General features: G+C 38.9%; 9 protein-coding genes and 1 pseudogene across 11 annotated transcripts; 6 read left to right on the top strand and 4 right to left on the bottom strand.

Moving 5' to 3' along the window:
* Window positions 1-10,604: 10,604 nt before the first annotated feature.
* LOC131322871 (probable protein phosphatase 2C 25) lies at window positions 10,605-15,535 on the top strand. The gene is made up of 4 exons (XM_058354420.1): window positions 10,605-11,254; window positions 13,286-13,650; window positions 14,347-14,583; window positions 14,671-15,535. The coding sequence occupies exons 1-4, from the start codon at window positions 10,915-10,917 to the stop codon at window positions 14,923-14,925; spliced, it is 1,197 nt and encodes a 398-aa protein (XP_058210403.1). The 5' UTR covers window positions 10,605-10,914; the 3' UTR covers window positions 14,926-15,535.
* Window positions 15,536-15,695: 160 nt separating this feature from the next.
* LOC131322872 (protein trichome birefringence-like 19) lies at window positions 15,696-19,440 on the top strand. Its single transcript, XM_058354421.1, has 3 exons — window positions 15,696-17,068; window positions 17,719-18,053; window positions 18,721-19,440. The coding sequence occupies exons 1-3, from the start codon at window positions 16,550-16,552 to the stop codon at window positions 19,172-19,174; spliced, it is 1,308 nt and encodes a 435-aa protein (XP_058210404.1). The 5' UTR covers window positions 15,696-16,549; the 3' UTR covers window positions 19,175-19,440.
* Window positions 19,441-20,327: 887 nt separating this feature from the next.
* LOC131323171 (nudix hydrolase 23, chloroplastic) lies at window positions 20,328-28,323 on the top strand. 3 transcript variants are annotated; one of them, XM_058354850.1, is made up of 7 exons: window positions 20,328-20,753; window positions 23,468-23,599; window positions 26,101-26,177; window positions 26,390-26,525; window positions 26,614-26,754; window positions 26,846-26,904; window positions 27,852-28,323. In XM_058354850.1, exons 1-7 carry the CDS (start codon window positions 20,490-20,492, stop codon window positions 27,910-27,912), a joined length of 870 nt encoding a protein of 289 aa, XP_058210833.1. In that variant the 5' UTR covers window positions 20,328-20,489; the 3' UTR covers window positions 27,913-28,323. The 3 variants fall into 3 exon arrangements, with proteins under 3 accessions (XP_058210833.1, XP_058210834.1, XP_058210835.1); XM_058354851.1 differs by lacking the exon at window positions 27,852-28,323 and adding an exon at window positions 27,111-27,821; XM_058354852.1 differs by lacking the exon at window positions 23,468-23,599.
* A 2,843-nt stretch (window positions 28,324-31,166) lies between these two features.
* On the bottom strand, window positions 31,167-37,052 carry LOC131323709 (uncharacterized; annotated as a pseudogene).
* Window positions 37,053-37,679: 627 nt separating this feature from the next.
* Window positions 37,680-39,577, top strand: LOC131323707 (uncharacterized). The gene is made up of 4 exons (XM_058355555.1): window positions 37,680-37,902; window positions 38,010-38,141; window positions 38,235-38,843; window positions 38,945-39,577. The coding sequence occupies exons 2-4, from the start codon at window positions 38,058-38,060 to the stop codon at window positions 39,575-39,577; spliced, it is 1,326 nt and encodes a 441-aa protein (XP_058211538.1). The 5' UTR covers window positions 37,680-37,902; window positions 38,010-38,057.
* Window positions 39,578-45,492: 5,915 nt separating this feature from the next.
* On the bottom strand, window positions 45,493-46,837 carry LOC131323706 (protein FAR1-RELATED SEQUENCE 5-like). Its single transcript, XM_058355554.1, has 2 exons — window positions 46,241-46,837; window positions 45,493-46,176 (listed from the first exon to the last, which is right to left on the bottom strand). The coding sequence occupies exons 1-2, from the start codon at window positions 46,835-46,837 to the stop codon at window positions 45,493-45,495; spliced, it is 1,281 nt and encodes a 426-aa protein (XP_058211537.1).
* Window positions 46,838-55,573: 8,736 nt separating this feature from the next.
* On the bottom strand, window positions 55,574-57,597 carry LOC131322567 (uncharacterized). Its single transcript, XM_058353927.1, has one exon. The coding sequence runs from the start codon at window positions 57,071-57,073 to the stop codon at window positions 55,832-55,834; it is 1,242 nt and encodes a 413-aa protein (XP_058209910.1). The 5' UTR covers window positions 57,074-57,597; the 3' UTR covers window positions 55,574-55,831.
* Window positions 57,598-71,232: 13,635 nt separating this feature from the next.
* LOC131322460 (peroxidase A2-like) lies at window positions 71,233-74,412 on the bottom strand. The gene is made up of 4 exons (XM_058353784.1): window positions 74,126-74,412; window positions 73,617-73,808; window positions 73,212-73,377; window positions 71,233-71,895 (listed from the first exon to the last, which is right to left on the bottom strand). The coding sequence occupies exons 1-4, from the start codon at window positions 74,348-74,350 to the stop codon at window positions 71,477-71,479; spliced, it is 1,002 nt and encodes a 333-aa protein (XP_058209767.1). The 5' UTR covers window positions 74,351-74,412; the 3' UTR covers window positions 71,233-71,476.
* An 8,017-nt stretch (window positions 74,413-82,429) lies between these two features.
* On the top strand, window positions 82,430-97,798 carry LOC131323705 (wall-associated receptor kinase 2-like). The gene is made up of 3 exons (XM_058355553.1): window positions 82,430-83,152; window positions 96,696-96,993; window positions 97,773-97,798. Exons 1-3 carry the CDS (start codon window positions 82,430-82,432, stop codon window positions 97,796-97,798), a joined length of 1,047 nt encoding a protein of 348 aa, XP_058211536.1.
* On the top strand, window positions 96,720-106,166 carry LOC131324305 (wall-associated receptor kinase 17-like). Its single transcript, XM_058356226.1, has 3 exons — window positions 96,720-96,993; window positions 100,995-101,195; window positions 104,746-106,166. The coding sequence occupies exon 3, from the start codon at window positions 104,775-104,777 to the stop codon at window positions 105,966-105,968; it is 1,194 nt and encodes a 397-aa protein (XP_058212209.1). The 5' UTR covers window positions 96,720-96,993; window positions 100,995-101,195; window positions 104,746-104,774; the 3' UTR covers window positions 105,969-106,166.
* Window positions 106,167-109,473: the final 3,307 nt, after the last annotated feature.

Here is a 109,473-nt window from a genome sequence, read left to right as displayed (position 1 = left end):
ACAATTTCGGATGTCCATGCTAGTTCCAGGGGCTTTGCGTTAAATTTATTAATGACAGCCCTAGCTACTGTGTTTCTGTATGGCTTGATCTTCAGCTTGCTTGAGCAAACGAATGCCGAGATTAATATTGCAGAAAAATAATGTCATATTGGTGAAAAAATTAGAGAGCTCTACTACACAGTTACTTTGTGCTACCCTTTCCTATTTATGGGGAGTAAGGAAAGTTTCTAGACAAGGTCTCCTATGAAACAATACCAAAATGTTCTAGAGAAACCATGAATAATCCATCATATATATTTCATAGACTCCACTAAAATCTAGAAGCTTTTATCATGGCCTAGAAAAGTTTGACAGAGTCCAAAGGGTTCTAAGAGTTTGGTGTATTTTGGAAGAATCCAGAAGATTCTAATGAAACCCAGAAGCTTTCGGAGAATCAGTGGTTACTTTCACAAGTCACAAACTGCACCCTACATCAAATGAACCAAATACTCGCACCCCTCCAGGTTGTTTAATTTGTTCCAACTTCCAACATCCACTAGCTTGATTACTTGTCGTTGTTTTATGAATTTGTTTGTGGTTCATTCATTCACTATAATATTTCGTGGGCGCGTTGATATTTTTCACTAGTTTAATAAGAAAAAATATAGATTAAAAGAATTATTGGTTGCATTATGCAGGGTAAAGGTAAGACAAATATTGGATTGAGATTTGGTTGCATTATATATTCCTTCATGCATGCATTACGTTGTATGATCAAGCTTTGGTCTCAACTTAGTTACTTGTATAGAGTAGTTCAAGTCGAGCCAGCACGTTTTCTAGCAGCCATGCATGTGGGAGTTCTGCTCTATCGGATGGTTCTTGTCTCGTGATAGGTGCTGAAAAGCACCCACTTAATTCACCTAATTTACGATTTGTCGGTCCGTTTACATTGTTACGTGATATATTTTAGCGTTTTGTGGTGTTTGTAGGCCTTGGAGACCGATGGGTGCGAAAACATTCAATTTGGATGGTCTTACAGAGTGTTGCCGCAAAGATGAGAATTGATTGTCTACAATCCGTGTGTATACGTCTCAATTAAGCCTAGACATAAAACATAATTAATTGGCATTGGGGTAATGGCTAATTGCACACGGTAAAATTGGGTCTGATGTTCAATTGTAGCTAATTCCTTCAAGCTTTCATTAGTGGGCCCAAGTATAAAAAGGAGTTGGAGAGTTTTGGTTTACAGAGAATCATTGTTCCTTTAGGAAACTTTTGTACGGCAATGCTTATAAGTGGACAGAAGGGTTTTTGCCAGGGATCATAGTTCGGCCGTGGAGTCAGTTTTTGAGACGACGCTTCGGAGACGAAATCTATCACGAATTATTTCCGAACAGGGCTGCGCATTAAACAGGGCTCCAGCTTTCATGGTCGGCTAAACCCCCTTATCTAGGATGATGATGAAACTTCGCATCAAGTAACTCTATTTTATGTATGGGTTTTAGATTTATTATTCGGATCAATTGTATAACTAAGAACCCTTTCCGTTTCAATTGAATGGAATGATTTTGATGGTTTTAATCTATTGAGTATTTGTATGCATGCTTTCAAATACGAGTTATATAATGGTTTTCATCGATTGTGGTTGGAGTTCTGAGATAGATTATACTCGTAAGACGGGCCGTGCCGTTAGGCGGCTAGATCGTACTTTTGAGACGGTCCGTGCTATGGGATAATCTATACCTTTTAACTACTCAATTATTTTCTAGATGATTATTGCTAGGGTTTGCAAGCCCTAATAATAATCCCTTCTGATTCGAATAATTAATCTCGCCTATGCATGTTGGAGTTACGCGGTCGAGGTGGATTCGAACCCTAGATTTTCTCTCCAATCGTTCAAACTTTCCATTTAATTATTTCTCTTAGTTTAATAAATTCTCTAAATTCAAACAACCAAACTTCCTTGCCCAAATTAATCTAGAAGTTAATTGAATTTGTCGTAACTCAGCCATACTGTCTCCGTCGGAATGATACTCGGTCTTGACCATTATTCTACGGAGTAGTAGTTAATTCCAAGGTTTTATAAATTTATATTTGACACGGAACGACGCGGTCATCTCGCTTGTTGCAAACATCTTGAATCTCCTTAAAGAAAGATAGATATCTGTGCCTCTGTCTGATTTTGTGTATTTCATCTATTTTGGATAATTGTATAATCAACCCGTTTACTCGTACTTGAAATTTGGAGTAATTTATTTAGCTTATTTGCTTATAAAAAAAACTGATGAATAGTGTTTATTACCAATTATGAATAATTCCTTATTTGGCTTTTCTAGCTCATTTTACCCAAAAAAGCTAGATTTTTTATCTAACGACCGGCCTTTTTATAAAATAAAACTCCAAAATACACTATATTTTATACACTCTTAGACCCCATTCTCCCAATAATCATTTACAGAGTAATTGATATTCGTCTTGGGCCTTGTGATTTGAATGGGCCACAGGTACCGTGCTAGGGTCGAGCCTGTTGAGTTTGGCCCATCTGCAACTAAATAAATGTAAAGAAAAAACAAGGTATGCGTACTTCTCTGTTCGTTTATTTTTTCTTCTTCGAAGGTAACTGTCAGTCGGATCAAAAAAGAAGAAGGTAACTGTCAGTATTATGTTCATACGTGTTAGATTACTACTCTTGCGCTTTTATTCTAATTCTCGCTATGTTTATTGACTCACGTGCATGCTAAAGAGTATTTTTTTCGTCAAACTCTATATATGCAGCGCGAAGGACATTCTTCCATATTTCGACTAAGTTTAGGCAAGAGCAAACAGGGTCGACAAAATATAGATCGAGGTCTCAAGTTTTTCTAATGCGAGTTTTATGTGAGTAAGAATAAAGAGGGAGGACAAGCACTGGTAGGATGAAAGGGACTTTTCGGTACTTGATGAGACACCAATGGATGCCATTGTCAACAAATTTAGTAGTAATAGGGATTTCATCCCCCGGTTGCTCTAAGTAAAATGGGTTGGAAATTTAGTTTGATTCATCATCATCTGTCTTCCGAATCATTATTCTGTAGTCCGGGAGCATTAAATGCAGCACAGTTACGACGAGCGGCTCACGTGGTGCTCCGATCTGTTTGTGAATCATATTTACGTGGAATTCATACACTTAGTCGTAAACCATAGAAGAATTTGCGGCTGTGGAGTGTTCCGAATAGAGAGAGCACTGCATGGTGGTGCTCTTGGACGACTGAATAATTTCACCTGTTTTTTCTTTCTCACCAAATCCAATATTGTAGCTTGCCATTTAGTAGGTTGAAGACCCTATTCTTAAATCCAAGTAGTTGCAACTCTGTTAAGATGACAATGACATTAGATCTGAAGTCGATATTTGTGTTTTGACTAATCGTTTTTTCAAATTTAATTGACTAATATGTTGCCTGTTTGAACCTCGAATTCGAAATCGAGAAGAAATTAAAAGGAAGAATTGATGGAGAAAAATAGCAGGGTGAGACCTAATTCCTTACTTTCGCGTTTGGATTGACAAATTTTAAAGGACATGAAGTCAAACTTTTCTTTGTTTTCGTTTAGTTACCAAAGTTGCACTTTTCTTTGGGCTAAGAGCATCCGCACCGGTCTCTCTATATTTTGGACCAAATTACTCCTTAAAAAGTCACTTTATTACTTTAGCTATTCACTTTTAAAATATCTATTATATTAGGATTTTTACTCTCACTCTTTACTTAATTAAATATTTATACTTAAAAAAACTCTAACTCCAAAAAAAACCCAAACCAGCAAAACCAAAACCGGATAAAAAAAGAGCGAAAACCAGAATGTTGGAAGCAAAATCAGCAAACCCCTCCCCCCCCTCTCTCTGCTTCAAAGCAACAGACTGAAATTCCCAAAAACTCTGATAAAAAAAGAAAGAAAAAGATATCAAAAGCCTTTCCATTGAAAATCTCTCTCTTTCTCTCTCGTCTTCATCTTCAACTTTCTATTTGGTATTTACCGCCCATTCCGTGCAACCATTACCGCCGTTCTATTTGGAAGCTGATTAAAATAATGGATGACTTGATAAACAGTAACTCGTGGGAATAAACGAGTTACTGTAGCAAAGTTAGAATTTTTTCAGAGTAGAGAGGGAGGAAGAGAGCAAGATGAGGGTTTTTTTTTCTTTCCTTTTTTGGCTCTTTAATTTAGTTTGAAGAGGTAAGTAAAGAGACAAATAAGGATGCTCTAACTTTTCATCGACCTTTTGACACCGTCTTTTTCATTGTTTTCTTTTAGTTTTTGTTAGTTTGGTTATAATTTTTACGTCACACCGTTTGGCTCGACGAGAAAAATCGAAAAAGTATAAAAAATAACCGTCTGGCTCGACGAGAAAAATCGAAAAAGTATAAAAAATAACTACAAATGTTGAAAAAAATTCACTAAAGATCAATGGTGTGATGCATAACTATAGCCAAATCGAGTAGGAATTCTGAAAAAATAACAAAAAGTCGACGGTGCCAAAAATTAGGTGAAAAGTTAGCCTACATGGATTCATATTAATGATTTTGCTTTTATTTTGTAATACTTTAATCGGGGAGTTTAAGGTTGTAGTACAAAATCAGATACTACATAATTCTGACATCATTGCGTTAATTTTCGATATAAAGGTTCAGACCATCAGATTTTGATTATTCATTTAGAATTCGCTAAAGTTAACAGAGAAAGTCTTCAATACACACATTTTTAAGATGTGTACCATATGCACCTATTGTGTGATTCATATTATGCCACCTCATAAAAAATTACTTGTAGAACCGGTGATTCATAATATTTTATTTCGTATCATAACTTTTATACTAAAAATTCATAAATTTTCATCAATATGATTCGTAATGTTTTAGCAATAGATTCATAATAATATTTTGAGAATCATAACATTTTTGAGTGTTTCAATGAGGGTGCATATGATACACACCCAAATAAGGGGTGTGTATTGTAGCACTTCAAGTTAACAATATCAATTCTTTTTTTTTTTTTGATAATAACAATATCAATTCTCACATTGGTTATATTTTGCCCATAATCAAAACCAATGGGCCCTCCAAACTTTTTTCCTTCATTTCATGCATATTTTTTAAAAAAAAAAAGTTTATTAAACAGTTTTTGAAGAAAAACAAAACAGTTGTATTAAAAAAAGTTTTCAAAAAAAAAAAACAGTTGTTGGGTAAAAAAAAAATTCAAAATTCAAAACAATTTTTCAAAAAACACACACTTTATTCAAATTCAAAACAATTTTTCAAAAAACACACACTTTATTCACTTAAAAAATTGTAAATATAGTTTTGAGAAATTTTGAAAGAACTGTATTTACACAAACAGTTTTGAAAATTTAAAAACTATAAATACAGTTTTTTAAAAATAGATTTTGTGTAAAAAATAGTTTCAAAATCTCAAAATCCATCTACTAGAAAAATAGTATTTTAAATAGAGTTTTGTGTAAAAGAGTTTTGAAATTTCGAAAAGAGTTTTTCAAAAACACACTTTATTTACATACACTTTTTAAAAATTTTGAAAAAGCAGTTTTTTGTAAAAAAAAAAAGTTTCTGAAAAAAATAGAAAAAAAATCTGAAAAATACAATTTTTGAAAACATTGTTGAGAAAGAAAAAAAAGGGCACAAAGAGAGAGTTTTTGTGTAATGATGGTATACTTGATTGAGAGAGAAAATTTGGTTGCTGGCAAAAGATTGCTAGTTGTAATTATTCAAAAGCCAAAATTTTATGAGTTCCTAAGAGGTTGCTAGGTTTGGTTATTTCAATATGAGTATTTTTTTGAGCAAACATTATTAACCTTAACAACATTTTGGTTTTGATTATTCCACTGTGAATGCTTTACAAGGTGTCGAAAAAGTATGTTTGCACATACTATGTACCTTTTATGACATATTTTGCACAAATTTTTTGGGGCCCATTTTGGATTTCACAAAGATGATTCGAACATTTCATTTTTTTAAAAATTAATTTTCTAAGGGTTCCTGTAAAATTTAGCTCAATCCGATATTGATATGTGCTTTTTCTTAACGTGCTTTCTATAAAAATACTATTTTGCCCTACGAATTTTGATGAAGCACTTATTGATATCGGATTGAGCTGATTTTTTTACAGGAACTCTTAGAAAATTATTCTAAGAAAAATGAATGGTTTGGATAAAAAAAAACAAACTGTGGAAGGTCTATGTATTAAGATCTGTGTGGATAGCAGAATTTGTAAACTCCTATGATTGTTTTTTAATTTGTTTTTTATATTTAATAAATTAGGTATCCAAGCCTCTTTTTGCAAACTTTGATTAAGGGAAAATGACAGCCCATGACGTATTTTGATAATTAATATCTGCTAAGGACATTTTCAACATTAACAAATGTTCTCAGCATATTTTTGACGGGTATTAATTATCAAAACAGCCGTCATTTTCCCTTCGATTAATCTTTGGGAGTAGCACCGGCCCAATACTATTGAAGCCTTTAAACATACGGAGTATTAAAGAATGGGGTATTTGTATTTTATTTTATTTTGCATTAAGAGTTAGCTTGAAGAGTGATAGGGGCAAAGCAAGTGTTTCCCCAGCTTTGAGCATGACTCATGAGCTGTCTGGAAGATCAATCTTATTTTACCGTTCACTATTGGGGCTCATTTAAAATTGGAAAAAAAAAAAAATCCCTTATGGACGAACTCCACAAGATTTAATACCATATGAGATATTTTGAATTTGAAAATGGGAAGTTATTACTCTTCTTTTTGATATCCACATTTCCTTTTGTGTTATGCAGTGTTGAAAGTATAGGTTTGTTTTTTTTTTTTTTTGCTAAAAAATAAAAAAAGTGCGTTGAAATAAAAAAAAATAGTATGAAAATCAATTCCCTTAAAAATTTTAAAAAGAGGAAACCTTTAAATCTCATGTCCTGATGACCCGGTAATCCTTGGGTTGTCCAAATTTTCTTTTCCCTTTGCTTAATTTTAGGGGTAAAAATATTCTTTAATTTGTTTGATCAATGTAAACCCTTTTTTCTTTTCTTTCTTTCTTTTTTATTTTATTTTATGAAAAGGACAATGTAAAGCTTTTTAGATAAGGCAGGATTTGGGAAGGGAAGGAATATGCTTTTCACCTGTCTTGGGTACTTTTCTTGTGAGTAGCAAACCTACTTTCTTATCAAAATCCGATCACGACCCTATCTACAGATCAGTAGATCACAGCCGTTGACAAGTTCATAAAGTCAATGGATCATTATCAAACCTTTTTATTATAACCTTTTTTTTTTGGGGGGGGGGGGGGGGGGGGGGAAACCTTTATTATACAACCGTTTTTGAACAGTATTATACAACAGTTTTGAAAACCACCTTTTATGGATTAGATTATCGATAGATACAGGTCAACTGCACACATTTGACAACCTTGGGTACACGCGTATACATAAGTTGGTTAGCATATAAATAGTTTCACGAGCCACTTGTGGCCTCCCAAATATTACGTGTACAAGGATGACCAACGAAGAATCCAGAGGGTACTATTGGCCGAGTGGCATATGAGATATCAGTTAAAAGAGCTTGTGCTTTAAGATGCGGGAAGGTCGAATCTCATGAAAACCAAACGTTTCAAATTTTAGGGTCCGGCTACTGGAGGTTTTTTTTTTTTTTTTTTTCATTTATTAACTTCAGGATTACGGGATTAATCGAAGCATACATAAGCTGACCCAGACACTCAGTTATTGAAAAAAAAGATGACCATCTCTGCGCGCTTGCCCTATTTAGTTTATTGTCAGCAACTTTTAAACATATAGATGCAGTCTAAATTTTGGTTAAAAACGTGGAATTATTTTTTTGATGAGGGTTATATATGCTATAGTTTTCGTCCATTTTTATGGTGGAGTTCATCTATAGTTTGAAGGTCAAATTGAATAGTAAAAATTTTAGCATATGATTTTTATAACAATTTTTAACCATAATACTAATTACTTGAAAAATGCTGCTGTACTCGGGGGTGGCTCTACCACATAAAATACCGGCATGTACCGATGATCAATACCAGCCGATTTGATACCAAGCTTGTACCGGAATATCGATCGGCCGGTATAAAAAATTAGAATTTGTTTTATTTCTCTATTTCAAGTTTTTTGGTTATTCGATATAAAAATATATAAAATATATTTTACAATCAATACGGAATATATGGTACATATATACATACCGGTACGTATTGTTCTAATATAGAAAACAATATTGATAGCTTTGCGCTCAAGGGGTTCAGTTATCTGCTGGCCAATCTAAAAAATGAATTTACATGTGAAGTTTTTGACTACTTAAATCAATAGAAAATTGTATTAAAACCTTAAATTTCTTTTAGTTTTTTTGAATCTTTCACTTGATATCGCTATAATTATCTGATCAAGATTATCATATTCCTCCACTTCACTGTACGTAGGCCCTTCCCTTCATATTACAAAAACCATTTTCTATTCAGACCCATTTGACACTTTCAACAAGATGTTGGATAGGGGTGTAAACTGACATAATTATTGTGCATGAACTGAAGCAGAAGCGCGAGCATAAAAATGTATTTGGAACACATCATAACCTACCAAAATTCGTCAGAGCAAGAATTGAGATCAGAGCGCATGGCATTTTTTGAAAGATTATGTAACTAAAAGGATGTTAAATTATTGAGTGCAATTTTTGAAAAGAAAATTGGTAGTTGTTATTTATATGTTGTGTGAACTTATCATTTGTAATTGTTGTATCTATGTGGTTGCAAATTGGTTGCCCTAGCTAATTTCCTCCCGGATATTGAAATACATCAAAATATTGAGATTATAAAAAATTTAGCTTAGGACGAATCTTAATTGTTTTTTGGAACCACTCTAGTCCACAAAGGGAGCCGTATTGCATTGAAAACATATTAACCTGGTACTCAGACGAGTTTGTTCTTGCCCCATTTGAAAAAGAATTTCTCTCAAATACATAATAGTCCTCAAATATGTTTTTTTTTTTTTTTTGTCCGAACCATGTTCCTTGTTTGTAAATACTTTTTAACGTACACGAGACACTCTGCTATTAAGAAAAGTTAATTCTGTCATCAGTCTCTTCCGACATATCCTTATCGGTTGGGGCTTACGTAATGTCATTATTGTGTATTTTTCAAATCTCGAAACCCCCCTCGACTATTCTAAAAATTCCGGCATTTTTTTCTTCTTCTACAATTCTCTTATTGTTCAGTGTAAACTAGAAAGTAAGAACTACTATAAATTTATTTTATCTGCAAGTATTTGAATTAATTTGAATAATCTAAAACTTATTTATTATTACTATATATAAGACAGTGCACTTATGCAGATGGGGGCAATTGGACATTTTATCGGTGGTTTCTTGATAACTGATAAGCTGTAGAGCACTAAAGAAGGAGTAACTTAAAAAAGACGAAAGTTATTCTATATGTTTGGAGCATTATTGTTAACGTGCGACCAGATGTATTGTCCAATGAAATTCCGCAACTGCAAAAGCAAATGAACGGATAGAATTTGTCTTTTCTTTTTTTCTTTTTTCCCGGTCAATCGAAAATTTGAATTTGTCTTTCATTAAGAAAGTAACCTTTCCAATGAGGATCAAAAAAAAAAAAAAACCTTTCCAAAAACAAATCAAAGCTTTACTTAGTATATTATTCAAGCGGATCTCTCTCTCTCTCCACTAGATCAAAGGTGATGTATTGTGAAAGAATGATCAGTCTCGTAAAACGAAAAAATAAATATTTTTATAAAATAAGAATTTTAACGGAATGGGGCTTAGCCAAATTCGGATAATTTATTTCTTTAAAATTACATAAGATTATTGAGCAGAGTATTTAAATTCTCATAAGTAGCTTGAAATTCTAAAAAATTTGGGTCCAACTTCGCATCAATATCAATATAATTGCTCTCAAACAAATTTTTAACGCATCTAATATGAAATCAAATAACTAAAAAGGATGGATTGTTTTAAATTCATAGACTCCCTTTGAAATGTGTATGGAGGCAATTATTTTTGTCGAAATCATTTTGCTTCTGAATGGATAATAATTTTTTTGATCAAAATTGAAATATTACATTAATCTCATCTAACCACTATAGATAATGAATATTTTAGTCGTTTGACAATCATTTCTTGTCGCTTTTTTCGGATCTGTAGAAGTAATCAATTTCATCTTTTGTTTCTTGTTTTCTTGATTACCCACTTTCATTTGTGTTTGATACTTTAACTCTATGTACTAGTAGCAAACATTAAACAAACAAACAAAGTATTTTATTGAGTATCAAAAGTCAAAAAAGTTTGAGAAAGTAATTGGAAAAAAGAGGGGAAATTTGGACCACAAAGGGCAACCACTGCTTTAAATTGATGCAGGAACACCGCAGAAACGGTGCTCCCAGTACTACTAAATAGTTACCGGGAAATTAATAAAAATGTGAGTAGTTGGTCAAAAATTAATAAAAGCAGTAGTACTAGTACCTCCTATTTTGTCAACTTTCCCCTCTCCTCTCCGGTTCCCTGTTTTACCCAGATCGGTTATCTCTCTCTCTCTCTCTCTCTCTCTCTCTCTCTCTCTCTGTCTCTCTCTCTCTCTACATAGCCTATACTCTCTCCACGCACATATATGATATATATATAGATCCCTTTCTCTCTCTCTTCTCTGTAATTATCAATTCTCCACTCTCTATATATCACTCTGTGCTCTCTCTCTCTCTCTCTCTCTCTCTCTACATGACTCTTTCTTGGTAATTAAGCTTTCTTCTCTCTCTCTCTCTCTCTCTCTCTCTCTCTCTCTCTCTGCATTTGTCAATTGTCTGTTACTGAAATCACACTCGCATCCATATACATCTTTCGCCGCCGAAATTTCTAGGGCTTCGTCGGCGAAGGAAATGAGGGATGTGTTCGACGCTGGCAAAGAAGATGGCATCATCGTGCTGGCGACCCGTTCGACAATATGCCCGTATGAACAAGGATAATAACACCACCACCAACAAAAACGACGACGGCGGTGGTGGATCGGACGGCGGCGATGACGACGCGCTTCTCTGGTGCAGGGACCTGGAAAAGCACTGCTACGGCGAGCTCTCGTTCGCGGTGGTGCAGGCCAACGAGGTGTTAGAGGATCAGAGCCAGGTGGAGACGGGACGCGACGCCACGTTCGTCGGGGTCTACGACGGACACGGTGGCCCTGATGCCTCCCGCTTCATTTGTGACCACCTCTTTCGTCATCTCATCAGTAAGAAGCTCTTTCTTAGTTTGGGTTTCTCCTATTGTCTAAACGACTAAACGGGATAAAGTCCAAAATTTACGGATTTTGAGACGAATTATTCTGCTTACATACCTCAGCTAAAAGTTCATTTGGAGGAAACAATTTGTCTGAAATCCTTGTCTAAAGTCCTTAAGTTACAGACATACCCTAAATTTAGGGGAAACCCATACATGCATAGTTAACTGTTTGTCCTAATTTAGGTGAATTAGCTCTTTCCTGTTACAAGCATTTCTTTTTCCTGGGTTTGTTACATTTGCGAAATACTATTACCTAACCGTTTGTTCTATATTTGTTCAAATTAGTATATTTTTGTTAAGTTAAATGATAATTAGTTGGAGTAAATTTTTAATTAATTTTTTTTTAGTCTTGACGAGTGGAATTGAAGAAATAGTAAGTTATAACTGCACGTAAAAAGAAATCAAAAAATTTGTTTTTTTATTTTGCTCGAACCTGGTTCATTTTTTTACTCCTGCGACTCTCATCCAGACGAATCGAAATTGTTTTGCTTAAAAGTTTTAAAAAGGAGACTATAATGAAAATAAGCTAATTATTATAGTTACCCAAAAAAAATCTAATTATTAACAAAAAAAAGTTAAAGACAGTTCCTTTGTGTTTGCACAGTTGAGAGTTGTATCTGGATTTTTGGGTTGATGCGTGGTATTTCACTGTCCTCTAGTTTTTACTACACCTAATTTGAAAGTTTCAGAAAATAAAATCCTGTTTTTTTTTTCTTTTTTTTTCCCCCCGCAATAGGAATGGAAGCTAATGCTATAGAGAGGAGATGCAACATGAACAAAGCATTCGAAAATGAAGCAAAAAACTGAATTAGTTTATGTTAAGAAAATACAATTCCTCATTGCTTGGGTATGGAATGGGCGATCACTTAATATAATGTTGGACCCCTCCACCTAATAGCTTAGCTTTTGGGTTTGATATAAGTTTTCACATGGTATGAGAGGGGGCCCATTTCATCCCACATTTTAAAAAAGTTCACAATCCATACCCCACAATGACGGATCCAACAAAAGGCTGCACAATGATGGACCCAAAAAGAGGCTACGCATGATAGACCCTAAAAAAGGACTGCAAGTGAGGAGGGATGTTAAGGAAATACATTCCAACATTGCTTGGGTATGGAATAGGTGATCACTTAATATAATGTTGGGATCTTTCCATCTAATAGTTTAGCTTTTGGATTGGATATACAGTTTCTGCAGTTGAGAAATAAAAATTGAAGCAGTTTCTTGGGGGCAATTTGGCTATGAAATTAGTGCTAGGTAGCTTCAAGAAGAGGGAATACCGATTGGTGTTTGCCTCCAGGTATGGTAGAGGACCTAGGGGTTACTCAATTGGATTTAAGGAAACTGGATCAAGCTTTTAATTTGACTGCACCTGAACTGTGCCTTATATCCCCTGTTGCGGGTCATCTATTTGTTATTCATGCTATTTTTCTTGAGTAGAACTTTGCACTTCATCTGAGTATACCATGCTTTTGTGATCGCATGATAATTTCTGAAAGATTTAAATCTTGTTGCCTTCTAGCCATGTATGTTGTTCCATACCGTTCACATAGTTCTGGTAGTTGGATACGTATGTTCACCTTCTCTCATTGACAGAATCTGATAGGTTTGGAATTTAAAGGCCTGGATGATGTGCTGTTTGAAAAATGTGCTGGAGAATTGCTGATGCATTTTCACAAAAAAAATTGTTCCCCGATTTTTGTTTGTTGGGAAAACTACATGCATTTTGGCTTTTTCAACAACCGCATTGTAGGAATCGGATGAGCTAAATCTTGATCTCATGTTTCTTTTTCTTCAGGGTTTATATAGAACGAACCTCAGTTTCCTTGTCAAAACCTGTTGAACTAGCTATTCTATCCATTTTCCGTCAAGTATCTTGTTTGTTGATGGTCTTTACTTAAGCTGATGCTTAGTGCCTTTAACTCTATTTTGGATATATTTGTATGGTTCTGAATTTGTTATTTTTGTAATTTTGTAGGGTTTGCTCAACAAAATGGAACAATATCTGAAGAGGTACTCAGGAGTGCTTATTCTGCTACTGAAGATGGATTTCTTTCTCTTGTGCGCCGGTCATGTGGAATAAAACCTTTGATTGCCGCCATCGGGTCTTGTTGTCTGGTTGGAATCATCTGGAAAGGGACGTTATATGTTGCTAATCTAGGTGATTCCAGAGCTGTAGTAGGCTACGAGGGTAGATCAAGAAAAATTGTTGCCGAGCAGTTGACTACGGATCACAATGCCAGCATGGAGGAGGTTAGACAAGAACTTCAGTCCTTGCATCCAGATGATTCACATATTCTTGTTATGAAGCACGGGGTGTGGCGTATCAAAGGGATCATTCAGGTTTGTGTAGCCAATTTGACTTTGAGTGTGTGTTTTCATATTTCCTTTCCCCCTATTTCTGGGTGTGTTCTAATGCCTTTGTCCAATATGTAGTATAGGATAGGATGGTGTTCCAACTTACCCTTGAACTGTTGTTTGATCGCATTAAGGATTCCCAATTGAAAAGTTCGCAATCATTGAACCTCAAAGTCTTTTATCTTTTGGAACCTGATTCACACTTGGAACGGTGGTGCGTAATTAGGAATATAGATTGTAACGGAATGGAGGCGTGGAAGCTTGTCCTTACGAATTTGGTGATTTTCTGAAGCATCTCTAAATGTTTTCTCAATTAACAGGACTTTTATAGGAATGCCATGTCCTGGAAAGAACTTGTTTGCTGTATTTTACCTTGATATCCGCCTTCATCAATTTGAGAGACTTAGCTTTTGATCCTCTATTGCTCTCATTGGTAATATGCTTCTCATGATTAATTATGCAGTAAATGCATATTACCGTTCATCCACATGACGATCAACAGATCTTTTTATTAGATAGGCAAAAATAAAATGAAGACCTGTAATGCTTGGGTATCTGAACTGAAGCCTTAGCTATGTGTCTTTGCAATGTTTGAGGAGTCATGCTTGCAACAGTAATCAACAATTTTCTGCTGAGCCTACTGTATGGTTGTTTTTGTGCGCGTGGATGCTTTTGTATTAGGTTTCAAGATCTATAGGGGATGCATACTTAAAGAGGCCAGAGTTCTCACTTGATCCATCATTCCCACGGTTCCAGCTTCCCGAACCTCTCCGTCGGCCAGTTCTAACTTCTGAACCATCTATCTGTTCCAGAGTTTTACGGCCAAAGGACAAGTTTCTTATATTTGCATCTGACGGACTTTGGGAACACATGACAAACCAACAGGCTGTTGATATGGTGTTCAATAACCCTAGAGCAGTATGTCTGATCTTCTTGCCATATTTTATTTTTCTCCTATATGTTTAGGCATTTCTTTGATTTTCGTTCCTCTCCCACAACTATTAGGGCATTGCGAGAAGACTTATTGTATCAGCTCTGAATGAAGCAGCTAGGAAAAGACAGATGAGATATGATGAACTAAAGAAGTTTGAAAGGGGAGTGAGACGGTTCATTCACGACGACATTACAGTGGTTGTCATCTTTATTGACCATGAGTTGCTGCATAAAAAAACCTCTGTTCCAGAACTATCAATACGAGGGTTCACCAATACTGTTGGGCCATCGAATTTCAGCATTCTTCAAGGGCAGCCAATTTCTTGAATTTGTCAGTCTTTGTTGAGAAGCCTAGGTTCTGCAAGTTTTTTCATGTTCCTTGATGTTTTTGCAACCTCAAAAGGTTTTTTCCCTGGTAGTTTTGTTCTGATCCTCCCAAGTACCATCTAAAACTAAATTCCAATGTGCACCTGGTTTTTCTGCCATTCTGACATGCATTTTGTGGCGATAGATTTCGAAGGGGAAGATGTGATTTTTGTCTGATTGTTTTGGTTTCAAGTGTTCTTCCCTGTCACCGTTGTGGACTTTTTTCCCGCTCTTCTATCAAATTGCTACTCTTCTCGAGTTGTATACTCAGCAATGCCCTCTCATTGATCTTCTAGAATTGCTCACTGTTGCTCCTCTCATTGCTGTAAGATCCCTTCTTTTTGTCTTAGGACCAAGAAAGGGTGGAGAAATGCCTAGTGAAGAGAGTATTATCGGCAATGCAAGAAATGGTAAAGCACTTGTTTGCATTTTGCCAACCCGTTTCCACTGTGGTTACCACTGGTGAGAGTTTCTGTGTCTGTAATGCTTGGATACCGTTAGCAGTCAAGCCTGTTGAATACTAGACAAGTATGGGTGAATTCAAATGAAGGGCCGGTTTTTAATTTTCTCAGTTGGTGGTGGTTAACTTACTTTTTTTTTTAAAATTATTTTTATAAACAATCTTTTTGGCAACTTTAGGAAAAAAAAAGATCATTATGTGGTGATTTGCCTGAATTTGACCAAAAAACTTGTATCATGATGGTTATCAATAAAACTGTAAAGCATCTCTAATGTCTTGCTTTATGTGAAGATAAGACCATGGATGTGCATTTTAAACTCAAGTTTCTGGGAGGGCATATGAACTCCAAAATCAGTGGCGGGTCTGAAAGGGACCAAAGAGGCGTAGCATCTACCGCCCTACCAAGGGCCAGTGGAACATAGCAGGGCATTGCAGGAGGCAAAGTTCGAGGGGCCGTCAATCTCAAAAGTTTGAGATGCTCTAACATACACATCCAATCCCATGTCTCGTCTGCCCTATCGAACGATCCAAAGATTATCATCGATTGTTTTGTTTTAAGTCTGCACTTCCTGGGTAGAATAAGCTAGAATCATTTACTACTATCATTGAACAAACTCAACTCTTTGTGAGCTTGAAACTGACGTCTAAGTTTTTCTAACACAAACGTGCCACATAATGACCATTAACTTGCAACTGGCAGTTATAGAAACCAAGTTCAAATGGAATGCATGTTGACCTTATATAAGCTATATAAATGTGCCAACTACTACGGGATCCCCTATATCAAAATTCTTGCTTTTCACAAGGGTTGCAAACGAACAGTTGAGTTGAGCTTTGTCAAGCTCGAAATCGGCTCATTTGTTAACGACCGAGCCTTTTACAAGCCAAGCCCGGTTTATTTATTTAGTGAGTCTATACAATTGAGCCGAGCTTTAGAGTGTTGAGCTTGGCTCGTTTACGACACGAGCCTTAACGAGCAGAACCTCGAGACTCTCGCATAGAAGTGAGAGTTGAAGCTCAAAGATGTGAAATAGCAGAGGGGGTTATATAACTCTTGTACATAACTCTTGTATTAATTAGGTCATAAATAAAATAGTCATTACTCAACATGTACAAGCACCCCAAATGCAAAACTTTTTCTTCTTTGTTTCTCAAATGAGGGTCAACACCTTTAAGCTTCCCAACAGATACATTTACAAACTCAAACCCCACAGAAAGGCAATCCTTCTTCTGATCCCAACCCTAATTTTTCTCACCTTCATTCCTCTTGACTATTTCCATCACAATTTGTTAGCCCGAAAATTGCGATTAGCACCGCCGTGTTGGGTGGTCAATTCTAACGACACCGCAAGAGCGGGATTATCGCATAAATGCGATGTGTTTAGAGGGAAATGGGTGCCATATCCCAAAGGGCCTTATTACACAAATGATAGTGCATGTGTGATTCAAGATGGCCAGAATTGTGTGAGATTTGGAAGGCCAGATGCAGAGTTCATGAAGTGGAGGTGGAAGCCAGATGAGTGTGAGTTACCACTGTTTGATGGGGCCCAGTTCTTGGAGATTGTCAAAGGGAAGTCCATGGCCTTTGTTGGGGACTCAGTTGCAAGAAATCAAATGCAGTCACTGGGTTGCCTCTTGAGTAGTGTAAGTATTTATAGAATCTTTTTTCCTGAAAATTTCTCATAGCCCTCTTTCATGAAGATTGAAAAGAAAAAAACATAACCGATATATTATCCATCGCCCAACTAGGCGATGGCTAGCAACACCCTTAATATGCTAATGCATCCAATTCATTTAACTATTACATGATGGAATTTATCTGGATCTCTTTGCCGAATCTTGCGTATATAGTATATGATATATCCAAGAAATTTGTTTAATATGTACACATAGGAGGTCAATCAAAAGGGTAAAACAATTCTTGCGATAAATATAAGTTTTCAGCTTTCACTACCATAAAGATCAAGAAAAACATGGAAAACGCAAAAAAAAAAAAAAAAAAGACTTGATGAATTATTCCGTTTTTTGTTGTCTCAAACCACTAATTTTGCAGAAGCACTAGGAAAAATGTTTTCCGAATTGTCGTATTATATTTGAAGTCAAGAATGGGAGCATTGTTTTCATTTTAAGAATACCTAGAACACAGATATCTAAATCTCTGTTGGGATATCTGTTTCCCGCTCTTTTTGTTTCCCACGATGCGAAACAGAGAATAGGAAATGACAAATTGATAAAAAAAAAAAAGGAAAAAAAGAAATTGCTTATCATTAACCCACAAAATATTTCCCTTTCAGGTTGCAACTTATGTGGATGAATCAAGCACAAAAAGTGATCGAGGATTCAGGCGCTGGCTCTACACAGATTACAATTTCACCCTAACACTTATGAGGACAACTCATTTGGTTAAAGCCCGCGGAGTGGAAAATTACCCAAACAACCCCATAGACCTCTACTTAGACGAGGTCGATGATTCTTGGGCAAATCTAGCTGGAGATTTTGACTACATAATCATCTCTTCTGGGCACTGGTTTTCGAAGCAATTGATGTACTATGAGAAGGGCAAGGTTGTTGGCTGCAGCTTGTGCCAGCAAAATAATGTGAAGGACCTCACCATGTATTATGGATACAGGCAAGTATAACGTTTTTCATTTTGTTTTTTCAGGTCATATAAGTTAACAGTGTCGACGCTGCTTTATCAACTTGAGCTTAGAATCTTTAGACAATTGGGTTAGAAGCCCAGGTCCACAATGATATTTATGCACTAGAATCACTTTGAATGTGACACGCGTCTCGTTAATTTTGGATCCATGTATACAATCGCCTTATATTGTGTATGGTTATGGCGGTTTTTATCGGTAAAAGGCCAATATAGAAAGTCCATGGTCTCCGCAAGTTTCTAAACGACTTTGAATCTCTCTCTAGTTTTTGATTATTTATCCAATGAACATAGGATGGTCGCTTTGGTTTTCGATAGAACTTTTATCGATCCTCTATTTTCCGTGCACTATTATGATCGATACAACAAGGTTTCAGATTGTTTCGCGTAGCACATAATAGCATCGATTTTGTTTTATATCAATCTATGATATGCCTATATCATGTAAATACTTCTTTTGGAAAATCACCAAGGATAGAGTTTTTTTTTTCTTTTCATAAACTAAGATGAGATGTGTATTAAGGAATAACTGCAACAGAGCTAACGATTTTTCTTTCTATTTCATAGCATAAAACTCACAAAAGAAATTTGTCATTTTCAAAAAGCAATCCTAAAGAAATTTTATATATGTACCATACAGGATGGCATTCGAGACGGCATTCAGGGCACTTCTAGATCACCAAAACTTCAAGGGGACAGTACTTCTGAGGACATTTTCGCCGGCACACTTCGAGGCGGAGGAGAGGGAAGGGAGAGGGAATTGCGTGAGAACAAGGCCATTTACGAAGCAAGAAATGAAGTTCGATTGGTATATTTGGATGCTACGCATGATTCAGCAAGACCAATTACGGGCGGCAAAAAGGGAAGGAAGGAGGGAAAGGGGAAGGAGATTGAAATTCAGGTTATTGGATGTGACTGAAGCTATGAGGCGGAGGCCTGATGGGCACCCGAATCACTACGGGCACCCACCGGAGAAGAAGAAGCCTGTTGCCGATTGTCTCCATTGGTGCTTGCCTGGACCCATTGATTTGTGGAATGAGCTCTTGCTTCATATGTTGAAGATTGAAGATGGTGAAGGTGAAGGCCTCAAATGATTGCCATTAGATTCTGCTATTGTTTTCCTGTTTTTTGTTTTCAAATTTTTTGAGTCGCAATATGTATGGGCTAGACTTATCAAGTGATATCATCTCCCACTTTCATGCTTTGAAGGAAGTGATATAAGCCCTGCAGGCATGGGCGGGCTTACCATGGGGCACGTGCCCCCATTCGATTCCATGAATTTTTTTCAATTGGTCTTCTCTCTAATTGGATTTAGGGCTGCCGAGTGTAGTTCATGTACATTTGGAGGCCCTCTCGATGATTTGAGGTGTTTATATAGTAGATATCATTAAATAATTTGTTTCACAAAAAAATTCAAGTCGATGAGAAACTTCTACCAGCTTGATACGAATATTTTATTTTTGCAAAAAATGGTTAGACCTTCTAGTTTTTCTGAATAAAAGTAAATCGATGAAATGATTGAGAGAGTCTGATCAACATAGATTTTTTTATCTTGGACATTCTGTTCGACAAACCCTATGAACAGTTCGGATATTTCTGGAGAGACTTGGGTGTGGACAAACTGCAGTTTTTCTAACACAAATGTGTCACATAATGACTATTACTTTGCAACTGGCAGTTATAGAGTCCAAGTTCAAATGGAATGCATGTTGACTATATAAGCTACCGTATAAATGTGCCAACTACTATGGAGTGAATTAAATAGCCCCGTTCCGGAACGAGAAAAAAGTCCTTATTTTTTAAGAAGGCAATTTCAAACTCAAAAATTATGGGTTTATTGAAATTTAAAAATATGCAATATGGATCTTATTTGAAAGATCTCATCAAGGTCTTTTATACGAAGCAAAAAAAATTGAAAAATTATTTGTCATTTATATTATTTTTTAGTTTGAAAATGTAAAATAAGCTGCTTATTTTTTAAGAAGGTTTCTGGAACGGGGCTTAATTGGAGAGTTTTTTTTTTCAGTAACTTCACTAAATTGATATTTACACTTTCTTTTTTGTTGTTCACATTCCCTTTCATATTTACTTAGTGTTGAAGTGTATTTTTTTACTAAAAAAACAAAAAGCCAATGTAGATTAAAAAAATGGAGCGCGAATATGGGGGTGGTAGTGTATTTCCCGGAAGTAAAGGGTGCCTCGTGATACGACGCCCTTATCACATCAATACAGTACAAGACAAGTAGATACTGATGAGGAGCTCACAGAATCCGTTCTCAGGCAAAACGCGATCGAACCCAATGTTTGCAACCCGTTCATCAAACTCATACCTCAAATCCCTTCACATATTTTTCCCTTCGAAAATTTTCAGCCCATGTTGTTTACGTGTATAGATAGATACATACAACTATGCTTAAAGCTATACAAATTCTTGGTTCTTCCTCTTCTGGGTTCGTTTCGCACCGGTTGAAACCCCATGGGAATTGTGCCCTCTCTTTGGTTCCAACCTCTGCCAAACCATCACCTCTCTCCTGTTGCCCTCCAAGAAGAACCGTAAAGAATGTTTCTTCGATGAAGGGCCGTTGTTTCAGAGCATTTCCTGCGTATTGTACTCGTTCTGAGTCGAACCCAGATGTGACTTCACCTTCATCATCGCCCACGTTGAAGTCCACGGTAAGTTCTTGTTGATTAGAACTTGTGTGTTAATTTTGATGGGTTTTGTTTTGGTTCTTGGATTTGCACTTCACTTTTGTGGAATTTGTAATTTTTTATTGCAATGTGGTGATGTATCTTTTCTTCTTCAACTGAATTGCTAAGCAACTTCTCATTTCTGGGTTATTGTGATGTTTTATACTAATTTCTTTAGTTCGTTGTTTGAGCCGAATGTTCTTGAGGGCTCTAGCCTATATCCATCAAGAAAAAAGAAATGCTGTTCTTGGGGTTCACAGCGTTAACAAAAAGTTTTCCCTTTATTTTGTTGATTTGGGGGTGTATTTAGGTATTGAATCGAGTGATTAGTGGCACTGGTAATGTGATAAATTTGATGGAGATGGAAATGGGGTTTTCCACGGTGAAATATTTTGATCTTTGCTGGGATTGTGGTGGACAATATTGATTGCTTGCAAAATGCAAAATAGGAATTCCATTTACACGTTGATCACTGATGAGAGAAACAGGGAGATTAAGATTTTATATATCATTATTTGTATGTTCTTGTTTAAGGATTGGCCTTAACATTGATAGATAGTTGCGATGCATTTGAATCCCTTGATGTGTGCGTCTGGAAATTTCTTTCCACTTCTTTCCAGGAAATTTAGAATACTTATCTGCTTTCTAATACTGATGTTGGAAGAAAATATGTGTTTATATTTGATATAAAAGAGTCTGTACTTCTGAGGGGGCACATGATCTTTATCTGAATGTTGGGAATGGCATTGTATGCTGTTGATACCTTTTTTTTTTCTTAATTGTTTTGTTTCCAGTATAATTGATTTCAGTTTACTGGAGATTCCTACTTACCTTGAATAATGAATAGCAGTTTCATCATGGGCTTGTGTGTACGTTTATGGTTCTTTAGGCACTCAAATGGACTTACAGGCAACAAGAGAAACATTGTATACGTGACCATGAACAAATCCAGTCAACTATCTCTTAGCTAGCTTTGTGAAAGAGTACATGTCTGAGTAAATGAGAGAAAACTGACCACATTGAGTGACTGAAATAGGGTTGGTCACTGGGAAATCTTATTTTGTCCTATGGTGCTTGTTAATCAAACATGGGGCTGATCCCCAAATCTTACATTAGTGGTTACTCCGAATCTTGGGACAGAAGTACAGAACCCTCGTAAAATTGCGACAAACAAGATTTCTTGGTGGTAATAAGAATTGAACATTGAATTGGGAGAATGGAAAACCGAGCTTCCTGGAAAATTGGATGAAGTAAAGATGTTAATGGAATTATGGTTGCTTCCTAATGCTGGGCATAGAGGAAGAAAATCAATAGTATTGGAATGGAGTATGCCTCGGACATTTGTAAATATGTTTTAAATTTTAAGACATCGTGTCTGATTTTAATGTGTCAATTGGAAAGAAACCATTGTATAGGTTAAATTTTCTGTGTTTACATTTTAGATCTTGCCGTTAAGTAATTGTAAAAATCAAAGAAAATGGTAGGACATGGGCAAAAGGGTTTCCGTTTATGACTCATCAACTCATGTGTTGAGTCTTTATGTCAAGTCTTATCAGGTTAGAACATTGTAATTGGTACACATCTTTTGATTGTTTTAAGTATAATTTGGCTCACTGCTTGGCCAGGCGAGCTTGTTGTGGGAGTGGAGTATGTACTTGGGAATTTACTCCACCCATTTGGGTCCTACCTTCTCTTAAGAGGGATGTAAGCCCCCGGTAACGTTTTCTTCATTGTTCTTGTTATCATCAATAATATTTCCTACCATTCCGATGAAATCTTAGTAGGAATAAGGGAGCGTTAGCAGCCTATTTGTATATGTAATCTAAAGCACGCTGGCACTGAGCATGAATTTCATGGTTTCTTTCCTTATGATTCGACATGAACTGTGTTAAAGTCGGTTAGAATTGACACTCACACGCAATTTATATCGAAATCTTCACTTGCACATAATTTGTTTATGTGGATTTGTGCTGACAGAGTATACTGGGAACGGAGTTTGACTTATTTGGCGAGAAGGAGCACAATCCCTCTTTGTTTCGGGGGGTGGGGGGTGTTTCATTTGTTGCAAGTGAATACCGAACACTGATGGACCAGTTACATATTAAGATTGTACCGTCTAAAACTTTGAGAATCTAAGAGTTCTCCCCTCCCCATATACATCGATATCTCTGTGTTTGTGTGCGTGTGTATTTACGTATATATGCTGCATTAGCTTCAGGGTTTTAACTTTTAAGGAATTTGAGATGATTTGTCGTGCTATCTTCCTCTATCCTACTCCCACATAGCAGTTGCACTTCTTGTGTATGCTCTGTTGTTTCAAGAAAAATGATATCACCGTGGTTCCATATATTGCACGAGGCTAGTGCATTCAACATAGCACGAGGCTAGTGCGGCCAACATAAATCACATAATCGGTATATCATCAATAGATTTGGTCTTTTTCTTCTTGCTTGTTGTGGTAGACTTAACGAGGCATCGCAAGGGCGGCAAAGTGAATTGATGCATGTCACAATGTCTGATGATGTTCATGATGATGTTTCATCTGATAATACATTCTCATCCATGTAAGAATTCCGTATGTTGAGCTTAAAGTCACAAACTTGTGTGTGGGCCAGCATGCATGTGTGCTTTCATAACTCGCTCTCTCTACATCCTCTCCCATCTGGTTCTCCAGATATAGTAATATCACTTCAATGCAGGGGTACATTCGAAAGATCAATTTCTGTCAGTTGTGTGGTGGCCCTACAAAGCATGAAATACCGGATGGGGAAGAGAAGATGAGAGCTATTTGCACACTCTGTGGGAAAATTGCTTATGAAAACCCGAAAATGGTAAGTTCATCTTATTGAAGTTCAGATTTACATAGAGCTTTGTGATTTAGCGCCCAATATTGCATATGTCAAATGTTTTTGGGGCCTGATCCTGCATATAATCTTCTCTGAGACTATGCATCCTTTTGGAAAAGACCAGCTCCAGTTGTGTTTATATGGTCAATTGACAAGAATGTATTTGATTTGGGGGATGCTTTCTTAACATTTACTTTGGAAGATGATATCTAAGCAGTCCCCTTCCTATAAGGGCATCCGCACTCAGACGTCCCCTTTCCCGATTGAATTTCGATGATCCAAGCCGCTCAATGTGATTAGAACGTGATTTTAAGGGTACCCGCGAGAAATCAGCAAAAAAAAAGACCCGGAAGGGCTTCATTCAAGCAGTTTTTATTGAACAGTTCAAAAAAAGTGCTCGGATGGAGCCCTTTCCGGTCATTTTTTTCGCTTATTTCTCGCGGGTACTCTTAAAATTACGCTATGAACACATTGAGCGGCTCGGATCATCGAAATTAGGTCGGAAAAGGGGACGTCCACACTTTAACACAATTGAAGTGCGGACGCCCTTAGGTGAAGTTTTGTGGATATCTAAGACTCCATTGTGGAATTACATCATCTCTTTGTGAGTTTATTTTGGGAGATGAAGCTGTTTTCTCTTTATATCTAGTAAGAAAAAGGAAAATATGAAAATTGTTGTAGGGTTGAAGAAGAGAAACTTTGTAATCATGACCCATGATGTTGCCATGAAACGGGAAAAGAACGAAAAAATACTTTGATAGCGAATACATATTGGTAGTGACTGATCTGAAAAGGTCACATAATAGTATCTGATTTTCAGACCTGCAAATCATCTATAGTGCCAAAAAGTGTCAAGTATATTAATATTCAAAATTTCAAGGTCTAAATCCGGTAGAGATCTTGTCCTTACCAGTTAGTTGTTCAATGCCTATTTGAACAGCCTCAGTTGTTGCTAATCTGAAAATGTTCTTATCTCATGGGGTGGTACAAGTAATATATGTACGCAATGAATTTTTGAAAGAGTTCGGAAAACTTTTAATGTAGTGACCTTAAAGTATTATACTGCACCATTTACCGTTACTTGGTTGTGTTTCAATGTTTGTTGAACCATGAGGGTTGGAAGATTGTAATCCAACAATTGTTGAACAATTTATTCTAAAACAAAGAAGATATAACTATCCAAGTAATCTCAATTCCTCAAAGATTAAGCTGAAAAGTGCAGGAAAAACAATTACCTTTTTTGGACAGTTTGGGTGACGTTCAAGAGACCTGATTGTAAACTTGTCTATTGGTTCTTCAAATCTGTAGATCCACTTCTGCAGCAGTTTGTTGAAACCTAAGGCAGTGTTTTAGTTTGGAACAAACAAGAAAGAGGACTAAAAGAAGGCTTAGTAACATAACTGGTGTTCTAAAGGTCTGGTCACGGTTACCATAACCGATACATGCCACAATTACGATTAGCTTACGGAAACCACCCCATTTTAAAACCTTGTTTGAGAGAGTTTCGTTTGCAAGGTTGGGTGATGTCAGAGCCATCGTTAGATGCAGGCTTCTCTGTCAGCCAACCATGGGTGAAGGACGTCATACCGAGACATCAGGTCCTTAGTTGCATGATTCTTCTATCGAGCTGAGGAATCCATCCTAGAATCTTGCTTCCGCACTCCCAAGACAGATTCTCCTAGGAACCTCGCTCCCATCAAGAAAGGAGCGCGACCAACTAGGATAGAATCTTTCATGCATATGAATCCCAAAGGGAACAAAAGATGAGCTGCCGAACAAGAGAAAATATTAGGTAATAATAAAATACTAGAAGAATTTAACTCAAATTTGCTCAAGTACTTGATATAACCATAATATCTGTGTATTAAGAAAACAATAATATTTTTAGCGTATATGTACTCAAGTATATCAACCTTAGATCCTTGTATATCCTCTCGCTGCCCGCACTTGCTCCCGGTTCCCAACATTCCTCTGGTCCCACTTTGTGCGATTAAGATCGGGCCAAGAAAGTGTCCATCATGAATTGTTAAGATATTTGCATGCTTACATGCTCTTAACTGTAGAGCTGAGATGTTCTAGCCCCCAACTGCACGCTAGGCTGGCTTTGCGAGGATTGCTCCTCTTCAATAACCTTATTGTCACTTTGCAAGGTGACCACAGTGGCAATGGTGGCTCTCTTCCAAGGTGCCACGTAAAACGAGCATCCTTGATTTGGGTAGGACTTGGGAGGCCTCATGCTTTGGCTCGGGCCTTGGTGTGCTTTTTTAAAGCTCTTGCATGAGTAACACCATCTGCTCTGCGGTGTTGCTCCGTTATCAGCATAAATTTCTTCTTGAATTTTAAATGCGTTAAATGTCTGTTCAAATGTTTAAATAGCAACTCATTTTTAATAGCTCTTTAGTAATTTTTAGATCCATTTGTCCATCCCACCCCACTCCCTCCGCTAATTAAACTCATAATAGAACAAGTGACCTATGTCCTTGCAGGTTGTGGGTTGCCTCATTGAACATGATAACAAGATCCTGCTATGCCAGAGGAAGATTCAACCATCTTATGGTCTTTGGTATGAATTTGTGGGTTCATTGTTAATCTAGAGAGAAACAATCTTTTACAAACTAACTTATTAAAATCATTTCTAAGGAATTCAATAGAAAAAAGTACATGCTAGGGAAAAAAATGCACCTTTCTGCTTATAAGTTAGGTCCCTGTATCTTCTATGTTTCATTGTTCACCGTAGGTCCTTTAAATCATTTCTCTTTGATACTTTATGTTCAGGACTCTTCCAGCTGGTTATATGGAGATCGGGGAGTCTGCTGCGGAAGGAGCTATAAGAGAAACATGGGAAGAAGCAGGGGCAGAAGTGGAGGTGCTGTCACCTTTTGCACAATTAGACATCCCTCGTATAGGCCAAGTGAGGAGAAATACCTGTTTGCTGACCGTAGTTTGACGGCTTTCTCATAATGATGTTTGTATATTAATTTTCCTCTTTTTTGGAGCAGACTTACATAATTTTCTTGGCAAAATTGAAGAGGCTCCACTTTTCCCCAGGTCCAGAATCATCGGATTGCAGGCTTTTCTCATTTGATGATATTCCTTTTGATTCTTTGGCATTTTCATCAATGTTGGTTACCTTAAACTTGGTAGGGCAAGTTTCAAGAACTACAGCTGGTTGTTTGTATCACTTATGCCATGGTTGTTTTATTAGCTTATGTATTTGTTTTGTGGCTGTAGTACATTGCAGATAGAAAGGTTGGAAGACCAAGGTTCCACTATGGCACCATTAATAAAAGGTATTTTCAGTTAACCATGTACACATGAGCAATTTTTTCTTGAAAACTCTGGGTCATATATCATCCTTGAGAAATAAGACCATTGATGTGTCTATCCCAACTTGTAGCCTGTTTTTATAGGACATGAAGAAAATACGGACATGGTGTTATATTCCAAGTTTGTTAAGAGAACAAAAGATTTGAATCAAGCTTGTTAGGTCTTGTAGGAAATATTCTCTCTTGCTATTTGAATGTAGCCGCCATTCTCAAAGAATACAGAGTTGATATTGGTAGCAGGGAGCTATTGAAGCAGAAAGTAGTGATGCGGCTGCCCGAAGTGGCAGTAGCAGCCTGGGTAAGGATGGCAATAGGTAGGTTCATAAGCATGGCATGGGGGACACCTGGCAAACCTATTCCAGCTTCCCTCTGCAAACCCAGCTTCCCTTACCTGATGCCGGATGGGGGCTTCCTTCACCCCTGCCCACATTTCCGTTAAGAGGGGAATAATACGGCAAAAATGTTGGAATTACACGTGGTGAAAACATCTGAGAGAATGTAAGTTCGGTCTTCATTTCCAATGTCGTCACGCGTATAGAATTCTGGCTTGTTATGTGGAACGAGAAAATAATTAAACTTCTTCAAAAGTTAAATGTGAACACTTGATTAGTTGATTGTAGTCCGGTTGTGCTGAAATCACGTGTAAGTTTTGCCTTTTGCACCGTTAGATTTCCAAACTAGGTCAGAGTTGAACAAAAATAGTTTCGCATGCTCCGCACAGTGAGTTGCGAATTCAGTATTGGGAACCAGTAATGGAAGAACTGTTGAAATCCAATTTATTTCTCGTTTTTGAGCCAAATGACTATTTGGGATCGATCAGAGTTCAATGACCTTTAATCGTTATTTGTATAGAAACACAATCCACATTGTCAGAGTTGTGTATTTTTCTTGTACTTTTTTTTTTTTTGCAGGCCTGGCACGAGCCCTTCCGATATTCAAGCCTATACGCTTGATTATCATTTGCAGTCCTGATATGAAGTGATTCTTTCAACATTTTTCTGTCGTGAAAAGAGCACCGAATGAAGAGTGAGAAACCTACCATTTGGAGTTGGATTCCGCTCCTCTCCATTTCACTGTTGTAAAATTTGCTTGTGGGGCACTCGCTCTGCTACAAGGTAATTTCCCCATTGGCCAGTCTCGGATGATTTGTTTCCTGACGGAGTTCCTTCTTGTCAATCTTGTAGTATTCAATGAAATGTACAGATAGTAATACCAGTTCTTTTGATGCATATAGCACCCCATGGACGAGGAATTGCCTTCTCCATGTATGTAACTTGATGCTCAGCTGATGATGCAGTGCTCCATTGTTGTCTGAAAACATACTCTGTAGCAAAATGCATAATTTCAAAATCCAAAGCCTAATGCATGGTATGTTTGCTATAATATGGGTCCATATTACATACAGCTGTTATGATCTAATCAGTTGATCTTACAGAGTAGGCCAAGCATATAAATTAAGTTGATTGGACATCACAGCTACGCGATGGAATCATATTTGTCTTGAAAAATATGGACGGTGTTGAGATATTTTAATTCATAGCCTGCCACTTTGTTTCTGCGTTGTCAAAAATTTCATTGGTTTGTTTACTAAATACTATTCACTTCAGGACTTGCTTTTAAGCATGTCATCTCTTGCTTAAACACACACACACACACACACACACACACACAGCGCATTTTGGCCGTCCCCAAAACATGAACCATCTAGTCCAACCTTAACACCCCATCACCCTCCTTTACATGCTTTATTTGACTTACCAATGTGATTACTGCTTCAACCCTTGTCGGCATTTATTTTACAATTGTGATCTTTTTGACTTGCTTAGTTGCTTTCGAGCTCGAGTTGAGGCTAAGTCTGGTTTGATGTGATGCTTGTGGCAGTACACACAGTGCCCAGGGACAATCCTACCAGTGCACCGCAGTATCATTGCCGGAAACCATTGAGCATGTTAATTGCTCACGCACTCTCACTCTCACTCTCGCTAATTCTTCTTTTGTTTTTTGATCGGCTCTTGCTAATTCTTCTTGGTTATCGGTTTTCCAAGTTCAACCTCTACTGTGATATATGATCAGAGGTTGCGAAGAAACAAGATTGTGCTTATTGTTGTGCAGATACGTAGCTTGTGTGGGATGTGTGCAAATGAAGAAGCTACAGAATAAGTAGCTTTTCTAATTGCTGCTTCGGGAAAATCTATTTTATGTGCACAATGAGCATGAACAAAATTCTGCTCGCGTGCAGCCAGTCTACATGGTCTATCACACAGAACTTATTTTTAGTAGTTTTATCATTCTGCAGCCTTTCTATCGTGGGGTGTGTATTGTACATCTTTTTTACATTCTACCACAAAACTTAAGCTGTTAGGCGGAGAAATCACTCATGTATGTTAATACAATGTGTGCTATGGAATATCTCACTTATGCCCTCATTGGCATATCGACAAACAAGCAGTTCGATGCACAGAAGTATATATAAGAAAAAGTATCAATTCCAACGGCAGAAAGACGGTTGTAATTGTAATGTGTGAAGAATACCTGAATGAGTTAAGCCATTGGCTATACCGAAGAATGGATTGGGAATACAATTCCGAAAAGGAATAAAATTGTTCTAGTAACAGCATATGGTTAGACAAGAAGAAGAAAAGAAACTCCAAAGAAAAGCAACTGAAACTCGAATTAGCACCTACCTTGAACCTAGTAACAATCAACTTTTAGGGTGGCTATCTGGATACTACCACATTCGACGGTCCGTATGAAGAAAGTGAGCGAAGAGCTGAATGTTGTACAATCATATTTCATGCGTCTTTCGAAACATGCGGATTCAGTACTCATAACATTCGTTCCAGCCATAAAGAAGGTTGAGGCTGAATAATGTTCTTTGCATTCGAAACCAATATTTTCACGGGGATTGTTGTAGTGGTCATATCGAATGCACTTCGTGACTTGCCTTTCAAGTGATAGGTGCGCTCAAAAATATTACTAAGAGATCTAAATATAGAGAACATGGAAGAAATGGATCGCTTCGAGGGGATCTAAGGTTCAACGCCTATAGGCAAATCAAACATTATTCTTACATAATAATGTCATATGGTATCTCCAATCTGAAATAGGCATGAAACTAAAAATGGAGCAAAATTAGAAGACATGATATCTTGGAATGCAAGACTTAACTTAAAAGGCCATAATCAAACATTGACATCTATCAAATAAGAAATATAGAAACTATATAAATATAATCACATCCTTCTCCAACCATTAAAACCAAGGTTGCCCTCAAGGTTGATATGTATCTTCTCCACAATTGGTAAACATTTTTGTTTGAAGAGATGCCCCTTTGCCACTTCACATCGTCCTAATGTTATCCGTTTTGGAGCCTCCTCGTCCTCGTCATTCGAAACACTTGAATGTACTGATTTTTCATGGACTACCATATCCCACAAGCACGTTCAACGCATAAATCAAAAGTACAAGCCCCAATGGCAGAAAGATACGGTTAGGAATGCAATCTGGCAAAGCATATATAACTGAATGAGATCAAACCATTTGCTTTATTGACGAATAGATTGCGCACACAATTCGAGATGAAGTAACAATCATCTCAAGACACAACATAAATTACATAACAAGAAGAGAAGAGACTTCAAAGAAAAACAATTGATATCGAAATCAACGTGCAAAAGAGACCATAAAGACACCATCTCCATGAAAAGAAAGTTGATACCAAGACCTACCATGGACCCAGATCGCCCACATTTATGTCTTAACCCCAAGGCCTTGCAGGGATAGAGAAACTTCTTCTACTTCCTCATGCTTTGTAGCAGTAGAGAAAAGGCAAGGCAGGTGAACTTTCGTACCAACCAGCTGTTCAGGTGACTATCCAGATACCAACAAGCTCGAATGTCTGTTCAATCATATTCCATGCGTCATGTGAAGAAGTTGATCAACTATTTAAAGCATATTCCATGCTTCATGTGAAGAAGTTGGTCAACTATCTCAAGCTTCGAATGTCTGTTCAATCATATTCCATGCTTTGTTCACGACAAATAAATCCAATCCTTTGGAATTCGGCGAAGTGGGGCGCGAGGGCACAAAGAAGGTGGAGGTGGAAATCACATTCTTTGCATTCACATAACAAATTTTTACAAGGTAAAAGACATCAATCACAATTAAGGCCGTTGTATTTTGCCTGTTGAATGGTGAGGTGGTGGCAGTGGTTTTTCACCTTGACAATGGCCCCGACCTTGACATTTGCAAATTCATCAGCAGCAGTACAGAGGCATTTGCTATGAAAAGCGTAGTTGCAATCTGCACAATAGTAGAACCAGAGCTTTGTGTTCATTTCTTCCTCACAAATTTCACAATAATACTCTTCAGGTTTGATTCCAAACGGGGTATATTTTAAGATCAGGGGATGTTGGTCATGTCTGTGTCTAAATGTTTGTTGCAACGAAGCACATTCGATATGTAGATTGAATTTACAATCCTTACAGCAGAACTTGTAGTTGCTGTAGGCAAAAAATTAACGACAAGAACTGCACCATTCGTCACATTTGTCATCGACAAGATTGAGTTCATGAGCTTCGTGTCTGATGGTAGTTGGTAAGGAGGCACACTTGATGTCAAGATCGAAATTGCAACCACGACATCCATAAGAAATGCCATTGCAGTAACGTCCACAGGCATCACATTGAAAAAATGGCATCTTTTGGAGGATGAGTGGGTGATGTGTGTGGAAAGGATGTTGTATATCGCTGGGTAACTCCGCACAACTTCTGTGGAGAATTAAATTGCATTCAGGGCAGTTGTAATGGGGAGTTGAAATGGGTCAGACACATGCATCACATACTTCATTAGTTTCGGCATAAATGACGGTTGAATTGTGGTCGCAACGCCCTTCTTTGAGTCCCCTTCCAACCTCACTAGCTCCTAGCAGGTGTATTTTCTCTCTGAGGGAGTTTTTTTTTTTGAAGGGCCTCTATGAGGAAGTTCACAAGATCAATAGAGCTAGATTCATCAGGCATGGACAAGCAGCTGATTTGAGTGGATGGCAGGGGATGATCTTTTGTTCCAAGCTCCTCATGGCTTTCGCTACAACAAAACAGGAATATGAAAATGCTTTACTTTAAGACATCAAGAAAATCATCTCCAGGAAAAAGGAAAAAAAAAATCCAGAAAAAAACAGAGACTAGATTGAGCAAGGAGAAGGAGAAAATAAGACTCGACAGAAAGGGATCTCCAAACACAACTTACTCAGCAGGCAATATTGATGTGGCTGTTTGCACCATATTTGTAATTTATTAAATTTCCCGTCAATTGAGTGACACATGGCACATGACATAGATAGAAGGGTATTATTGAAAAATCAATGAGACTTATGGTCTGGTTAATTAATGTGGTTAATTAACATGATTATTACAGAGCCATAATAAAGTCTTATAAGTTAAACATGAGAGGGAGGTTCACCCGTCGATTGACTATTATAGTTTCTTACCTTCAACGATTGAATCACAGGTGTCAACAGGAAGGGTATTCGGTTTCTTCCATGATCAAAGGGGCAGTTCTCCCATGATTAAAGGAGCAATTGTTTGGATATGCTCAAATGCTTGTGGAAGCTATTTACGAAGAGGGACGAAAAGGAGAAGTAACTGCCATATTGGATTGGAGGGACGAAAAGGAGAAGTAACTGCCATATTGGATTGGAGGGGCGATTCAAATTCAAATTGGAGCAGGCCTATTTATGCTTGAGATCGTAATAGTTTTAGACACAACAAAACAACGCCAACATGCCTTTATCTTTTCTTTTCTAGAAGTAGTTATAACTTGTAATTGTTCACTCGATTATCTTAATCGATTGTTCTTCTACTTTGTAGATTAATAAGGGAACGACTTCGATGTCCCCAGTCATTTTGGGGACACCGTAATTTTTGGCATAACAAAATCATTACAAGCATAACCAAACCAATTATATGTATAACCAAGCCATAACAAGGCATAACCAAGGCATAACCAAAACTCCGATCCAATGGTTGAGATTGTGCCACGCATGCCAGTTTGACCAAAAAAAATTGGTCTAACTGGTCATCCTAACAGGTCATCGAATTTGGCATAACAAAACCACTAAATAGCATAACAAGTAAACCCAAAAAGGCATAACACGTGAATTTAATGGCATAACATGAGTATAACATTTCCTAAACAGGTATAACATTAACCCAAAATAGGCATAACAAAACCATTAAATGACATAACTGCTGAGTTATAACCATGTGGGCATAACATAAACCATTGAAAAGCATAGCACAAAACCAACAACAAGTATAACAAAAACCATAAAAGGCATAACAAAAAGTAAAAAGTAAAAGAAGCATAATATGACCACATAAAAGCATAACAATAACCTCTAAAAGGTATAACAACCTCTAAAACCATAACAATACCCACCTGTCATTTTTTCATTTATTTTTTTATTTGAAAATGTTTAACCATGGTTAAATGGGAAAAAAATTTAAAATGTAAATGTTTCTTGCGATTATGTTCAACAGTAAAATGTAATGGACCTCAAAAAATCATTTATTTTAATAATCAAGGCCGTTAATTTGGTTGTTCTTGTTGATTTAGTTATTTATGAAAATTTTGGGCTCCATCCGGATTATGAAACTCTTTGATTGGTACAAAAATTCAATAGAAGAATGATAACTTATGTCCGATAAAGTTTGTAACGATAAGCAATTTACTTATTTTTTTTGCAAGAATGATCTAATCTCTCTTACGGAAATGATAGACGGTTCCGATTTTAAAAAATTGATCAAGCGGTCATCGAGTTGTGAATTATAGGACTTTAATACCTACATAAGCATCGAATGTGTTCCGATCATGTGGTTGCCGACATCCGATTATCACTAAAGTTGGCAAAAAATATAGAATCGATAAGATGTGCAATCTTAACGGTTTAGATCGGTCATCAGAAAAAATTATTGAATAGCTTCCTTTAAAATCTATATGTTGAATTTCATTGTTTCTAAACTAAGGTCTTATGTTTTTGTGTAATGTACAATACTCATACTATCGCAACACAATCACAATGATCGATACCGTTCAGTTTGTTTCGCTTGGTGTTTTAATTGTTCTCGTAAATTTTTTGGGACTACGGGTTTAGAAAGCCTTTTTATTGGGACGTAGATTCATTACTATAATGACATTTTACATCCGATCAAGTATGTATTGATAAGAAATTTAATTCATTTTTGGCAGAAGTATTCTAATCTTTGTTACGTAAAGTATAGACGGTCCCAATTCGGAAAAAAATAGCCGAGGCGGCCCAAGAGTGGTGCAGTATGGGACTTTAACGCTTCTGGAAGCACCAAATGTATTCCGATTATGTGGTTGTCAACATCCGATTATCACCGATTTTGGTGACAATAATTAAATGAACAAGATGTTAAATCCCATCGGTTTAGATCGAGCATTTGAAAAAAAATTAGTTGCCAACCACCTTTAAAATCTATACATTACACTTTTTTGATTATGAACCAAGATCTTGTGCTGTAGTCTAATATACAGTAGTCACACAACCGCATCACTATCATGACGATCGATACCATTAATTTTATTGTATTTGTTGTTTTAATCATTCTCATAAAATTTTGGGTCTAACGGATTTTGAAAACCTTTTCATCGGAATGCAGATTCAATATTGTATGTTCGATTTTCCGATTATGTATGCAATTGGTCCCGCCCATACAAGGAGAATCCCCCAAAAATTTGAAATCAAACTTTTTTACGGCAAAAATTTTGGGATCCGGATCCTCTATGAGGATTTCTCTGTTAGAATCATGTGATGGTTTTAATATGGAGCTGTCAACACATTAATGAGAAGATCGAAGGGCCCAAAACAACTCATCTTTCTTTTTGACAAAACAAGCTGCTGTAGGGAATAATTGTCTAATGGAGAAAAAACCCTACGTCCTAATCTTCTTCTTCTCCGTCGCTCTCAGTCCGTATCTTCATCCCCATTCTGGTTCTACCTTCTGTTGTCGATCGCTGCTTCGTGACAAGGTAACCATTGCTACTGTAAATAGGGTTTCGTAGGGTTTTTTTCATTTTCCTGCACTTTTTTTTGGTTTCTTTGTTCATTAGAATAGTTAGGGTTCTCTTGTAATTCATCCGAATAGTTTTGTACGGTCGTGCGTTTCGATCTTTGGGGCTACGTGGTAGGAATACTTGTCGTATCAAACGCGTGATAATACAAATGCACATGTGCTCGAGCACACACTACCTCCCAGGGGCAGGGGATTGTTTTTTTGAGTATTGGTTTCTAATATTTGGAAGGGTCTGAAACTTTGTGACAAGGTGTTAAGGAAGGAATACAGCTCGATACTTTAGAGGCTTTTTTTCTGCAATTTTCCTTTCGTTTTTGCTAAATCTGAGCCTAAGGCTCCGTTCTGGAACAAAAAATAAGTCCTTATTTTTTAAAAAGGCAATTTCAAGCTCAAATATTATGGACTCATTGAAATCTAAAAATATGTAATATGGATCTTATTTGGAAGATCTCAATGAGATCTTTTATATGATGCAAAAAAAAAATTGAAAAATTATTTTTTATTTACTTTATTTTTGAGTTTAAAAATGTGAAATAAGCTGTTATTTTTTTAAGAAGGCTTCTGGAACAGGACCTAATTATTTGTAGTCAAGACAACTTATGGCTTACTTCTCTTCTTTTGAGTTTGCCATTACTGCTAACCGAAAGAGTACGGATCAGCACATTGTATTTGGTCACTGGATGATAGAAAGGAAGCTGCAGTTATTGATATTGTGAGAGACACCCTGTGTCCAAAGATTGCCCTTCAAGGTATTAAAACCTATTATTATATTGGTCATCTAGAATGCTGATTGATGTTGCTTTTTCAAAAGATATATTCATTGATGCTGCCATGAATATAGTTTTTCAAATTCAGATTGTGTAAAGGCTTATGGTACTCACAGTCACTTAAACCTTCTACCTTTCCAAGATGTCCTGATCATCTTTTGTTCATTGTAGTTTAAACATTATTTCGTGTTAGTTTGGTCATGATTATTTACAACAGCTCCCTTGATTTTTCCTAGATAATAACTACCCACCACCTGATTCAATTAAGTAACTTATGTTTGACAAAGATATGTTTAGTCGGCTCGATATAATTGGTCAGGAAAAGAGGAATTTTTCTGTAGATTATCTCAGTTTTCATGTGCTAGATTCCTTAACATATCCTTTCCTGTTACAAATGCAGAAATCTGATTGGTTTTGGGCGGTTGACTTGTAGAACTAGACAAGTATCTATCAGTGGCCTAAAACCTACTACAAAGTAGGAATAGTTTGCTTTGCTACATCCTTAAGTCTCATGTTCGATTTTCTTTGTCAGTAACTTTTGAAGCCATCTCACCACAACACGCAAGCATGTGAAAAGATTATGAAAAGAGCTGTAAGAATTAATTCGAGGTACACGCAAGCTGACTAGGGAAAGATAAAAAGTCTGCAAGCACCTTATTATAAAAAAAAATTTAAAAAGGAAGTCTGTAGTAGTTTATCCTGTGGAGAGCTCTGTTTGGTTCGACCAATTGGAGAAAGCAACAAACGTTAATAGAAAATGAGGAATTTGCTAACGTAGTGATTAGCTAAGCATTTTCAATTGTCAAAGCAAGGAGAGTAATTAACTGATTAAATTTTGGTGTGTTTGATTTCATATTTATGGATCGGAAAAGTCCAGGACAACAATTTGTTTAGAACCATACGATGTATGTGTGTATGCATGCATCGGACAATTCTGAATACAACTCTTTCCATAACTGTGTTCCTAGCAATGCTTTTTTGGATTTGTGTGAGCCGCACAGATTCATGTGAGTGTTGTGCATGCATTTTTGTTTCTTTACTGTTAGTTCAACCATTTGTTTCTTTAGTGTTAGTTCAACCATACAAGCCAGGCTAAGATGTTAAGCAACAAAAAGTGGTCTAATAAGTAAAATGATTCATAGTATTATTGTAAGATAACCCACTACATTGAAATCCAACCGATTGCAGTACACATCCTAACTTACCTTTCAACTTGAGGTTGGATGCAATCCGGTTGTGAGTTGGGCATTCAATTGCTATTGAAAAAACATGCCTAGCTTTTAATGGAGTGGGTTATCTCTTTGTGGCAAACTTGGAAAGACTAAAATAAGAAAAGTTTTAACAACTTGAATTCTAATGTTTGCTCTAGCTACACGAACATCATTGCCTATGCCTCTGAAATGAATGAGGCATTCAAGTCCCCTCTTCACAATGTGGTAGTATATTTAGTTATCACTTTGAGCTTCATGGATTTGCACACTTTGAGTAATCCTAGAAACTTACATTTGGAGATGAAATGCTTTGTTACTATTATGTTTTATCATATGTAGGCATATGGTTATTTCTTTTTGCTAACTTTTGAGAATGTCACTAAAAGATTTGATCTCCATCCAGTTTATTAGGAAGGGGTAGCCCTAAGGCACGAGCAAGAAGGTCCCCTCGGGACTATTCAATTCTTTGTAACTATAAGGGTGTTTAATAACTAGTGACTCGTGCCACTAGCATGTCCTTGCACTAAATAGGGATTCTATTTCCAATTGAAGTTGTACGATTCCATTTCCAATTGATGATTAAACATTTTAAGCTGATTACATTTTCATCTCGATATTATGTTTGATTGTAACACGGCCATGATGAATTATGTATTTTCAGCATGACAGACGAGATCATTCAGAAGTATGCTTTGAAAGAAAGGGTTCCATCGGCCTTCATTCTATATAAGTATTCCTTGTTAATGAAAATTTAATTCATTTAACACTGATTTGGTGCTTAATTATGTATTTTCCTATGACAATGTTTGACTACTACTTTATGTTTGTGCAAGTAGCAATGAAACCATAGCCAATCTAAAAGATGCTGGTACCTTAATAACAAATCAGGTAAAATTATAATTTTAACTTAACATTTTGTCATCTAATTGCATCTATTTGATCTAATGTTGATGATGGCGAATGATCATTGGTGCATGATTTGGTACGTATTGCAGACGAAGAGGGACATTGGTGAGCAATGGAAAAACCTGTCGAACGAACACATGCAAAAGTACAAAGATTTGGCTGAGTTGGCCAAAGAGGAACTCACCAAGCATAAAGCTGTACTTCCGCCAAAACCCAGAAAAGTGAGTACAAATTGTTGGAACTTGTCTAGGTGAATATGATTTGACCTGATTTTGGAATGCCAACTTATTTGATGATGTTTGTTAAATTTGCAGAAAAAGATACAGAACCGTATTTCTTTAAAGTCCATCGTTAGAATAGTACAAAAGTTAAGCCCAGATCAACGCCGTGCTGTTCAGCTTATTGGGTTGGGTGGAATATTAGAATTGAGGTGTACGGCTCTTAACCATCCACTATGTAATTGGTTGGTGCATAAATTTGATCCTGTTTCTCGTTCACTTACTGTTCATGGGCGGACATTCCTTCTCACTGATTCCCATGTTCATGAGTGCTTGGGCATTAATGCACAAGGCAACCTTATTGAGTTGGAGGGAAATATGTCGGTAGAATTTTCAGAAGTTTATAAAAACCTTGGAATGACGAATGGGGTAGTTCAACTGAAAGAGTTGAGAGAGTACTTGGAGAAAACGGAGGAAGTAGATGATGTTTTCAAGAGGAAATTTGCCTTCTACATCTTGGGATGTTTTTTATGCCCAACCACAAAGTCGGGTGTTACTCGATCCCTTATTAATGTTGTTAGTGATGTTGCGGCAATGACCAATCAGAATTGGGCAAACCTGACCTTAGACTTCTTATGCAAGGGTATACTGGACCAACGCAATAAGGATCATGCACAACCAAGCGGGTGCCTATTCCTCCTGGTGGTAGGTATTGAGTGATTCTGCATTAACGCATTTCATATTCCTTATTTCACTTTGGTTATTTATTTGTTATGCATTATTACTTTAATTGTCTCATAATGCAGGTTTTCTACTTGGATCGTGTCTCTCCAAGGCCTACAGTTATGCCTTATGTTCGGAAATTCCCTTCTTTGCTTGCTTGGGGTGATTCTGAAATTAAGAGTGTCTTGCATCGGTTTGACCAAATTGGAGGTTATGACAGGGAGGGGGTGGTGGTGGTTCATTTTACACTGGAGGAAAAAATAAGTGGCAATGAAGGCGGTGTGTCCCAAATTTCAACTGGAGATGTAACTATGATGACAAATACTCTTGCAACTATAGCAGGTCTTTTGTTGCGTCAAAATATATTAATGGCGAAGCACCTTGGCTCTGAAACGCCTTCTAAGCTGCAACCGCAAATGGGGCAAGAAATGGACCTAAACAATGTCCACCTTCAAGGAGAATTCTCTGCCCTCCTCGCAGGAGTACATGCATGTCAAACTTCAACACCGAACTTGTTTCAAACCCCCGATCCTGCACTCAACCAATCATCCAAGGCTGTCTCAACAAATCCATGGCTGGCCAGCCACCTTAGCGCTGAAACTCCTTCTAAGCTGGAACCACAAACAGCTCAAGAAATGGACCCGAACCTGTCCACCTTGAAGGAGTATCTTATCCCCTCCTCACGCAAGTGCATACTTGTCAAAGTTCAACTTTAATAGCAAATCTGTTATTGCTCAGGCATAACCAAAGCGCACGGGTTGCATCGTTGGAAAGCTCTACGTGTCTAGTTTCTAGCAAAGCAAGCGGAATGTGATTTCGAGTCTCGAGCTAGGAGATATGACTGTTTTTCCAACTTGTGTCGATGCTGACTGCTCAATTCCGAATTTGAGTGATGCTAGGTTAAAAATTTCTATAGAGCTCAATACGTTGAACTAGATTCTGGAGGTGGGTTTAGGTTCCAGAGGAGAGTAGGAGAACTATCAATAATTAACAAAATTTGGGCATAAAAATAGAGTCACATAATAAATCATTGCTTCGTATCCACCCTCTACCATAACTGCAATTCCCATTGAGAACAATAAGAAGAACAGTTGTTGAAGTTGAATTGCTTCATTTGCTCCGATATATGGAATAATACCCCAAGCGTAGGGTTTAACACGTCGGTTGAAGCATAATAAACCGGAAATCCGGGATCGTACCCAAGGGAATAATTATATGGCTTGATCGGATTTGTAGATGCAAGTAAGGGCTTTCGGCTTTTAGACAGCCAACTTTGTTTTACTTTAAACGGTGAAAATAAAAGGCTAAATTAAAAACGAATTAACTAGAGAAAAGATAGGCTAGGTCTAGGAATTATTAACACTCAAGACTCGAGCTAAATCACACTCTTCACCCAATTACACAATTTAAGATACTTGATTAAAGTTCTCAAATTGGAAGATAAAATGATTTGAGAATCAAGCTAGCTCTAGAATTCATTTGGCAAATACCTCGAGCGATAGAGCTCTAAGCATCATGTGTGGTGGGTAGGCGATGCTCCTACCTACACATGATCAAAGAGGTTAACACCTCGGTGATTTGACAAACAAACCCGAACCCCACATCAATTTTCAAATCAAAGTTTAAAGCTTTGTTGGGTGCAAAATGCAATTTTTGCCTAAGCCATGAGATGCTAATCATCCCATGACCTAACCCTTGAAACTACTCACTCATATCTAGAGAGATAAAAGCAAGCAAAAATCTACTTAACATAATTGAAAAGCAACACTAGAAGAAAATTAGAGATTAAGATAGATCGGGAGAAAATAAACAACTTTAATTAAGGCAACAATATCAGAAACTAACAACTAAAGACAGAAATTGAAATATTCAAAACTGAAAAATGAAGAACACTCAAGAACAATTTGAATTGCAAAGAAATCTAATATAGATCTAGAAATTATGCTACTTGAATCTATCTACTTGTTGTTTTACAAAATGACATAAGCTTTTATATTCTGTAGATCCGTGCCTGGAATATTCCCAAGATGCTCAGAAAATTCGTCCTTAAGTCCCTCGGCATCGATGGCAACGGCCTTAGAGTGCTCTACTATGGGGCTCGGCATCGATGTAAAACATTTCCTTCCATCGATGCCGAGGTCGTTAAGGGGCTGGATCACTAAGGGGCTCGGCATCGATGGAACTTATCCCTTGACATCGATGCCGAGGTCAATAACTCAGAATTCTGCCTTGGCTGCCTGCCTCTTGCTCGGGAAAATCTGGTTCCGCTCAGGCAAACCAACTTCTGCCTTGGCCATTTCTGGTTCTGCTCGGGCAATGACTTGGCAATTCCTTGGCCATCGGGTTGATTCCACCTTGACATGCCTTAGACTTCATAAATTCCTCTATTTGGCGATTTATCTACAAAACATAACCAAAACACTCTACAAGCAAAAATCATTAATAATAACTAATTAATACTTTAAATTAAACTAAAACTAAGCACTAGTGCACCCTACATTACATTCTCGGGTGCTTATCATGAATGCTGCAGCGGCCCCTTCACCAAACTCATTATCCACGAATTGCGTTGGATTTCCGTACGACGTTCCCAATAGGGCTTCGGCCAGTGGCGAAATTTGGGAATAAAATTCATCCCTAGGAATAAACTTTTGGGTATAATCATTAGCATAGTTTCCAACATTCTGATATGAATCTCCATCAAAGCTGACCGATGCTTCACCGGATGGCGTCCCGAACGGTTCCACCAGAAACCCATTCCCCAAGCCCAGAAGGGTTTCATCCATTGAAAAAGGTTGAAGATGATTCTCGGCCACTGGAACAAACTGGTGATCCAAGACGCCATAGAAACTCAAGGGCTGCGCATTCAATGGAAAACAAGGATACCCAGAAACCAGTGGCTCAACTGATTGTTCCATAGGCCAGTAATTAAGGGGAAAATCAAGTCCATTCCCCTGTTCATCATTATTCAGCACATTCAAAAACCCTACTCAGTATTCAACTGCCTAAAGTCTCTTAAACAGCTCCACATTAAGCAGTGTCAATTTAAGCAGATGAAGTAAAAAGAATACTATGCAATGTTGCAGTCCAGTTCCACCCATGGCACATGCAGTACTTGTAGCAAAATCCTTGTGTGTTTCCTATTAAAGGTTTAAGTTTACTTGTGGAACAAAATAAACAACAAATTCGAAGTCTAATATTTGGGGCCTTTCTGTTATCTGTTTTGAAGATTGTTTCTTGTTCTCAAAACCAGAAAATATACATGAATGCAAAATAGAAAACCAATTTTATGCCGATTTCAACATATTTTCTTTTGAACATCAACGTAGATACTCTCATTGTCCTCCTGGCACAGAAGAAAAATACTAAAAATTAGCATGTGCATGTGCCTATTGATTCAAATTTACTGTAGAAATTAACTTGGATATTATGAGTGCAAAGAATGCGTGTCTGTTGGTTCATAAGAGGACCAAGAATTGCTTCATATAAAATCCAGCAAGCAACTTGTGCATCAACTGCACTGAGGACGTCATCGAGCATGATTATATCGGACCCACAATAGATAGCCCTGCTCAATTTAAAGATGGCACAATCATTTCAAGAAAACAGAGAAAATCCATCAACCCAGTCCCCCAGAATGTGATCAGTTTGGATTTAGGATCTTACCTCAGGCACAGATCTAACCTCTCCAATAACTAAAACCAATGAGCCTTTTGGAAGGTGTACAGTCACATGATCCAATATCAAATCCAAATCCTGTTTATCACTGCTTGACCAAGTACAACATGCATCATGGATGATAATAGCCATATCAGAGTGGTCTTTAGCGCAAGACAATACCAGAGACTTTCCTGTCTTTTCAGGTTCATGCTCAGGACAGGAGAGGAATTTGCTTAAACGCTTGATAGATATAATGGCCTGGGATAACTAAAAACAACAAGCAATTAAAGTATCATTTATACCGATAAGTGTTTCACTTCCAAAAATCGAGTCTCCATTAAGCATCTAGTAAAAAGAAGCTCCCATGCATACATTTTAAAAGTGCGGATATATGCCAAAATTTCTCCTGTCCTCCTAATCCTGTAAAAGAGCAGATACATTTTAGTCCAAAGATACATTTCCAAACTGTAACTGTAACTATTTCAAACAGATTCCGTAAGTACTCAAAGGAACTGAAGCAACTGTAGACTGATGTGAAAACCACAATATGGCAAGTGTAAAACAATGCGAACACATATCCACTAGGCTACCACTTGAGCCACTGAGTTGATTTCTCAAATGGGCCTTAACAAATGAACTGATTATAGACTTTCTTAATGCTACTTATCTTGGTTCTCTTAGCACAACTACTTTACTGCATATTGATTCATTAGCTTTTACTGGTTAGAAGTCTTAATGGTTTAGCACTTAGCAGCCAACTTATGATAGGACAGGGGATACAGCAGAAACCGAGGGCTATAAGAAAACTGATAATTCATGATTAAAAAAAAAATCTACTTTATGGGCTGGCCAACGAGTAGAGGATTTTTGGAACTTCAAAAACATAGAATGCCCAAAGACTATAGTCTCTCTTTGCTCTAGGTGTTAGATGCTTCAGTCAAAATGTACACGAGCAGATGGATACGTTTAATTTCTCTCGAGCTACTACACTAGACAAATGTTTTCTTTGTTATGTTTTTGCTCATAAAGTACGATAGGAAGCAAGTTTGGCAAAGAATACGTTTAATTTCTCTCGAGCTACTACACTAGACAAATGTTTTCTTTGTTATGTTTTTGCTCATAAAGTACGATAGGAAGCAAGTTTGGCAAAGAATACTATCTTCAATCTTAAAGAATCTCCCTAAGTATGATTAAAGAGTGGAGTGACTATCTTACAGGGGACTGTTTTATTACCATTGTTAAGAAGTGGAGAAGCCCTGGAACAACCAAAAATACAATCAAACATTATAGCTCAAAGGGCTACCCATATTGTGCACATTGAGGGTACCAAGTCAAACCCAGCAGAATTTAGCAATCTATGCAAATTGAGGGTACCAAGTCATAGTATATTTAACTACAGACATGAAAATTGTGGAATAAAACATGACACAACAATATCACAAACCTCTGGAAGACGATAAAAATTGAAATAAGAAATCTGAGCCGAATGACATATAAACTACTTATCTCGAGCTAATGAAGGAAGATTGAATTGTACCTTTGTATTTGGATTCCCTAAAGAATGTGAGAGAGAACATCTATTCTCTTCCATGTTTGAGACATGTCAATAATCGACCTCGAGCATATGGGGTAACAATATCTGTGTGACATATCAGCAAAACTATTTTTCATAGGTAAACAAACTACATCAACCTATGAAAAGACCTAAACCATTTCAACAGATTAAGACACTAACTGACATAGATTAACACACAAACACAGATCAACATCAACTAGGCCAAGGAAAATGAGTAATAAACATCTGCAATACGAATATTCCAACTGAACTTAGTAATTGAACTTACTAACTACTACTACAGTGAATAAGTTAAATAGATCCATTTCTCATGATAATGCTCATACATTGAGGCCTTGAGTTTTAAAGTTCCACAGTACATCAACTTTAGGCAAATATAAAAATATGGCTAAATAGGAAGGTCGTCAATTGGATGCTTTGATGACAACTTTGGACATGTCCACTTATCGTGACCTCGGCACTTGCAGTGGCTACATTTCCTGGGATTCCGAGAATGTTGGGCACTGGACTTCTTCCCAGGGTTGCCTTTGGTCTTGACCACAGGTGGATCGCCCACACCAAACAAAATTTGGCCATCACTTGATTTACCAATCTCTGTGTTGCACTCCTTATTCTTTCCCATCTCCCAACGCTTCCTCATCCAGGATGTCATTTCGTGTTCCACTTGCCTAGCATCTTCAAATGAGTCCTGGGCATGCGACGCATAGAATGACATCAATTTGTAACCCAAACTCAATATCCCATACCTAGCCATGTGGGATATACTGCGAGAAATTTGGCAAACATTTGGTTGTTGGGTCAGAGTCGACCACGCCTTGTCCATCTTTGCATGACTAAACTAATGGGAATGGTCGATAGGTGTTCATATTTCTTGACCACAATCATATGGCAACAAGGTAGACCAAAAGACTCAAACATCAAACAACTACAATTGATTCTGCTATCAATTGGATAATACTCGACCGTCCAATTGGATTCTGGATGCGAGTACATCTCAATGAAGTACAACCGACGCTCCACCTCATCAACATGACGCGCCACAATCAATGCAGATGCACGCCGTATTTCATCCTGAAAGAATCTGAATATGTATTGTGTGTACACCTCGGTTCCATTCTTCTCCAAGCTTTTCAATTGCGTGATCAAGATAGGGGTACTATGCTCCGTTGCCGTCTCAGCCTTTGCATTGGCAACTCACATCCTAGCTAGACCACGGTGGTACTGTTGGACAAATTCAAAAAACCGTAGCCTTACTGTTAAAAAACCGAGTTAAATAACGGTTCATACCTTCACAGCGCTGAGTGCTCCTCATCCCTGCAAAGAAATGGCCGAGAATATATGCCTCGGCCCATCTTTCGCGGTTGCTATACATCTCTACCACCCAAGCGTTTGTCTCTAGGCCGTAGTGTGATACCATATCAGCCCAAAGAGTTTCAAATGGCCGTAGTGTGATACCATATCAGCCCAAAGAGTTTCAAATTCTTCAACATCACATTCCATTTGCATCAAAATGGTAAAGTCAGATATGAATTCCGGTATGTGAACATTTTTAACGGCATTTCGCTCCAGATGCCACGAACATAGGCGATGCCTTACATCAGAAAAAATGTTTCTAATTGCATTGCGCATCGCCAAATCACCATTTGTGACTACCGAGATGGGCCATTTACCATCCATAGCCTCTAAAAATGTTGAAAGAAACCAATTGTACGTATCCTCCATCTCCTTCGACATCAACGCACAAGCAAATATGGTCGTTGTAAAGTTATTACTCACACCTGCCAGTATGACAAATGGCTTCTTGTAAGCATTGGTTCGATAGGTCGTGTCGAAAATTAACACATCTCCAAATGCAGCATAATCCATCTTAGACCTCCCATCTGTCCAGAAAAGTGTCTCCAACCGGTCATCCTCGTCAACAGTGTACTTGAAGAAAAATAACGGATCATTACTTACTTGAGCAGACAAGTATCCTAATGCACCCTCAGCATCCCCATTTCTTATTTCTTCTTTACGAATGCTATGCAATTTGTTATGCAAATCTTTTACAGTGAACCCCAGATTATGGAAACCCCCAGACTGACATTATGGAAACCCCCATAATTTGCGCTGGTTTCATGCCTACATTCCGCATGGCCATTACCTGAGCTATGTCTGTATCACCCACACGTCTATGCGATCGCAGAAAGGGAACACAATGTGGTGCTGCTAAGGGATGATTGTGGGTACACACAAACTCTGTGACAACGTAATTTTTCATGGTTTTGCTCATACGGCAAGCCCGTAATTTAGCACCACAACCAGTTCTTGTTTCAGCTTTATGACGTCGTTTTCGATCAGTGCGTTCTAAATGCTTCTTATTTCTCTTACCTTCCCCAGAACAAACCCAAGTCCTCCACCTTACGTACATTTCATTGCCTTTTTGTGGTCTACTTTTATATTTGCGTACGCTAAAACCAATTGCCTTGGCATATGCATTGTAGAATTGACCAGCATCATCTTCAGAAACAAATTTCATTTCCATAATCTCCATATCAGTGAGCAAGCGAAAACTATCATCTACACTGGAAACTGACCCTTCCCCTTCCTTTTCCCCATCCACATCATTATCTTCATCTTCAGAAACAAATGTATTACTCTGCGAATCTTCCGAACTAGAACAAGAGTCGAAATTGGATTCCCAATCGTATGAATCTACCTTCACACCCTTGCTGTTGGTACTACTATTGGGAGTTTCCATTGTACCCCTAAATAATAAACCACATGCCACAACTTTTAATCCACAAGACTAGCTGCATACAGAGGTGAAATAGGTTGCATACACATGACCTATAATTAAAGTGCATTACTTACACAATTGTCAGCTTCATAGTGATAAACAAAATAAATCTATTTCGTGACACCTCATATGCCTTCTAAATGGGTTTTCAAGAGACTTATGTCACCAAATCTACACAAACATTATAGACTTCGATGTCAAACTTTTGCATTACTATTTCTCAAAAAAAAAAAAAAAACAATCGGAGAGTTGTTTGATTATTATTTGGACAAAATTGAGACTAAATTATTAATGGACCATAAACTCCATTACTATATCTCACACTAACATCAAGATTCTGAAATTTGGAATACCTACAAATAATAATTGACCACTACAGAATCAACAATACATTTTGACAAACAACTTATATGCAAACACCTTAACCAACAACATATAAGGGCATTTGTGTGATCAAATAGTGTAACAAACAAAGAAAAATACTCTTCTCCCACTTCCTCACCGCCAACCATATGACTTTTGTAGAAACACAATACACCAGATTGTTTATGCTGTCTTTCTTTACAGTCCAAAGAAATTGGACTGTTATTTATGGCACAACAAAGTCCAGAGTGAACCAACATTCAACTAAACCATCATCTTAAATATAATGTATGGTAAAACAAGTTTCAAGTTTACCACATCGGTATCTATTGGTCTTGTGTACGCTGGTTGCACCCCCTTGGTGTTTTTTTCACACATTGTTTCTTAACAGATAAAACAAGAACAAAATGTAAGCGCACTATGTTGTTCAATACTCAAGTACAAATGTAGGTGTCTACATGGCCTACTCGTAAAAGTTACTAAGCATTAACTCACTAGACATGACTTCCAAAAAAAAATTCAAGGACAAACAGGGGCGGCAATGTATACGAATTAAGAGTTTGCTCTTCTTGGGTCTCAAGTTCGAAATCTCTTAGATAACATCTTATTCTTGGTGTTTTTTCACACATTGTTTCTTAACAGAAAAAACAAGAACAAAATGTAAGCACACTATATTGTTCAATACGCAAGTACAAACGGTGTCTACGTGACCTACTCATAAAGGTTTCTAAGCACTAACTCACTAGACATGACTTCCAAAAAAAAAAGGTCATGGACAAACGGGGGCGGCAATGTATACGAATTAAGAGTTTGCTCTTCTTGGGTCTCAAGTTCGAAATCTCTTAGATAACATCTTATTTTTGTAAGGCAAGTTCGTATAGGACTTTAAACGTCGTTTCTATTAATCACCTCTGCTAGAGGACGTCAAAATTTTGACTCATAGAAATTAGTCAAAGTGCGTGTAAACTGATCTGAAAACCCTAAAATGGTTAAAAACTCGACAAACTTCAAATAAACCTTTCAAATCAAATATATAAAAGAGTACTGTGAAATTTTGCTCCTATTGTCTCCATTGAGAAAAATACACAAATATATAAAAAAATTCTGCTATTATTTTCTGGGTACTAGTTTCATCATCAGGCCACGCTTAAGTAGCAGCAACAACAAGTCACAGCATAGGAGTGTTAGAATTGTTAATTTGTGTTGCCCTAAAGTTAACACAAATTAGAAGATTTCAACAAATATGGGCCGTAAATAAAATTTGTTCAGAAATAAAATAGGGAATCAGATTATACCCAAACACAAATACTGGGTTTGACGTGGGCGTGGGGGAGCTTCAGGATCTCGGCCTTGTTCTCGTTGAAGGTGGGTTTTGGATTTGGATTGAAACCGGGTTGTCCGATGGCGGCCCGACGCCGTTGTTGTTGGTTGTGGGGGTGGCGGCGACGTCCACGGGGTGGATGTAAGGTGGGGAGGAGGGGACGAAGGAAGAGAAGAGAACAGAGAGAGAGAGAGAGAGAGGAGTTGCTCAGATCAATCCATTTCTCGACACCAGACGAGGAGTCGATGATGGGTGGGAGATGAACATGGTTAAAGGGCGAGGGTTTTCTTTCTGGGTGGGAGTCTGGGAGATGAACGAAGTGCAGAGGGATTTTTCCTGGTTAAAGGGAATGATTTAGGGAAAAGATGTAGAGGATGATAGATGTAGGGGATAAAACTCCCTTAACCGTGGTTAAAGGGGGCTAATTTATTTTTCTTTTTTTTTTCACCGGCTCTTTAAGTATCCGGGAAATTTGTTATACCTTGGTTATGCACTATATGGTTTTGGTTATGTTCATAATGATTTTGTCATGCCAATTATTACGGTGTCCCCAAAATGACCGGAGACACCGTAGCATCATCCGATTAATAAAGTCCATTTTGTTAGTCTTCTTTCATATCTCATTCACTTCATTGTTTGTTTTCAAAGGACGGCAATGAACCAAACTCCACTTTTACACCCCACATTCCAGCAAATCACAATACAGTTTCTCCGTCGATTGGATAGAAACCAGAAAATTTGATAACAGTGGCACAATGAACATGGGCAAAATATTGGCAATCTGCACAATAACAAATACAGTGTTCTTTTCCCTCACTTCCTTTGAGCAGATATCGCAATACATTTTGAACTGGTAAATCTCTGACTTATTACAGGAACTGACAAGAGTGAGAGGGTGCCGACGATGAGATGTACGTTCGATCGTACTGGGCAAGGAAGCACAATCCGGGTGCACCCAGGAATTGCAGGAGGCACAATGGTAAGGTAAGCCGGCTTCTTCGTGGGTGATGCCACAAGAATAGGTGCCTCACCTCCAATTTCAGCTCAGAGAGGGAGAGATTTATTTATCGGGATTTCTTTTTTTGGTAAGTAATTTCTCGTGAATTTGTGAGCTGTTTGAATCAATAAAAGTGTTGAGTATGTCTAGAAACTGATTTTGAATCACCTATAGTAGTGTGGAGTGTTTAATTCTATGCCACCAACCAGGCGTCGATCGGACCTCCTTCCTCCGCAGCCTTCACACGAGCCGATTGAACTTTGGCCTCTTCAGATTTTAGGTAAAGACTGAACGTGAGTATAGTCGTCTTATCCTGCTAATAGTACTATCGTTTGGAACTTATGGAGGTGAAGAGAGGAGAAGGGTGAGAAAATTCTTGACGAAATGCATATTAGTAGTAGTTTATTGCATACACATATGTACATACATCGCATACAAACTTATTTTAAACCTGTCTTGAATTCCTAAAAAATGATCCGAGCCGTTCATTTTGTTCAAAATGATTTATATAAGCTCCTTGTAAAAAACTAACTCAAAATTGGATGTTGTGTAAACGATTTTACTAATATTGGTGCAGAGGTAGAGTGGTGGTGGTGGTGTAGAAGTAGAGTAGTGTGGTGGTGGTAGTGGCGACGATGGAGCTGAGGTAGTGGTGGCAGTAGTGGTAGAGGTGGTGGAGGTGGCGGTGGAGGGTGGTGGTCGCGGTTGTGGTTGTGATGTACAAGTATTGATAAATTCAGTCAAAATTAAATAGGTACAAGGCTACTTAATTTTTATAACTTTTTAAGCCTACATTTTAAATGCGTCATTAAACATTAATATTAAGTGTGATGAAATTTAATTATAAAATCAACTTAATTACGTATTTATTATTTAATACATTCAATTTTAAGTACCGAATTGCGTCAAGTAATATGTTTATACGCATCTATCATAATCTTTGAATCTGTACAGGATCTGCAAGTCACCATTTAAGTAATTACTACTCACTCTATCCTAAAAAAATTGTCTAGTCTTTTGAACAAAAATTTAAGGAAATGCATTTTTATTAACAAAAATTCTGACTTTTTTTTGATACATTAAAAAAATGCATTGATATTTAGTAACAGCATCCGCAATGAGTTAAGTGTATTTGTGTATTAAAATATTTGTTAAAGTGTTATGAGGATAAAAATGAGTCCAATAGTAGAACCAAAGCTTTGTGTTCATTTCTTCCTCAAATTTCACAATAATACTCTTCGGCTCAATTTGGATGGCAGCAATCTTGAGAAGGAATGAGAATGCGACACCATACTTCCATGATTCCAACATTTGGAAAGAACAAGAATAGAAGTGTGATGCCACACTCTCAGGATTTTCATGTTTGGAAAAAACAGGAATATGATTGTGATTCCTAACGATACATCTGACCAGAAAGCACACTACTAGATTAGGGGGGAATTTGATCCCTCCCTTACCCTATGGGAATCTTAGATACTTGACTCAATCAATAAAAAAAGGAAATATTGACTTCGATAAATTTCCAAAAAAATTGATTCCTGCATAAAGATTATTGAATTAATTCAAACACTTGAATGAAATTACTTGAGGTATTGAATTCTTAGGAATTTCATTCATAGTAATCATCTTCCTATTTTTACAAATAAAATTTGTAGGAATTTAATTCCTAGTAATCACATTCATATTCCTACTAAATATTCCAATCATCGAAACTTAGCCAAATCAGGTTTGATTCCAGCTGGGGTATATTTTATGATAAGGGGATGCCGGCCTCCACCGGTTTGTTTGTGTTGAAAACAGGGACACACAAGCGGGGTCCCGCAGGGCATGTGTCCCCACTCGATTTTGTAAATAAATATTAATATTCTTAAATGGGAAGTGCTACAATACACATTCTTTATTTGGGTGTGTATCATATGCACCCTTATTAAAATACACCAAAATGTTATGAATTTCCAAATGTTACGAATCTATTGCTAAAAAGTTACGAATCATATTGTTGAAAAGTTTACGAATTTTTAGTATAAAAGTTACGATACGAAATAAAATATTATGAATGACCGGTCCTACAAGTAATTTTTTATGAGGTGACACAATATGAACCACACCATAGGTGCGTATGGTACACACCTTAAAGGGATGTGTATTGAAGACTTTCCCTTCTTAAATATTCAAATTAATAAAACTACTTTTGATTTTCTTTTGCGAGGATATTTGTCTGATCTATTGTTTAGAGTGTGAATTTTTACACCCTCTTTTTTGTGCAAACACATACGTTTCTCTAAATTGTAAGATACAGTTTCACATATAGTCACCAATTTGTTATCATACCGATATAAATTATACTAGTATTAATTAAGGAATTATGAACGTATCTTGTAAGCTTGCTAATTTGTGTGCCCCACTAACACAAAATTTTGGATCCGTCTCTGGTTGAAAACCTTTCACCTACCTATTATTATTAAAAAGAAAATGAGGGTAATATTATCATCACAAAAAAGTATCATAAACATTTATAACTAGTTACAGAGAATAGTTGTAAATTTTTTGATGCTTTGTGAGTTCCCATAAGCACAAATCAACTATGTGTGTATATTTATTGCAACTAAACAATTGTCCGTAGGGGCAGCTATTATCAGAACCGAAAAAGTAACTAGAGGCACAAAAAATATTAATTTTTCGAAAGAACAAGTTCTCATTTTTCGAACCAGACAACCGAAACAAAAATGAGTTCTCGTTCTCGTTTTTTTAAGTTCAATAGTGGGACTATTCAAGCTATAACCATTTCGCTCCCTCCCTCGTGAAAGGAATGGGAAAAAAACGTCGAAGAGAAACAAATCGTATTTGGTGGTCTATCTAGGCGTCCAGCAATGGAAAAAACAAATAATGCTTGAGTTTTATTACACTTTTTCTTTTTCTTTTTTTTATTATTGATGGTGTCAAATATATGCTCAAGTTTATGTTTTTTTTTTTTCTTTTCTTGAGGATGGACTTATGCAACAACTCGCGTCCGCTGCTCTGCTTACCCTTAGCCTAAACACGTAGCTCAAAAAATTAACCTCGGGTTATAAAGTAGCTACTCGGAACCGTTTATATTTTACTTTCCTTGTCCACATCCCACCGATGTTGGATCACTCCTAATGGGGTCTCACATTAGGTCTCAATTTTCTCACATTAAGCCTGAGTTACAATAGAAAATAAATGTATCCCCAAATGCCTTGTATCCGACTCTAACCTAAAGCCCATAAAACACCGCTACTTTCATCGTTGCAAGATCCAGATACACCCACACATATGTACACAGGATTTTCTTTTGTGAATTGAACTTCGTTAAAATATGAACGAGTTACATTTGTCCGATCATACAGAGCCGAACAATGTGCAACCGCGCAGATAAAAAGAACGGAACAAATCTGCTTTCTTCAGCGATGAAATTGCAAAGAGCTTATTTGCTTAACTCGTATACTCCCCAGAGCAGAATTCTTCTTTCACCGAACATGACAACAACGAACTAATTTCCTGAATAGAAATTTGCCTTTGAGTTGATCTATGTTGATGTAGATGTGTAAAACTGAATAGGAACTATTTATTGACATTCAGAGCTAATCATCTGGATTCGTTACCTATTCAGAGCCAACAGAGGTACTTGTATGAATACATAGACCTAACGTAAAAAAAGGTTTCTATATTTGTATGCACACACAATGGAGCTAGAGAGAATTATTTCGGGCTCAAATAGAATCACCATCGATTCTGCTGTGCAATCAGCATTGGCACCACAAATGGGTTCGGTGCGTCAGGAAGACAAATTCTATTCGAAAAAAGACAGGTTCAACAACTTAGCACTGATTGCTTGTCTGTAGAAATGTAGATACGAGAAAGGTGGCAGGAGTGGTGGTGGTGGGGTTTAGAAGGAACTTCAATTCAGCTCTTATGGCTCTGTTTGGGCTGTTGGGAGGATCCCCATCACATACTGTGCGCTCCATCATGCACAGAAGACTAATGTTTCAATCAGACTATTCTGGTGGAGTCTGTAGTGGATTAGAGTGGAGCCTCTCGTTGCGTGTTCCCGATCCCTAAAACCAAATTTGCATATTAACTTGAGCTGGTTTGTAGCTATACCAGGAACCTATGGAATGTATTCTTAACCAGTATGCCAATGCGTATCGACGGCACACAATGCACGTGGAAAAAAGACATCTTCCAATGAAAGAGGGAGAGAGCAAACAGACTCTGTCAATTTCGAATCAACAACCTAATGTAAAAGTCACTTCCCGGGAATATCAATGCTTTCGCGAAAATGCAGGTGATAGAAGCAGCAGGCATATAATAGAGTTCTATGGTGTATACAAGGAGGTGTAGTGAATAATCCATAAGTATCTCATAAGCTTGAGACAATTAACATGTTTTTAAGTTGGGCAAGTACAGTAGCATGTGGTTATCGGAAAAAAAAGTACAGTAGCGTATATAATGCTCTAGCTATGCAAGCCATCGGTGCTGTACTCTATTTTTATCTAATACTATTATAGAGGAACCAAAGCAAGCCAAGGACGCAGGCAACCTTGTCGAACCGTGTATAATCTGTGTCATGCTTACTTCTAGTGATTGATTCTTCGTGCTATTTTGGGTGTGCCTGTGTGCACAGGGGATTTCAGAAATACATCATCATCGGGGGAAAAGACTATTTCAGACCAAAATCCATAAATATCTTTGCATATATTACGATTTTATAGGTGTGCAGCTCTATGTAGAGAACGGATTTGCAGGGCAATAACTAAAACGTTTCTGCAGAAAAGTAACATTTCAGAACAAAAACACCAGTACCTAATAGTTACTAACTTGCTACCTCCTTTCAGTGTAAAGAATAATAAGGTGAAGACAGGAACTATTAAAGCATTGAAGCAATGTGAAGATTTAGCCATACCATCAGCTAAACACAAAGGAAAAGAAAAAGAAAAAGAACGTTAGACAATCAACAGATTTAACAAGTCTGCGAGCCCGTCAAACGCAAATTTCAAGATCATCAGTGTGTTTGCACCAAAGTTCAGAAAAAAATTCAAGAAGCCAAATGAAACAGGAAACAGTGATAAGAATAAGGACCTTATTCACACCGACACAACATGGGCACGACACCGACACTCCGACATGTAAATTTGACAAACTTGGAGGACACGAGTCACGACATGTTGGGGACACGTTTTAAAAACCATATGACCATAGTATAGTTTGAATACAAATCTGAAAAAGTAAGGCTCTGAATCTAAATATGTGAAACAATATATACCTTAACCATATTTACCATTTCAATCATTGAAAGTAGGATTTCAACAGAAAGCTTCATCTCATTTATGTGTCTTTATTTCCAAAAGATCATTCATCACAAAAATATAAGACTTTCAAAAGTTTTAATCAGAGAATTTCATTTAACACCTCCAACTTGATTTGTGAGTGTCCATAGAGTTTTCATAGCATTTCATAGAGTGTACCTGACGCGCCCAAACAATAAATGTTGAGAAAAAATATGATAATGTGAATTTAAGTGTCGGACACGAGTGCAGAAAGTGTCCAAAGAGTGTCGGAGTCCAACAAGTGTCCGACACCGATACGTGACCTCTGGTGACCGCTTCAAACTTAGGAGTGGAAAGAGAGTAACTTCAGTGTAACAATATTTCTCGTAGGTAGCTTCACTAAACATTTAGCCTAACCTTAACTAGAATGATAGCAATATTCATACTAAATCAGAGACAAATCATTTTCGCTTGGTATGAACCATAGAGCAGAATTTGCTAAACAACAACAATATCATATACATAATTTTGCATTTTCCTAGTAGGTTAGCTCTACGAGGATAAAAGCCAAAAGCTTCTAAATCGTTGAGGATGCTCTCTCTTCATAATTGCAAACAAACTGAAGTAAGCATATAAACAACGTTGTGCTTGGCCATCCAATTAACCCACACCAAAAATACCCTACCTCACAAAAGATGCATAAATAAACAAAACAAGAGATAAGTCAATGAAGATAATGAAGCCTATGATACAAATACATGATAAGTACAGGGGCAACAATTAACTGGGCCTGGTTTGCTTCAACATATATTTGAGTTTCCAAACAAACTGAAACTACAGACCACTTAAACGAGAGCAATAATGCTGCCAACTGCATATTCTAATCAGAAAAGTTCAGAAAGGTTTCACGAAAAACATACAAATATGATAAGAATCCTAAATCCTCATGAGATTCTGGAATCATTATTAAATGGTGAGGCCATTTTTCAGTTCATTCTCCTCCTTCTATGTGGTCTGGAATCGCCACTGTCCACATCTGAAACTCTTGAAGCATCATTTCTTCTCCGCGATGATGAAGTAGAAACAGAAACCCTTGAATCTATTTCAACTGCAGTATCCACTGTCTGACTCTCTGAGTGTATCACCGCCGCAATACTTGAAACAGAATCCCTATCATCAACCCCCAGAGGCTGCTCCTCATATCTTTCAACAGGATGGTAGCGAAAGTACGACTCCACTCTCCTTTCCGCTGAACTCAAAGCAGATGTAAGATTAGAAATCGTCGCAGCTCTATGCGATCTTCTAAGTAAAAGGGATGAAAGCCAACGACTCTCACCCGCATCAGAATTTGTAGGGATGTTCTGCGTTAAATCAACATCAACCACATCTTCTGGTGGCACCACTGTACTCTGTTCTCCGCGCATTCCCCTAGAAGTCAGAATCCGATTGAGTAACGAGTTGTTATTACTCCCTGTATTCTGCGGTGGGATTTGGACAAAACGCCGCATCATTTCCTCCACTGGAGATGGATTCCTCTGAATAGTTTGCCTCCAGCTCTCAACTCGCCTTGCATTGGGCCTAAGGGGTATCTTAAGACTTGGATCCTCTTCCGGATCGTGAGTGTTCGTTCCACGGCCGTATATCGGGGTAACATTCTTAACCGTCACTTCTCCCTTACACACAGGACACTCCTTGGCGTCCGAGTGAACATTTAGCCAACGGTAAATGCAAGGCCAACAAAACAAGTGACCACAACAAGTCACAACAGGCTCTCTTGCCAACTCCAAGCATATATTGCAATCGAAAAAGCTACCATCCTCAGAATTAGTCTTTTCCTCATCTTCCTTCTTCCCAAACTGTTCATTCTCCACGTGGGTCACATTATTCTCACATGTTTTCTCCCCATTTCTTTCTTCCGGGGAGACGCTACCTTCCCCGGTCTGCAAGGTGACACCAACAACATTAGTAGAACTGACCATCAAGTCTAGGGCAATGTTTCTTGTTTCAGGCGACACCGGAACTTGTCGCCGCATGTATCGCCACCTCTGCCTAGCTCTCAGCCTTAAATTGTCTCTAACCCGAACACGATTAACACGACTGTCTATCCAATCCTCCAAATTGACGGACTCATTGGACAACGATCCCAATGCCTGCACATCATTGTCAGGTGACGGAGAAGGACCCAAATTCAAGTCCAGATTCATCGTGTTTGTTGTCTGGTCCCCCATTATAGCTCAACAAGAACCAAAATTCAAAAAACCCTAACTTCTCCTTGAACCAATCAAAACCCTAATCCCTTTCGGTCAACCAATGAAAAAACGCCCAAAATTGTTTGGTTTCAGATAAAGAACCTAACTTCAAAAACAGGTAAGTAAAACAAAAGAAAACCCCCAATTTGTTGTTCAAGCTAAACAACAATGGCTAATTAATCTGGTCTTCAAATAGAAAACAACGAGAAGGACCCAAATTCAAGTCCAGGATCATTGAATCCATCGTCTCCTTCCCCTTAACAACATGTAAAAACCAAAATGAAAACCCTAATTTCTGGTCAAACTAGGAAAAACGCCTAATTAATCCGGTTTCTAAATAAAAACCAAAACTTTAACAAGGAGAAAGCAACAGAAAGAAAGGGCATTAATCAGGACCCCAAAACAACATACAGATTGACTAAAGGTATTGGAGAGTACTTCGATACAGATAGAGATACAGATACATGCATGTATAGGTATATGTTGAGAGAGAGAAAGAGACCTCAAGTTACAGGATCGAGACTCGGATTTGGAAGTGTGGTGAGTTTAGATGGTGGGGATGTATTGAGCGGAGTGATGTAGCAGTCGAATCGACATAATTCGTTAGATGGAGAGCTCACGATTAGGTTGAGAGAGAGAGAGAGAGAGAGAGAGAAGGGCGCGGAGAAAGTGAGACCGCGAGTGTATCAGCTGAGGAGAGAGAGAGAGAAAGAGAGAAGAGATGTTCTCTGCAGTGCCGTACGTAGATATATGTGTCCAATTTGCTGCTGTGGGGATGCCATATCAGCAAATTCAGCGTTGAGTGGAAGAGATGTGTCCGCAATGAGAATCGAAAGAAAACTATTTATCCAAATAGTAGTCAAAATGAGCGGCTGGATTAATCGTCTTATTGTGCGAGCTGCATCATAGGATTATTAGATTAGAATAAATTTTCTTAGGTGTCGAGCGGTACCACGTGGCGGTACCTATCGACAATTCTAGTTATTCAAACGTGTTTTAAATGGTATAAAAAGGAAAGATTAAGACAACAGTGAAGTGCGATAGTCATTTGTCAAAGTTTGACATCTAAAAAAATATGTCCCGTAGACGAGAGTGTGAAATTTGTCTTATATTTTAGGAGTACTGAGTACTTTATTTTCAACTTTCATTTGTTTTAATCTCTTTTTTTAGTTGCGACGATAATCTATTAATATAAATTAATCATAGATTATGTAGGGGTTCGATTTAGGAGGAGGGACCTTGGCCTGAACTAGTACTTCTCTTCCGCTGCTCTGTTCCTCCGCCGCTGAACCTGCAACAAGTCACTAAGGCTGGAATAGCTTAGTGACCCTCCGACGATCAAGTTAGATGTAAGGAGAGATGTTTTTAGGTCTAGGGTTAGGGAAAGATAGCATACCTCTCAAAGATGAGTATCCCTTTGTATTTATAGACCTAGGTTAACTTGGGCTCCAAGCTAGTGCGTGGAGGTCACGCTTAGGTAACCGCCTCGGGTTACGTCATAGATGACGCACCGGATAAGACAGTTACAAAGCACATGGCCAGACCTGGCCTAGATGATTCTTTCCGCCACGTGTCGCTCTTGATCCCCTCTTGGTGTGCTACACTCTTTCAAGAGACCTTAACGGAATGCTTGTACTTCGGTAATAACCGAAGCGCCAACAGGAGACTTGATACTGAGCGAGTAAAGAGGAGAATATACACTGTCCCGCCTGATATGAGACTTCGGTTAATGGTGGTCCGGTTACACCACCGAGGCCATCACCGAAGCCCACACAATAGCCCCTCAAGGCCCTAGAGCCTTATACCCCTGCTTCAGGGTCTTGACCTCATCATACGAAATATCAGACCTCGGACCTTTTCTTAGAGAGCCACCGGAGAGTAAGCCTGCCTCGGTAGATCCCATCCTACATGTGTCAGAGACGAGAGCCACGTGTGAGCAATTACCGAGGTCTCAAAATAGAAAGGCTGTCTCGGCACGTGCCATGTCAGTTGATTGGTACGAAACGTCGCTACGGTGACACGCGTCATTACGCCTAAGGTCTGAAAATCCGGCGCCTGTCCTCGGTGCAGGGTCCTTGATACTAGCCGTCCGATGATAACACGTGTCGATGATCTAACGGCTCGGTGCACGACGCCTCGTTTCCCGCGTAGCTCTCCATCTCTCCCATTATAAATAGGAGAGACAGAGATGAGATCGTCACCTTTTCCTCCGCTTCTGAAGTCGAACCGCCGCCGCCGTCTGTTTCCAGCTTTCAATCGAGATTTCGAGCGTTTTGGTTGGGAGATCTTATACGAACTTGAGGTATGTTGATCTCCTTGCTTTAATCTTCATGTTTTGACCATTCTTTTTGAGTTTCTCGCCATTTTCTGTGTACATTCTGGCTGAGCAACCGCTCGCCTCCGTCTGGTATAGGGCGGCGCTGGGCTTCTCCGGCGCTGCTCATGCTTTTTACCGAGGCCTAAACTCATCCCGAGGCCTAAATTCATCCTGATGCCATAGATACAGATTTCTGAACCTCGGATTCTTCCCGAAAGGGAAGCGATTTCGTAGGAACCGATAACCGAGGGTTCCGAGGAGTGATGACCATTCCGTCCCGAGCGTTAAACCTTGATTCTTCCCTGAGCATATAACTAACGGGTTTTTTTTGCATTCTTTTCCTTGGTTAGGTAGAGGCGAATGGTCATCGAGCTCTCTTCGGACAGTTCCAGTAGTTCAGGCTCTTCTCCCATCAAAATTCCCGAGGATATTCGCTAGACACTTCGGGCCCTAACATTTTTTCGGACTCCAATCGATCACATTGAACCACTCGACACCTCGAGAGCTCCTCGTGAGGTGACGACGTTCGACCCCCAAGAGATGGAAGCCCCAAGTACCTCGAACCAAGGTCCGGGTCCATTCGCAGATGCCCCCGAGGAGGTTCGGGGACGCAGGAGGGTGATGAGGCCATGCCCATACCGAAACCAATATTTTGATGGCTCTTCGGCTTCTTATGCTGAATTCAAGAGGGTGTATAGCGTTCCCCATGACGTTGACGTTCGAATTTTACCGAATAGTGACCCCAAAGACCTTCCACACCGGGAGGGAGCGCTGATCTTCCCCTTGATGGCTATCACCGAGGAGGGCGTTAGATTCCCCCTACATCAGTTCATCCGAAGGGTTCTCCAAGCCCTCTCTCTCACGTCTTCTCAGCTCACAGTGAACTCCTACCGGATCATTACAAGCATCATAGAGCTGAGGAGGCAATATAACCTTACGTTTGGACTCGAGGAGCTCTTCGGTGTTTACCTCGTTGGAGTCAACCGAGAGAGCGATCGACATTACCTCTCCTGTAGGACGGGGTATGATACATTCCTTATCGACCATCTTCTCGACTCGGAAGAATGGGTGAGCATCTACGTGTCGGTTACTGGGAATTTTATGTTTGGGCCCGGGGAAAGCGCGGACACTGCCACTACGGTTCAGTTCGAAACCGGGGCTCCTGGTCGGTAGAAATCTCTTTTTGCCTTCTGTATATGTTAGCACATTTTTTCTTTCATCGTATACTAATTCTTCCATTGCCTTTCTTTCAGCCGAGGGCATCATTGCAGAGCTTCGAGGAAGGGCTATCCGAGCGCTCATAACAGCTGCGTATGCCATTCCTATCACGAGTCGGTACGCACCTGACCTGCTCGGATACAAACCGACCTACACCGGTTATTTGAAAAAGAAGCCGAGGCAGCAAGGTGTTCCTCGGGCGGGACGAGGACGTGGCCGAGAGAGAAGCCGAGGAGGTGGAGAAGGGAGGGGAGGCGGAGGAGCTGGAGCGCCAGAAGATGAAGTAAGTGATTCTGGTCCCCGAGGCGTGATCCGAGAAGAAATCGACCGGGAGACCCCAGAGAGGACAGGACTCAGCGACGAGATGAGCGGTCGTGGAAGAGAAGTGCTCAACCTTCGGCGCCAGAGGCCACGAGGACGGGGCGCTGGCGTCACGATTGGTTCACCGAGGGCCGGAACCTCCAGGGTAGTCCCTGTTTCTCCTCAGGAGCCTCCGGAGAAGAGGGCTCGGACCGAGGAAGAAGCCTTCGGACAAGGAAGGAGCGGGGAGCCAATCTTGATAGACGAGATAGGAGCTAGAGGAGATGAGGGAGATGTGGAGAGCAGGGGAGGAACCGACACGGGGACTCGTGTTCCGGCGAGGGAGGTCCCGTGGGCCCCCGAGGTTCGTCACTACTCGGGGCGCCTAATTCATCACGCCGATAGTGCATCCTCCAACATTGGGACAGCGTTTGGGCTGCTTCGGTCGTGTATTCTTCCGAAGGACACCCGAGCCGTCGAGGGTTGCACCGAGGATCTCACAGGAGAGATAGCGCAGGCGCTTCTGAAAGTAAGTTACTTTTCTTATCCCCTTGATAAAGTTACTTTTCGTATCCCCTTGATTGAATGTTGGAACTTGATCATTTTTACTTGTGTTGGTAGGCCGGAGCTCGGGCGCTCGTGGTGAATGACCGATGCAAGGCGCAAGGGCAGAAGATAGAGCTACTGAGAAAAACCCTTGCTCAGAGAGAGGATGACCTGAAGGTGGCGAGGGAGACCTGCGACCTCTACCTGGCCGATTTTCAGAGGTGCGACCGGGAACGGGTAATTGCTGAGGGGAGGGCCACAAAAGCTGAGGAAGACGCTAACACCTTGAGGGTTGCTGGAGCCCGGGAGGTTGAGTTTGCAAGGAACATTGGCTACAATGATGGCTAGGATGCTGCCGGAGTAGAATATGAGAAACAGGTCCGGGAGATAGAAGCCGAGCTCTTCAGAGATCGGTTCTTAGACGGGCTTCGGTACGGGCACGAGGCCTTGATAAGCAAGCTTACTCTGCCAGAGGGTTCCGAGCTTCGAACCGTGCCTGAGCCCCCTCCTGAAGAGCTCGTGCTACCAGAGGAGGAAAGCGAGCAGGTGCCGAACCCAAAGCCCGAAGTGACCGAGAAGCAAGTTGACCCCAGCACCCCTGTTCCCTGATGATGCATAGGAACCTTATCCCTCGTAGCTCTGAAAAATACTTTAATCTTTTGTTTGAATGGTCTGTTTACTGGACGGCTCCGAACATTTGGAGTTTGCCATTCCAGGGATTGTAATTGTTTGATACTGAAGCAGTACCCTTTTGCTTATGGTTTGTGAATGAATGCTTCTTCTTTTTCTTGAATGTTTTATCTTTGAAATGCTTGTTTGATTGGTTTGCTCCTTAGGTTATGATGCCCCTGCTTCGGTGGGACTTGAAAAGTTTGTAGAAACAAGTTTAACCGAAGCGTTAACCGAATCGTTTTGCTAAGCATAAAAAAGATGTTTAATCAAAAAAAAGTGACTTGATCCGAAGCCCCTGCTTTTAGGAGGGTTAGTAAGGACCGAATCAGAAGCAATTTTTTTAATGAATTTTGGGTTTGCACGCCCTTGTTTGTTTAATGGAAATTAACATAGCGAGAGGGCGCGAGATGGTAGTACTGCTTAGGGACGTAGGCTGGGGTCGCAAAGGGATATGGCTTCTGCCATAGGTTCGGGACGCAGCGAGTCCGAGCAGTGAGAGACTCTTGGTGGGTCGGTTTAAGGGGGTCGGGAGGAAGCCTTGTATCCTTAAAGCGAGTGACCAGAAATCCAAACGACCGAAGAGGCCTGAGCGACTTGGTGGGAATTTTGTCCGAGGGTATCACCTAGGAGAACAATATCCCTGAAGTCGGTATAAAACGGTCTGGGCAAGGACGGACCGAGTGTAAATAATTTAAACAGCCTGATTCAAATTTGTACGAATAGAGCCAAAGAAGGAATTCTCATTTAAACTTGGAGTGCTGCCAATACATAAGCGAATTGCCATCCAAACTTGTTAAAAGAAAATGCAACATAATAAAGACTTAAGAGGGCTTCGGTAACCGAGCTTTATCCGTAGAACTTCTTCAAGTTGTTTGCATTCCATGTTTTGGCAATGGGGGAACCATCCAACTTTTCTAACTTGTAATTTCCTGATCCGAGGTGCTTGAGGACTCGGTAGGGGCCCTCCCAATTGGGCATTAGTTTTCGCTTTTTGGATTTCTCCACCACTTTCTTCCAGACAAGGTCGTCAGGCTTAAATGACCTGAGGCGGACGCTTCGGTTGTAACCTTTTGCAACCTCCTGTTGGTATGAAGCGAGCTTGATTCTTGCGTTGTCCCGTTCTTCTTCGGCTAAGTCGAGGTCCGAAGCAATGTTTGTTGTTGTTGACCGACTCATCAAAGTTTTCTGTTCACATTGTTGGGAGTCCGACTTGGAGAGGGATGACCGCCTCCATTCCAAATGCTAAGGAAAAGGGCGTGCGACCGGTAGATCGCCGAGGAGTAGTACGGTAGCCCCAGAGTACCCTAGGTAGCTCTTCGGCCCACTTTCCCCATCGTGACTCGAGTCGTCGCTTGAGTCCAGATGAAATTGCCTTGTTTGCCGCCTCGGCCTGTCCGTTACCCTGGGGGTAAGCCGGAGTGGATGTGTCCCATTTGATACCGTATTCGTCAAGCAGGGCCCGGTACTTCTGCACTGTAAACTGCCTTCCATTGTCAGTAATTATGGCGAACGGCACACCAAAGCGAGAGATGATGTTTCGCCATACGAAGCGGATGACGTCTGTTTCTTCAATGGTAACTAGGGGCTCGGCCTCGACCCATTTTGAGAAATAATCGGTTGCGGTTAGGAGGAATTTGAATCCACCCGGAGCGACTGGGAGCTTTCCAACGATATCCATGCCCCATTGGGAGAAGGGCTAGGGGCTGGTGAGAGGGCTAAGGTCCCGGGCCGGCTGATGAATAATGGGAGCAAACATCTGACACTTCTTGCAACGCTTGACAAACTCTTCAGAATCCTTCTTCATTGTCGGCCACCAATACCCCTGAGTGAGGGCTCGGTGGGCGAGTGACCGTCCACCGGAGTGACAACCGCTGTCGCCGGCATGAAGCTCTTCGATGATGCTCGGGACTTGGTATGGGTGTGCAACCAGGAGATATGGACCGGTAAATGATCTTCGGTAAAGCTTCCCGTTTGGATTGAGCTAGAAGAGAGCGGCCCTGTTTCGGAGTCGGTGAGCTTCCTTTTTGTCGGTGGGAAGGGTGTCATCTCGTAGGTAGAGGACGATTTCATCCATCCAGCTCGGGCCAAGCTCTATGTTGAGTACTTCCTTTTGTAGATCTTCGAGTTCAAAATTGGGCTTGTCGATAGAATAGAAGGAAATGGAACAGTGTCCAGTACATGAAAATGCCGAAGCGAGCCCTGCAAGGGCGTGGGCGTGGGCGTTTTGTTCCCTTGAGATATGCTCGACTCTGATTGCTTTAAAGCGTTGAATGAGCTGGACTGCGGCGCTGAGGTAGGTACGCATGCGATCATCCCGAGCTTCATATTCTTCAGAGAGTTGGTTAACCACCAATTGGGAGTCGCTGTAAACGACGAGCTCTTCGATGCCAATGGCTTCGGCAGTCTTGAGTCCCGAGATAAGTGCTTCATATTTGGCCTCGTTGTTAGAGGCTGGGAAGTTGATGGAGAATGAGCTTTCGTGCAAGACACCGGAGGGTGAGAGAAGAACGACGCTTGCACCTGCGCCTCGGCTGTTGGAGGCGCCATCGACGTACATTTTCCAAACATCTCCGTGAAAAAGCTGCCATGCTGTGCTAGGGTTGGCCTGGAGTACTGCCTCGGTGCTCGGGGTGGGTGCCGAAGCGGATATGTTGGGCGGTGTAAGCTCGGCAATGAAGTCGGCCAGCACCTGAGCTTTTATTGCTGTCCGAGGTTGAAAGTGTATTTCAAAATTTGCAAGCTCGACGGCCCATTGTGAGATTCGGTTGGAGAGATCGGCATTTCGGAGAAGAGATTTGAGGGGGAACTCGGTCAGGACGATGACGCGATGCGACTGGAAATACGGGGCAAGCTTTCGGGAGGCTAAGATGAGGGCGAGCACGAGCTTCTCCAGGGGGAGGTAACGCGTCTTGGCGGGAGTCATGGTTTTGCTGGAGTAATAAATTGGCTGGTGCTCCCGGCCCTCCTGTCGGACGAGCACCGAGCTTACAGCGTGCGGAGAGACAGCTAGGTAGAGGAACAAGTCCTCCTGGTTCTGAGGAGTGACGAAGAGTGGAGCCGCGAAAAGATACTCCTTTAGTCGTTGGAGGGCTCGGTCACAATCTTCTGTCCAGTTGAAGCTTCGTTGGCTGCCCTTTAGAAGTGCGAAGAATGGCTGACATTTGTCCGAGGAACGACTTATAAACCGATTCAGTGCTGCTGCCATGCCTGTTAGACGCTGAACATCGCGCTTGTTGTGGGGAGCCGAGAGCTGATTAATAGCGCAAATCTGGAAAGGATCGGCCTCAATACCGCGTCGAGAGACGACGTGGCCAAGAAATTTGCCGGAGCTAACCCCGAAGACACATTTCTCGGCATTGAGGCGGAGCTTGTGGTTCTTGAGTATCTCAAAGACTTCGGCGAGGTGAGTGAGATGATCACCGGCGCGCAAACTTTTGACCACCATGTCGTCAATGTACGCCAGCATAGTGTTGCCTAGTAATCGCTCAAACATCTTGGTTATCATTCGCTGGAAAGTTGCCCCGGCATTTTTTAAACCGAAGGGCATGACAAGGTAACCAAAGATCCCGTGGGGGGTAATGAAGGTGGTGTTCTCGATGTCGCCTTCGCTCATGGCAATCTGGTGATAGCCTCGAAAACGCATCCAATAAGCTGAGTCGCTCGTGTCCGGAGGTGGCATCGACGAGCTGGTCGATACGGGGAAGAGGAAAGAAGTCCTTTGGGCAGGCGTCGTTGAGGTTTGAGTAGTCGACGCAGACGCACCATTTGCCGTTCTTTTTCTTGACTACGACGGTGTTGGCCAGCCACTTGGGATACTGGACCTCTCTGATTGCCCCTGCGTTCAGGAGTCGGTTGACTTCTTCGATGACGGCCTCGGAGTGAATAGGAGAGGACCGTCGTGCCTTCTGTACGATCGGTCGCTTGGCTTTGTCGATGTTGAGCTCATGGCAGATGAAAGAGGGGTCGAGCCTGGGCATCTCATATGGGGTCCAGGCGAACACTTCAATGTTTCGGTTGAGAAAAGCTACCGTCTCATTCCGATCAGTGTCACTAAGTGAGGAACTGACAAGGAAGAAACGGGAGCCGTCTTCGGTTATTGGGATGGTGGCCACGTCTTCAACGGTTTTGTCGTCGGGGGATCTACCGACGTCCTCCAAAACTGGGGCCTCGGGGGCTTCAATGAGATTCACCCGGGAGGTCTGTTTGTTGCTTCGAACGGCGTTGATGTAGCACTGCTTGGCCGCGGTCTGGTCTCCGTACAAGTCTTCCTGGTGCCCGTGAGTGCCAATGAAACGTACCACTTGGTGATAGGTGGAGGCAATCGCTTTAAGCTTATGTAGCCAGGTTCGCCCGACAATGGCGTTGTAAGGGCCAGGGACGTCAACTACCACAAATTCCATTTGAAGTGTTACCGAGCCGGCGCGGACAAGAAGAGTGATCATACCGATGGGCCAGACAGGAGCTCCATTGAAGCCGATACGAGGAACTTCGGATGGACGGAGGTCGGTGTTGGGAATCTTCAGATCCTTGAACACAGAGTAGTACATGACTTCGGCCGAGCTGCCCTGGTCTGCGAGGACGCGACAGACGTTGAAAGTTTCGATGCGTAGCGTGACCACGAGGGCGTCGTTGTGGGGAAGCTGGACGCGGTCGAGATCCTTCTCGGTAAACGTTATCGTCCATTTGGAACCGTCATCGGTTCTAGGGCGCTTTGGTTCGGGGCCGACTAACATGACTTGCTTGGAGGAGGAGGCTTCATTCAACTCGGCCCAGATGACACGAGCGGCCTCGGGGTTCAATGGACCGTGTATGATGTGGATTGTCTGGACCTCTTCCTCCATATTTGTTTCGGTCCGTTGCGCTCGAGCCGTCGTCTTTTCGTGATCGATGAAGTTGCCGAGGTGGCCTCCCGCGACAAGCTGCTCCAAGTAGGCTTTGAAGGGCTTGCAAGCTATGGTGAAGTGACCTTGTTCACTGTGGTAACTGCATCAGACGATGGGATTCTTGATTTTCCCATTCTCGGTTCCTAGCTTTTGATTTGGGAAGGAGAAAAAGGGCTGGTCCTTCACTTGGTCGATGATCCGGTAGATGGGAATGGTGAAGACGGTTTTCTCGGCATTGAAGTCACTTGGCTTCGGTCCCCTCCTCGGCGACTGCTTGATGGTGTTGACCTGTTTCTTCGGTGTTTGGACAGGTGCGGGGGCCGGTACGGACACCGAGGTGCTTAACGTCTTTGAACTTGTAGGCTTCCCGATGCCTCTCTCTGCCTTGGATTCGATGAGCTGACACCAGCCCTCAATTCGAGTCATAAGGTCCTTCATAGAGTTTGGCTTATGGCGAGCGAGGTCGTCGTAGACTTGCTCGTCCTGGGAGGTGCGACCGAGCTTGAATCCTCGGGCAGAGATGACGCCGTCGCAACCCTCTATCTCATTGAACAACTCCCAATAACGGCCGACGTACTGCCGAAGTGTTTCGTCGTTCCTCTTGCGGAGGGCTAAGAGGAAGTCGATCTCATTCTCGTGCTTGTTGCTCGTTACGAACCGGGCCATGAAGGCATCACAAAGGGAATCGAACGAGGAGATTGACCGAGCCGGGAGTTGATTGAACCAGGTGAGGCCCAGGTTGCCGAGGCTTGCAGGAAACACTTTGCACAGGAAGGCGTCGTCCGAGGGTTCATTCCGAAGAAACAGAGACATGACAGTTTTATACTGAACCAGATGAGTGTACGCCTCGGTCTTGCCGTCATATTTGGCAAACTTGGGTTGGGTGAATCCTTTGGGGGGGTAACCGAGTCGATCTCTCTCGTAAAGGGAGAGGTCGTGAGTCGTGTAAGCCGCGCGTCGCGATGAGGTCGGATCGAACGGTCGGGGCCGTCTGGACACTCAGTCGCTGTACGCTTCTTTGGGACAAGTTTGTCCAATCGTTCATGTTCCTTTCTCTTTGGAACAATACTAACCGATCTTCTGGAAAAACGCTCTTGGCGGTGATGGCGGTAGCTGTCCCGAGCAGAGGGCTCGAGGCGCTCGGTGATCGGGCTCCTGTTGTGTGCGCCGCCGGGGTGCGAGACGATGGGACTTCTAGGTCGAGAGCCCTTCAGGCGCTCGCGGTATCCCGGAGTCTGGATCTCGACAAGGCCGTCATCCCCCCTGGCTGCCCTTGTGAGGCTAGGGGTAGATTCCCGGCCTGTCCTGCCCACTAGGACCGAGTGGGTGGAGGAGGCAGAGACGCTCCCACCACCGAGCCTATCAAAGGCCGATGGCCTCCTTCGAAGTTGCATAGGGGAGCGGGAACGGTCCCTGTGCGATGCGTCTTTTGGGGCTCGAGTGTCCGCCGCCCTTGGTGACTCGAGACGATCCTTGACTGAGGGGCGGGGTCTGTGCTCTAGCAGGTGACCGACTTCCTGACTGCGTGGGGGGGGGGGGGGGGGGGGGGGGGGTGTGATGGTTTTTCCTTCCACCGCGACTCCCGGAGGAATGAGATGGGGAGATTTGGAGGAGGTGCTTGATCTCCGCCAACTCGTCTCGGACGTGTCTGTCGCGGTCCATGACCGTTGTGAGGTCATCGATTTTTCGCTCGAGGTGGCGGATGTAGGAGTGGAGCTCGGAGGATGGGCCTGCGTTTGGAGCTGACGCTCCGGCGCCAACTCCGATGGATACGTGGGTCTTTCCTAGGGCGGCTGCCCCGCCGGAAGCTAGGCTGTGGTCCACGAGGGAATCGAGCCCGTGGGCGGCACCACCGTGATGGGCTTCGTCGATCTCAACCATGTTTGATTCTGGACGGTGAACGAAGCAGAAAGGGGGAGGTGAAAGTTGAAAGGGTGGCTAGGTCCCCAGCGGAGTCGCCAATTGTAGGGGTTCGATTTAGGAGGAGGGACCTTGGCCTGAACTAGTACTTCTCTTCCGCTGCTCTGTTCCTCCGCCGCTGAACCTGCAACAAGTCACTAAGGTTGGAATAGCCTAGTGACCCTCCGACGATCAAGTTAGATGTAAGGAGAGATGTTTTTAGGTCTAGGGTTAGGGAAAGATGGCATACCTCTCAAAGATGAGTATCCCTTTGTATTTATAGACCTAGGTTAACTTGGGCTCCAAGCTAGTGCGTGGAGGTCACGCTTAGGTAACCGCCTCGGGTTACGTCATAGATGACGCACCGGATAAGACGGTTACGAAGCACATGGCCAGACCTGGCCTAGATGATTCTTTCCGCCACGTGTCGCTCTTGGTCCCCTCTTGGTGTGCTACACTCTTTCAAGAGACCTTAACAGAATGCTTGTACTTCGGTAATAACCGAAGCGCCAACAGGAGACTTGATACCGAGCGAGTAAAGAGGAGAATATACATTGCCCCGCCTGATATGAGACTTCGGTTAATGGTGGTCCGGTTACACCACCGAGGCCATCACCGAAGCCCACACAGTTTATAATCTAAAAAGTATTTGACTCTACTGCCAAATTTGATTGGTACCTTCTCACTCCAAAATGCCAAGAACGAATTGGCATTACGTAAAACCAAAAAAACAAGAGCACCTCTCTAACCCTAAAAGAGTCATCACACTTTGTCTTCTCCTTCCCCTCCTTTCCCCTTGGGTTTATACCCAAATATGGGCGGCGGGAGGGGAGGGATCAATCCCCGCCTTCAGATCTGGTTTCCCTTTCCCATTCTCCACCAAAATCACTTGTCATTTTCCGCCGCACCGCTCTACTTCTAGGTTAGCAGTCGTGTGTGGGTTACCGACTTGGGAGCTTGATCGGTAGAGGGCTAGGCAAGAGAAAGGCTACTCAATGACGGAGGGGAGTGTTTTTTTTTTTTTTGCTTTATTTCGTTTTTTGTTCGGATTTAGTCTGATTACTGTTCGGATTTAGTCCGGTGGTTTGTTGGTCATGTGCTTCGTATTAGTTTTATTTTCTGCGAACTTGATTTCGCTAGGCGAGTTTGAAATAGGGCTACATATGTTGTACTCTAATTGCCATCTCTAATGGTTTGTCCGGTTTGTGGACGCTCATTTGCCCCCATAGGGTTCCTTTTTGTTGTGTAGGTTTTCGCCTTACAATTGAATACAACTTCTCACATTTGCCAAAAAAAATAATAATAATAATTGGCATTACGTTTGGGATCGACCTTCTAATTTCTTTTGGCGGTACTCGTTTTTATGGAGGACGAATTAAAAGCTAGAAAGATTAGTAGACGAGTAATATAGAAAGAAAAACATTATTTATGAATTAAACAACAAAAAGTGTGATGAAAAACAATTTTAATTTGCAGTGGTCGAACCTTGTAGTGTGGGCCACATAGAGTAGGCTGAGCCCATTGCACTCGTGAGCAGTCTTGCCCAAGGGCTTTTGCCCTTCGTATTGCAGGCAGACGGTTGAAGGGCCGGGCTGGACGGGACTCCATGAGGTTTTGACCTAGTGAGACACTCCTAAAAGTTAGGGCGCAAGCCGAGTGGCATGGCTCGGCCACATTGCATTTGCCGACATGGATGGTCGGTATCGTCATGCATGATGTTACGTGAAAAGTGGTTAATAGGTCAGGGCACTTGGTTGGCACGGTCTTACGTGATGCCCAAGTACATTATTATTACAAAAGTTTTATTATAAACCATAGAAATGTACATATTGTTACTTCTCTTGTGTACTTTTCTTTATCAATGAGAAAGAACTGACTTAGGTATCAGAGAGTGCCCTCCAATCGAAATACAGTGCCGTCCTCTCACATGGGTATTAGAGTGGTCCTCTCATTTTATAGTAGAGCTCATAGGGAGGAAGAGCAGTCTTTGCAGTAGAGCTCATAGGAAATTGGAAGAGTGAACTTACAGCGCCGTCCAATCGAAGATTCAAAGGTGAGAAACTACAAAACCAGGTACTTCAGAAATTTTCATGATTCTCTCTTTCTCTTCTTGCAGCAGGACTCAAAGTACCAAATATAGGTTCTACAAAGTACAAAATAAAAATTCCTAATTGGAGTTCCTAAGTATAGTTATATACTATAAAAAAGGAATATTCTACTTTTCCTACTTTTTTTGGTAGTATATTTCGTTCCCATGACAGCCTTAATAAATGTCTGAAACATGAATGTCTGAAATAATCGAATAACCAAATAAAATCTCCATTGATGTTGGCAATAAAAACAAAAATAAATATTGGTCCCCACCCAATGAACATAGTACAGTGCCTTTTTTACTTGTGACACTTCTTTAGTACTACTTATTTTATTTATTTATTTTTTATCAGAACTTCTTTAGTACTTGTAACCAAAAAACAAACAAGTGACAAGACCCTACTCAAACCATTGGAATTCTTCGAATTTTCGATGAATTCTTTAACACTTCAGAACTCAACTTCCATTGACCTTTTTACAATCCAATCTAATCTCCCCATTGCTACCCGTTAATGGCCCGATATTCCCCATGTTTATCATCGACTGAGCAAAGTTCTGAAAGAAAGTGCTTTGACTGCTGGCAAACGTATTGACAATGGAAATTGTGGAAGCCCCTGGTGTCGAAAACAACTCCTGATCGGATTGGAGAAGGCCTTGGTTGTTCTGCAGATTGGAGAAGTAGTTGTTGTCAAAGGCGTCCGGGGTCGTGGGATCGAGGTTGGCCAGAGCGGCCCCGCTCCCGTTTTGCGGGCATATTTGCTGTAGCGTGGTCAAGTACGTTGAGTTGAGCGTCGGGTCGGGATTGCCCGTGTTGTTGAAGTTGTACAGGCGATTGCTGAATAGTCGACACTGGGCACGTCCAAACGTGTGGGCACCTGACACAGGATAAAATCAAGAATAGGTACACGAGATTGGAACAGAAAAAAGTACATCGTCCAATTTAAATTATTTTTAGTTAAAAATATTTGATTTATTTTGGAGTGTGATCCATACTACACAAAAAAAGACGAATCGGAGCTACATAAAGGCGAATAGGAGGACGATAGGAGAGAAGATGGATTAATCAACAGGGGTGATTATGTTATACTGTATTTGGTTTGGTTAGTAGTTTGTAGGATTGATAAAAATGGGTGAATGGTGAAAAATGTATCAAATTACTACTTTGTCCTTCAAAATTTCCTTTTAATTTCTGACTTTAGGGTTTGGAAGCGATAATTGGAGAAAAAAGAATAATTATGGGCATGAGTGAGAACGGCCATAATAATCCGCTAGCAGAGGGACTAGTTAGTTCTTGGAATTAAATAGTCCATGTGTCTACCTACAAACAACGAATTAACTAATTTAGACAATAGTATGGCTAACAAACAGGCCCTTATTTTGTTGTTATAAAAGACATTAGGTCCAGTAAGATTCCATATTGGATACAGGATATTTAAGTATTTAGGAGTCACATTTCGTAATTAAAAGGAACCTTATGAGTGCTTTCATCTCAAATTAAGAAGTCCAAGTTCAGCCACAAAATTCTGCATATTTTTCCTGCTTGTTCCTAACCTGATTGACCACAGAGGCACCTAGCCCACTAGCAGCTACTTTAACTTAGTTTAAGTTAACTAACATTCAACACATATTTTTTAGATGAAATGGGAGTACTGGTGAAATAGGTGGTATCGATGAGCAGCCGCAGGTCTATGTGTTACGGCGAGAGTTTGTGGCGGCATCAAATGAAGGCTTTTGGCCTAGCAAGAATGGCAATCATGCACGTTCGTGCACTTGCTAAGCTAATTAGGTCTAGCGTCCACATTTCGGGAGCATGAAGCCGAGTTTGAGAAGGCTGCAAAGCGATGGTAGGGCTTGTCTGAGTCTGGAAATCATCATATTAAGCTCAATTGACTATGTCACTTACTTCGTTGGGTATATTTTATTGGACTTGCTTGAAACATCATTTACCTTTACGCCCGAGTGTTGGTGCTAAACATGGCTTACTTGCAGATTTAGAAAAAAAGAACCCCAGTAGGCAGTAACATAGACATAATACTGGGGACAATATAGCACATCCACAAGTTCAACATAAATAAAGTTACCCTCTCTGTATAACCTTATTTTTAGACAATTTGGTGGTTCATAACCTGATATGATATTATCAGAAAGGAAACTAAATTATGAGTTCGAATAAAAGGACAGTACAGCCTACCAGATAATGAAACAAGATCGGTAGAAGTGAGGCCAACGGCAGAGAACTTGGCAGTGATGGAAGTTAAGCTTTCAAAGGGAGATGGAATTGAAGTGTTTGCTCCTGCCTGATTTGCTGTCTTGCTGTCTCTTCTCCCTAATTGTACACTCCATGAAGGACCTCCTGACTGTGAAGAAGATACATGAAAAATGGTTCATTTCAAGTACAGAAATCAGAGGCTTAAGCTCTCTTGGATTGAGATTTTCAAAAACCCTTTGCAGAACGCTTTTCAGAATCTGTTTCACATAATTCAACTTTAGCAATGGGTTGTTTATGAAAAACAGAAAAACAAAAAAGAGGCGAAAACAAATTTGAAATAATACCGAGCAAACATTTAAAAAGGTTCATAAATTATTTAGGATGTACCAGAGAAACGGAGGCTTCAGCGGCAATGGCAAGAATGTCAGCACACGAGACTACTCCGGGACAAGAATTCTCAAGGGCGGTTTTTATGTTGTCGACCACATTGAATCCCCGAGCAGAGTTAGTATTTGGGGCTGCATCCTTCTCACTTTGTATGGTTCCATTGTTGTCTATCAGAATCGAAGCATCACATCCCTGGCCCCAAAATAAACACATTCCGTTAATCAACTGTTTATAACACAAACAAAACAAAACAAAACAAAAAAATTGAGACAGCAAAAATAAATTTAAAAAAATAAAGAAAGAAAAAGGGTTCTTTTCAGAATTTTGAAATGGTGGTTGCCAAAAAAAATTATGAATGGAAACAGGGTTTTTGTCGATTTTTATTTTTCCAACTTTATATACCGCTATATATTGGTGCGCTATTGGGAATAAAAACTACTACATGACCCAACCAATATCCGTGCCCAAATATTGGATTTAGAACTCTGGATGAAAGAGCATAAGCTCACATTGACAAAGCAATCGTGGAAATGAAGTCGAATGAGACTTGCACCGATACGTGGATCGGACTGCAAAGCCTGCTGAACAACCCCAGTCACAATGCTGGAAACATTCGGACACGAGGTTGAATAAAACGTAGAATTTAGCTGAGCATTCGACTCATGGACCAGCACCAGTACCGCTACAAGTATGCTACTTGCCACAGCAAAAGGAAAAGTAGAGAGCAACACCATTGTCGTTCAGAATATAGAACAACTAATTCCAGGATTCTCTATCCTGTGCATGTGTCAAGAAACTCACGGTTTGTATTTATAGAGAAAGCTCTCATGTCATGCCAGATTGGAAAGTATGCTTTACATCTAGGTTAAGGTAATTGTTCAGTACCATGTCCATGTCAAGGAGACAAGGAGTATGGAAGTCAGCAAAGTGAAAGCATAGTAGTTTGGCAATGGTCTTTCATATTTTGGCTCCACATGAACGGTGTTCTCACGGAGAAGAACGCAAGATTCCAAGGGTGTATCGATAAAATAATAAAATTACCCCTCGTCTCAACGTATACTAGCTTTGATTCAAGATTAGTTGGTGATCAATGTGGGCTCGGAGCAGAAAATAGATTCTACGGTATAATATATCATCCTTGCCAAACTGATAGTGACCTGGTAGTTACGGATTTGAGTTGCGAAAACAGCTTCTCCGCTTGCTGGTTAGAGTTTTGTACACTCCACCCTTTCCCCTTTCTCGATACCCTGCAGTAGCGGAATCCTCGTACATTTAGTAGCGCCCTTCCTTGAGTTGGTAATCAACAATTTTTTTTTTCCACACAGTATAATTAGCGGGATGTGTCGTTACGTTAGCACAGGGGAGAGATTCGAACTACTACATGTAGGTGGGGAGATTCGAACTCCTGAATCATGATTCATGACCAACTGAGCAGCCTCAATAATTGGTTACAACTTACATATAGGTTTAAGTTAGCCAACCAATAGGATTGGCAAATTGTACTCAACCCTCCTAGTGAATCTTCAAAGTATTATTACTACTCCGCAATCACCGGATTCTGGATATGTGGGTCATTACACTATTTGAGGGACAATAATACTGATTGTTCCTCTCAAGTGCTTGATGAACTTCGCTAAACTTACTTGATAGGTTCATGCTACTCCCTCAAACATGGTCCCTGCTCTTCTAGTTTTTGGGTGCGTCATTCTCGGGCCAACTTAGATGGACCTCGGACTAATTTCTACAAGTCGTCTTATACCAATTTCGCACTCGCGTTTTGAGGTGTGGTTGTCCGAAAAAACAATGGCACATGAACTCGAGCATGAGACTTTAAGACAAAGCAAACCTCTACGTTTGAAGCCTTGACCACCAGACCGAGCCTTGCATTGGTCCAGTCTTTGTTGCACAAAAATATTCAACTAAGGTAAAGGGCCATATCGTACAAAAATCAGTTACCCAGCATCACCTGTCAAAGATGGATTTAGGCCAAAAATCCATCTTTTGACCCAATTGCTGGCGCCTCTTTTTTAGTACTAATTCGTTTTCCATTTCTACGTAAAGCTACCTGCTACCAATCGAAAATCTGTTGAACTATGACATTACCAGAATAATCACGGAAATTAATTGACGGTGTGTGTGTGTGTCGGTGAGAGTGGTTGGTCTTTGCAACAAACTTTGAAAATACAGGGCTTGTTTGAACATTATTAGGATTAGGATGTATGTGATTCATGTGCTACTCTTGAACCAAAGGGGCTGTAACACTTTTTCAGTTTTATTATTTTTTATTTTTTTTATTTTGGCTCAGCAATGCTTTTTCTGTTATTTTCAATCCCTCTGATCGAGATTGTAAGAGAAAAACTTTTTCATGGAGCTTTCCGTTAATAGTTGTTTACGAAGGTGAATCTCGAGCGTTCAATGTGTTTTTGATGGTCCAGATTTAAATGAAACTTTCCGGGAGTTTACTCTTTTCTGAAAAAAAATTTCATTTAATTCAGACCGTTCAAAGTCGAAACGGACGACCGAATTTGCGTAGCTCCGTAAATAAGTCTATCTCATGTTTTAATTGTACATAGGAAACTAGAAAGTGCTAAAAGTGCAAACACACATACTCCCATCTATTGACATGCATTATTATTGTGAACTGGAGCAGAGGAAAAGTGCGTTGAGATCCCTAACTACTTTTTTGGTTGTGTAGTGGGCCGAATCCGACAGGAGGTGGGCCTGACATTCCGGGTAGCCCATTGAACTGGGGCTCACACTGGTCGGAAGCAACTGGGCTGGATGCTAGGCCCATCGCCTTCTGAAGCCCGTTTAGTAAACCCAGTGTGGGAACTCCCCGGCCAGGCCGAGAGATTAGACCGGCCAATGAAGATGACTCAGACTATACGTGGCCTCTTGGTGCCACGTAACGCTTATGTGTTTTCGGCCACGTGCCCGCCAAGCGTCACCCATGACGTGGCCTACGAGAAACGGTTACGGGTGATTTCATGGTGCTTGTGCCTAGCATGACTTACTTGGGGTTGGGGAGCAAATAAGCTCACTTTATAAAACCTAAGGGATAAACCCTAACGAGGTACGCCGTTTCTATATCTGAGATCTGATATAATTTCTCCTTTCTCTCCTAGTGTCTTGTCTTGTTCGGATTCAAATTTGAGTTTTTTTGGGTTTGATTTTTGGGATAATAAGTGGAGAGAAATTATGGTAATAATTGGAGATACAGTTAATATGTGGAGAGAGAAATGAGAGTAATGATTGAAGTGGAGAGAGAAATGAGAGTAATATTGAAAGTAGGGAAATGAGTGTTTTTTGAGTTGGAATTTTTTCCCCAAGTTTGAATCCAAACAAGGCAAACAAGTTTGGTAGCCCTAGCCTAACGATAAGGAGGGGCTGCTGCAAACCTTTGGTCTCGAGTTTGAGCCCCACTCTTAGCAATTTTTACGTACATGCACAATATCTGAGATTGGAAACCGAACCGAAAATTTTATTTTCAATTCCATCGAACCAGATCGGACCGGTTCTATCTCAAAACCAAAAAAAATATCCGGTTCAGTCTAGTTTACCATTTAAATTAACACCCCTAGATCTCAAGCTTTCAAGTTTGATTTTAAGCCCCTGAAATTTCGAGTTATTTAGTCTGAGCTTAAGCTTGTGACATTCCAGAATGACACAAATTGGGGAAAAAAGAAGAAGAAGCTATCTAGACTTGCAAAAAAGTATTGAATGTACCCGTGATTGGTGGAAAGATGTTTAAGAGAAGATCTCACATATCTAGAATATTTATTGATTTACCCCATCTTTGCAATATTATTTACGGAATCATTCTTTTTCACAAGTCTATCAAGCCAAACACCTATATGCTTGGGTTTGGCTTGAATTTTTAAACAAACAAAAAAAGTGTTTGAGTTTGATTTGTTTGAACGAGTTTTTGGTGCCAAAGCTACCCAATACTATCTTTGTCCCAGAAAGATTGTTTGGTCCGCAAAACAAAGACTTACATAATAGCGTGTTGTGCCCAAAAAAATCAATCTTCTTGCCACTTGGTACTAAATATCGATGAGTTCTCTTAGTTTATCAACCAAAAAAAAAAAAAACCCTGAACTTTTTGTTATAAAAATGCATTGTTTTTAAGTGATTGAGCTTGACTTATACAATACCTAGCTAAGGCTCAGTTTGAATGGCAAGAATCTTGAGGAGAAATGAGAATATGACGCCACATTTCCATGATTCTGATGTTTGGAAGGAACATGAATAGAAATGTGATGCCACACTCTCAGAATTCCCATGTTTGGGAGAGACAGAAATAGAATTGTGATTCTTAACGTCACATCCGACTAGAAATCACATTACCAGATTGAGTGGGAATCTGATCCCTCTCATACCCCATGAGAATCTTAGATTCCAAGCTTAATCAATAAAAAAAGAAAATATTGACTTTGATAAATTTTCAAAAAATTGATTCCAGCATAAGATTACTGGATTAATCCAAATACTGGAATGAAATTACTTCAGGTATTGTATTATCAGGAATTTCATTCTTAGTAATCATATTTATATTCACACTCAATTTCCTAGTAATCACATTCCAATTCCTACTGAAGATTCCAGTCATCCAAAATGAGCCTAAGGGTTAATGCGGTGATTCCGGTGAAGGCTTGTGATGTACGAGTTCAAAGTTAATTATTTCTTCCTAAAAGTCTTACATTTGAAACCTCCCATGCTATCAACCTTATGTGCCATTCTATATGGGGTTTTGCCACGATGTTATATATTAATCTGATTCTCTGCTAACAACGGTAGAAATAAATTATCAAGGATTAATTGAGATGTGCGTAAGCTAGCCCAACCTTGAGTTATCAAAAGAAATAATGCTACAATATACACCCCTTATTTGGATGTGTATCATATGTACCCTCATTGAAACACACCAAAATGTTATGAATCTATTACTAAAAAGTTACGAATCATATTGATGAAAAGTTACGAATTTTTAGTATAAAAATTACAATACGAAATAAAATGTTATGAATGACCGGTTCTACAAGTAATTTTTTATGAGATGGCACAATATGAACCACACAATAGATGCATATGGTACACACCTTAAATAGGTGTATATTGAAGACTTTTCCGAAGAAATATGTACAATATCGATGTATAGAAGAGTATATATATGTTTACAGTATGATGGCATATTGATGATGTTTTTTTTTTTTTTTTTGCTCGGCGGCATATTGATGATGTTCTGGGGATGCAAAATTTAGGTCAATAAAATTTCCAAGCTACCAATTGGTCATGGTACGTATATGATTTTTTGGGTATTGCATAAGCAAATATTATGTAATATATATATATACCATCTCCATCAGCAGGCTTTGAGGTCTTCTTAAGCCACCAAAAGTAATTTTATAACCCAGTCAACCCATTTGAACTGTTCGTGAATATGCCAGCTAGCCACCAAAAGTCATTTTATAACCAGTCAACCCATTGGAAGTACGTGGATTGTGTAACGACCCGCTCAAAAGATTAATTAATCTTATGTTATAGGAGTATATAGTGATTGGTGGGTGAATCATTATAATCCACTTATAACTTTTCAAATTCTCCGACGTGGGATGTAACAGATTGAGTGTTCGACTTATGGAGGAAAAGAATTAAAAAACAACCACCATTAAATAAACAAAGTGAAAAAAGAGATCAGCTTACTTGGATCACCTAAATCAAGATCCCAAGAATCAAGTATCTAGTCGATCTTAATGGAACTCTACCTCTGGTAAATAAAACAAAAAAAAGAAATACCATGCAAAAATTTAGAGAGAAAATTTACCCCAACATTGCTTCAAAAAATGTGATGAGAAGTTGTTTTGTTTGATATGAATCGTGCGAATCATAAAACACTTTAATCAAAGTAATATTTTGATTTCAATTTGTTGATATAATTCAAGTTAAAAGCACAATGTAACTTTGATTATTAATTTCTTCTTCTTCTTCTTTTTTTTTGGGCTTGTATGTCTTATAATTTTTTATCGCTTAATATATAATAAATGGACAACCAAGCCCGAGGTCCGGCCGTGTCTGGTATATATACAATGAAGAGATTTTTGACCCTGCAAGGTAAGATACACCTAATATGTACTCTAGCTCACACACTATTGTGCTTTAATTTCTATTTCTTTCACAAATCCCCTACTTGTTAAGCTGTTTATATTCTGATTAACAAAACTAGAAGTAACAATATATAAGGCTGTAGGGTCGGGGGTTTGTTTTCTGGCTGTTAGAGTTACGGTTGTTGTTGTTGTTGCTGCTGGTTTTTTTTTTTTTTCCCGGTTTTTGGGTTAGGCTTGTCCCAATAGGTGTCTTGGACTTCAGCTCATTAGGTATGAGCTTTGTCCCTTTTGGTTTCCCTGATTGGTATATATCTTGCCAATCGAGAGTTTGGATCTCGAACTGGGCATAGAATTTTTCTTAGCTTTATTAGGAATTTGATGTTGTTCTTCTTATTCGTACCGGTCTTTATAACAATTTCAAATATTAATGAATTTTTTTTTCCGTTTGAAATGGAAAACAAATATATTAGGCATTCACCCGAAATTTTATTGCTTCTTGGTTTGCTAACCGGAAAAGAAGAATCTAACGAACTTGATTAATTGATTTTTAATTTTTTTTCCTTGATAAGTTCAAGGTCTAAACACATGATCAATGTGTAAATGTATCCTTCTCCTTAACGATTTTGTTTAACTCCTTGATTATATTCAGAAAACTCCTTGCATGACATTGCCCTTTGGTGGACACTGGAGTACTGGACAATACTTAATCGCCATTTTCACCACCCATTCCAAACGATCAATTAAGTGACTTGAACTAATATTTATATTTTCTTCCATTTCAAGACGGTATTATTGCATGATGATTGGAGCTAGCATATACCCGAAAAATTATCGGGACATCGTAAATCTCTCTCTCTCTCTTTTTTTCCCCTTTGATTCTTTGTCATCGAAAATCTACGAAAAATGCAAGTTAATTGATCAGAAACGTTTAGTAGTACTTCATTTTCTTTGTCACATCATTGACTTATATTATTACAATAGGAAAATACAAGTTGATCTGTTGGAAAGTTCTCCACTGCCAAAAATATATATTGATCTTTTCAATATGCTTAATAATTAGGAGTGTAGATAAGTCAAGTTAAGCTGAGTAAATGACAGACGACTTGAACATTTAAACAACTTGGAAAAAGAGATCTATCTGGCTTTTCTTATTATATTCCAATCCAACCAATCTCAAAAGAAACTAAATCTAAGTCAAGTTTGAACAATTTGTTTTCTTTTTCTTTTTTTTTGTCAAACAGAATAGGAACAATTTATTTTCTTTTGTTACACATATAATCTTACTGTGCTGAGTAGAACTCAACAAACTTCAATATGTATGCCCGCTTTACACAAATGGAGATCAGATTGCCGAGACAAGGGTAATTGTCAGCAAATGTAGGCTTTTGGCATGAAAAAATTGGACGCAGGGGCTCTGTTGTCCATGGGAGGCAATAGCCCCTGCCCACACCCTCAAAACGGCAATGCTTTGGGGGAAAATCTCTTACTCTCTTTATTTGCAATCCTATGGAGCAGAAACGCGATTACGAGAGTCTTATAAATAAAATTTAATTATGTCTCTTTGGAATAATATGATCAGAATAAGTGTTCAATTATAAGAGTTTAAAAAAATTAAGTGCTCCAATTTTCAATCCGTTTGAACAAGTGCAATGATTTTATTATTTTGATCATATTATTTTAAACGGTCATACTCTCATAATTACGTATCAGCTCCAACATGGTCCTAAATAAAGAGCAGATACTTAATTATGAGAGATCTAGAGATAAAAATTAATTATGATCCTTAAGAATAATATGATCAGAATAATAAGATTTTTACACCAGTTCAAACGGATTAAAAATTAGAGTACTTAATTTTTTAACCATAATTTTTAATATATAAACAGTCAAAAAAATTAAGTGCTCAAATTTTCAATCCGTTTGAACCAGTATGAAGATCTTATTATTTTGATCATTTTATTCTTAAGAGACATAATTAAATTTTGTCTTTAAAGCTCTCATAATCATGTTTCTATTCCATTGGATCACAAATAGGAAGGATAAGGGCTTTTTTTTCTTCAAAATGCTGCCGTTGAAGGGGTTGAAGGGTGTGGGTAGGGGCGGCTGCCTCCCATGGACAGCAGAGCCCTGCGTCCAAAAATTTAAATAAAATGTGATTCAAAAAGTATAATTAACTAAGAAGTTTTTTCAGGCTGAATAATACTCGTATTATTCTATATTGAAGATACACATTTCAAAGAAAATGTTTTTTTTGGTACCCTCTAAACAAATTGTACGCACTAAGAATCCCTAGCCTCTTAGGCAGAAAAATTGATATAGAAAGACTTCGATCAAAATATCTTTTGTCAGTTTTAATTTGACAAACAATTTAACATTCTCTTTCCACTTGAAGAGTTTGGGATCCCTTCTTTATTCGTAAGGGCTTTCGTCATTAAAATAAAATATTCTTGTCCATTAATTTGTGGAGATCCATGGCATTCCACTTGTACTTAAATAATTATTTTTTGGTATCTAGTATGTACTATCTATTCCGATATATAAATGAAGAGAAGCTTTTAGGTGTGACCTGTTTTTAAAATCGTGCCATAAAAATGATTATCACCCTCGAAAAAACCTACCCACGCTCCCACCCCGAATGCACACACGGAGGAGGGTGTGCCCCCAATCGCTTGTATAAATTGACTTGACGGGGGAGAGAGAAATAGACACATGAGCGAGCTCGATCGCTTGGTTGTTGAAGTGCATTCGCTTCCGACTATCATGTGTCCATCCTTTAACATGCATCTCCGTGTTGATGTGCTCCTCCTCCTCTTGTTTCTCTCATGCCTCCACCTCCTCCTGTTAGCACAACCCACATTAGGGTTAGGGTCGACGAACACAAACCCCAACATTACCGCCGTAAGCAACTCCAGCTTCTTCATCGCCAAGCCCGGCTGCCAACCCAACTGCGGAGACATTACCGTCCCTTACCCGTTCGGCATAGGAAACGACTCGGGCTGCTCCATCAGCTCCTGGCTCCACCTCACGTGCAACACTTCGTACGACCCTCCGAAGCTCTTCCTAGGCAGCCTCCAGGTCTTATCAATCTCCCAAACCGAAGTCCGGGTTCAAAACACCGTCGCTGCTCTGTGCTACAACCAGGCCGGGAACCAAACCTATTATAGCCCAGCCGGGATGGGGTGGGGGGATGCCTGGCCATACACGTTTTCGGAGACGAATAAGTTCACGGTTGTCGGCTGCAATGTCTACGCTCTCATCTCGTGTTCGCATCAAGGCCGGGAATTCAGTACTGGATGTTTGTCCGCATGCTCCAACGGTACGGACGTGGTTGCTGGGAATAATTGTACGGGGATTGGTTGCTGCCAAAGTAATATTCCAGAGGGGCTCAAAAACTTCGATGGTTCCCTTGGCTTCGTTGGCAATCATACCGAGGTTTGGACCTTTTTTTTTTTCTGAAAACCAACACTCGAAAAATAATTCAGAAAAAGCAATAAAAAAATTCACTTACCTCATTTCGCTTAATTTTTAGCACTTTTTGAAAGTTTTGCCCTTATTAAAAAAAAATTCGTATTTGTTAGTTTTGCGTCAAACTTTTGGAGAAGGAATATACACCGGGAGTACTATTGAATAATTTTCCTGTGAATTATTGATTTATCTCAACGAGAAAAATCAAAAAAGTAAATTTTTTTTACTTTTACCTAAACATTTATGGAAATATCCAATTTTAAGCCAAAAAAGCCAACTTTTTTTTTCTTCCTAAAAAGTGGTTATTTTCCAAAATATTTGGGTAAAAGTAATTTCTTTTAATTTTTCAATTCATCTTGTCGAAACGAACCAATAATCCATAAATATTTGGCGCAAAACTAACGAACCCGATATTTTTTTGAATAAGGTTAAAACTTTCAAAAAGTTCTTTTAACACCTCACCACTAATTATTAGGTACTCCGACCGCAAAGTGACCCCAAGTTCACTTGATAATTGCTCAAAACTTACCGGTCATGTTAGAATTTCAAAATTTGGAACGGATTTAAAGCGGTGAGATAGTGAATGAAACTAGAGAGAAGTTGTGTGTGTGTGAGAGGGAGAGAGCGTGGCTAGGCTTGACAGCCGGACCGTCCCATCCAATGACGGATCTAGAAATTTCACGTAGAGGGGTCACTCCACATCTCAAACATAACGTTAATAAAACTACTTAGACAAAAGATAGTGGAGAATATTAAAGAAAAAAATGAATGAGATACTACTTTATTATATTTAGTTCTATTAATTATACCTAGGTATAAAAGTGTTTGTGTGTTTATTGGTTGTGCTACTTCATATGTCATTGATGGGCATGGTTTGATTGATACTCCTTGGCTGCAAGTTTAGAAGTTACTTTTTTTTTTGTTTTTTATAAATGACGACCAAGAATGTGTTTTAATAATTAATACCCGTCAATAACATTTTCAGCATTAACAAATGTTCTTAGTTTGTCCTTAGCAGGTATTAATTATCAAAACATGTCCTGGGCCGTCATTTTCCCTTTTTTTTTTCAAACGTTTAAGCATTCCAAAATAAAAAGAAAATAAAAAGAGGACGCTAGAGGGAATCAAACCAATGACTGAAAGTGCGCACGTCATTACCGCTAGTTCACAACTTAGAACTTGTCATATTTTGGGTTTGTTAATATATGGTACCAAATTTTTGGTTAAAAAAAAATTAATCTAATAATTTCAGGAGGGTCACGTGACCCTTCTGTGCATTAGCTGAATCTGCCCCACCTTGAACAGAGTGGGTTTTCCATCTCATTTTCGGGTATAGGGTTGGGGTCGGGGTAAAAATTCTATAATCTGACCGGGTTCGGGGTGAAAGTATCCTGACCCCATCCTGAATTGTATTTGTATATAAAACTATACTTTTACCCTAATCTAATTATCACCATACGAAACTTTTTACATTTTTACCCTAATATAGTAATAATATTATCATTATACTCAAAAAACTTACTCTTTTTTTTGAACAGCGAAGAAAGTTTTATTAATCACAGTAAAATTGCTAGAAGTAACGTTACAAAGATTAAAAGGATAGGAAGACTAGGCATCATAACGAACAAAATGCATCCCAATCGACATTCAATCTGCTTGCTAATTAATCCTATGATGCAAACTACCCTAAAAGCCAGCCACAAAGCGATATAATCTGCACATACAACTTGGAAGTGTCCATCAAAAGCTCACCTAAAATAGCCCTAATCACCACACCACACCACCCCGCCGTCCACCCACCATCCCAATACGACGACGTCGGACGAAAACATCGTACCAACAAAATCTGCAAGAGAACCTTCCATAAGGTTTAGGTCAAATTCTGGATCCAAACAACAGCAACAAAGAACCTATTGGGACGTTGAAAGCGAAAGACCTGGAGATCAAACGTGCAACTCCACATTAGCCGTTAAGCAAAAATCAGATACGCCCAACAGTGTAAAACCAGCGGCAACCACGCCTAGATTGTCTATGCTGTTAGGCTCGAAAACTGAAAGCACCCAACATTGCTACCGGCAACAACCCAAGAGCTGGAACCGAAGAAAACTCACAAGAAACAACCCGCTAACACTGAGCCACCCAGAACCACCTCCCCACCAAAAAACACCATGCCCCGGCCACCAAGCAACCCACAGTCCGCCCCACCCCCCACCAAAACCACCCACATGCTTAATGTTAAATAACAAAAATCTATCAAGAGAGAGATTTGAATGTGAGAAAAAATTTGGAAGTTTGAGACCAAAAGGAGGGAAGATACGGTTCCCTAACAATTCATAAAAAACCCTAAACGTATGAATGCAAATCACTAAGTTACTCTACTAGCAAACACTACATAAGCAAACAATGCACAACGCATAAATATACGTGGAAAACTCTTGAATAGGTAAAAACCACGGGAAGAATTAAATCACTAAAATCATTGTGCAGTTTTATATATATATATATATACACACACACACACACTCCGGTTCCCATGAGGGATCCCAGATGAGATGGCTGGTGCAGGACTCCTATCTTAGCCATTGGATGATATCCAATGACTATCGTTTTAAAGAGCCACACGCGGATCTAAACACGGGTGGGTCGGGTAGAAACTATAGGATCCGAGTTCTAACAAAACAACATCTCACCCGGCTCCTCCCATTTCTTCTGCGTTTCAAACACAGACAGAAGAGAAAGAAAGAGAAGCGACGAACTCAGGCGATTTCGACAAAGATGACGAAGCACTTAGATGATTTCGACGAAGAACAAGAAGAAGAACACCACAAGGTCTCTCTCGCTCTCTCTCTCTCTCTCTCTCTCTCTCTCTCTCTCTCTCTCTCTTTCTCTCTCTCTCTCTCTCTCTCTGTGTGTGTGTCTCTCTCGTTCCGTACGAGAACAAGAAACCCTAACCCGTTTATTAGGGCTCTTCTTCGTGAACACGAGAGAACATCACAAATCTGGCTTTGATGTTCTTCGTCAAACTAATGGTCTTTCTCTCTCTCCCGATCTCTCTTTGTCTATCCCTCTCTCGAATCCGTTTGATTTTTGTGTTTTGCGATTAGGGTTCGATTTTGGGTTTCTATCGATTTGAAGCCCTAATTTGGGGTTCGATTTTCCCAAATATATATCCAAACGATGTAAATCTTCACAACGTTCTAAGTACCACCTGCTGAGTCACATGTACACCGCACCTAGTAATCTTGATCGTCAACGACCTTGAGTCCACGAGCCTTCCAAAACCTAATCAAAATCCCCTTTAAAATAGCAAACAACCTTTTGCTTTAATTTACTCATGCCACAACATACGTTTTTTCCTTCTTCTGTGCAATATATATATATATAATATGGGAGGGTGGTTTATATTTTCCATCGTTGGATTGGTACAATCAGATTAGAAATGGGAGCACATTATTTCAATAAGTCAGTATGAAAATCTACAACTATTATTCACATTTAAGTGGTTGAAAATTTGCTGAAGCCTGAGCATAAAAAAAGATCGGATCATGGAGGTGGAGGTGGCAGGAAGTGAACATGTCATGGTTAGGGTTTTAATTGGGTGAAAAAGCTACGGTAATTGACCGTAGCGGGGCAGATCATCCACCGACAGTCACGCTGGGCCCACTTGGGTTCTACATGAAAAATTCGAGCCGTTCAATAATTTTTTTAAAAAGAATCGAGTAGGCCTATGAAAAATCAGCTTAATTTGATCATATGTGTAGTTGCTCGATCTAATCTCCCCAATTTTCACTCAGATTAAAGGATCAAAAGAAATTGAGTGGCCTATGAAAAATCAGCTCAATATAATATGTGTTGGTGGTCGATCCAATCGTTTCATTTTTCATTCAGATTCACGGGCCCACTTGGTTATTTTTTTTAAATTAGTAAACGGCTCAAATTTTCCTTGCGGAACCTGAAGTGGGTCCTGCATGGCCGTCAATGGATGATCGGTCCCACCATCGTTGGTGGCTATAGAGGGGTACTTATAGGTGAAGGACAAAAAGTTGCTAGTTTCGAAACATTTTTTACAGAAGGGGTTCTAAGAGTAATATCGAGGCAAAGTTATCATAATAGGGTAGTAATAATGTCAAAACTATTTTTCTTAATGTCAAAATTATTGTGCATAAAAAGCTTGTACTCTGTGCAAAGTAGAAGACTCTTGTGCACAACAATTTTGATATTAACAAAATCAATTTTGACATTATCATTTTCCATTATTGTAATATAGCCTAAATATTTTCGTACGACGTTGACCTCTCAATGGAATACATGGATGGGATTGTATTGTCTAACACATGATTTAACGTTAAGCAACGCATTTTTTAGCATTTGCCATACTGAAATTATGTGCTTACTTGAAGGACCCCATGTAACTTCCTTTTTTTCCTAGTTTTTTTTTGGCAATAAAGGTTTTGTCTTGGTCTCTAAAAGGCATCACACTGTCTAGTTTGTTTAGTTGTCGGTTCTTTATAACCCAATTTTGTTGGGAGACGATTTTCAGAACCCAGTAATAACGTGCACAGATTAAACAACAAAAATATTGCAAAATCCTACAACGCGAAACTAAGATTTCACCTCAACTCCCATGACACGAACACTGATTGAACTTGTTACAGCACACCTTGTTGTAGGCCACGAATTGAGCTTGACCATACCTTACGATCTTTTACCATATTTCCTGCACGTCTAGAACACGAACCGAGAGTGGACTCGTTCGTGATCTGTTTGCTTTCTCTAAATCTCTCTATATTTCGTGAAATAATAAAAAATGTGCATAACGTGTATATATAGGGCTACGATAGGGATTTAAGGAGTAATAAGTCTGAACTCCCAGTATAAATAAGAAACTCTAATTCCACCAGGATTCTATTTCTTATTTCACTAATTATAATTAATTTACTCCACTAGAGAATTACAATTGCACTCCCGTCCTTATCTCAATTATATTACGAACTCTATGATATTAAATACTTAAATATCTTCACACGTTAAGATTGCATATACCCGTTGATTTAATCAAATTACTAACAATTATATTTAATTAACATTATTAATTTCTTAAGACTATCTACTTAACTTATTCGATATATTGGATACAAATATCCACCTGCAGGATTTAACATAATTAAAACTTATAAGCTTACTCAAGGAGCTATAATACGCATAATGTTGTGACCCAACTCACCGAGATTATTGACCCTAAAGAGGATCTCACTCTCTAATAAATTAAAGTCAACAACATTAGATATATACATCTATTAATTATCTTTGGATTAAGAGCATAAATATTTATAATAACAATGAGGTTCTAATTGTCTTATAAAGTCAGTACAAAGACAATTACCTCAATGCGATATCTTTCATAATCTGTCTTGTTCTCTGTAATCAAGACAAACCTACTAAAATATTGTACTACAGTTCTACTGATGGTGTGTCCAGTTCCATTTAAGACCGTGAACTATATCTTATATTCTACAAGAACCAATAATCTAATCTTCGGTGTGTAAGCCGTATTTTACACACTGGATCATCTACTATATAGAATAGTAGACACACAAATATAACATCCAATAATATTATGTAAACATTGTCCATAAAAGATTTTCATCGAAAAAAGATAAAACCGATTAATAAAATCAAATATTAATTCATTACACAAAAGCATGACTTTTAATATAATTTTGTAACAAACTTGTTGACACCCCAATCCGGGCTTTCGAATTATCTTTAAGTTTGACTCGGTTGGCTCCCCGTTGATGAAATAAGGAAAAACATACCTTCAAGGCTTGAATTGCTACTCCTTCACTAAACTCAAGAATATCCCTTTTTAAACATGTAGGGTCCACGTGGGCCCCGGTTCAATTGTAAAAGAGAAAAATGCATTTGCTTTGTCAAAAACAACTTTTTCTGTGACACACTAAAGGTAAAATGGGCATATATTTCAATGTATAAAACATCTTTGAGTGAAACTAATTGGGTTAGAAAGAGGACTCAATAAGCTTTCAAACACTTCAAACCGCACTCAAATCCGAGTTCGGGAGTATCCGGGACACCCCCACGAAGTTTGGTGTGCTGTGCTATCATACAATACCGCGTGGCATTTCACAACACTGCGCGACATTTTAGAAACGCCGCGTGGCATTACAAAAAATTTCAAAAAATCACTCCACTACACGAGATTTCAATAAGCCACGCGACATTTTAAAAGATTCCTGACAACAGTAAAGAATCTGTCAGAAGGAGCATCTGGCAAATTCCCATGCGCGTCAGACATGCACAACAGAGTGGTTAGAGCATTTTGTTTGCCTTTGAGTGCACTCCAAGCAAATACATGTCCTCTACTTCCCTCTATAAATGACCCATACTCATAAAAATCACTATATATACACCTATTTTCAGTCATTTCACAACACTATATACATCTCTTTCTCTTTCTACATTAAGCCACAAGCTGATCTATTACAAAATCAGTCTCAAACTGATTTCCCTTCTTATTCTTTCTACAAAACTCACCCAAATCTCCCCTAAACTCAGAAACCCAACCGATTTTTGGGATTTTCAGTCCAAATCAACCTCCCTTTTTCTATTTTCAAGCACATCCAAGCCTACAAGAAGGTATAAATCGATTTCCTTGAGCTAAATCATATTTAGCTTTGAGGGGAGCCGATCGAGGCCCTTCTCAGTCTTTCTATACTGAGTTTGGGTTTTAAACGAGCTTCAAAGCCTGAAAACAAAACAAAAACTGGTGACTGCACTGGACATGTTACACCGTGCGGTGTTTTAGTACACCGCACAATGTAACGTAGTCCATCGTGCGGCGTTATGTTTCCAGTGTGTTCTCTTCATTTTGTTGTTTCCTTTTATCCATGGATCATACTTATTAGTTGTTTATTCTGTTGATATTATTGAGAGCTTGAGCAGGTGTATTTCAAAACATAGCTTTATGATGAAGATCATTTTTTAACTCATTTTTTTAAAGCTTCTAAAATACTTAAAAAGGGGTTTTTAACATCATTTTCTATGATCAAATGAACCAGAAAGGTCTGATAAACTATTTTACAGAGAATCAGAGAGAATAAAATGATAGAAGCTATTTTCCCCCAACCCACGGTTCGTTTTGTCTTGAAAATGCAAAGTTGTTCTGAAATATGTGTAAAAGTACACCGCACGGTATTTTGTCTACATCGTGCAATGTACGTGATACACCGTGCGGTGCATGTTCTGAATAATATTGGTAGATTGTAGTTGGAAAGGTGTACCGCACGATATTTTGATAATATCGTACGATGCATCTGGTACATCGTCCGGTGTTTTATGTGACATTGGCGGAATATTGTGCTATTATTTCATATCTACACATTCATTCGGCATCTACTGTACAATAAGCACCACAAGCACGTCTAATTGATATATCCAATCCTATGTCCCTATCTCGTATTTGTTTTCTAAAAAGTTTAGTTTTTCAAATGATATTAAAATTCCCCCATTAAAAATGTTTAGTAGAGACCGATTTTTATCGGGCAAGAGGGGTGTTTTTTCAACAAAACCTTTCTCTCTCGTAACCTGACTCCTGAATTCAAAATCTCAACATTTTTACAAGGCCAAAAGTATTCTTTTCCAAATCAAATTTTCCAAATCAAACCATCGATTTCTTGAATCATCCATTTCAAAAATTCGGGTGGCAACCCTCAAAATTCTGGTCGGGGAGCCTACACTTGTCATCATATTTAAACATTGTGGAGTCCATCGTGTTGATCAAATACCATTAGATATTATTACATAATAATTTATTCTTAAAATAACTCTTTGTTATCCTGTCCATATATATGAAATTCAGCATGATTGATGATCTTGAAAAGTTTTAATAAATCAATGGTTTCGATAGTCCCTGGCCCAAAATTGGTAAAATTGGACGCTCTAGTTGTAACGCCCCGAATTTAAGGAACGTTAACTAGACATTTTTATTGAAAACGTAAATAGAGTTTGGCTCATTATTATATCATAACTCTCACAATAGAACATTTATTCAACATAAGGAGGATAATTAGGGTTCCTAACTACTACTCTGCCTGCTCCTCCATCCTAGCCCGCTCATCGGCTCCGAAAGCCTCCAAGGTGTAGAGTTCACCCTGTTCATCTACAAAATCTGACATATTATACCAGCATTACCACCGATATAATATGTCAGGGTCACCAAAGGTAACACCATGAGCTACAAGAGCTTAATAAAATAATTCATACCCACTAATCCTTAACTTATAAACATTAGATCATAATATTAATGATTTCCACATAGTACATGCATATCTAACAAAATGGTTAACAATGACACATCCACATTCACTATTCAAACTAACGTTGGTGTCCATGATTTTCTGAGTTTCTCCTACGCGACTCGTCGAGGACCGTGTATCCATTTATCACTTACCAAATCAACATTTCCAAAATCGTTTTAACACACCCAACCTTAGTTCTGTTGTTTCGGTCTCCCGAGTATCCTCACAATGGTTCCGCTGTACCGGGTTCCCATTGGCACACAAAACTTTGCATTGGCTCCTCTCCGCGAATAACCAAGTCATATTACCAATGAGGCTACCACGTCCGGCCCCGTTGACAATCTTCACAATGGGCAACCAAGTCCAGCCACATTGTGGTTTTCACAATCCACGCAATGGGCTGCCAAGTCCGATCACATTGCGAGTTTTCCTTCACACAATGGACTACCAAGTCTGGCCACGTTGTGGTTTCCACAAATCCACACAATGGGCTACCAAGTCCGGCCACATTGCGATTTTTCTTACACACAATGAGCTATCACGTCCGGCCACACTGCAGTTTCAAAATATACATTGCCATTAACACACCCTAGGTGTCATGTTTCTAACTTTCTCAATTTTTGTGTCTCGTTTTCATGTATAGACTCCGCGGTAGGACTTTTCACATATGTAATCATAAATCATTCATTGTAATCTTGAAACTAAACTAGCAAGATCATCCAACTTTATATTACTAATCATGCTCAAATCTCTACTTAAAGCATAACGCCACATGTACGGACGCCTTTGGAGTGAAAATCACTTATGCTTTATCACAAGACAAGTAATACAAGTAATTCATACAAGTTTCTATTTATACTTAGAATTAGAGAGTAAGGATAAACTACATATACTTAGAGATAATGAAGATGGAAAAATCTACATGATCGTATAATTTTCTATATTAGGATTAATGAGTTAAAAAAAATGTACCGTTCTTCTTAGCGGTAGGGGCGGCTATGGAAAGTAAGTTGACGTTCGGGCGGAGTGACTTCCTACAGTAAGCTTTTGGTAGCTTCGAAAGAGAAAGGTTTCTCTCGAAACTAGTTCTTGACTATACTACTAAACTTTTATGGATCGAAGGGCGGTTTAGTGGCGGCCTAGGATGAGTTTCTTGAAGAACTTAGAAAGAACTCAAGAATAAGGAAGAACTAGAAAAAACAAAGTAAGAACACAAGGATTCTAGAGAGAGAAGTTGAAGGTTGAATGTGTGAGTTGCATGCTTGGATAAGGGTCCTATTTATAGGAAAAATGAAGCTTCTCTCTCTCCTTCCCTTGGCCGAAATCTCTCTCTCTCTCTCTCTCTCTTTCCCATGGATTTGCCTCATTGTGTAGTCAAATCACATCAAAGCATGCCATGCCTTGTCATCCAATTTTGGTCCAAAATCTAGGTTATTAAAAAGGGTTTTTAGTCTATTCTTGTACTAGGAATGGCTTGCTAGGAAGAAAGAACAAAAAAGAGAGAGTCTAGAATAGGTTGTCATGTGGTACTTAGGTTGAGTGTGGAGTTTGGTTTGATTTGGCTAGCCAAATCTTATGTGTACTTTTTGGATTTTGGCAAGACTTAGTTCTATTACCCAATGGATAAACTTTTCTCTTGCAATTATTGTCCAAAGGGTAAAGAGGTAATGATGATAAGTATGACCTTGAAATGACAAATCATGAAGGGTTTTTGGCTTGTCTTGTCCTAGAATAGGTTGCTTGCAAGAAAGAACAAAAAGAAAGTCTAGAAATGGGTTGTCAAAAGTACTATGTATATATAGACATATATAAGCATGCTTAAAATAGCCTAAAAGGTACATATGTACCCATATTTATGTATATATAAGTACATAGGCAATCTAGGAAAATGACTTTGGTAGGTAACTTAGATTTAGGCCTATTAGTCAAAAGGTGGCATTTAAGTTAGCTTCTTTTGGAAGTAAGGTGATAGGATTTGGTTTTGACTTATCTAGTCAAATACACACACACACACACACACACTGACAAGTTTTGTTTTATTAACCAAGGGATAAAATTTTCCCTAACATTTATTATCCAATGGGTAGAGAGATAATAATGTAGAATAAGGTTTGAAATGACAAGTCATGAAATATAATATGATTACTTCTTAAGGTCCAAGGGTTCATTTAGGGTTTGGAGGGGTTCACAAGGCTCAAAGATAATTAAAAAGGTCCATCAATGGTTAGGAGATTGTAACTAGGTGAATTGGTAGTTCGGTTCTTTCAACTAATCGGTTGAAAACTAATTCTACTTGACACGTAGGATTTCTAATCAAGAAATACAAATTTAAGGACTAAAATTTAATTATAACGGTTTATAGAAATTTAAAAGGAATTTTAAAAGCAATCCAAGTATTTAAAAATAAAATTCAAATATTTAGTGAAATTTTTATTTACCAAAAATCAGGGTCGTTACACTAGTCCCTTAGAAAGAAGTTGCACTGTCACGCCCTAGATTTTCAACATAAATAATAATCATTTTCAATAAATACAAACAATATTGAAGTACCGGTAATACCCAAATGACTTATTTTCCCCAGTTCTCAAAGTTAAATTTAAAAGATACAAGCTTGGCTCGAAGCCCCAAGTTATCAAATACCATAATAATATTACAGTTTTCATTAATCTTTCTTCCAAATACTACTTTCAAATAAAATGCAAATTCAATTCCTTCTTTATACCTTCGAGACACGTGAACAACAAGCACGAGATGCGCGTCATGCCAACTTCCTTGCTTTTTACCTGAAAATGATAAGTTGAGCTACACTAGCTCAGTAGAGAAATCTATACTCAAGTTATATGAAAATGCGATGAAGTATGCGCCAAACGTGAATGAGACTCAACAATTGAACATGAGACACAAGAGGGATTACCACAATGAACTAACAAATTTAGACTTCGAGATTTCAGACATCTTAGCGATAACCCTAACCATCCACACGTCAACTAGAAGCAATGTCAAAACCCATATCGATCGATCAAACATCAATAATAGTTTAACCATCTAATAATTTTCCGAATGAATGTCACAAACCACCTTCTCATTTCATACCATCTACCGTAGAGCCTCATTTCATAAAACTTTTCCATTTGAATTTCGAAAACAATTTCGAGAAAATACATGACCACCACGGGTCAAGCTCCGTTGATTTGAGTTTGAAATACCGGAGTCCGTTGATTTGTGCCCAAATACCAGATCCGTTGATTCGCTCAAGAATACCGGAGGATTTTTATCCAAAATCCTCTTTTCAAAACTTGAATTTTTTTCTTTAAAATAAACCTTGATAGAGTCAACCGTTAATTCACTTTTTCAACAGCCACAATCTCAAACAACCAACAGTACAAATATCAACACAAACTTCCAAGTCAATCATAATTCATTTCATCATGTGAGACATTCAACTGTGTTACCACCCCTTGCATCACATTGAATTCTCTCCACCTGGGTTTCCGCATTACCACACCTTGCGTTGCGGGCCCTCTAGAGTCTCCGCATTACCACACCTTGCGTTGCAGGACCCTCAATTTAGAATTTACAAATCACGTAAACGTAAAAGCATTATCAATCCGTATATAAGCGAACATCACTTTCCAAACTCACAGTCGTTCTTACTTCATTATCCATGTATACCAAACTCATAAGCACACCCATTGCATATTGATAAATACTTTAAGCCCACGTTATTCATCAAAGTCTATCACGACGCCCTACATCACGTATCAAATCCACAAAGACTCTACGACACACCACCCACTAGGTTCCTAACGGAAAACATATAGAATGAGGACACAAGTCACAATACTACCCATAGGATCGATAGACAAACTCACGTCTACTCGTAACATTCACCATTTATCCCCTTATAGCCCACGGTACTCCAATCAACCTTACGGTATATTCTCCAACCAACGAAACTAATATTATACTCTAATGAGTGCTAAGAGACAAGATCGAACAACAAGCCATTAGGACACAAGCAACCATAGTCAAGAGTGACTTAAACATATTCTAATCATATAGGGAGTCATATATAACACGGAACGAAAATAACCTTAGGAGTAGCCGCAAACATCGACCGACTGACACACCTCTACTCAAATGGTCATAACTTTCCGTGTACTAAGAGTTTAAAGGTGATTCTAGTGACAAACGAAAGCTAACTTCAAGACTTTCGAATCGATATAAAATTTTCATGAAACGGACATCGGACGAGGAAGTTATGGCCGTTTGAAATTGACTGAAACTCAGAAAACGGGAAGAAATTTCCAGATTCGATCGAAACACCAAAACCCAACCTCAAGCACGAAACAAAGCACAATCTAGGTACATAAACATCACATAATCGTATAACAAGAGTAAGAAATCCCTACCACAACGGATTTTGAGCAAAACCCTAAGTAACCCAAGCTTGAAACACCAAGATCTAGCTCCTCCAAAGCTACAATACGAGACCTAGGTCCAAGATTTCCCAAGATCAAGAGAAATAAGTGAGGTTGAACAAGTGATTGAGAGGAGAGAGAGAGAAATCCGAAAATGATGGAGTTCTTACCTCTTTCAGCGCAATAACCTTGATTCCGGATGAAATTAGGATGAACAACCCATAGATCTTGAAGATTTTGAGGTGTTTGATGTGGAAATCCAAGAATTTGGGTGAGAGATTGAAGAGAGAAGGTAGAGGGGCGATTTTGGGGCTTGGTTCGTGGCGTTGGAGTGAGAAAATAACATAAGAGGTCTATTTATAGTGTCTGAATCACGTGCTGAAAAATCAAAAATTTTTGCCTGATGTAACGGTACTAGTAAACCACGGTACAGGTACATCGCGGACAGATTTGAAAATTTTTGCCAGCGTTCATCGAATCAACCCCGATCGCTACCAACATTTCCAAACATCATTTTAACACCGAAACTCAAAATTTACTATTCTCCGAATGTACGATACACAACGGTAGACGTAAATCCGTACTCCCACATTAATAAACATATAACCTAGTTAAAATACGATCTTCCATTTATTTAAACGACTAAAGAAAATAAATTTTTTTTTTTACGAGTCTCTACATGAACGCTATTCTCTTTTTTCCCAATTTTCTTCTTAAGATCGAAACTACCTGAAATGTCATTCTCTTCTATGTTGTTCTATTGCCTCTGTACAGGTTTTGTCATTTGACCCTTGTATGTACGCATTTCTAGGGGAGCAAGACAGTTTTCAGTTCAACGGTACATCAGATTTCAACGACCCGGCTAGTTTCATAAACCGAACCTTGGGTAATGTACCCGTGGTACTAGATTTTGTGATTGGAAACCAGACTTGTCCTGAAGCTCAAAACTCGAGTGCATCTTTGTGCCAGAATAATGCTTCATGTAACAATTCAACTAACGGCTATGGAGGATATCTTTGTAGCTGCTTAAACGGTTACGAGGGCAATCCTTATCTCAGTCCTGGATGCACAGGTTTGTTGTTGTATTTTTGTGTTTTCAAATCATATGGCTATGCGGTAAACTCATAAGAGTATCTCAAACAGATTCCTCAAATAGAAAATTTAAGAGACTGGGAATGAAATCTATGCTCCACCAGATCCCTCAAACCCTAAATAATTTGAAATCATCCTTCAAATTTTCTTTCTCCCTTCAGACTTGGGGAATGTCCCTCATCCCTTAAATATCAAAATTAAAGAGTATTATTTTATTATCCTATTTTACGTCTATATATATAGGGGTCGGTTATTCTCATACAAAAGTTGACACAAATTTAGGCACAAGTTTTTTGTGGGACCCATTTTGGAATCCCATGCAATTGATCGGAGTTGTTCAATTTATTTAAAACGTCTTTTTAAGAATTCTTGTAAAAAATAAGCTCATTCGGATATCGGTAAGTGCTTAATCAGTTCATTCAATTGATTCCTGTCAAATTTTACAGGATAAAATTGAATAAACTGATTAAGACCTTACCGATATCAGAATAAGTTGATTTTTATACAGGAACTCTTCGAAACCTATTTTAAACCAATTGAACGGCTCTGATCATTTGGCGAAACTCTGATTAGTTTTGTGTCAAAATTTACTTTTACCCAAATATTTTGGAAAATAACCACTTTTCATTATTTTGAAATTCGAATGAAAAGTTAGATGATTAAATCAAGCACCTGTAGGTATTGGATTAAGCTAATATTTTGTGAAGACCCTTGAAACAATGTTTTATATTTAATGAACGGCTCGAATTGTATGTGTAGGATCTGTAGTGGACCCCAAACCATAATCTGTACGTGTTCTGTGTGGGTAGCACTGTTTGTGTTTTTAATAGTTTTGTGTGACTAAGGGTGAAACTAGCAACAAGGGGTGAACCGACGACAATTCTTTATTTTCTTTATCTTTTTCGTGGAATCGAACTAACAATTCGTTGATAAAAAAAAAAAACTAACAACAATTCCGTATTTTTAAAATTCTATGTACCATAATGATCTGGGATGTGACCACAAATTACATCAATTTTAAATTCATACCGCACACAACAATTATTACTCCCATTGTTTCTTTTTAAACGTTCTGCTTCCTAACTCCAACTTATTAAGGAGATATCATCATTACACATTTCACATTAATATTTACCTCTACTTTTCCTACTAAACCTATATGGAGGTATCATCATTACACTTTTACTCACTAACTTTTTAAAATGGAATATTCTTTTACAAAAAAAATGGAAAATGTACAAATTTTTATCCACTAGTTAAGAACAACCCAAAATGGACACTTATTAAGGAACAACCCAAATTAAAATCCTAGAAAAAAAGGGATAGAGGGAGTATTTGTTTTGGTGAATAAAACTATGTGTAGATGAGATTTTTGTTAAAGTTGTAGTAATGATATTTTGGTGAAAATTTCAAGGGAATTGATTTTTACACTCCATTTTTTGATATCTATGCTTCCTTTTTTGTTTTTTAGCAAAAAAATATACACACTTTCAACACTAAAATTCAAAAAAGAGAATGTAAATTTCAATTTCCAATTTGAAAATACCCCCCAAACTTTGCACTCAATGTCTAATAGACTCTCAAACTTCATCAAATTTTAATTTTACTCCCGAACTATACGCTTCCGTTATTCAATTAACCGCCGCTTCCGTTATTCAATTAACCGCCCATCGTCCACTTCGGTCAAATTGAAAATGAAACTTGTTGAGTTCGACGTCAAAGGTGGATAAAAACGTTAGATTCGGGTAAGTTTCACTGATTTTGCCCGCAGTCTCTCTCCCTCTCCTTTGGAAAACCCACATCATATTTCTTGTCTACTTCTTCATCATTTTTAGTGCACTCTTTTTTCTACCATTTTCTCCTTCTCCACCACCACCACCACCACCACCTCCTCCGTCGCCGCTATGGGTGGCAAATTGAACCCAGACCCATTAACAAACCCAGACCCATCAACTAGAAAATAGACCCAACCCAACCCATTTATTAGTTGGGTAAGAATAGGTTCAAACCCAGCTAACCCATTATTAGTTGGGTCATAATTGGGCATCAATTGGGTCAACTTAAATGACCCAATGGGCAATGAAAGTAACCCTCCAAATTTCATCTCTTAATTGGTCTCTTTTGCAATTGGGAAGTGGAAGAGTACGGCCCCCTCTCTCTCTCCTCTGGCCCCCCCCCCTCTCTCTCTCTCTCTCTCTCTCTCTCCCTCCTCCCCGCCCCCTCTCTCTCTATCTCTCTCTCTCCCCATCCCCTGAAGCCCCAGGAGCATGGCCTTCTCTCTCTCTTTTATTCAATTGTTTTGTGCTAAATCACACGCGTCCAAAAATATTTTGAATGGTCTGAATTAAAAATCAATTGTGACCGGTAACAATTATTTTGACCAATCAAAATTGAAAACACATCTCATTCATTAATTGCGCGAATGAACCTATGAAATTGTGCTCCGCCGTGAATAAATTTCTCTCATGGTAGTCCCGCAAAGGGTTTGGATTAAAAAATTGACTTATTTTTTTGTCCTTATTCAATTTGTTTTTGCATTTTTTTTGTTTTGTGTCATATTTTTGTAACTTATTAATTTGTTTTGATGAGAGAAATAGGAAAAGTAAAAAAATTTGATTGAAACTTATAATTTTTTGAATAAAGACAAAAAAAAAAATCAATAAGACAAAAAAAATTACTTATTCTTGTCTTTTTGAAAAAATTTATGAGTTTCGATCATAATTTTTTTTTACTTTTCTAATTTTTCGATCATAATTTTTAGTATATATGTAATTGGGTTAATGGCGCGGGTCGGGTTTGTTTTAAAATAAATGGGTCGGGTTGGGTATGGGTAATTAGACTCATAGTTAATGGGTCTAAATGGGTCAATGACCCATTAAAGACCCAACCCACTAACAACTTACCCAATTTGACCTAAACCCGCCCGTTTGCCACCCTTAGTCGCCGCCAACCATGAGGCTTAATTTGCCTCCAAATAAGTCATCTAACAGTTCCCCTTCACCATTAATGTACATGTTACCATTTTCCGTTCTCAATTTGATAGAAGTGGATGGTGGGGGGTTAATTGAATAACAGAAGCATAGTTTGAGAGTAAAATTAAAATTTGTTGAAGTTTGAGAGTTTATTAGACATTGAGTGCAAAGTTTGAGGGGTATTTCGACATTTTCCCGATATTTAGCGTTAGATCTTTGGGACAGACCCAAGATAGACTTGCAACAGCCCGAGGTGGCAAAAACTGATTTGTTAGTGCTAGAATGGCTCAAAGCAAGTACTCCTATCAGTTATTGCTTGTGTGTGTGTATATATATATATATAAATTCAAATTTTCGTCGTAATTTTTTACTTTTTAGATTTCTTTTATTATAACAAAATAATAATTCACAATAAATCGACGAAAAACTAATAAATGCAAAAAAAAATTGAACAAAAATGAAAAAATTAAGTCATTTGTCTTATTAGGCCAAAATTATGTTAGACAATTGTGAAAGTGACATGTTTTAAAATCTCGAAAAAGCTAAGCAAACCGATTGGGGAGACCGACGGTAGGAACCGACGGTCACGGGGGCCTACTATGTGCCCAGCACAGATAATCTGAGCCGTTCAATAATTTTTTTAAAAAACGGAGTGGGTTTGTAAGAAATCGGCTCAATCTGATGTGTAGATACTCGATCCAATCTTCTATTTTTCCACAGATCCAAAATCTAAATTAAAAAATAAAAAAGATTGTATCGAGTGCCTACACATATCGGATTGAGTTGATTTTTCACAAGCCCGCTCGAATACTTTTTTTAAAATTATTGAACGGCTCGGATCATCCGTGCGGGCCCATAGTGGGCCAAGTGTGGCTGTCGGTACACACCGTCAGTGGCCCCGTTTTCGTAGCAGAAGGGTTGAAATCTTTCCGATAGATTACGTTGATCAATATAATAGAATCACAAGTTCAGCTAGTGTACCAATATTTCCTTAATGATATATTGGCAGATATCGACGAGTGTAACAATACCGGGCTCATCCTCAATAACTGCAATGCGAATGCAACTTGCACCAATACCGCAGGAAGTTTTACTTGTACATGTTTAGATCAGTACTCTGGGGATGGAACAACAGACGGAAGTGGGTGCATTCCCATTGTTCCCAAGGCCTCACAAGCCTCACAATCCTCAGGGATCAAGTTATCTCTAGGTAATTGCCCAACTAATAAAACCTGCTTCAAATCCAATTCTCTTGTTGGTAAAGTCTTGCATGCACAATATGGTTGCTAGGTTAACGTAGCAGTTATCATAAGTATTTTGGATGGATATATATTTTTTTAATCGGCAAAGGATGAATTCTATTAAAAATGGGGAAAGGGATTCAACAAATAGTTGGACAATACACCATAAGGGCAAAGCTCATAACATTCAAAGGTCTACCAGGGTCCACAACAGATAATACAATAAAGTTCAACCCAACACCTAAATTAAACAAAGAAAGCCCAAAACCCAAATCCGACCCAAGCCTGGACCGGCCCACCCAAACCATCCCACAAAATCCTAACTACACCGGCAGCCACTGCCATACAAACCACTGGAGCTCAGCCTCGCTGTTAAGCCGAGCCGGCCTCTCCCAGATGTAGAGACCGGTGGCGGGAACTAGCCTACGACAGTGAAAGCCAAGGCAGTTAAGGCCCGAGGGCCAACCATCACCACCATCAGCCATAACACCGAACAACCCCTGCAACAAAACAATCTTGATCAGCGAGATCACCACCCCAGAACGACGAAATGCCAGCCCCACACCCGATTGAGAGCTCAGAAGGCCGCCGACCGAACTTTAGCACACAAAAAACGACCAAAGCATCACAACCATGATTGGATGGAGCTATCACACAATCTTGATCGTAACATTACATACAAATGGGTGGTGTATTAATGTACAATCTCAGCCAATATAGTGGCAAATATAGGTATGGAAATCCAAAAAATTTAACATCTTCATCCTATATATTGCTCGACAGTTAAGATATTACCTGATTTTGATATATTGGTCACATATGAGATTTAAGGTTCGATTTGGTTAGATTTGGTTTAGTCACCGTTGCTAATACTGAGTCTTAAATAAGTTGTTGGGATGGTTTTGTACTTCGTTTGATGAATTGGGCTATAACGCTCCGATTTTAATTGGTAGAAGAAAGGGTCTAAAATGGTTGTCAATCTTTGATTGGCTAAGAAGAAAATGTAGACAAAAAAAAGGAGAAACATTATATGATGGGGAGGTGACGGTGGGTTGAAAGGGTGGAGGGTGATGGATGGATGGATGGGAATGTAATGGGTTTAGTTAGGTTAGGTAGTTGGTTAGGATTCTAGTTACAAGGTCATTTATTCTTAACTAAATCAATTATTCTAATCGATTTAATAATTAAGGAGTAAGATTACTAAATTTTATTCAAAAAAAATTAGACCCAAATTAGGGTCCTTACATGGGCTTCATAAGAAAAATACACGATGTTTGTATAAAAGTTTTTTTTTGGATAAATTTCACTTGAGGTTTCTGACAAATTAATGCAAAGACCAAACCTGAAGTTTCTAAAATATCACTACCTGCCCTGCTTTTCAAACTATTGTAAAGATTTCCTCTGTGGTTTTTTTTTTTTTTTGGTACCTCGTAAAATCTTTCAACTAAAAACGAAGAGTCCACAACATAGCAGAGCAAAATATTAAAATAATAAAGACCTATAAAGGGCCACAAATACTTAGAGCCCGTTTCAGAACACCTTCTTAAAAAATAAGTACTTATTTCACATTTTCAAACTAAAAAATAATGTAAATGAAAAATAATTTTTCAATTTTTTTTACACTGCATTAAAGATCTCATTAAGATCTTTCAAACAAGATCCATATTACATATTTTTATATTTCAATAAGCCCATTATTTTTGAGTTTGAAATTACATTCTTAAAAAATAAGTACTTATTTCGCGTTCCGGAACGGAGCCTTAGTCTAATGGCTGCCTAAGGTTAAAGCTATCCCTTATTATAAAGTTTATAAACTCCTTTAGTGAGATGGGATCGATACCAACAGCCAAAACCAGCTCTTCATTTTGTTCGGCCCCTAGCGGGGCGAGGTGACCATCACATTGGTTGCATTGTAGTAGGTGTGGGTTAACAACGTGCCTGTATGTGTGAGCAGGCCGTGAGCCTCATTGATAATGGGGAAATTTATAGAAATGGTCTTTTTAGTTTCACCCGAGTGTCAATTTCGTCCTCCAAGTATCAATTGCAACTTTTTTGACCTTCAAGTTTGATTTTTGTATCAAGTTAGTCCAATTGATGGAGTATGTCAGCTAAACTGGACGGTAAAAATTAGATGAGGGCGAACGTTATCAATTGGATCAACTTGGTATGAACTGCAATGTCTAAACCCCCATCAATTTGATTTTTTCCGTTCATTTTGGTTTACAGAAGTTATCAATTGGATTAATTTGGTACGAAAATTAAACGTAAAGGTTAAAAGAGTTGTAATTGATATTTGGAGGACGAAAAATGAGACTCGGATGAAACTAAGAGGACCATTTAGGATTAAATGATCAGAGAAATAAGATATTCACACTGGTTCAAATGGATTGAAAATTAGAGCATTTAATTTTTGAAGCTAGGTTTTTGAAGCTAGGAAAGTTGGTTTTGAAGCTTTTAGGAAGGTGATGGCTGTGGAGACTTCAGTTGAGCTTTGAATAATGGTGATGCTTTGATTAAAAACAATGTCTGTTGAGGTTATTCGAGTCTTTTTTTTTTTCTAAAATTTACACCGTCGAAGCCAACTTAACTGTGTGGGGAATCTTTACATTAGTTTCAAAAGCAAGGTAGAGAAGTGTTAGTTCAAAAGCATCATTGGAGGTCTATGCATTTGTCAAAAATCTCAGGGGAGACCAGTGAAATTTAACCATGTTTTTGTATAGGGAAGGCGGAAAGAAAAAAAGCTTTTTTGTTGAGTAGTATTTTCTTACAAATTTTTTTTTTATCAGCATTTTTTTTTATTAATCACCGAATTCGAAATTTATAGAGATTAAAAGGACAAAGGCACAAGAAAATTAAAATTACTTAACCTTTATAAGTATCCGAGACCTAAGCGCTGGTCAAAGATCAACAAATCCCTAAAAATACACCCCCAAACCCGAAATGCCACTTGAAATCCACTGTCATCACACGTGAACAAACCCCTGCCCAAACAATTCGATCAAGATATGGGATGCCGCTACTGTCTGGGGCAAGTTTGCAAGGCTAACTTGCAAAGTATTTTTTCATTCTGGTTAATCTTCTTTTATAGTTTCAAACCTTAAGCAATGCTTAATTGTACAGTAACATATATCCTATTTTGTAACCTTATTCTATGCAGAATACTCGATCAAAATGAGGACGCAACAACATTTCAAAATATATGCCTCGTTGACGGGCTTAGTTTAAGCTAATAAACTTTATTTATTAATAAATTTGTCACATCATTTGGTATATATTGAGTACTCGTTAATTAATTTGTAACGTATATATTATGGTGACATAGTAGCGTAGTCAAGGAAATTTTCTTAGAATTCTTCCACTTTCAACGGAAATGAAGTTTCACCCATTTTCATAAGAAAGAAAGACAGGAAATTAAGGAGTAAAAAATGAAACACAAAATCTAGGCAAAATATATAGCTTTTAGTATTTGTTTTTGTAGTTATTACCTAATGACTAAATCTACACCTAAATTTTCTGCAGGATTGAGTTTTGGCTTCTTGTCATTATTGATGGTTGTAATTGGGCTATACTTCAGCATACAGAGAAGGAAGCTAATCAAAATAAGGGACCAATTCTTCCAACAAAATGGTGGGTTATTAATGAAACAAAAAATTTCTTCAATTGATGGAAAAAGTGCAGAGCCATCAAAAATCTTCACAGCTGAAGAGCTAAAGAAAGCCACTAACAACTATGCCGAGAGCCGGATACTCGGCCGCGGTGGGTACGGTGTGGTTTACAAGGGAATTTTACCTGATCAACGTATAGTCGCCATCAAGAAGTCCAAAGTAATTGATAAGAACCAAGTAGAGCAGTTCATCAACGAGTTGTTGATTGTTACGCAAGTTAACCATAGGAATGTTGTGAAGCTCTTGGGGTGTTGTTTTGAATCAGAGGTTCCTCAACTTGTTTACGAGTACATATCAAATGGCACACTATTCGAGCATATTCATAAGACATTTTCCTGGTTAACATTGGATAATCGATTGAGAATAGCCACAGAAGCAGCTGGTGCACTTTCCTATCTTCACTCTTCCGCTTCCATTCCTATCATTCACAGAGACGTCAAGTCTGCCAACATATTGCTAGATGCTAATTACGTGGCAAAAATGGCAGATTTTGGTGCTTCAAGATTAGTCCCCTTTGACCAATCTCAAGTGACTACACTAGTACAAGGGACTTTAGGATATTTGGATCCGGAGTACTTTCACTCTAGCCAGTTAACAGAGAAGAGTGATGTCTATAGTTTTGGAGTGGTTCTGGCGGAATTATTAACTGGGAAAAAGCCTATTTGTCTTGACAGGTCTCATGAGGAAAGGAATTTGGCGACTTACTTCATTGTGTCAATGAAGGAAAGTAGGTTGTTCCAAATTTTGGAGCCTCGGCTGGTAAGGGAAGGGACCTTGGAGCAACTCGAAGCGATTGCGGAGCTCGTAAAGAGGTGTCTTTCTTTGAAAAGTGAAGAGAGGCCATCAATGAAAGAAGTAGTTGTGGAATTAGAAGGTCTGAGGAAGTTTAAAAAGGATCAATGGGTTAATGATCCTCAGCAAAGTCATGTAGAGAGTGAAAGTTTGAAGAGTCAAGAATCAGGAGCAGACACTTCCATTGAGCTAATAAGTCTTTCTCTTGACGCGAGTGGCATATCTGGGCAATACAGTTTCAACTGCAGCATGACATTTCCACTTAATAGCTCCCTGCGGTATTAAGAGGTGGTGTATTGTGTAATGGCGCAAACATACAATATTGGTCAATTGTGACAGTAGATTGTTCTTCGTTTGGGTCTAGAGTGTCTGTAATAAGGTGAAGATCTTGTTGGTTCAAGTTGAAGATGGTTTGTGAATCTAATTTCTTGGTCTGTCCCATGATTTTTCTTGTTTTTTTCAATAAATTCTGGTCTTGTGGTGGTGTTTTTCAATAAATGTTCGCACGTATGTTGTGCTCATTGTAAAGGAGGCTTGTATTAAATTATTAATTTGCTGTTTGCATTTTAATAGGGACTTTCCAATGCTACGAGAATAACCATTGCATACTGGCCATATATGTACAGAGAAGTTCTACTCCCAAACGATTTCCTTCAAGCCCTACTAATTACAGAGGAGTATGCCACAGTTTTCGATATTGGTGGATCGACATATGGTAATTTATACTATTTATGTACATACAAAGTCGAAGGTTCTTAAGTACGCACTCTAATTAAGTTGCATACGTTAAGTTTGAGATACATTAACAAGTACACATTTTTTGTCAAACGATAGTATAAGATTTTATAAATGATAGTAACGAAACATATCAGAATGGGCATCCATATTGACCTCATGTCTCGTGGTCTATTTTGATAATTGGCATTTTTTAGTCCTATATTTTTGCCATTTTTCCTGAAAGAGTAAGAAATTCAAGAGATAATTAAATAGTTTAAGGTAAAAAGACAACACAAATATAAAGCTACGGTGGAACATTAGAATATGTGCTATCTCTTTATTTAGAAGGTGTTGGTATCTTGCAGTTGGGGGATGCCTGAATGACCTTATAGCCCTCTTAGATAGCAAGACATGGGCTCCGTAATGCCCTTGCGCTCAACTTTCGAGAACCTACAAAAAGTGTGGTCGAAAATATCCTGTCTGAGATTGCGTAATAAAAATAAATCATTTTTGTCATTAATTTTCGAAATTATATACTCAACATCCGATTTCTTAAACAGTTGTATCAGAACTACATGCTTAATATGACATGAAGTTAATGACATTGTGCATTATGTACTTATGCATTTCAAGTTGTCCAAGAAAGAAATTGGGAATTGATTTTGTCCAAGAAGTTGCATTTCAAGTTCCCTGCTAAGATATATCAAATTTGAAGTTGCATTTCAAGTTCCCTGCTAAGATATATCAAATTTGAAGTCTCTGAGATGCTATCAATTTTTTTAGGCTCAGTATATACAGAGCTTAATTGAGATCCACGCAAGTGGGCGTTGATATTTTGAACCCAAAAATTAATCAAGGGGCTCCAATACTCGGTCAAAGACTGGAGTTATATAAAAAGAAGTTAATTTTACTCTCTCCAGAGATCATCATTTATCAATTCCGAGAATGATTTTATTCACCTTCTCTAAAAAAGATGAACATTATCCTTCCTTTTATCGGTCGAAATAGTGTAAGGATTACGAAATCTTTTCACTTTTTGGTACAAGGACAACAAAATTTTTGTGATTCCTACACCATTTCGACCGAGATGAGAGATATGATAATATTTACCCTCTTTAAAACAGGATGAACAAAATTACTCTCATCAATCCCCCAAACAAATGATTGCTGCTGCGGAATTTGTCCCCTGCTAATGATGCAGTTTCACTAATCTCCAATAGAAAAACGGTACCGCTCCCCTCCAAAACGCGTGGTGTTCAGGTCAACCCAATTTTCTGTCAATAAAGCTACGTGTACAACCTTTGGGCACACCAAATCTACACCGCGTTATGTGACTTATCTCGGAGTCCTCCAATAGATTCTGGAAAATTATTCCATCTCCTATATTGGCTGTTGGCCCGATTAAAATCCATTGGCGGTTGGCCGGATTAGAATCAAAACAAAATCTCGAATGACTAATTCCAGAGTTCATGATGATCCCTTGAGCTTGGGATCTGAAGAGAAAAAAGTCCCTTAACTCCCAAACATCTTGACGATAACCACCCCTTTTGGGACAAACGGAGGAACTTGCTCTGGATGCTTTGAGCCCAATGCACAATAATGAGAAAATCTTTTTAACAGAGAGTTCTGTGAACAGTTGTTTACGGAGGTGAAATATGACCACGTGTTCAAAAGTGTTTTGGACGGTTAAGATGTTTATGAAACTTTTTCAAGGAACTCTTACCCGTTTCAGAACACATTCTTAAAAAATAAATACTTATTTCACATTTTTAAACTCAAAAATAATGTAAATGAAAAATAATTTTTTAATTTTTTTGCACTGTATAAAAGATCTCATCAAGATATTTCAAATAAGATCCATATATCTAAGAAAATTATTTGCATAAACATATTATTTTTGAGCTTGAAATTGACTTTTTAAAAAATAAGTACTTATTTGGAGTTCAGGAACGGGAGCCTTGTTGTCTGTTGAAGTTATTGGCATATTACAGAGTCTAGATTTTCGAAGAGAGTTGTTTGCAAGATACAGAGAAGAGTTGGAATAGAGTTCAGATTTTCATAGGTAACTATATCTGTTAGTATTGTCACTATTATTTTTATTTTTTATTTTTTTATCAAATAACCACCATCAATGGTCAATATTTTCTTCTGCATTGGTCACCATCTCCAGCGCCAGTCGCTGAGTAAATTAATGCCGAAAGGAACGGCCGAGATCGCGCGGCTCCGTGAATACGTCTATTTCGCGTAACAATAATAATGTTCGAGAATTTGGACCCTTTCCAATATGAATCCTACATATGTGGGGCCGAGAAAATCATTGATACAACTTGATTTGAAACTGAATTGTCTCCCATTCCCTTCATCATTGCATCACAAGATAAGTTTTCTCAACGAAAGTCCCAATTCCATAATTGTCTTGAATCTTGATTCAACATACTCAACTTCAATTATTCTCTACTCTCCATGTTTTCAAATCCTTTGTTAGATGTGAACAAGCATCTCATCATTACTATGCTTCGGCAAACTTTTTTCGCAGTTACGGAGAGCAAAAATTAGGTCCCCACAACGCCCGCAATAAAAGGAAATCAATTGAAATTAGTATAAAATCTTATCATACTATCATATCAAGTTCTATTCGCATGAGTTTTGTTTAACGCATCGACAAAAGTGCTGAGAAAATATCGTGATTGTTGAATTCGAAATTATAGTTGAGTATATATGGGGTTGTAGTGCACCTAAATAAGGGTCTTTGAGATATCATCATCACCATCCGAATTGTTGAATTTCTAGAGCCCTCTGAACACTTTCAGGGTCTTAAAAATCAGGTTATTCATAAATTTATAACCACTAAGCAAGATATATTAATTTGTGGATCTGATTGTTCAATTTTGAAATCACTCCATTCTTTGCAGATTTATGTCGTTGGATCATGTGACTATTGATACATGATGCTACCTAATTTTTTCATACTACATAAGTGTAGGTACGCTTTGTAAAATGAACGTCTCAGATCGTGACGGTGATATCTCGAAGGGTCCTATCGAGTTTTACAACAGGAACCAATGGCGGAGCT

This window comes from Rhododendron vialii, chromosome 4a (genome assembly GCF_030253575.1).
Source record: "Rhododendron vialii isolate Sample 1 chromosome 4a, ASM3025357v1".
Taxonomy (NCBI): domain Eukaryota; kingdom Viridiplantae; phylum Streptophyta; class Magnoliopsida; order Ericales; family Ericaceae; genus Rhododendron; species Rhododendron vialii.
Note: the sequence above shows the minus strand (reverse complement) of the source record. Positions and strands in the feature narration are given on the sequence as shown.

What these genes read in the sequence shown, in the direction of transcription:
- LOC131322871 (XM_058354420.1), top strand. Translation starts at nt 10,915, where the DNA reads ATGTGTTCGACGCTGGCAAAGAAGATGGCATCATCGTGCTGGCGACCC. An exon ending in GTATCAAAGGGATCATTCAG is followed by an intron (nt 13,651 to 14,346) that starts GTTTGTGTAGCC and finishes CTTTTGTATTAG; the next exon opens with GTTTCAAGATCTATAGGGGA. An exon ending in TGTTCAATAACCCTAGAGCA is followed by an intron (nt 14,584 to 14,670) that starts GTATGTCTGATC and finishes CACAACTATTAG; the next exon opens with GGCATTGCGAGAAGACTTAT.
- LOC131322872 (XM_058354421.1), top strand. Translation starts at nt 16,550, where the DNA reads ATGCAAAACTTTTTCTTCTTTGTTTCTCAAATGAGGGTCAACACCTTT. An exon ending in TGGGTTGCCTCTTGAGTAGT is followed by an intron (nt 17,069 to 17,718) that starts GTAAGTATTTAT and finishes TTTCCCTTTCAG; the next exon opens with GTTGCAACTTATGTGGATGA. An exon ending in ACCATGTATTATGGATACAG is followed by an intron (nt 18,054 to 18,720) that starts GCAAGTATAACG and finishes TGTACCATACAG; the next exon opens with GATGGCATTCGAGACGGCAT.
- LOC131323171 (XM_058354850.1), top strand. Translation starts at nt 20,490, where the DNA reads ATGCTTAAAGCTATACAAATTCTTGGTTCTTCCTCTTCTGGGTTCGTT. An exon ending in CGCCCACGTTGAAGTCCACG is followed by an intron (nt 20,754 to 23,467) that starts GTAAGTTCTTGT and finishes ACTTCAATGCAG; the next exon opens with GGGTACATTCGAAAGATCAA. An exon ending in CAACCATCTTATGGTCTTTG is followed by an intron (nt 26,178 to 26,389) that starts GTATGAATTTGT and finishes CTTTATGTTCAG; the next exon opens with GACTCTTCCAGCTGGTTATA.
- LOC131323707 (XM_058355555.1), top strand. Translation starts at nt 38,058, where the DNA reads ATGCAAAAGTACAAAGATTTGGCTGAGTTGGCCAAAGAGGAACTCACC. An exon ending in TTCCGCCAAAACCCAGAAAA is followed by an intron (nt 38,142 to 38,234) that starts GTGAGTACAAAT and finishes TTAAATTTGCAG; the next exon opens with AAAAAGATACAGAACCGTAT. An exon ending in GGTGCCTATTCCTCCTGGTG is followed by an intron (nt 38,844 to 38,944) that starts GTAGGTATTGAG and finishes CTCATAATGCAG; the next exon opens with GTTTTCTACTTGGATCGTGT.
- LOC131323706 (XM_058355554.1), bottom strand. Translation starts at nt 46,837, where the DNA reads ATGGAAACTCCCAATAGTAGTACCAACAGCAAGGGTGTGAAGGTAGAT. An exon ending in GTGATACAGACATAGCTCAG is followed by an intron (nt 46,177 to 46,240) that starts GTAATGGCCATG and finishes CCATAATGTCAG; the next exon opens with TCTGGGGGTTTCCATAATCT.
- LOC131322567 (XM_058353927.1), bottom strand. Translation starts at nt 57,073, where the DNA reads ATGGGGGACCAGACAACAAACACGATGAATCTGGACTTGAATTTGGGT.
- LOC131322460 (XM_058353784.1), bottom strand. Translation starts at nt 74,350, where the DNA reads ATGGTGTTGCTCTCTACTTTTCCTTTTGCTGTGGCAAGTAGCATACTT. An exon ending in TCCACGATTGCTTTGTCAAT is followed by an intron (nt 73,809 to 74,125) that starts GTGAGCTTATGC and finishes TTTTGGGGCCAG; the next exon opens with GGATGTGATGCTTCGATTCT. An exon ending in CTGAAGCCTCCGTTTCTCTG is followed by an intron (nt 73,378 to 73,616) that starts GTACATCCTAAA and finishes TCTTCTTCACAG; the next exon opens with TCAGGAGGTCCTTCATGGAG.
- LOC131323705 (XM_058355553.1), top strand. Translation starts at nt 82,430, where the DNA reads ATGAGCGAGCTCGATCGCTTGGTTGTTGAAGTGCATTCGCTTCCGACT. An exon ending in TCGTTGGCAATCATACCGAG is followed by an intron (nt 83,153 to 96,695) that starts GTTTGGACCTTT and finishes GCCTCTGTACAG; the next exon opens with GTTTTGTCATTTGACCCTTG. An exon ending in TCTCAGTCCTGGATGCACAG is followed by an intron (nt 96,994 to 97,772) that starts GTTTGTTGTTGT and finishes TTGTATGTGTAG; the next exon opens with GATCTGTAGTGGACCCCAAA.
- LOC131324305 (XM_058356226.1), top strand. Translation starts at nt 104,775, where the DNA reads ATGGTTGTAATTGGGCTATACTTCAGCATACAGAGAAGGAAGCTAATC.